The sequence below is a fragment of the Vanessa tameamea genome, chromosome 24 (assembly GCF_037043105.1).
Source record: "Vanessa tameamea isolate UH-Manoa-2023 chromosome 24, ilVanTame1 primary haplotype, whole genome shotgun sequence".
In the NCBI taxonomy this organism is placed as follows: Eukaryota; Metazoa; Arthropoda; class Insecta; order Lepidoptera; family Nymphalidae; genus Vanessa; species Vanessa tameamea.
This window is the reverse complement of record NC_087332.1, coordinates 769888-914066: the sequence shown is the minus strand read 5'-3', so window position 1 is coordinate 914066 and position 144179 is coordinate 769888. Positions and strand designations below refer to the sequence as shown.

Genomic DNA, 144179 nt, shown 5'->3' with positions numbered 1-144179 from the left:
TTAGACACATGCAGGTTTTCTCGCGATGTTTTTCTTCATCGTCGAGAGTTAATTAATTATAAGTAAGAATTAAGTACACAAAAATTGTGTTGGCAGTGAGTTTGAATACGCAATCATCGGATTCAATGCACGCGTTCTAACCAATAGGCCATCTCGGATTTAAATATTTTAACATAAAATCCATCAATGTATGCATATGCATATAAATATAAATAAATAAATATTGGACAACATCACATACATTACTCTGATCCCAATGTAAGTAGCTAAAGCACTTGTGTTATGGAAAATCAGAAGTAACGACGGTACCACAAACACCCAGACCCGAGACAACATAGAAAACTAATGAACTTTTTCTACATCGACTCAGCCGGGAATCGAACCCGGGACCTCTGAGTGGCGTACCCATGAAAACCGGTGTACATACCATTCGACCACGGAGGTCGTCATATATCCATCATCATCACAGATTTGAAACAGAGATTTGGGCAGAATAGTATTTTTATTTTTAGTTACGTAGTCACTACTCAGGCAGGCCGGCGCCACTTCGGGCAATTTTGTAGTACCTTCAAAACCTTTTAATAACAAAGCCAGTTGAGTTATTTTCCACTTTTTAGTTCAATTTCTTTACCTTTTCGTTTTTTTTTTTTATTAATTAAAAGCTTTCGTATTTATTTTCATACGGTCATAGCTAATTCGCTTGATAAAGTATAACACATCAAACAAACGTCACGTTAACAATTTAATCATCAAAAAGGGGTTGAAAATCTCTGACGAAAAGCGATCGAAATTATGTAGTTGGAAGGTTCTGCCTCCAATATACTATATAATATATAATATTAACCATATCAACCAACCAACCACTCTGTGGAACCAGCTTTTTCCGAACCGATACGACTTGGGTATCTTCAAGAAAAGAGCGTACTCCTTCCTGAAAGGCCGGCAACGCACCTGCAAGCCCCCCGGTGTTGCAGATGTCCATGGGCGGCGGCGGTCCATACCCAGACGGTCATGTACAAGTTACCACAAAGTATTTTGCTGCCTGCCAAATCCAAACAGCTTCTTTTCGCATATTGAATTCTTGAGTTATTGGACAATTCACAGCCAGTTAGTCTTCAACTGGTTTTACTTGAATACTACCTCAGTTTTTATCCAGGCGATATTTGTAAAACTTCATTTATAGCACATAAATTGTCAAACTCTTTTACTCCTTCAAGGGTTAACCTCGGGTCTCAAACTATCTCCACACCAAATTTCATCTACATCGGTTCAGCGGTTGAAGCGTGAAGAGTTACGTTCACATTTATAATATTAGTATGGATAAAATCAATGTAAAAATTACACGCGTACTTCAAAATAGTAATCGTAAAGTTATGACTTCGAATAATAATTTCACAATGCAACGTAATTAGAAGGTTCGTAGTCGTTCGAAATTTAACCAGTGACAAGGAGGTCGTAATTAAAACCATTCAGTCACCGAGAACGGATTCAAAACGTTCAGATATAAAAAATGGATATGACATTATAAATCTTGTAAATGTTACTGGCCATACCTATCTACCAATATGCTTTAATTTTAGAAGTAGAAACATAAGACAGATTTTATACATAATATAAAGTTTAGGCCTTGTTGTTTTTAACAGTAGTATATTTGTCAATACAATATGTTAGGGAGTCTTGACTGGCTGACTACCAACATAGAGTTTACTTACAAGAAAAAGTGACTTGAAATTATGGAAATACATACAGGGTGTGCCCAACACCCCTAAAACGCGAACGAAGCTGAGGGTGACCACTAGTATTTTATATATTTATCTTTCATGAAATAACAAAATCAACATCACAGCTTAATCCTTGTTTCTTTAAGAGCACATTCATACATATTTAAGTAAAGCGTTTTCCTTTTATGTTATCTTAAATGCAACGCCCACTTGGAAACTGAATTATTAAAAGATCTATACTCATATTAAAAATGCAAAAGTAACTCTGTCTGTTACTCTTAACGCTTAAACCGCTAAACCGATTTGGAGGAATTTTGGTACGAAGATAGTTTGAATCCTGGGGAAGGACGTAAGGTTTTTTAATTCACCACTCGAGGGGTAAACTCGGTGATGCCGGTTTGTGTCATGTAGATAAAAAATATTAATGTCACGTGAGTAAGACCACAGGTTTAGGTTAGGTTTATAAAATAAATCATCATATTACAATTTAAATATAATAATAGTAGCAAATAATATCAAATTCAGTTAAATTAACCTTTAAACATTTTAGTAACTAGATATTTTCAATGCAAACACAGGTATTAATAATCCCAATCCAAACAAACTTTTATCAAGTTATTCAAATAATAAATGAGTTATTAATACTCCGTTTTAAATGTTAAATGGAAATATAAAGTTAAATATAATTATGTATTTGATAAAATAATATATTATAATAATGTTACATTAAAACCTTTTTGTATGTTAATGTTGATACGTTGTTTGTTTTAAACGGTTTTATTTAACTTTTCCTGTTTGTTATTTGGTTCGAATTAAATTCGAATAATTGAAAAAATATACGTCTCACGATTTCATTTTTGCGTCTGATCAATGTCGTTCATTGAGGGATGACGACTCGCATGTAGTACCTACGTTATTATTCTTGACCTTTTAGTATATTATCTACCTTGATTTAAATTTGGTCTTTCTTTACCACCTTAAAACATTTTCTACCGATTTTTTTTTTTAATTTAACCTAGTCAAAAATGTTTAACAGCCAAGAGTTCGTTTGTGTTCTATTGCTTAAGCAATTCCAACTGTTATGGTGATCCTTTTTATTTATTAAATAAGTACATGGATGGATATGTGGTCACCATCACCGCCGAGTGATATTGGTGCTATAAGAAATTTTAACCATTTCTCATATTTCCAAATGATATGTGGGTGGTATCTACACGACGAGCTTACACAAAATCCTTGATAAACAGTAAGAATAAATAATTCAAGATAACAGAATATTGAGATGGATTGACGTTGACAGCTCAAGGTGCATCTGCCGTGAAACTCATAGCAACCTGTAATTTGAATTTTAGGTGTACAGTCTTCAGTATTGTATCTGATAGAGATCAGACTCTCAAGTAAGCTCTAGAAAAGAAGAGAAGAAGATTAGGGAAGAAATCTACCACTCTGATGGAAACACAGTTTTGATTAATCTCCAAGATTAGCTCATTTGGAAGCACATTTTCACGTCATAACACCATATTCAAATACGTCTAATAAATAATAACCATGGATTGTAATGTTCTTGCAGACATCGCGAAATGAAACAAGCACCGCGAACGTACGTCACGCTACACCTTTACATGCCATTGTCTAGACGTTAGGGAATTTCAACACTAAATATGTTTTTTAGGTATACCTATTAAACGTAACTTCACTAAGAATACCACCTTATGGCAGAAGACGTACAAATAGAAGGAATTGACATCGTGCCTATACATTTTTTTATGTTCAATTATCCTATATAAATAAAAAATATATTAAATGTTGGTTCTTCATATGTTTTTAAAGTCCACAAAACAATAAACATTACTTAACTAGCTGGTAGGGCTACCACACATCATAATATGTTGTACCACCAAGCAGCAGTACTTAACGGGCGAGTGAGCCCGTGTAACTAGAGGCAAGAGTGACATAACAATTCAGATCCCAGGGTTTGTGGGGCATGGGCTGAACCAATGGTGACCACTTACCATCAGGTGGTCCATTTGCCCATCTGCTTGAAAACAGCGTAATAAAACATCACCATTTTAGAGACAATTGATCTACAAAACGGATCCTTTTCAATTTTTTGATCGGAAAATGAATATTTGGTATATAAACGACCCGCAAAATAATATATAACGAAGCCCGCCCAATCCCTTTCATCAAATATTGGAGTTGATATCTGCGTATGAAATTACCTTCGTTAATAAACTTTTATTATTGTTTATGTGGTAAAATATACATATAATTTTGTAAGCTATTAACAGCAGACTAACTGACAATATTGTCTTCCTGACCAATTCAGGCTATTCTCAAAGGAAACGAGCGTTGGAACCTCGAACATAGGTTTTGGAGTGATTCGAGGGATTATAATGCACAAAGTGAGCCCAAACACAGGTACTCTACCATCTCACTCTCATTATTCACTAGAACTGGCATTGGCAGACGTAAGCAGGTGTAAAAATAAGTAGGTTTCAGGAAACCTTGTAAATTATTTCGGTCTGATAATACTAACAATAAACTCAAACATTTTATATACCTAGGTTCATAACCAGCTGCGTCTGCCTAGCGACAGATACTGTGGTTGCGCCAGTCTCTAAGTTTGCGTTGCGTTAATAATAACCACAGCTTCGTTTTTTTTTTTTTGAAAAGACGCTTTATTTATTGCACTCATATGATTTATTCAAGTATCTTTGGTTGATGTTTAGATCTTTCTAAAAAATATCGGATAGAAAATTCTTTACGTCCAGGGTTCAGCCTTTTATAGTTTTTTTAGACGATATGTAAGACGACGTAATTTTTCTCATTTCCATGAATTACAAAAAAACCGTTGAAATATACATTAAGACCTCTACTAATTAAAAGATAAACCGTTTGAGGAATAAAACAAATGCTTGCTGTATTGGTTTCACACATATCCTTCACTATAGGCACAAGAGACAAATTTCTATTTGTTCAAATGTCATCCTTGGCAGCATATTGGTTAGTTAAAGTATTAAAATTTTTTTTGCCGATTAATTTTACCAAAGTTCATTCGGCCTAGCGATCTACTTTAAAAAGTATATAATTATTGTATTTTATATTCAACTAACATAAGTAATGTTTTATGAATTATTGATCAACATATTTTATTAACAAATCACGTATAGCTATAAAAACTGACTGAAAATAAAAATACAATATTGTAACAAACTAAAATCTTCATAGAAACCTGGGTCAAACGAAAGTATGCCTAAGCCACTAACCCTAAGTGCCAACCCTGAGTTGTTTGTACGAATTCATTTGGCACAAGGGCGAAATAACGAAGGCTATACGGCTTTACAAAACTGATGTATGACGGAAAAAATATTTTCCATAACAAAGAATGAGAAAGATACGAGAGGTGTCACGGGACGTCCGGTTGATATGAAGTTACTTTTGCTTTATAATATATGAAATAGCAAAAGTACTACAGCTACTGTTGGTAGATATATCGCAAGTGGCTAGATATATGGATCACGAGGACCTGGGTTCAAAACTCAGGTCGATTCGATAAATTGTTATTGGGTTTTTGTAGTGGAAAATTCTCAATTAGAGCCTGAGAAAGCACGTGAAGTCATAGCTCCTGAAGTACGCACAGAACAATGTAGCATTTTTAATAAAAAAAAATCATAAAACTTGTGACAAAAGATAGGACAAATGTATCCTTGGGTCTGATGCTCCACAAGATCAAAGATCAAATAATGATAATAAGGTTACTCAAATCAGAAAACTTTGTTACATCTGACCTTTTAAGATAAAACGCAAAACAGCTTATAAATATTATGGTGTTAACGAATTGTACTTGACAATGACTCGGTACTAGAAAGATAAATGCAATAATACAAAAATCACAATCAGTAGTTTTCAGACACAAGTTTTCGCCCGCACTTGCACCCTCGTATGAGTGAGAGCTGTTAAGCACACAGAGTCCTTTCCTGTATCCCTAAAAACGTTGAGAAGTTAAGACAAACAAACGCAGATTAGCATTTGTAGTATTAGGATTTATATCTCTGTATCCTACCGACAAAAAAGTTGACATGTATCCTTGACCCGAATCACGATTTCATACAAAATAATGGTCTCTATTTTTACCGCAACCCGCTCATTAGAGGGAAAATATTTTTTAGCTGTGAAGAAAAAGTTTAACGTCTGTGCCAGACTGTTTAGCAATCCATAGACAAGGAACATTTGGCTTTAGTTGGAAATAGTATTTTTATTTTATTTTAATGGGTACCCCTCTCTTCGCACTGGTAGAATAAGACTCTACATTATTTGACTCTATATTAATTGGTAGAGAGACTGGCAAATGTGCTACTTGATGGTAAGCTATCGGTACCGTAAGAAATATAAACCATTGTCAATCTAACCTTGGGAACTAAGTTATACTTCTTATGCCTGTAGATTGACTCAACAACACTTAAGTATTGTTGCTTATACGTAGAGTAAGGGTTGCATGGTACTTACCCATACGGGCTTGTGCAAAGACCACCAAGTGTTTTTTTAGAATAAATTAAGTTAAATTATCGAAATATATTACCAATGTGTAATTTAAATTCAAGATAGCCGTCCTACGAAGTCATGAGTGTTAATAAAATATTTAGGTTTTCGTGGCGACACCACGGATTTTTCAAGTGGTTAATTTGTGTTTATAATTCGTTTAAATTAGTATCTTGGTTAGCACGAAAACCTGTTAAACTTGCACCTGAATCATACCACGGTCGTATCCGATTAACCGCCCCATCAGACTATTATGAGTAAGACAACATTGAGAATGTACACGTGCACAGTTATTCAACCGCCAAACACCACTGGCTATACACTGGCTCACACACCCTTCAAACCAGAACACAAAAATAGTAAGTGTTGCCGCTTGGCCTTTGAATATGTAATGACTGGATTGTACCTACCCAGACATTATAGGCTTGCCTACCAAGTAAAGACTACTTTTATATTTTTCATGTAACTGACCTTCCCCTAAACGGTTCCACTGATTCCAATGGTTTTTTTGTGTAAATTTCAGTGGTTGGGTTAGATTAGATCCAGTAGGTAACATATAAGGTTTATGAACTCCTCAATATTTAAATATATTCATAAGTATTACCTACGTTGAGGTTCGGGCAATTGTTATTATAATTCTGACCGAAAGGGTCCTTGAATTATTCATTGGATGAAATATAAAGTTTAATTTAACCAATTGATGTATGTTAATGGAATAATATATATTCTTAACAAATGAATTAAGATCCCGGATTCCGCGTGAATTTTAATTAAAGATCGCGGTTTCAAATCTTAGTAATTACTGCTGAAACTTCAAGTGTTCACAATCTTTCTCGCAATTTAAACTAACTCTAAGCCAGTATTAGTAATGCTGATACTAAATATATTACAGAATGAGCTACAACGTTTACAGTTTTTCAGTCATTAGACAATACAAACCACTGATTCCCTGCGTTAAATCTATAATATCTACGAAAATATTAATTTAAATTACATGCTTTAGGGGCCATATTGATCTATATTAAATGCACAACGTATTTAAGGATAAGGATTAATGCTGTATTGCTTAAAATCGCTTCGAAACTAAGTCATTATTTCTCGTTAAAAGTAAAGGATAAAAAATGGCTATTGTGGGTTATCCCTAAGAGATAGACATATACTACCGCGGACTTTTTTGAAGACCTTTTTAATGTGTACATTACTTTAGTACATTATATTGATCTATCTCGTAGAGTTCAGCCAGCGTTTGCAATGTAAGCGCAAAAAATGTGTTTCTCTACTTTGTTGTGCATGTATTATACATATAAACCTTCCTCTTGAATCAATTTATCTATTAAAAAAAACCGCACCAAAATCCGTTGTGTAATTTTAAAGATCAAAGTATACATAGGGACAGACAGCGACTTTGTAATGATGGTGGCCATGCGGCAAACGAGATAACGCAATCTTATGCTAGAATTCGTGACAGCCAAATATTTTTTACAACCTTATAATACTTTTTCATTCATATGAGTTCAGTATAATAATAATAATAAAGCCCTTTTATTCCGAACCACAGTACAAATACCAAACAATACAATATTTATTTATTTATTTATAATATGTCACGCAGTTCGGCGTGCCTCTTGGCATAGGCCTCCTCCAGCTCTCTCCATTGAGCTCGATCCTCCGCGACTCTAGTCCAAAATGGTCCCAGGGTTAGGCGGATATCGTCACTCCATCTACTCTTTGGACGCCCAGTTAAGTATAAGGTACTGTTAATTATTTTAACTTAATCAGAAGTAGTTTTTAATTCAAATATGACGTTTAACAAATAAATGTATGCTTTACTTATTCATTCATTCGAATAAATAAGATTAAGCTCAGTTTCCGTGCGTTCTACGTGACTCGTTTTCGAAGTATTAACATACTTTAATAAACTGAAATTCAAGGGTTGAAATCACCCCGACCGCTTAAACTTTAAAACGTTTAGACCATCGTAGCTTTAACGGAAAACTTGTAAAGCTTGCTATCCACATGTTATAAGCAAAATGTATTCTATATTTGATCTGGTACTATGTATGTATGCAATAGCGGAATAGAAGGTACAATTTTATCCTCTAAAAGTGATGGTCGTTCTCGACAGGACGTGACGTTTCTATATGAACGCATCCGATGCCGGTAAAATTAATCTTTTTTTAGGCATTTTAATACAATTAGCATCGAAGCTATTTATTCGCCTTCTCGAGACTGCGTGGAACGTATATTTAATTGTTTTTTTTTTTTACTTGAATCTAATTTCCGAACCGGTAGTTCTTGATTTAGTTCAGTACATGACAATTCGAAACTGTTTTTATGAGCCTACTTGAAATGATAATATTTAGATTTTGATATTAAATTATATAATTGGATCCCCAACAGTCGTACATAATATACATCGAAAACTTACTTTACATTAAATTAAACTATGTAAAACCAAAAAAAGAGGTAACGAATTAAATTTAAAAACTTTATTTTAGTTTAAAAAAAAAAACAAAACAAATGACGTAATTTACTCAATTAAAATTTGCATTATAAAATACATGACATGTTTTCATGAATGATGAGATCAAGATCAACGTAATTACGTTATTTCCGCTTTATGGGAGTATCAAGACTGCCAACTCCTTTTTTTTTTTTTTTTTTTCGCTGGAAAAACGCTTTACGCGCTTCCCCCACGTGATGGAAGGTGGAGGGGGGTGTGGGACTCCCCGGAGCCCTGGACGCCGAGTGCGCCCGGGTACGCCGGGTTTACCCACTAAAAAACCAGCGGTACCCTCTCCGTCTTTCGGCGGGCGCCACGGGATCGCTTGCGCATGCTACCGTGACGCCCTGACGGTCAAGACTGCCAACTCCTAGACTCAATGCGGACTGAGAATTTATTAACAAAAACCCAATAATGTTTCTGTTGGGGTTTAGCAACGAGGCACCAATGCTAATACATTTACGTCGCTTAGGTACGTCCTTTCGTGTGCGTCTTGTGAGATTTCTACTTATGTAAATAAAAAACAACAAAGCATTTACGATATAAGGATCAATACTATGTAAATAAGTTGAATTAACGGCATCGTGAATTCACCCCAACCTTATTTCAACATAAAATAGTTTGAGGAATCATACAATATTACAATAGAACACCAATAATATACGAATTAAACGTTAATTACGCATATAAATCGGTTTTATAAATTTCGCGTGAAACCGGAAAAGGTTACAATGAAATAAACAGAATTAACCTCATCATTATATATTATAGGTAATATTTCATGAATATAATTATATTAAGGCCACAAACGATTGTGCCGTGTAACAGCGAACTATAAATTTAATAAAAAGTAATTATAAAGGTCACTGAACCGTGACACAGCCCAGTGGCTAAAACGTTACCCCAGATTGCGAGTCAAACCTCATCAAGCACCACTAAAATTTGATGAGATTATAGTTCATCTCCTACTCGGCACTTCAGATATAATGAGTAGGATCTTTTCATCTTTCCAGCCGGACGTCCACTGTGGACAAAGGGCTCTCCCATGAATTTCCCACATCTAGCTACTTCCCGTGACCCTCACAAGATTATCAGTCTTTTTATTTGTGCTATAGTTGGAAAACGGACAAGAGGTTTACCTGATGGAAAATGACTACCACCGCCCATGAATACGTTCATCACCAGGCTTGCAGTTGCCGGCCTTTAAGAAATGTAGAGGCTCTTTTCTTGAAGGTTGCCAAGTTGTATCGGTTCGGAAAAATCGCTGGCGGAAGCTGGTTCCATAGTGTGCAAGGCAGAAAATGCCTTAGAAATCGCGCTGTTGTAGATTTTCGGACATCTGGGTTGTTCGAAAGTCTACCTTGTAGGGCAACCTATGGTGCGTATTCCGCTTCGTGGTTGCAATTCAAGAATTTTTCTAGGGCGGCTGTCAGTTCTACGAGCTTAGTGCCCCCCACTTCCAGTTATGACTTTTAATACATGAAATATGATTGATTGAAAATAATAAAAAACAATGCCGTTTCTACTCGTATATTCTAGAAAGAATCTATTATAAAAACAGTTTTGCCCAGCAAACTCATTTCTAATGTTAGTCAAGTTTGATAATATATCGCGCGACAAATTCAATGGAAGTTCGACCAAAATGTCTTATGCAAATCTTGGGGACAGTTGGCTCGCTTTAATGAAAGCCTAATGGTTCTTATGACCTACATTTGGTATTCCCCTACAACTACACATCATAATAATATATAACAATGTTTCTTGCGGTTTCGTCTGTAAATAATGAATTCGGTGCAATATAGTTTAACGATATGGGCCTTGCGACGTGAAAGTTAAGGATTTAATCCTGACCCCTTACCTTGCACAAGCTTTGGATCCGTTCAATATTATTGTATGCTAAATTGTAGCAACATTGTTTTTTATAATAAAGTCAGTCGGACGGGCAAATAGGCCACCTGATGGTAAGTTTGACAACTTGACAACTTGACAGCGCTAATATCTATGGGCGGTGGTGACCCATAGATATTAGCGCTGTAAGAAATATTAACCAAACCTTACATTAGCAATGCGCCACCAACATTGGAAACTAAGATGTGCCTTGTGCCTGTAGTTTTCTATGATATCAGGTGGTAGCTTAACATTTAATATGATCCAGAAAATGATTTTTATTCAATATTCCTTGTTAAGCCTTGTTGAATCTATACTAATGTCTGTTACCTCGTTACGATTAAACCGCTGAACTGAGTTACATGATTTTTGGTATTTAAATAGTCTGTATCCTGGGCACCTCGAGGGGTTAAACTGGGGGGAGGGGACGGTTTATGTGCCATAGGTAAAGTTTTATAAATTTCACGCCGGTAAAATCGCAGGTTCAGCTATATATTGAGTTTGATTGTCAGTACTTTAGTGATTTGTACTGAGTTTCTTGGATATATTTAATAACACAATTAAACTATTAGAGCGAGAAATCATAATAAAATGTAAGGATAAAATAAAACGACACTTGATTTGTATATCATGTATTACGATCATTACCTCCAGTTTCTGAAATACTTGTCAAAGTCTGAATAATGAATTTGATTTAAATCTTTAATATCATTGGTCAATGGCTGACAATGACGTGATAAGCGACCAATAAGCGTCCAGTATTTTTTTAATAAATCAGACTTGATACAGTTTCTCAGAAATTGGTGATTAAACATTCATGTACAAAATATAAATACAATTTCTACAAAAATATTCACAATTCTCATTCGTTTTCTAATACTGCGTACTATCACATAAGTACATTGTTTAAAATATTATTATCACACGCTCAGACTACACAAAGGTAACTTATATTTAGAAAATAATGTAATACTTATGCGTCAGAAACATTTCTAACAAACATTACATATAAACGTTGCACTCAGTATCGAAATCAAAATTTTACTCTCAACACACCCAAAGTTTTGCACACATGGATAGTGCGTTCGGAAATATCCAAGATATCCGTAAGTATCTATTTAATATTTGTAGGCTTCTACACCGTATGACGTCACAATGTTTATATTTTAAATGGATTATTACACTACCCACTTCACACTGCTTCCGAACAACATCTACACCATCCAACCAATAATACACTATAAAAATTATCGGTATAATTATACAGACGATCAGTCAATTCTACTAAAATGTTAACACTTCATCGTAATCGAATCGTTTATGATATTCCGATTCGATTACCATTCAGCCGTTTGTTTTTTTTTCCTATGATATAGTAGCCCGGGACGAACAAATGATCCACCTGATGGTAAGTAGTCATCACCACCCACAGACATTAGCGCTGTAAGAAATATTAACCAAACCTTACATCACCAGTGCGCCACCAACCTTGGGAGCTAAGATGTTATAAGCTTTGTGTCTGTAGTAGTTAAAAAAAAATCTCAAGAGCTCAACACAAGATTATATAGATGATAAAAAAGGCGTCGAGTTAGTAATTGTTGAATTTCAGGCGGGATATGTATATATAATATTAATTGTATTTGATTGACATAGCTTTTTTGTATCCAGAAATGAATTTTCATATATTTGTTTAATTTTTCAGCCATTGTCCTATTCAACTAACTCAACGATCCAGTTGCAGTTCAGTTCAGTTCAAGTTGGATCGAAAAATAATGATCGTATCAAAACATATATAAATAAATAGAATTGACCTTCAGTTACGATTATTTTATATTCGTATTGTCGAAGTTGGAACGGTAACGTATAAAAACATTTATAAGTTAGTAGTATTGACCCCCAGTACGTAGCCTGACGGTTTTTGCAAGTTTTATATAATATCTAAAGCATATATTTTTATCAATAACTTAATATATATGAATCATAATATTTTCTTAATATAAAACTTAGTATAATTAATATTAAGATAAAATAATTAGTTATTAATAATAATAATTAAAAGGCATATTCCTCCCGTTCACATTTAAATAACACATAGTTCGAGGCACTTAAATTCGGGTTACGTTAATCTACATATATATTACACTTATAACAATCTATTCTATTATCACAACAATAACAAATCAGGGGCATAAGGTGGTTTAACTACTCTAACAATAAGCCCCTGATTTAGGCTATTAGAAGGCTGGGCCTTTTATAAATTTTTGCCTACTTATACGAGTATGTCTAAATAAATACATCGTGTTTTGAACACGAGACGTTTTCACCGACGTAACAATTCGCTAAAAAACCTACAAGGCACATTTTTAATTACAAAACTAAATATTAATTTCTATATTCGACTATGATATAAGTTTAATTATTTTTCCTTTAAGTTTCATAGCCCCTAGTTTATTTCAATTTACTAAAAACTACTTTTACGACGATACGAATCTCTCTAAAGCATTTGCGATACTCACAAAGTTCCTAAGATTTTTTTTTTCATAAAGTCAGAGAAATCTTCAATATTGATATTATACTCTTGCTGATATTTAATACAATCAAATGCAATCAAAGTCTCGTCCTGACAGGGGAAGTTTTTCTCTCATACGTTTCAAACAATCTACTCCCATTGGTTAAAAATACGGTCGGCTGTTTATCTTCGACCACCGTTTCGTCAGTTTTGTCAGACTGTTCCTTTTCCTCTGAAACTTTTTCTTCTACCTGCGTTTTAAATATTCGCTTTCGACCAGGCATCTTCCGACCGATTTTCGCCACTAATGGATGTAAAAGTAGCTCGTCAAATGCGTCTTTTTCTGTAGCAGTTATGAGGCCGATGATTACTCCAACGGTGACACATGTTGCCGTACCGATCACTGCGTACCACATGTACGACACTGAATACATCTTCATTAACGCTGTGAATCTGTAAGCATAAGAAATATTTTCATGATGTCGTAAAATTTCATATTTTTCGTCTAAGTTGCCGTAATCGGACATAATAAGTGGCTGCAAGACGTGAACTTTAGCCGATGATTCTGAGTTCAAGGTTCCGGGGCGAGCACCACTGAATTAACGTGCTTAATTTGTCATTATAATTCAATTCATGCTCGGCGGTGAAGTAAAATATCTTGTGGAAACGCCACGTGTATCAAGTGCAGCAAGCTCAAAACTTCTCCTCAAAGAAGGAGGGTTTTCCCATCAGTGGGACATTAACAGGCTGTTATATTTTTGTCTAATTATATATTTTAATACCCGTTCAAGACAAAAAATCATTTGATATAAATAATAACTTTGTCTAAAGACATAGGAACACTCTCTTTTCCTTGGCTTTCGTTATCAGATAAGCCGGTAATCCACAGAAACATTGGATTGTGAAGCTTCTATGGATACAGGGCCATTTCATAACTGTGATCTGCTATTAAGAATTTATAAAAAAGCCAAGGATTTAAAACCTTAAATGACTGGCAATTAAAACAAAAACATCGATATCTAAACCCTTATAACAAGAGAGCCGCTAGAGTTTAAAACACGAATTGTATATATATTATTGTATATACAATACAATGGCTTTACCAAAAATTCTCTCGGAAAATGCTACAGGCCAATAAAAAGTAATAGGTAATTTAAGGCAAGGCATGACGTGATTATTACAATGATCATGTTTTGCGGTCAGTAGTCCCATGTTCTTTAAACTTTTGTAGGTGAAATTCAATTATACATGTTCAAACGTTGATTAAGTAAGTGTATTATTATATTGTAGAGCCGAGATGGCCCAGTGGTTAGAACGCGTGCATCTTAACCGATGATTTCGGGTTCAAGCCCAGGCAGGCACCACTGAATTTTCATGTGCTTAATTTGTGTTTATAATATCTCGTGCTCGGCGGTGAAGGAAAACATCGTGAGGAAACCTGCATGTGTCTAATTTCGTTGAAATTCTGCCACATGTGTATTCCACCAAACCGCATTGGAGCAGCGTGGTGGAATATGCTCCAAACCTTCTCCTCAAAGGGAGAGGAGGCCTTAGCCCAGCAGTGGGAAATTTACAGGCTGTTAATGTGAAAATTATGATATTGTATGTTGGGTGTTGACGCGTTTGCGTGAGCGTATTCATTTCATACATGTGTGATGTGTGACCGTATTATTTGAAATTACTTACACAATTGATTCCTTTGGTTTGTAAGGTACGTGAGTGCTGTCTAAAACTTGTAGCACTGGGGCGAGCTGAGCTAATGTTTGGTTCACAACTACCGGTAGAGCCTTCGGACTTAAGACGCTAAGCGTTGCATTAGGACAATTCTGTGAAACATAATTTTATACATCAATATAGCTAACTTTTCTTGGTGGTAGGGTTTCATCTGGGTGGATACCACCAAGGTGCAATACTTAGTATTCTTGTGTTCATTTTAGCCACCAAGGTTGGTGGCGTATAAGGAATGGTTAATATTCCTCACAGTGCCAATAGCTAAGGGCGGTAATAACCACTTACCATCACTATAAACAAATGACATTATTTACTTTTTGATCTTTGTAATTGCTAATAAATACGTTTAATAAAAAGGACAAAATATTAAATCCTCATTATACAGAAATAAATTATTGATTAAGATCATAAAAGCTCACCTCAACAGATAAAGGCAACATAGCCACACTGTCGTTAACATACAGCAGTCTGCCCGTCGCCATCCAAGCCGTGATGAAGTGTGACGACAGCATCCCGCACAGCGCGCCCTTGCCGTTGGCCATCGGGAATATGGCGGCCAGCAGGAACACGCCGAGCAAAGCGCCGGAAGTCGCGGAAGTCACTAGCAGAGAACCTTCTATTACTCCCCCCACCATCCCCACGCAGAGGGAGAGGCACATTATTGCTATCGCTGTAAAATATAAACGAATCGGCATCAGTAACAAAATATAAGAACAGTCAGAATGAAAGAGTTTTCTGAATCACGCTAACGTTTGGTTCACCCAGATGTGTATATAGGGGACTCTGAAAATATATTGTTGGCACTTTTGAAATGTCGTGTTTTATTGAAATTACGTATTGGTAACAAGTAACGAATAAATCAGACATTTACGACATCCTTGCTACATCAAGGATTTTAAAAATAGCCGCTGTATAAACTTTTCTACTTTCTAGTGAGTTTTTATTTAAAAAAAAAAGACTCACAATAAACAATTCCTATAATTTTAATGACGGTTAACTGTTGCTTGTCGTTGATTCCTTTAAACGCCGGCGCCTGTGACACGAAGTCTTCCCATGTGACGGTAGATATAGAATTCACATTTGACACCAGAAAACTGAAAAAAGAGGATTTTTTAATGAAAAAATAAAATATGATTACTTGATGTTATCTAGATTTCATTTAATTAAATTTACATGACAGACACATTCCTCATAATTATAGTCTAGCTGGTTGATCTAAAGATATTTTTATAGCAATAAATCTATTCTGTAATAACAGACGCAAAACGTTAAAGTGTAATACTGTGTAACGTGAAAGTTGAAGTTTAACTACACACGACACGACTTTAACTACACACGACACGACTTTAACTACACACGACAATAATCTTAACGTTTAAAGTATACATGCATCTTATGTAATAGGCGTACTTTCATTAACGCTATAGGAGATGTCATAAAATAAAAATACTTAATTAGATAATTAGCCAATTTTTGATCACTAGTCACTAATATTTATTCATATATAGACGACCTCCGTGGTCGAGAAGTGTGTACACCGGTTTTCATGGGTACGCCGCTCCGAGGTCCCGGGTTCGATTCCCGGCCGAGTCGATGTAGAAAAAGTTCATTAGTTTTCTATGTTGTCTTGGGTCTGGGTGTTTGTGGTACCGTCGTTACTTCTGATTTTCCATAACACAAGTGCTTTAGCTACTTACATTGGGATCAGAGTAATGTATGTGATGTTGTCCAATATTTATTATTATTATTATATATATATAGTACTAGGTGTTAGCCGCGGCTTCGCTTGAATTTTTGGTGCTTAGGCGTTAGGTGATATAGGTGGGGTTCGTCAGGTGCTATACATAAAAAATAGCCTATATCCTTACTTAGATTTCAAGATTTCTCCATACCAAACTTCAAAAAATTAGGTTCAGTCGTTTGGCAATGAAAGAGCAACAAACAGACAGAGAGACAGAATTACATTTTCTTTTATAATACGAGGATAGATAATCACCAACTCACCTCAAAGCTCCATTAAATAGACTGCCCAAAAACAATCCAAGCATTCCAGGCAGAAACGAGAACTGATCTTGAACGTAAAACGGTAACACCTCATCAGGAGCAACGATCCTTCCAGACATCAAAGGATCACAATATCTGTATACAGCATAAAGAGCCATACCAACGACCCAGGATAAGCTGAATAAGACAAAAACGGCTGGGACGTTCGCCAACAAGGTCCTCTTGACCCTGGTTTCGCTGGACATGGAACAGTAGCGCTGGACGAAAGTCTGCTGGCAGCCGTAAATTGAAACTGACATGAACAGCTGGCCAACTAAAGCTGACATCGTATCCACTCTAACTGTCGGGTCCCATGTGAAGCTGGAAAGATAATTTCTTTTTTACAAACATATTCAGAGAGTACAATATTAGACTTCTGGAATTATTAATAGTCGGCTTCGTAATTATTCTGAAATTTCTTAGCAGATGGGTACGTGGACGCACTGATTCGGTCACGATTTTATTCTCGTGAGGTAACCTGCACGAAAGTCTGTCACACGTATATCACAATATCAGTACGTAACGAACTAAGCTTCAAACGCTCTTCTCTCGAAGTTGAGACCTTAGCAAATAACAGATTCACCATGAGTCAAATCAAGTAACAACATACCTTATTTTAGTCTTACAGATATTTATTGCGTATCAAATTAGAAAATTAGTTTAAATGTAAGACGACCAATCAACATATCAATAGTAACAAAATATTGGAACAATTACGTCGTGTTACTGTATGATCAATATTATTTTCAAGAGGAGACTGCCCAGCAGTGGGATATTACTTAATATTATGCTTAACAACACCAGCTTCGTTTACTCTTGTAAATAAATACATTATTCTCAACGATTTATAAATATTATAGCAAGTAATTATAATATATAAGTGAAGACACTCATTATAAAATTGTTTCAATTGTAAATGTATTTATATTGTAATGTACATACATTCATGAATATATCTCCTAAACAATTACAGTGTTTTCCTACAGTCTACTCATATAGAACAACGACAAAAATATCAATGCTTTGAATGAAAACCTGTTTGTTTAACGGAAAATCGTTATAAGGCTTTAGAGATATTATATTCGCATTCCTTTTTGAAACGAAGTTCTTTTACGCGGCTTCCAGTAGAGTGAACTGGCAGATATCGTCACGTATAGAAAAAACGTTATGCCTTAGCCCTTCAGGCGACCTTCCCCTCTCTTTCCCTTTCATTCTGTCTCTTTCTATTTTATATAGTTTAGTATAACATATATTTAATACGGTTTTATAACAAAATATTTTAACTTATTTTTTGTTATTGTTTTAATTCCCGTGGGATGTTTAATGATAATTTTATTCGTTTTCATTTAATTATTAATTACGTTGTTGTTAAATTATTTTATTGTGTATGAATTCTTTAATACAGAAAACAAATGTTACAATTTTTTTTTTTAAGTACTTACTTAAAGAACTTGAATCTGTTTCCCTCGACGTTATCGCTGAAGACCTGCTGTGGTCCACCAGCTGTCACCGTTGCCTGGATTATGAACGCAGCGCTCACCATCACCATTGCAAGGGTTTGGATCACGTCGGCTCTGAAAGTAAAGTAAGTTTTTATAATATTAACTATATTATTAAAAATGTTAAATAAAACAACAAGCGTACAATTTCAGATCTTATATATACTAGTTGTCGAGAGTGGCTTCACTTGTGTAAAGGTTGGTTGTTAGACGTTAAGCATAAAGAACTAATTCTTCCTTTGGGAGCTAACTTGCATCATACCAAATTTTATCAAATTCGAATCAGCGGCTTGGCCGTGAAAGAGCAACAGACAGACAGACAGTTTATAATACTAATATAGATTTAAAATCTATAACTTTGGCCAGAGAGCCATAACTATCATCCCAAAAGTTAATCGAAGAACGTCTTCTGTGATGTGTATGAATTTGATTTTCAATTTACTTATGACCTTTTTCATTTAAGGAACCACTCTGTTAACTAATTGTGTGCGGTATTCTTTGTCAAAGATCATTAGTACTTTAATACACACACATATAAATATATTCTTTACACTGTCAATACGCAGCTACATATGGGATTTAATATGTTATATACCTTGACCTTGTAATTTCTCATTAAGCTGAACAAAACATTGCAAATTAATAACATTTCGGTAGTACAAGTGCTTTTGTGCAGGCACAAAGTCTTATCATTGGTTCAATGTTTCAGCCTCACCAAAAAAGACAAAGATACAAAATAAAAAAAACGCGCATCCACTGTACACGTGATAGAAGAGAACCTTTTAAAATATTCCTTTCTCTTTCTTTCATTCCCATATCTATCTTCTGTCTCATGTAACGGAATTAACTTTAAAAACCTTAATTCTTTGTCGGACTCACCTGATTGCAGCTGCGAGACCGCCCAGTAGATTAAAAACGATGGCTACAACTGTTAGCGCTGCGGCTGATGCCCAATGTGGCAGCGCAAGTACAGCATGTAGAGCCACAGTGGGAGTATACACCGTCACTGCAAGGTTCAGGGTCTGGCGGAGGAGGAACGTAGCCGCCGCCAACCGTCGCACCCAAATCGAACCGAATCTCATCTAGAAAAATGATACGCATGATTACGATACTCCAATGAATATATTTTTTTTATTCCCCCTTTACTTTCAAACGGCCAAGAAAACGCGATCAAAGCGCCATGGGTACACAGTAGAAATTCCCTACCTATGTACGAACTGCTTCGAATTCACCTTTATCATTCGCACTGCTAAGCTGTGGAACACTTTGTTTGAGTCTGTATTTCCCGATTGACACGGTACCGTGTCAATGCTTGCCATCAGGCAACGGTCAAACGCTAGTCTATTAAGAGTAAAAAAAAATAGTTTAAAAGATCGTATTTTGATTGATAGAGTCGAAGCACATTTATAACAGAAGCAAATAGTACACATTAGGATTGCACGTTCGGCGGTCAGCGTCTATTATGGTGAAGGGCGCGGTCTGAAATTATCTCCATGCTTGTGAGGGATATATTGAACTTCCCTAGCACTTCACAGTAACCAGTTTTGGTTTTGGTTAGACTTGTCTCAAGTAAGATTGCATGACTTTTAAAAGTATATTTTTTTAGTATTAAGTTCAACGCCATATTGATTTACTTATAGTCTGGTAATTTGAATAACATGATTTTAATTAAATCAAATCAATTTTATTCAAGTAAACTTCACAACGAAGCGTTTTTGAATCGTCAATATTAAAATACTACCACCGTTTCGGAAAGCAGCTTCCAGCGAGAAGAAAGGGCAAGAAACTCGCATAGTTGCTCTTTTCAAATAAACAGATTTACAATGCTGTTTTTTTACAATAATTAGTATCCTGTGATGGAACCCGAGCCTAAATCCAGGCGTTTTTTTCTAAAAGTACTCTTTTAATGAATAATAAGACTTATTTATTAATTTAGCCTTAATAAACTTTTTAAATTTCGTAAATGGTAAATTGGTTACATTTCCCGGTATCTTATTATAGATGCGTATACCATTGCCCAAAAACGTTCTCTGTACCGTATGCAAACGGAAAGTAGGGATTACTAGTTTATTCTTATTTCTTGTATTAATAGTATGTATATCAGCTTTTATGGAATACTTTTGTATATTCTTCATTGCATTGTGTATATTAATGATCCTCCATGTTTAGCTGATTTTCTAAAGAACGCACTTGACAATTTATAATTGTAAATACTAGGTGGTAGATGATTTTAATCTACAGTATCACTTGACCGAATTATATTGTGCCTTATTCGTTTATAAATAACAATGTATTCAAATATTATAATAAGAAATATATATTTTATTAGAGTTTTTTCAAAGGTATCTTGAGATGATTTATTTTCGCAATTTAATCAAGAGATTTATACAAAGTTTACTTTTTGTGTAATATTATCCGGAAATCTTAAACGAGTATTCAGTGAAATTGCTCTTAAACAATCTAAGAATATTTTCACAGTATACCGGATTTTCGATTGAAATACGTTTTGAAAACGATAAAGTCTGTTTGAAAAATGGGGGTGATGATACACATATTAAAAGGAATTTAAACTCTGATGATATCGACCTGATCGATTTCAGTCACGGCGGACAATATCAAAGAAGGCTAATCAACTACGCAGGACTAATTATTTATTATAGTATCAATACAAGTACACTTTCATAATCCGATGGCAAGACCGAGATGGCTAGAACACGTGCTTCTAACCGATGATTGCGGGTTCAAACCCACGTGAGCACCACTAAATTTTCATATGCTTAATTTGTGTTTTAATCCATCTCATGCTCGGCGGTGAAGGAAAACATCGTGAGGAAACCTGCTGTATCTAATTTCAACGAAATTCTGCCATATCTACCAACCTGCATTGGAGTAGCGTGGAGGAATATGCTCCAATCCTTCTTCTCAAAGGGACAGCATTGGGAAATATACAGGCTGTTAATGTAATGTAAGGAAAATCCGACACAACCGGAAAGATTTCCGAATTTTTCTGCACAGAAGTGCACACCTCTAACTTCCACTGAGAGTTGATACTGGGAATTTTTCGACATAAAAACTCAATAACTTTTTAGATACAAATTCAATCCAGAATCGGGATCTGAAGCCTTATATCTAACCAATAGACCAACGATGCAATCATTCGAAAAAAGAACGCCCTTTTCGAAACTACACAAACGATATAACAAGTGAGTTCTTACAGAATAATACCACAGTTTAAATAAAAGGCAAATGTTTGATATCACCTTATCGCTGTGAAGTGATTACTTCGATTCTGAAATTAACGATTGCCGCAATTTTTAATTACACATTCGTAATTTCAATTTCTTGTTCGACTTCTATACTAATATTATATAGATTTTTATTTGTTTGTGTGTAGGGAATAATCTCCGGTACTTATGATCCAATTCTTAAATGTTTTCATTGGTAGAAAGCTGCGTTACTCATGAGAGATATAGTGTATACATTAAATTTATATCATACTAGTTGCCATATGCGATTTCTTTCGCGTTTTAAAGGTTGGCATCAGATGGCAGGTATTAAAAGCAGCCTATGACCTCCCTTGGAGTTCAAGATTGCTCCATACTAAGTAACATTAAATTCAAAAAGACATATTGAGTTAGATTAGTTTTTTATAATATTAGTATATATTATGTGTTTATTAATGCACCCGTGCGAAGCCGGGTTGAGTCGCTAGTCTATAGACATTATGTTGACACGTTTTCATTCGTGTGGACCGTATTGTTTACTTGTATCAAACGAATTCCAACACACTTACTCAGTCGACATGCTTGATTGGCAGACGAACGGATAACCAATCACCATAATAAGATATGGAACTATTCTCTCCAAGGATTAAATTAATATTTTTTGTTAAATTAAATCAACGTAACATGTACAGCCTGTAAATTTCCCTCTCCATTTGAGGAGGCCTCCTCTCCATTTGAGGAGAAAGTTAGGAGCATATTACACCACGCTGCTCCAATGTGAGTTGGTGGATTCTATGTGGCACAGTTTCCTCACGATGTTTTCACACACAAAATTAAGCACATGAAAATTCAGTGATGCTTGCCTGTTTGAACCCGCAATCATCGGTTATGATGTACGTGTTCTAACCACTGGACCACTCGGCTCTTAATGAACGTAATAAATTCATCTAATTATTATTAGTAGTATATTTTTTGCTGTCATTTCTCTTATTCTTACGCACACTAAGGTATCTTGTAAGCACTCACACTAATGCTCGCCGGTAAAAATTTAACGTGGGGAGCGTCTTCGTGATTGAATTGATCAACACTCGACATTGCATTATAATCATTACGCACTCACTTATCGCTCGCTTGGAATAATACCATTACATCCAGCTTAAATGTAACTTAGTTTTAAATAAAATAAATCCTATATCACTTCGTAATGGTGAACGAATTATTAAAATCGTTTCATTAGTTTCGGTAGTTTTCTTGGAGAGCATCTTTCCTCTTTTTAATAAAAGATTGTTATTATTTTTAGTTTTTGAATTAAAATATTTTCAATATTTATCTAATAGGTAGACGGACAATTGAGTCACCTGATGGTATGAAATTTTAACCATTAAAGAATGAGCCACTGTGCCTGTAGTTACACTGGCTCACTCGCCCTTCAAACCGGAATACAACAATCCTGAGTATTGTTGTTTGTCGGTAGAATATCTGATGAATGGATGGGGACCTACCCGGGCAGGCTACCACAAAGCCCTACCACCAAGTGGATGCATGAAGAGTGTAAACGTATCTACCGAGACGGGCTCACACAAAAAAATAGTGTGAAAAAAATATTGGGTTGGCTTTCATAATTGAACCTCAAATCTCATTAATATCGTTATCAAACGACGAAAAGAATTTGATTTAAAATTGAAACTTACCTGAAGATACTCATACACGGAGTTTGTGCTGAGCCGGTAATATACCGGTATAAAAATCCAGCAGACCAAGGGGAAGGCCAGCATCATGCCGTACAAAGTCTCCCACATTGCTGAACCATAATACACCATCTCTGATGGAAATCCTGGAAGGAAATGTCTACTTTTAATATAGAGAAAAAATATACATAATGAATAGTTTTAAAAAGATTTGTTATGAAACCCTCGCTTGGAGCGGTCCCTTTCGTAATATATTGTGTATATGTATAGTGTATATATACATATATATTATATTATATATCTAACATTCAAGCGTCAATAGAGCAATGGTTTACTGCCCCTTGGGCTGTCGTCGTCCCCTAACACAAGTGATAAGCTCAAAAGGAGAGGTAAATAGGAATATTAGTAATTCCTCAACTAATTTGGGGCATTGTTAGTATTCTTTAAAAAAAAATTGATGTAACAGAGGCAATTGTATTTATTAACAACGATTGAGAGTAATTAAATCTTAAGTAATTAAATTGTATTATAGCCCGTATGAATTAAAACAATAACAAAAAATAATTTTAAATAATGTTATGTTACGCCATATGTGATAGAAAGAGACAGATATAGAGAGAGAGGGAAAGGACGTCTGGGGGGGGTATAAAGGTAAAGCAAAGGTAAAGTAAAGTAAAAAAAAAAAGTAAAAGCCGAGTAAATGAACTTAGTTCCAACAATTTTAATGTATTTAATTTGTGTTTATAATTCATCTCTTGCTTGGTGGCGAAGGATAACATCGTGAGGAAACCATCGAACCAACCAACCAGGAATTGTGCCTAAAAATCTATAGATGCACTTGCTCACCGACACTTCAAACCGGTACATAACAACACTAATTAGTGTAAAATTTATTACTTTCCACAGCTATAATAGAAAAATATTTACATATTTATTAAATTACACTAACTTCTAATTTAAAGCACTCATATGATATGTTAATCAAATTGAGTATTCAAGATGGGTATTTGGTTTTCAATAAATTCACTTCAACGAGTCGTAAATATAGTTTTAGTGGATTCCATCGCGATAAGAGTAAACTGCGTATGTAGCTAAATGTTGCAGATTTTTTTTTCAGTTATGTCAAATTGCCATAAATATTCATTTATAAACTATTCAAGCTTAGACCGATTTACTTATTTCGTGTTCTGTTTGAAATTTTGTTCTTTTATAAAATTGGTAGGACGCCTGGCAAATGGGCCACCTGATGGGTTACGTCATCCATATACATTGGCGCCGTAAGGAATATTTGCCATTTCTTTCAACCCCAATACGCCACCAAGCTTGGTAACTAAGATGTTATGTTACTAAACACAATAATACTGAGCATTGCTGTTTGGCGGTAAAATATCAGACGTGGCAACTTCCTCAACAGGCATACACAAAGCCCCAAGTAGTTTTTTTTTTAAATAAAGTAATATTAATTGAATGAATATTCGACGCTGTTAATTAAATACCTAATACAATACCCATATTTAATGTAAATACAGGTCAAGCTCCATTTGGAGTCTATTTCGCAAAATAATTATGATGATAATGAATGATGATCTTTATATTTCGGCTGCGGTGACCATTTTCAAGGGAGCTGAGCCAATTGTATGAGTCTTAGTATAGTGGACAAGTGCCCTTTATTCCCTCCCTCTTATTATCCGATAGCAAATTCGACACGACCGAAAAGTGTTCGGACGCAGGGCCTTTACGTGCGTACGTGAATCCGAAGTACGGTAGTGTTGCCTTATTTTTTTACGATGACTACGGACTCTACTGGGAGATTTCGTCTCGGTAGAGCAACTTAACTGTCACACTTTTGCCTCTATAAATATTATTAAGTATTAATTTCAATACCCATAAACACCTCTACGCGTCCCTGAGAAAAGGGGTCCTGATGTACAGACAGACAAAAAGACAAACAAAAAAAGTGACCTTAAAAGAGTTGCTTTTTCCTTTCGAGGTACGGAATCCTAAAAATATTTTAAAAAACCTCAAAGTAAATATTAGCTACAGGAATAATTACTTCGTCAACCTTGGACCTTGAAGTGTAGCACAGTGATGGATTATTATGCGAATTTCAATTTAATACTATTAAAGATAACAATCCTTACAGAGACCCTTTATTTTATCACTTGAGAATTCAGATCTTTAACACCTAACGCTGTTTAACATCTTATTTTATCAATTAGAAATCAACTGTTCAATCGTAATTTAATATTGAATTTGACGCCATTGAGATAATCATAAACATATATTAATAGCGTGAGCCGATTTTTGTCCCAAAATGATCTCATTTTGAAGAGCTCCAGCCGTAGATGTGTAGAAATAAAGAGAATTCTTGATTGCAATTTACTAAATTGTTACGATTTAACAAATAATTAATTTTAGAGAGCGGAATAAAGTTACTGGCCACGTAGAGAGCGACGCAATGACTGTATAAAAAAAAAACAAATGTAAACCGTGCGAACATACATCATCCGTATACAATGAATTAAATTAAAAAAAAAAACTCGTCAACAAGTTTCGAAATTGGTAAAAATCTGTTGAATAAACGAGAATTTTCGCGTGCGACTCAGTCATTGTTAACTGGCCAGTAAAATGCTTAGATAGATACTATAATTTTTACGTAAACATAATTTAACCAAACTTTATCTATCTTAATAGATAGAATACTAGTCGTCCCGACTTCACACAGGTACAATGAGGGTCTACATATACCTTTTAAATTGAAGATCAAACATAAAAAGAAAAATCCTTGATTCTTCTGCCTTAACTTCTCAGCTTTTCGCGACTATAATATACGCCTTGAATCACTCTGTTTATTGTTGAAAACCGCATCAAAAACCGTTGCGTTATTTAAAGGTCTAAACATACAGACGGCAGGAAACGACTTCAATTTATACTATGTAGAGATGAAAATCAAAAAAACAAAAAAATAAATATTCCGTCCGTACAAATTTAAAGCAGGTGGAACTTCGATACAGGACTTCTCGTATAATATGATTTATATGTATCGCCAAACCTCCGAAATGCGCGGCGTTTTATGTATGCGTCGGTATGTTTTATATACTTAGGTATTTCAAAAACAACACGTTACTGTATATTACGATATAAATTCCTGTTATAGCGGTGGGTAGTACGGATGAATGTTTTTTTAAAATTAAATATTTAATTTTTTATGAGCCGAGATGGCCCAGTGGTTAGAACGCGTGCATCTTAACCGATGATTTCGGGTTCAAACCCAGGCAGGCACCACTGAACTTTCATGTGCTTAATTTGTGTTTATAATTCATCTCGTGTTCGGCGGTGAAGGAAAACATCGTGAGGAAACCTGCATGTGTCTAATTTCAACGAAATTCTGCCACATGTGTATTCCACCAACCCGCATTGGAGCAGCGTGGTGGAATATGCTCCATACCTTCTCCTCAACGGGAGAGGAGGCCTTAGCCCAGCAGTGGGAAATTTACAGGCTGATTATGTTTATTATGTTATTTAATTTTTGAAATATCGCAGGAATATATTTTTTTTTTTTATATGGTTATATGGCGATCCATAGTAGAGGTAGAGATGTATCCATCCGTCGTGTACTCGGTGTCTGAATACCATGTAGACTTATTTGGTAAGCCAGGTTTCCACCAAAATCAATGACACTACACATACATACATACATACATTACATAATAAATAAGTCCACAGAAGACAATTATAAATTTTTATCCTGAAATCTCGATATTTATGTAAAATCGTAAAGGCATATCAAACAATTAAACTCAATCAAAATAATAAACAGTTACCCCAAGGTAAACATGTCTGTGACATTTTCAAATAATAAATAAAAAATAAATATATAAAAATAACCATGGGGCTAGTGAGCCAGTGTAATTATAGAGAAAAGAGATATGTCTTAGTTATAGTGGTTAGCAGCGCATTGTAGTGTAAGAAGTGGTTTATATTTCATCTTATAGTAACAGTGTCTATGAGCAAAGGTCATGGTCATTCAGCTTATCTCCCTAAACTAGATTTTATGATTTTTTTTATAAGACTTAATAACACCAAACCTTTGCCATATTAACAATAATTAAAAAAAAAAAATCAAAGAAATTCTCTTATTTTATTTAAAATTACAAACGAAATAAAATTATTATATTTTTGGTAGCGTTAGAAAACCTAAATTTAGGTTTGTAATAAACGCTAACAAAATCTATCTACCAAAACATTAACATTAATTAACATTTTTAATACTTTTTAAATCAGTTATAACTGACTTAGAAAGTATGATTATACTTAGTGTCATGTAATTTAAAAATAGAATAAATATTAAACAGCTTCGTTTGCGTATGTCAAAATTAATTCGAACGAACAAACAGGATCGCATTGATCGGGCTTCGTATCATGCCTGTCCACGTGCGAAGTATAAAATACGTATAAAAAAACACGTGATTATAAAAAAATATGAAATATTACACCGTCTTGTTACTTTGTAATACGATATTGAGATTATTCCTATACCAAACCATTTGAATAAAAATTCTGAAACCGCAGCAAGTTCATGAAGAGATGACAAGCCGTATTTAATACAAAATCACTTGGGATATACGCTAGTAAATAATAATAATAATAATAATAATAAATAAATAAATAACATTACAGTTTATATTTTTCTTGCGCCTTAATAATAATAAATACAATTGTGTATGTGTGTGTCGGAGGTAGGAGCCTGAATTAGATTGACCTATACTAGGGGTCTCTTGGCTCTATCCTGGCAAATAGCGTGTCGTGGTCTAAATACTCGTCTGGAAGTCAATTCTAAGTTATTACGGTAATGAAACGCTCCCGATTCTATTTCGATCCAACTTCGACTATTCCTCACCAAAATTAAGGCCTCCTCTCCCTTTGAGATGATAGTTTGGAGCATATTCCACCACGCTGCTCCAATGCGGGTTGGTAGAATACACATGTGGCAGAATTTCGTTGAAATTGGACACATGCAAGTTTCCTCGCGATGTTTTCCTTCACCGTCGAGCACGAGATGAATTATAAACACATATTAAGCACATGAAAATTTAGTGGTGCTTGCCTGGGTTTGAACCCGAAATCATCGGTTAAGATGCACGCGTTTTAACCACTGGGCCATCTCGGCTCTCAATTTTAATCTTACGAGGACGAATTTACAGTTAGTTAGCGGACTCGCCCGTCAACCACTTGATTGTAAGTGTCACCACTGCCCATAGACATCGCCATAAGAAACATGAAGTATTTCTTACATCGCGAATTAACAGATACATGAAAACTAAGAGCTTGTACATTGGAACCCACGAACTTCGATCGAGACCAGCTTGTCTTAAATAAAACAAGTGCTCTGGTACAAGGAGTGCACTGGTCGTCTTCCCTCTCCCAAAAAACTATTTTTAAGGGACCTTCTTCGACATTCTGAACCATCATCGGCGAGACGACCCAATTTTTTTGCAACTTAGATACAGACAGGCCCTATTTAATATCCGCTTTTTATATCGATCAGACTATGACGAGTCTCGGTTTAACGTAGGTCATGATCTTATCACTGTAGCTATCGAAAATTTATTACAGCAGGCCTTTCTTGTAAAATACAGAAGCACTATGAACAGATCACGACGCGATTATATCATATATATATATATTCTATGTATAGAATTAAATACAAATTTCACGCTAGCATAAAGATTATACTGGTGCCCTGTGAGATCATATTTAAATATATACATTTGTATCTAAGACTTCCATTAGCATTCGCGTGGAGTATAAATGGTTTTTAAATTCATTGAAGGAAATCCAATTACTTGATGGGCTTTACGTTCCGGTCAAAAGGTTGAGTGAGCCACGGTGTCTGCGGGTACAATTGACTGAATATCTTAGTTCAATGTTGGTGGCGCATTGGTGATGTAAGGAATGGTTAATATTTCTTAAAACGACTTTGTCTATGGGCGGTGGTGACCACTTACCATCAGGTGGCCCATTTGCTCGTCTGCCTACCGATATCATAAAAAAAAATTGATATATGTACTGTAAATTTAGCACGTATACACATATAAGTTACGTGTTTAAATTTCACGAACTATAACGAAATTTTCATAAAATCATTTCCTCATCTAGTATTGTTTCTCTCCATTACTAATTATGCAAATTTACATAATATATAAGCGTAAGCGTTATTATATAAATATTATATAAACGCTTATTAATGATATCATTTCAAATGAATCATTAGACGTAAACATTAATCATCACATTTTTTTTCTCGAGTTTGTTTGTTTGTTTGTTTGTCGAGTTTGTTTTCTCGAGTATTAATAAAACATAACAAATTACTGAGTTTCTTGACGGTGTAGAATCTACTATAAATTTACATTTTTATATACCTATATATTCGGTATTTTGAGTTTATCACTCTCAGACAGGGAGACGGGCACATCTTGGGACTTTATTTTATAATATGTAAGTATCTACATTATATGACTTAGAACTTGTATCGAAATAAATCTATGTGAAAAAAATTTTTGTACCAAAATACAATTTGTTAAAAAAAACCTGTTAAATTAGCTTAACAAAAAATTCCTAAAATATTTTTAATAACGCACGAAGTAAATATATTAATAGTTACATTTCAATACAGACGCATTACAGACTAAACACGCTTATAAGAAATTTTAATATTAAATGGTATTAAAAAAAAATACATAAAATATACCCTAAATAATTAAATATGTATCGGAAAATATGCGCAAAGTCGGATGGGGTAGCGACTTACGTTTTCAATTAGAACTGCAACAATATTCAATGAATGCACTTCATATTAAAACAATAGAATATATTATTGTTATGTTCCAATTGCATAGGCGTTTGTTTCAGTTCATATTGTGTAGAACTTTGTCGGTGAGGCTATGTACAGGTCAACCTTGGCTTGTGTCACCTAGACTATAGCTCCAATTTGTAGCGTCAGCCAGTGTAATTAAACCAAATTTAACGATATCTTAGGTTCTATGGCTAGGTTAGTATTGTTAATGAAAGAAAAATGGTTTGTATTTAATTGTCTATATGTTCTATGTTCTACGCTATCTACGTTATGGCGCGCCAGAGATGAGGTATCTACTGTACCGTACAGTATAGTGCCGTCTTTACAAGCCCCCAAAGGCCGATATAATTGCTCACACTGTAAATTTTCTTCGCCAGAGCTCCGTGAAGTAAGGTCCCTACGAGCTAGACATGAACTCATTAATAGCTAGTGGATCACCCACGAAACTTCGCGTTTATTCAAAAGATTTATTTAGGAATTTCGGAACCTATGACAGGTTTTATTTTTTCATCGTAAACTGCAAGTCACTTACTACATTTGCCGCCAAAATTATGAAACTTTATTTAAATGATTTTTTTTAATGTCAAATAGTATACATTAGTTTTATTTAAGTGATAATTAAAGTCTGTCGATAACAATGTACTACTACTACTAATTTTGTATACGTTTATCATTTTTTTTCTTATACTCTAACCGGCCAGTAACTTACTCCGTTCTCTAAATTTTTTTTTTTTTTTTAATTTTATTAATTTAGTAAATTGCAATCAAGGAATCTCTTTATTTTTCCTCACATCTACGGCTGGAGCTCTTCAAAATTAGACCATAACCGTTTTTTTTGTGCAGCTATCGTCCCATAATCACTCTGACAAAAATCGGCTCACGCTATTAATATATAAAATTGTTTTAAAAATAACTGGACTACGAAGAGACAAAAGTGCCGGCGATCCAATTTTTTTTCTTAATTTTTATTCTGTACTTAGTGAGTTTTTACTTTCCAAAAGACCCATGGACATACTGTTTTTCAGCCACGTCGGAAAATCTCATTAAAAAACAGCGAACACTTCTTGTTTTTGAATTACACCAACGATTCCTATAAAGCTTGACATAATTATATTTATCCTAGTCGCTCCTTGCGGTTTTATCCGCGGCTAACGTTACTGTTCCGCCTCCGTGGTTCATATAACATCAACCAACTATATGTAATATTACTGTATAACCTATCTTCATAAATAGGATCGTAAGAATATTTGCTATTGATTCTGAGATTGGCGCTTTAAATAAACAAACGAACTCGTCAGCTCCAAAATATTAGTGTACTTGGTTGTGGGGTTGTGTGCTAGCCCGTCTGATACGACCTACTCATCAGTTATTCCATCGCTAAACAGTGTACTGTTGTGTTCCAGTTTGGGTGAGTGAGCTAGTGTACTACAGGCACAATCGACGTACTCGTTAACGCGTTTAACGTGCTTAACTTCCAGACTTCAGGCCGTTTATATTCATAATAGATGTCTATTGACGCCATATATAGAATACTCATATTAATATATTGTGTCGTTTCTAAATAGAGAATATTGCCCAATTGTTAACTCGTCTAATTTAATTTAACTGTTGTTTTTTATTAATTTTCAGAAGAAAAGTATGTTCATGATTTCATCCTTTAAGTGCCGAACGTCTTGTTAAGCGTACCCAGTGACAATAAAGCGCTTTAAAATCCTCTATTACTAAGTTCAATTTAATTCTGTGCAAGTTTAAAAATCTGCCAAATACTTTTTCTTGTTTCAGTATCTTAAAAATTTACTGTGATCAAATGAATGAAAAATGAGCAACCGAATAATGAAGTCATATATTGTATGATATTATATAAGTATATTAAATGATTGAGAAATTAGCAACACTTAATTTATTATACGAATTTCTTTATCTTTCGTTATCAAACCAAGCGTATTGTGTGTTGCTACTTTATATTAGTAACATTTGATCATTATTGATTTCTCGAAAAATAAAGTGTAATTCTCTACACATAAATTAATCTGTAGACAGTTTTCAGCATTTGACGTCAAACGAGTGACGTTGTATACATACCTTTTAGCATCAGCATCAGGATTCTAACCACTAAATTTTTAAATGTTTCAATAATAAATTCACAATTGACAAAGGAAAAAATCGCGAGGAAAGCTAGGAACAGAGTAGGTTGCAAACCTTCTCCTCTAAAATAAGAGGAGGCCCTAGCCCATCAGTGGCCCTATCCCTTACTTAGGTACTGTACAGAAATAATGTGCCGAGTTAATGTATATAAATTCGAATACGTACAAACAAACATAAGTGTTGTATTATTAATTTATACCTTACATCATTACCATACGGCTTAATTTAGCATGAAACGATTCATCAACATACGTAGCTTGGCCTTACATTCTTATTATAAATAAATATAAATATAAATATTGGACAACATCACATACATTACTCTGATCCCAATTTAAGTAGCTAAAGCACTTGTGTTATGGAAATCAGAAGTAACGACGGTACCACAAACACCCAGACCCAAGACAACATAGAAAATTAATGAACTTTTTCTACATCGACTCGGCCAGGAATCGCACCCGGGACCTCGGAGTGGCGTACCCATGAAAACCGGTGTACACACTACTCGACCACGGAGGTCGTCAAATTAAAATATCAAATATATAAATATTTTCACCTCAAGCCTATTTCTCCGATAATAACGTCTTTCATTTGATTGAAAATTAAATATAATAAAAAGTTTCAAAGCCAAATTATCCTTTAATACGATGATATCCTTGGAGGAAATGGACAAATAGGATTTCCTACCCTCCAATTATATCCTACGATCCCAATATCACTTTCGTACGGGCCGTTGCGTGCGGCGGTCGTTGAATAGTTTACCACATTTATGGTCTTTGTTTCTTATTGATGTTAAATCATATTAGTTTAGTAATTCGTAGTAATTGCTTATTTTAATTAAACGATTGCGTTGGTTTGATGCGTCCATGTTGGTTTTAGCAAGTGTAATATAGATAGTGTTAACATTTAAATAACAGTCGTTTTATTATTCTGAATTGTAAGAGATAGAGGAGTTGTGTTGTTTATTTTTTTTTTTTTTAAATTACTGATAATCAACGACTTACCTAAAAAAGACCGAACTCCCAATGTCCCTCTAGAGACAGAAAGTATCATGGACAGTGTCGATACCCCTCCGCCGGCAAATATATAAGCCCTCTTGGCATCACCTCCGGCTGCTGCATCCCTCTTTCTCCTCCAGAGTGGTGCACATGACGTCGCACACACAAACAATCCAAACACGAGGCATTCCCACACTAACCAACCCGTATTCATTTTGTATCTGAAACAAAAAATAATATACGTTAATTATATTTATACTACAATACATAGTTTTCGTTTTTTGCTTTATTCACTAGCAAGCTCTCAAAAGTTTATGAGGTGCAAGTCACCCCAAATAAGTGTAGGTAGAAATAAGATCTATATTGTCCTCTCATGAGCTCCTCCTGGCCGCGGACAAGGCGGCAAGAAGCCTTTGAAGTATAGCGTAATACTGTATCGAGGGTGGTAATCGCGGGAGTTTTGTTATATTAGAATGCCACAAAACTCGATTCAAACCCAGGATCTTGATCTTCCTCAGATTTCTTGTTGAAAGACTTGTCCAGTTTAACGCCTGGATGGGGAACGTTTTTATTCCATACTCGTGGAAATTGTATGGAGGAATTAAAAGAACCGAACAGTGTTATACAATCGATGGCACTTGGACGATAAAAAATATATCTATACTAATATTATAAATACGAAAACAAACTCAAGAAGTATGTCTGTTAAGCTTTCACGGCCAAACAATTGAACGGAATCGGATAAAATTTGTTATAAAGTATGCTTGCCCCAAGGATAGACTACTTTTTAAACCTAACACCTGACGATCAACTCCTACAACGCAAGCGAAGCCGCGGGCACAACTATTACAATATACGAATTAAAAAAGGTGGATCCCAAGAAACCTTTTTTGAGTCTGTTAAGAATCTATTTAGATAACTATTTTTTAAATCGGTTTCAGAGAAAAATTCGACGTTGTTCACAATAAAATTAATAATCCGATTTATTATTAAATTATACAATCTCGCTTAAATCAAATCACTTAACAATTATAATGTTAATTATATAATTTCCTTAGTAAGTTATGTGTTGCTATCCACGATACTAAGACGGAGAAACGCTGTTGTGTTAATGACAACAATGACATGTGTTCCGATATCAACAATGATAGCATTGTTGTATTTCATGAATAACATCACAAAGGCGATTGTTTACGTCCTCACACTGGAAAATACCGACGAGATTCATATTTAAGTGAAATATTTTACAGTAGCACAATATATCTAATCAATTAATTGTCGAGGAAATTAAAACAAAGACTTACCATTAAATAACTTAATCGAGTTCATTGTCATACGTTAAATAATTATTTAAATAATAATTATTGATATGAAGTTAAATATATACAAATATTAATTAAAAATATGTACTGTATAAGTCATGATCGCGTGAAATATTGGCAAGAATGCTGACAGCATTTCCCCGTTGAATCGCAATGTTGTGCGATTAGTAATTTTTATTATAAAACAGGAGTACACGTGTAAATGTTTTTTATATTGAAAACCTTCATTGAGAATAAATTAATCCTCTGACCAGTGGGACAATTATTGGTCATTAATTTCATTTAATTATTAAAACGTGTTAAATAAATCTGGAAAAAACGATAAATCAAATATATAATGTATAAATTACACTAAGCAAATTACAAGTTATTTAAATATTCTTTATTTATTGGATGTCCTTTGAATGTACATGTATGTATACTATCATACGAACTGCATAATAAAATATCTTATGACAATTGGCTAATAACTTTATGTTTACGTTAAACATGAATCAATGTTATTTGATTGGATACTTCGTATTAACGCCACCGCAGCAAAAAACCTTAAACTATATTTACGCAATCGCAGAAATTTTTTTTTGCTGCGGTATCTGTAATACGTAAGTATCTTTGATTGATTTAAATTTCGAATATAAATATATTTTTAAATAGTTTGAAGCAAATGGTCCAGGTATTTTTTTTTATATCTACTTGGTAGGCATATGACTCCACTCCACCTGATGGTATGTGATGGTGGAATCCAAGCTCGAAGACGGCCAGTACAGTCAGGAAGAATGAACTGCACTAGTCGCTTGCAAAGCCGTCCCACAAGATGCCACTTCCTCGTTTGAAGGAACCCAGATCAGTAGTGACCATGCCCCCCCAGGTATACCACCACCAACCAGAACTAAGATGTTACGTCCCTCATGCCCAGTTAGACTAGCTTAATCACCCTTAAAACCAGATCACAACAATACCAAGTATTTTGGCGACAGAATATTTAATGAGTGGGTTATCTACCAGACGGGCTCACGACCACAAGGCTCTACCACCAAGTAAATACAATTATAATAATAAATAAAGTTCGGAATCAACCGACCACGAATATATGAATTCGTTTCTTTTGGGCATAAAATGTCTCAATACTTAACAAAAAATATTTCAGGGTAAAGTAATTATGTACAATTCACAATAGAAATATAATAATTGTAATTGCATACAAACCAACAATTTAATGGTATGTGGACACATTAAAACAACCGATTGTCACGGACAATTTAGAGTAATTTTAACTTTACACATCTTTGAGGATATATTCTTCAATGTGTTTCGAAACTATTCGTATTTTATAAAGACTTGATTTAAAAAATAATAACACATTTTAAGTTTTCGTACGAACGTGTACTTAAAATTTTAACAAAAAATAAACCGTATTATAAATAATGCCGTATTATAATAATTATCTGAGAAAATAAATTAGAAATAATATTGGAACCCAATTAAAAAGGTAATCTCGTATTTTTTATTTAAAGTTCAATGAGAGCAAAGAGGTAGCATACCCTCCCAAATTAAAAAAAGGAATCCAATATTCTACCGCCAAACAACAGTACTCGGTATTAATGTGTTCCGGTTTAAAGGGTGAGTGAGCCAGTGTAACTACAAGCACCAGGGACATAACATCTTTGTACCCAAGGTTGGTGGCGCATTGGCGTTGTAGGGAATGATTTATATTTCTTACAGCGCCGTTGTCTATGGACGGTGTTGATCACTTGCTATCAGGTGGTCCATATGGTCCGCCAATAAATGCCATAAAAAATTAAAAAAAGAATTGAGAACGGTTTTTTAAGTCAAGTTAATAAATACCTAAGTTACCATCTTTCACGGTGTCTCAGTTAAGGAGAAACACATCCATTTGAATAAATATTAATGTAGGATTTTAGGTTAAGGTCTCCTCTCTTTTCTGTGGGGGTTTAAAGTTACTCCACCACGCATACAACAATGCAACTAACATTGAAGCAGAGTTAGGTGAAAATAATGCAAACGTGGAAGCTACGTAAGTCAAAAAGTCATTTATGCAAAATTAAACCGTATTGTATTGATATAAGATATAAATTAATAATAAAACACTAATATTTGTTTGTAAATTGTATTCGCTTTTATATACATTAACTCAGCACAATATATTTTTACGATACATAAGACAGACTAAATATCCCACTGCTGGGCTAGAGCATAATTTTGAGAAGGTTTGGAGCTTACTCTAGTACTTGGTACATTTTCATCCTCCACTTGATAACTGATGGTCTAACTAACATTATATTGAATACTTTTCACTGCAGGTACGTTTTTCATACCCAAATGAAAATACAAGACCATGTACAATTGAACATCTTAAATTAATAATATAAATGTAATTTTACTTTCATTACTGTTGGTAGAGTTTTTCTTATTATTCCAAGTATAATAACTTAACGTAAGTTAAGCCGTGAGCAAACTTAGTACGTAACAATAGTGCGACCTTTGATCGATGCGTTATTACAATTCATTAAAAAAGAGACGCTGATTAATCTGCTTATATTCCAGTTACAGTTCAAGATATGACTTGTAAACAAATAAATTTGTTTATAAGGAAAAATATGATTAAATGTTTTAATCATATTTTTTCCTTATAAATTTATAATTATGTCATTTCAATGGCCTTCTTCGCGTAAACATCGGAAGTCTTTCGGACTTTGACTCCATCTTTGTACCTCAGACAAAACTCCAAAACTCCTAAAATAATTTTATAAAGACAAATATTTCCTCCATAGGAGGCCTTAGCCCATAAGTTGGATATTCACAGGCTGTTACTTTACTTTGCTTTTAATTTAAACAATATTTAGATTTATTTATTCAAATAGACACAAATAGTTTTGTGATAATTGTATATTTTATACATAAGTATATTATGTACAAAGAAAATGATTAATAAATAGAAAATTCTCTTCTGTTAAAAAGAAAATTTCAAGTTTTTCAGTATTTCTCTCCAGAAGGTGAAAACTGCTAGGTTAAATATGTTTTCCACACCTAAAGGTCAATATAGGAAAATTATAGGTTAGGCTTTATTATCATCCTTGCAAGTAGTGACTGTTATAATTGCTTGTACTCAGCAATGTTGATAAGAGAAAAGATTTAAGAAGAATTTTTGTAGAAATTTGGATGCTCTACAATTTTTATCATTAAGTAACCTGTTTCGCTAAAAAATCCACAATTTTTTTTTTATGAACTTTTACCTCGCATAAATTTTTTTTACACGTGATCGATGGGGACTTTTCACAATGGTATCATAATAGTATCAAACTCAAACTTAAATTCCTTTATTCTATATAGAAGCATTACACTTACTTATTGATAGTCAAATTAAACACTACCACCGGTTCGGAAAAGGAAACACCCTGACCTGAGAAGAACCGGCGAAAGAAACTCAGCGGATCTTTTATTTTGTCAATCTAACTAAATACATATTATATCGAATATGAGTAAAAATAGCCAGGAGCGATCATAAACTCACTAATTGTATAGTAAACTTTCGAACACAAGCGTTACCTAACATTTTTTTTTAATTTGGCAACAGACGCATTTTCAGCGCTTTCTGGGATTCTGTTGTAGAACCGTATACATTGCCCCACAAAAGACTTACTGACTCTATACAGTCGAGTAACAGGAGTAACAAGTTTGTGTTTGTTAAATTTTAAGCTTCTTATTTAAGGGTATTTATATAAGGTAATTTGTCAAATTAGTAAAAATTTTATCAAGGTACTGTTTGTTTCCCTCGAGAATTAAATAAATAAAAAAGTATTTTAAATGAAGTTATAAAACCTTTAAAATCGAAAAAAAATATTGATTGATCGATTGATATTGATTTGTAGTTGATATTACCAATTGTTCTCAATACCTGCCTTGAAAGAATATTCACGATATTTACAATATAATCACGGACAATACATAGGCACGTATAATAAACACATATACACATACATAATAAAAATGAATAACCATTTAAGCCTTTTAAAAAGAAGTAGTGGTCAAAAGGTAGGATATCTATAAGGCATTATATAAATCCAGGGGGTAAATACTACAAACTTATGAAGGTATCATTATCAATTCTATCTCGATCCACTTCAACTATTCTAAAATAAATCTCATATAAATAATAGTAGCTGAGGGTCAATTCTACGATACGACTCGGGAACCTTCGAGAAAAGAGCGTACTCATTTTAAATGCCGGCAACGAATTTGCAAGCCCCCCGGTGTTGCAGATGTCCATGGGCGGTTGTCTATCACTTTCCATCAGATGAGCCTTGTGATCGTTTGCCCCCTAAACATCAAAAAAAAAAAATCTACTTGTTTGTATAATTGTCACGGTCACGATACGATCCCGTTTATATTTCGATCCATTTTCGACGGGACCCTATTATTAAGACTTCGCCGTCTGTCCGTCCGTCTGTCACCAGGCTGTATCTCAAGAACCGCTATAGCTAGACAGTTGAATTTTTCACAAATTATGTATTTCTGTTGCCGCTATAACAACAAATACTAAAAAAAAATTAAAGGGGTCCTATACAAAATACACCATTCTTTGACTATATTTGTTCGATATCCATAAATGGCAACAGGTCGGCGCTTGAAATATTCACAAAATATTTAACTTTTTACTCGTATTTACCTTAATAATAAATATTAAAATTAAAATAAAAAAATAAACAATAATAATAATGGTACGGAACCCTTCGTGCGCGAGTCTGACTCGCACTTGGCCGGTGTTTTTCATTATTTATTCTTTGGTAGACAAGTGACCGAATGGGCAAATGGCTTTTTTGTATCATACAGGGAATGGAGTTGTCAATGGGCTTGCTGATGGTAAGTGGTCACCATTACCTATAGCATCAAGCCATTGGGACCTAAGATGATAACTCTCAGCAATACTTTGTCTTGTTGTGTGTCGGTTTGAAAATATTATAAGATCAGTGGGTGGTGCCTACTCAGCCGGGCTAGTCCCAAGGCCAACCACCAAGAGAAGAGTGGTCATCTTCTGTAACAGACATTACAAACTTTTACAACGTCAATGAGCTGACGCAAAAACACCAGTATATATGATATTTATCCTTCGTAGTTACAAAACAAACCGGAAACCATACGGAACCATCTTTTAAAAATAATAGCTTCATACACAATGGATAGAGAATCGTAATATTTAATATGCTGTGATGTGCAAAACAATCACATTATAAATATATACTATTATAATATTATGAAACAGGAAGTTTGTTTGTTTTTTTTTAATATAGATTAATAAGACCCAAGTCATGGATAAGTTATGTCATATAATTGTAATGGATCTATTTGTTTAAAATAATATGTTACTGTAAAAGCTCCAACTACGGTAAAACCTAAGATTTACCGATTATGAATGGTAAATGTCCATAAAACTTTGGGATTCGAAGTTTTACCATCATTCACTTAGTAAATCTTAGGATTTAAATGTTAGGTTAGGTTAGATTGGAATGGAAAAAAGTCCGAAAAAGTCGTCCCTTTATAATAAATACTTAGATACTTAGATTTACCAACTCATCTTAGGTTTTACTGGAAGATCTTATGATTTACCTTAGTTCGAGCTTTTAAAGTAACATATATACCTAATACTAGTCCGTCCCGACGTTGAAATAAAAATTTAATTTTGTTATAAATTGTCAATAGCCTTAGATCTACTATGTCCTATATAAATTGCCCAGATATCCAATCACATAAGCACTAAAAAAATCATCGAAACCAGTCCAGCCGTTTTCAGTAACTGTTAAACCGTAAAGAATGTTAAAAAAAAATCTACTATAATTTTGTATGGAAAAATAGGTTTCTGAATCACGCTAACGTTTGGTTCATCTCTTATGTATATAGGGTCTCGGCTTTTTAATATAAGTATGGTATTTTTGAAAAGTTATACTTGCAATTACCAAATAACAAAGGGAACTGCGAAACTACACTGATCCACTGATCCACTGATCCACTGACGGTCCAAACGGATCTACCATGTGTCTGATTCGTATTTATAATTCTGCCCTCTTAATTAAAAACACACTAACGATTTAATACTGTACTTAACTGTGTTTTCAACTATAAGGGCAAAATTCATCCGCCATGGAGTACTTTGGAGGATATTAAAAGATACTAGCTGCCCGTCGTGACTTTGTTCGGGTGACACAGAAATTGTATTTAATTCCTGATCATCCAGATTTACTCAAATACACACCATCAAAATCAGGAGTTCATACACACATACAGCAGATTTACATATATATAAAGATAAACAAAGAAAACGTAGTATATGTTGTCTACAATGCTTAACCCTGATAATAATAAATAAATCATATTTTCGGAAAATTTATTAAGTGAATTTTTGTCTTTGAACCTAATCAAATAAACGTATTTACTATAAATATAAATTTTATATATAATTAAATTGCCTTTAAAACTCAAAACGTTAAATTATATTCTTTAAATAATCTTAACCCCAACATTTAGAAAATACCTCAACGCCGGTCACATTGCATGAGCAAGACGGGGTAATGTGTATCAGCACTGAGTTGATGACTGTACGGGCTGAGAGATCACTTGGCGCGATACTGAGTGGTTTGTACAATTAATTTACATTACTTTATATATAATAATTAATATATTTATGGACATATTGGAGCGTTGTAAAGAAATAAGCATAACCTACCCAAAAATTAGTAGACGTAGACGACTATGTACATATATAAACTCAGTACACGTGTCGCAAGTAAATTGCGTAATTTCCGTCAGAAAAGTTTCATACATACGTTACACAAAACGTTGCATTATAATTGGTTTTGAGATTTAACCGCCGTAGCGTCCATAAAATCATATCTTTGGCACATTTCTCAAATAACGTGTTTTCGATAATTGTCTAGTCGGAGAGGCGCCTAGCTATGTACTTACATCAGACTGGCAGTTGTCCAACACAGAATAGTTCCGTCACTGAACAAGCACGTGATACACGAAACAAATAATAATAATACTATAAAGAGTACTACTACTATAAGAAACTCGAAACTCACCGCAGAACACGAGCGTGAAATGTCTGAATGTGATTTGCGTGAAATGTCTGAAGTCATATGTAATCATTTATAGGAGAAACAGATCAAAAGGGGGTATCACCGTCAATTGGCATGATTTTCATCGTCTGCATGCTTTTCTCTCTCGATATTATTATTATTATTCTATTTATTTATTCTCACTCATGTATAATACATTTTTAAATATAAAATACAAAATATATTTAAAAATATAAAATACAGAGGCCAACCAGTGGCTGCGAGGCGGAGCTGAGCGGCGGGTCCGGAGATGGATTGTTGTGCGCTCGTTGTCTGGCTCTTGTCAACATGTTCTTGGATTTTATACATTATTTATTTTGTTTTGACACTGTCACTTTAATTTTCGTTAGAGTCCACATTATTGTTGATATATATTTATTCATGTTTGTATATACGTATATTATATTTTGATTGGTCTTAAAATATCTGTTTTACACTTTTTCAGGTTTAAAACTCAGATTTAAACTATTTTACATAAATTTCTTTAAATAATTTTATGACAGCCCAATTTTTTACACGTTGACGTATTGGTTGGTTGCCAGGTACCTATTTAATAGATATTTATTATTATTATTAATAGGAATGCGGACCAGCAAATGGGCCAATGATGTTAAGTGGTCACCAACATTGGCGCTATTGGAAATGTTACTTACTTTCGCCAATGCACCACCAACTTTTGGAACTAAGATATTATGTCAGTTGTGGTTATACTGGCTCACTCAAACTTTAAACCAGAACACAACAGTACCAAGTATTGCTGCTTGGCGACATAATATCTGATGAGTGGGTGGTATCTTCGACGACCTCCGTGGTCGAGTAGTGTGTACACCGGTTTTCATGGGTACGCCACTCCGAGGTCCCGGGTTCGATTCCCGGCCGAGTCGATGTAGAAAAAGTTCATTAGTTTTCTATGTTGTCTTGGGTCTGGATGTATGTGGTACCGTCGTTACTTCTGATTTTCCATAACACAAGTGCTTTAGCTACTTACATTGGGATCAGAGTAATGTGTGTGATGTTGTCCAATATCTACACAGACGGCTTGCACAAAGCCCTAATATCATTACGATTAATGCCTTTTAACTATAACGGTTCTCATCATGCAATGCAAGTTAATTTCCAGGGAGCGTCGATCGAAATTTCAGTATTACAATCCCTTCCATTCGTTTATGAATTTACCGGCGTGCGCAAGATGTCTTCATTTGTCAAGATGCCTTGTGTAATTTATCTTAATGATTTGGATGATTTATACTGAGATAGAACAAATTGATCGGCCTGTATATTCCTCTTTGTACACTATGCAGTTTTTCAGAACCGAAAACGAAACCATATATGTTAAGCCGTTTTCTTTTTAGTTTAGTACTTTTTGGTTATCCATATATCTGGTTATTATTAACACTAAGATCGTTCCTATGTCAAGAAAAAAAAATACTTCAAAATTCCACCAAGTGTGTTTCTCTCGTAGCAAAAAAAATATCTTCAAAACTCTTCTGTTTTGCTCTTTTATTTTGCTGTTACGTTACCTTCGTATCGTATGACGTCAACTAACTTTCCAGGAAATAGAAGTTGATCACAAGACCATAAGCCATGACAGGACAAAAGTCGTTAAAGCTATGTATACATTTTCTTATAAGGCAATTGGCAAGATTCCTAATATTTGTATTTAGGTCAACAATGAATTTAGTCATATTGAAGTCTTTTGTTCGAAAATTGGCAAACGTTTAAAATGACGGAATTCTTCAATATTATTGGAAATAAAATTGGCACAAAATAAAGACACATATAAAAAATTAAAATCTTTGATTCTCTGAAACGTTCACATGACACATCGAAGGAAATGAACTACTAAGGTCATGATTCGTTAGTGTTAGGACTGATCTGATAGTTGGCAATGTGTTTTATTTGAGGTTATTCAATTGTATCGGCTTATAACTGCATGGGATCATTTGAAAACAGGGCTTATTTTTATAATAACACGGCGCTAGAAGCTTTTTCTTTGACACGTTGCATTTATTGTTGGTAGAGCTCTGTGCAAGTCCGCCTAGGTAGATACCACCCACTCATAGTTTGGTGATGCATTGGCAATGCGCCACAACGCCAATGTAAATGTTGGTCACTTACCATCAGATGGCCCATTTGCAAATCCCCTTGCCTATTTTATACGAAAAGTACTATACAATATTTATTCCGAACCGCTAGCTTTACATTCAAATTATTCTTGTAACATGACGATTCAAGAGTACTCGTAAGAGCCTACTTCAATAAATAATGTTTTGATTTGATTGAATAGTGCGTTGAATGGTACGAGATCATTACATTTCTAAATATTTTCATTAGTAACACAGTTTATAATTATAATATTTATTTCATGCTAAAATAAGAGATAGCTAGAAAAGTCATGATACTAGATAAAAAATAGTTTGTATCGATTCAGTAATAAAAAAATTACATACATACAATTGAAGCCTTATAACGGACGGGCTTCTAAATGTCAAGACGTCAGACAAACCAAGTAACTTGAAATTTCATTTATTTCTACTCCGTATAAAACGAAGTCGCTTCCCACCGTCTGTACGGTTAGTTCACGCGACGCACTAAAGGATTTTAATGCGTTTTCCATCAATAAGCAGAGTGATTCAAGAGTATTGTTTACATGTATAATGCAAGCATATCATAGTAGATAAAAGCCACTTCAAATTTCCCAGCTAAATAACAAGAGTTTTTCATTTGACATTTGATCTTTAGTCTAATGGTAGTATGTGAAACCTTGTTGCGTATAACCGGGGCGGGTCACTAGCTATTTGAATAAGACCTAAGATTAGGATATAGACTTGTTCTAGGATCGAATCATGATCAAAACACTACTTCCGTAGTTTTAGTTGACACTTATAAATTCAATAAATGCCAACATTATAATTTTACCGACGAGACCCTATATCTATTCGGGCGAACCAAACGTTAGCGCGATTCAGAAATCAGCAATTTCATACAAATTTTCATTACAAACATTTTTTTACGTTTATTTGCTACAGCGGCTGTTTTTTTCCTTAAAAGAAATACCTTACATATTAAATCAAGGTCTCAATAGCCGCATAGTTCAGTGCAAGTCTGATTATTATTCTATCGTTTAACATCAAAGCTTTTTATGGTTGTATTTCATCTTGAAGTATCAATAAGCTAGTGTAATAACAAGTCTTTATGTGGTGCGATATAAAGGATTCATATCAGTTTTATTATAAACAGTGCAAATGTCTATGGCGGGAGCAGTAAAGAGCATTTACGGGACGCTTAATAACAAAGACGAGATGATATTTATGTATGACGATATGAACTTGCGGCATTACCCGAGCGAAATTTGTAAACCTTTAGCACATAAATCGTATTTTATTATTATGTATTTTACATCGTCCCACTAAAGCGAGGGTTGAACTAAAAAAAATACCCTTCCCGGGGACTCAAACTATCTCCATACCAAATTTCATCTAAAGAGGTGACAGACAGAGTTACTTTCGCGTTTATGTCGCCAAAACCAAGGGAGACCAGGCGATAATGTCCTACGTCCAAGTTTGTACCAAAGGGGACGTTAAATCCGACATTTATTTACCTCATACACGTAAATACATAAAACATCGAACGGTAATTAAAACTGCTATTTCATTATAAAGTATAATAAATTATTACAGATTAGAATTCTTAAATAACTACACATTATAGTCGTTGATAAGAAACTTTATGTACATATTATGTACATAAGAACATTTTTACGTTTGTACGTGTAAACTAACATTTGTTTGAAATGATATAAGCCGCTTTGGTTACACCGCTTTTAGAAATAAGTCTTCAAAACAACTGTCGCTCCCTCTACTGTGATTTGATGTTATTGTATCGGGAACCTTTCACACGAGTGTTAGGAACAATTGAACAAGATGAGCGAATGCATAGATTACAAACAAATATTCATTTATGTTTATATATTACAGTAAATGTATGAAATCAAGGAATTGTATACAAATCCTAGCAAATTTATACAATTCCGAAGCTATTTAGGAAATGTATAAAATATTGTTTCAAAGAGCCGAGATGGCCCAGTGGTTAGAACACGTGAATCTTAACCGTTGATTGTGGGTTCAAACCCAGGCAAGCGCCACTGAATTTTCATGTGCTTGATTTGTATTTATAATTAATCTCGTGTTAGGCGGTGAAGGAAAACATCGTGAGGAAACCTGCATGTCTAATTTCAAAGAAATTCTGCCGGCAAGTGTATCCACCAACACGCATTGGATCAGCGTGGTGGAATACGCTCCAAACCTTCTCCTCAAAGATGCCTTAGCCCAGCAGTGGGAAATTTACAGGCTGTTACTATATATACACATTAAGATTAACATCGAAGAAGATGTTTATTAAAATTAATATGGTGTATGTTTTGTTACGTGTGCAGAACACACACAATGGAGGAGCGACGCACAATAATGGTCAACGCAACACGCACACACAATAGCGAGCAACGCAGGACAGCAGGCATATGAATCTGTCTGAACCCCAAGATATTACACATCAAAACAAAAAAATAATTTAAAAGTATCCGCCAGTAAATTTCTAGGCGTTACATTTCGTCTTAGTTCATTCAAAGCCTACGCAACTTGATAAGACGATGAGGCAAATGTCACGTATGAGTTTTTTTTTTTTTTCTTAATAAATTTGTTATAAATAAACATGTGTTTTAATACTTTTACATTCTACGCCTTAAAAACATAATTGAAATTTTTCCGATCATTATTTACGGAAAATTATATGTCATAAAGGTATTTTAATGATTAGAAAAACCAGACATAATTTTAACGGAAGACATAAGAAAAAGAACTCTTGTGTATTTGAAGTTCGAATATTGACGGATTTTATTTGACCTGAAATGAAACTTTATTTGTGTAACCTTGTTCAGCGGGACTTAGTTATTACTAAGACTCCGCTGTCTGTCCGTCTGTCACCAGTCTATACCGTGAACCGTGATAGTTAAATAGTTGAAATTTTCACAGATAATGTATTTCTGTTGCCGCTATAACAACAAAAAACACGATAAAATTAATATTTAAGGGGTTTTTTTGCCGTTTTATAATTAATAGTATGGAACCCTTCGTGCGCGAGTCCGATTCGAACTTGGCTTTTTTTTTGTTTTAAGAAAGTAAACGAACTCTAATCGGCCGTCTATTGGTAAATAATCATCAATAGCCAAGAAGCCAAGGCAACATTGGCACTGTAAAATATATCAACCATCCTTCACATAGCCGATCGCACCAAGTCTCCAAGATATTATGTCCCTTATGCCTGTAATTACACTATGACACTTCAAATAAGAACATAACTACTATATATTACTGTTTGGCATTAAAACGTGTCATAACTAACCTAAAGTAATCAGGCCGCCTTTTCGCTACAAAAACGCATCACGCGTTTCCTAAGTGAGCGAGTGAGGTGGCATATGAGATTCGCCGGTGCCCAGAACGCCGGACACCGGAATACCCAGGTGCAGGTGACATCGTTTTCGCGTGCATTCGCGTGACGACCTAACCAGACGGCCTGGCACAAAGCCTTTTTTTATGATATAGGTTGGCAGACGAGCAAATGGGCCACCTGAAGATGTAATGGTCACCATCGCCCATAGACAATGGTGCTGTAAGAAATATCAAACAACAATTCGTCGTCAATGTGCCACCCACCTTGGGAACTAAGATGTTATGGGACATAACATCTTAGTTGTTGTGCCTGTAGTTACATCGGCTCACTAACTTCTCAAACCGAAACACAACAATACTGAGTACAGCTGTTTGGCGGTAGAATATCTGACGAGTGGGTGGTACCTATCCAGACGGTCTTGCACAAAGCCTTGCCACCAAGAAAATATATCAATGGTGTCATCAGTATTTGTAACGTTCTACTGTTAGCCAATAACTTTGCACATCTTTGATAATTGAAGAAATGAGTCTTTGGGTTGGTGACTAAACATATCGGTATCGTGCCAAACGATCTCCCCGCACTTAACTACCCGAATCTAATGCCAGTAATCTGTAATGCCATTCGTACTTCTTATCTGCTTAAATTATTACTTTGTTCAGATAAAGATTAATACATAATATAAGTTATGAACATTCAGACTAGTATTTACTTTGAATTGCTGTTATCTTTTTTTTTCCATCACGGTGGCCATTCGAGGTGGAGACTTGCTGAGTGTACAGGTGATAATATAATGTACCTGCGTAAATACTAATTTAAGTATAATCTCTATTCCCTGACATTTATACTTCGGAATATCATAATGCCACAATCAATTCTTTTTTATATGATATAGCTCACCATAGCCTACAGACAATGGCCACGCAAAAAATATTAAATATTCCTTACTTGTTCCTGTTATGTCCCTTGTGCCTGTAGTTACACTGGCTCACTCACCCTTCAAACCGCATCACAGCAATACTGAGTATTGCTGTACGGCGGTAGAATATCTAATGAGTGGGTGGTACCTACCCAGATGGGCTTGCACAAAGCTCTACTACCACGTCAATAACTCCTTATATGGTTCTCACGGGTTTTGAACCTAATACACCAACGACATATCCCTATTATAGTCACAGTACTATAATCAAATCAAATCAAAATATACTTTATTCAAGTAGGCTTTTACAAGCACTTTTGAATCCCACCGGTTCGTAATGTAGATTCTACCGAGAAGAACCTGCAAGAAACTCAGTAGTTACTCTTTTACAACATCTAAAAATACAGTCATGTTAGTTAAATACAATTATATATGTAATATATCCTGCCTGGAAGTCAACAAGCATTAACTCCACGCTTTTTTATCATCTATATAATCTTGTATCGAATAATATGCCTTCTTTACCAATGTATTTTTTACAAATGACTTGAATTTATGAAACAGCAAAGTTAAAAATTTCTGCGGAATTTTATTATAATCGTATATTTTTTATGACATCGTTAGGCGTACGAGTGAAGAGTTACCGCGTTCATATATATATATATTATAAACTGACAGATACAGGTTAATTTAATTAGATTCCTATTAACAGTAGCGTATTCAACGTGTCCAACATGTCGTATGTTTGTCATAAAAATCGATTACAATAAAACTTCCATTTCGAATCGGAAATTGTCACTTAACTACGGAGATTAGGTTTTACGAGCCTGAATGCCGGTTTGATGTGTTCTTTTTTTTAATTTTGTTGTTGACAAATTCGCCACATCGAACGCTGGTTTATAAATTATTAAAGTTAATAGGTTAATGACCTGGTAGGTAAAGGTCATGATTGCCCATACACTCTATTCCAACCATAACAGAAAAAAAGCCAAATAAACAACATTTGATAGCAAATTGACGCGATATCATTGGTCGAGAGCTTGATTAATAATATCCATCTTGATTATTAATAATAATAATCTATGTTATTCACTAAGAATTTGCGAAAAAAATGGCGTTTTGAACGTCGACGAAACTGTTGTCGGAATTTTGGAAGTAAAATTAAAATGGAAATAGGTGGTTAAGTGCTGTATTATAAATATAGATATATCAATCAAGAACTGTTACTAGTGGACAATATAGATGATCCAAGGTTTGTGTCCTACTTCCATTGGAATAGGCAATATATATTGTTACTGGATATATTAACCTTTCCTTACACATTCAGTGCGCACTAACCCCTAATTCCCAAGACGTCTTGTCCCTCGTTTCTGTAGTTAAACTATTTTAACAATAAAATTAAACGTAACAAATGCTTCGAAATATGCACGCGTTTGCAACGTTTCCCTTAAAGGTTACATATAGAAGCGATGGAATTAACATATGATTATACTATGTAAGTTGTTTATGTATTGTCGTGTTATTGTTGCTATGTATAGTAATACAATTATTATATAAATTAGATTTTTAAAATACTTAAAATTCTCGCTCGTTGAAAAATATCGCCAACCATCGAATACCGATAAGACCGCCTTTTGAGTCGCATTTCTTTTGTTTCATAGTGAACTTACACCATGTGGTGTACTATGATAAAACTTTAATATATAAGATTTTAAATTAACATGGTTATTTTTATTACTATCAGTATTTAAAACGGGATATTTACCTCTCTCGACTCTAGAAGAGATCTCGTGAACAAGACATTCGTAGATAATGTCGAAATATCGAGATAAAAACCAAATAAAAATAAAAAACATGGTAAATATCCCGTTTTAAATACTGATAGTAACTTTAATATAGTAAAACATAAACTAATGTGTTATATATGTATGTATATAATAGAAAACACAAATATATTTTCTGTTTGTTTTTTTTTCTTTTCATTAGGTACCGAGCATTAATTACCACTAGAAATTAAATCGGACAATTACGAGTCGGATTCAAATGCTGAGGGTTCCGTACTACAAGATATTGACCCTTGCCAAATATCATTATTTAGGTCAACAGGAAGTACTCTCTATGTTTTGGTTCCTTTTGTAAATGTATGGCAAAATTCGACATAAACGTCTATATATCTTGACCTTCGAGGGACTGTTTATCTCAGTTATACAATCATTATTAAATAATTAATAAATAAAATCCTTATTAACATATAGATTTTATTTATTTATTTTTATATAAAAAAAACTTATCTAACATTACAATAATCCAATGCGTTGGTTGACTAACTAACCAAAACATTATTGTAATAATTCCTCAGTCAAATTTAATATAATTCAATATAAATCAATTTATAAAATCCCATAACTGATTAAAAAGAATATCAATAATTCAGTGTCAAAATAATAAAATAATACTGAATTAAAATTACACAAAATAGATAACGGCCCTTGACGAACGGACAGACATACAGACAACAAAGTGATCTTAGGGTTCCTTTTTTAAGAGGAACAGAAGCCTACAAATAATATATTTCATTTAGATGTTGATTAGCTTTGAGAACGGATTTACAATCAGGTGATTTTGCGTGATTATTTAAATTTAAAATATATTATACAGACTGGATCGTACGCCATCCCATGAATTAGTAATTATTTAATAATTATATTGGATATTAAAAACGAATAATTAACAATAAATCGCAATAAAAATAAGTAATGAATAAATAAATAATATATTAATTATGAATGAAGTTAGACGAGATGACTCAGTAGTTAGAATAGGAAAATATTAATCAATGATTGTGAGTTCAAACCCGGTAAAACAAAACGTAATTTTCATGTGCTTTTTATCCATAATTCATCTCATGCTCGGCGGTGAAGGAAAACATTAGGTAAACCCATTACACTTGGTAGCTTTGTGAAAGCTCGCCTTAGCTACCCTAGAATATATGAGGTATTTACCTCATATATTCTACCACCAAATAGCAATTGTTGCCATTATGGTGATCACTTACCATCAGGTGCCATATTTTCTAGTTTATATCATTTTAAATTAAAAAATGTTGTAATCCCATTTTAGTATTGGTGTCGCCAGTGTGCTGTTTCAATCCATTGGTTACCAGCATAAACATTTTAACTGTCTGTTGGTCATGTGATACTTCCGATAGCAGATTCCGATTTCCCGAGTTTGAGTTCCCGGTTTGAGAGGGTTAAACGTTGTCGAAGTGTCAAGGAGTCTTCATAGTTAGAAGAGAAGAGTTAGAATATTAGCAATGTTAAACTCCCGTTCCACGAATACCACGTGATGCTAATGGACCTGCTCCTACTTTCGCTCGAAGTTCCTTCATATGTTTAAATAAGGGAAGAGCAACATTGTAAAAACACTTATAATGAAAAAAAAATAACCAAAAACCATTAAAGTAAAGTAACCATCGAAATTAAAAAATATCATAAAAACATGCTTACGGTAGCAAATTACTTAAAAAAAATACATTACGTTCATATAACAATTGATTCAAATAAACTATAATATTATAAAAAAAATATTATCATGAATGTACATTTCTAATTTTAGATTTCAATACATTAATTAATTGTATAAAAAATCAACGCGAAATTTTAATTTTACAAGCCCGGGCTCAAATTCACAATCTTCAGTAAAGACTCACGTGTTCTAAGCACTGGACAACCTCGGCTCAATCCACTAAAAATATCACAATGATTTATAATAACAATTATAATTGCTAAGTTATTTAATAATTGTGCTAAGTATGAATTTATAAATAAAAAATTTATTGCATAAATATGCAAATGAATGTGAACAATATCGTTACATTTCAGATTAAAATCAGCATTTTCAAATCACATATTGTATACGTAATGTTTTCATACGTAGAAAACGTATAATTTAATATAAAACCGTATGTAAGTGAAATATTACACGTAAATATCTGAACGGTTATGAAATAAAATAATATTTTTTTTTATTATTGAAACCACTTTGCGACACAATACGTAAAATATTCTATAGTAAGCGTTTTTATTGGAATAATAGTGATTCAAACAAATGAAGTACACCACTGAGTAAACGGATGATTTGTTTTCAATATACATACAATATAAACAACAAAACAACGCTTACTGTTTTCCGCGATCCGTAAATAGATGAATTGGCTCAATTCCACGCGTTCAATAACGAGCAACACAACGCGACGCGACCGCACGTCTTGACGCGCGAGGTGCGAATGACAATCGAACAACGGTGAATCCGATTTGATTTATATTTCATTCGATATTTGAAATTCGTATTGTAAACAAAAACATGTATAATCTTTACTAATTAGGCGTTTTCCATTTCAGAACGTTTTTTCTAGAATGTTGTTTTTTTTTTTTATTTAAGGCGACAGCCCCAATTCGGAAGGGATTATGAATGTTGCAAATATTATTATATTGATATAGGTGCGTTCGTGACCTGGATCTTAGTGGAAGTGTATATTTCTGGACTAGGAAATACGAATACTATTATAGGACTATTGAGTCTTAGACTCTACTGACGTAGCAGCTCTTGAAGACATTGCTTAGTTTTTTATACAATTTTACTTTAATCGCTTCATTCATTAGTGGTACTATTATTAACTATTCAACCGCCTCCTTTTAATTTATATTTGATATTGTGTTTTATTACGTGTAAGACAGTGCAATTACAGGAAATTAAAGAGACATAACATCTTAGTTGGTTACCGATCCGTTGACGAATGACCTAAAATGGGAGTATTTTTTCTCCTAACATATTTTACGGTTCTAGTGTCTATGTTTGATGGTCAACACTTACCATCAGGTGGTTCACTTGTGCATATTTTAGCAACACTTATTATGTTTGAAGGGTTAGTGAGTCAGTGTAATTATAAGCACAAGGGACATAACGTCATAGTTTCCAAGGTTGGCGCATTGGCGACGTCAGGGATTGTTAATATTTCTTACAGCGCCAATATTTGTGGGCGACCGTAACCAGTCTTCCAAATTTAAATTAAATAAATCACTTCTGAAGGGTATTTCCTGGTCGTGTTTAAAATTCTGTAATTTCAATCATTCGTACCTCGCGTGAATTTCACGATAAAGCATATTCGTAAGAATGCAAACATGTCCCAAATGATTCATTGAGTTCATACAAATCTCTTTACCTAGAAATGTGTTTACTCTAATTTCTTTACAATTATTGCTATCCCTTTCTTGCGTATGTTGTTAGATAGAGAAGCAAATTCTTTATTCCGCTTTACATTTTAGTTCCAAATGTGGCACATTATCGATGTAGATTTAATATTTCTGACAGCGCCAATAATTATGGATGGTGGTGACCACTTACTATCCATCCATTTTATAATTTGATCATCTATTTTTAATTTCAAACTAGCGACCCGCCCCGGTGTCGCACGGGTGCAATACTGCCACTAAATATACTACAGAATGTCTTACAACGTTCACAGTTTTTCAGTCGTTAGACATTACAAACCGCTATGTCCCTGTTTTTTAAATCTGTAATATATTAAAAAATATTCAATTAAATTACATGCTGTAAAGGAACATATTGATCTTTGATATGCACAATATATTCGATGCACTCAATTGGATAAGAATTAATGCTGTACCTAATGCTTAAAATCGCTTCGAAAATAAGCCACTATTTCTCGTAAAAAGGAAAAGTTTTTTTTTATTGTGGGTCATCCCTAAGAGATATATATATATGTATATATACATATACCATTGGGAACTTTTTTGTAGTACTTTTTAACGTGTACAATACTGTAGTACATTATTTTGATCTATCTCGTAGGGTTCAGCCAGCGTTTGCAATGTAAGCACAAAAAATGTGTTTATTTACGACATCACTTCAGAAACCTCTAAAATTATAAATGTTTCTCTACTATATTGTGCATGTATAATACATATAAACCTTCCTCTTGAATCAATCTATCTAATAAAAAAAAGCCACATTTTGTCATTTTAAAGATCTAAGCATACATACATAGGGACACAGACAGCGGTAAGCGACTTTGTTTTATACTATGTAATGATATCTTCCAAAATAATAATTACTATACGTTTAAAAATGAATAACTGAATTAAAATTTAATATATAAGTAAATAAATAATATAGAAGTATAATTATTATATAGTAGTCAGTTGTGGTTACCACTGCCCGTAGCAGTAGAGCTGTGAGAAATATAAAAAAAATCCTTAAATTTGCAATGCACCACCAACCTTGGGAGGCAAGAAGGTATATAATAACACTGGTACACCAACCTTAACCCTACCACCAAGGTTTCTCGAGTAGAATGTTTAATCTCCACATAAATAAAACATCACTTTAGTCTCTTAGTGTTGGTAATACTCAATTTTATTCGTTTCCTATATGAATGAACTAAAAATATATATTTTTTTCAAATTGACAGCATAAAAATAAAATTATAATATTTATAAAACATATTTACTATTACAGTTACACCCAGACGATACGGCCTACGCATGTGCAGCCCCTGTGAATAAAGTCGAAATCCTCTCCCTTTAAATATAATAAAGCCTCTCCCTTTGAATACAATACTGAGCTGCTTGCCCGGATTTAAACCTGTAATCATATTTTTTGATTAATATTTATTTATTTAAAAAGATACATTAACATCATATATATTGTACAATTTATAAAACAAAATATACATAGAATTATAACTATTCAATGATATATGTATATCAATTCAAATTTACACAACATTCACGAAATTTTAACATATAAACTAAATTTAAAATGTTTTATAAATATATAAAATAAAAAAAGAAAGAAATTACTCATATTATTTAAGTTTGTTTAAAGCTGGTTAAAATTAAAAGTCAAAAATCTTTATTCAATATAGAATCATCCAACTGACTTACTGATTGCCAAGAAAAAATCTACCACCGTTTCGAAAAAAACACCTCAGACCTGAGAAGAACCGGCGAAAGAAACTCAACGAGACTTATCTTTTTTTGATTGTATTTACAATATGTTTTATATCTTTATTTTGAAAATAATCTACATTAGTAGCCTGTAAATTTCCCACTGCTGGGCTAAGGCCTCCTCTCCCTTTGAGGAGAAGGTTAGGACCATATTCCACGCTGCTCCAGTGCGGGTTAGTGGATTCATATGTGACAGAAATTCGTTGAAATTAGACACATGCAGGTTTCCTCACGATGTTTTCCTTCACCGCCGAGCACGAGATGAATTATAAACACAAATTAAGCACATGAAAATTCAGTGGTGCCTGCCTGGGTTTGAACCCGAAATCATCGGTTAAGATGCACGTGTTCTAACCCTTGGGCCATCTCGTCAAATGATCTAAGAAGTCATTGATTTTATAATATCTTTTAACACTCAAAAGTTCCTTAACAACTTCTTTGAATGTGGCATTTGTTTAATTTTGGACGTCTTTTTGGGATCCTGTTGTAAGAGCCCAACCAAAAGAATTATTTACCCTGTTTAGTCGGATAACATTTGTAACTTGCATGTGTGATTCTAGTACTAATAGAACGTCAGTTATTATAATATCAATTATAAAAATATAATAAGTATATATTTTGTCGAAAGATTCTCTTTAGAAAGTTAAGTCATATACACTTTGAATGAACAAACCTTTAGAGGCCTCATTGATTTATTCATAAACGTTATTTAAAATCGCGTTATGGCAGTTGAGGAACTTCGTAAACAGGACCAAATAATAAAACTTGTGATTTAATTTAATGAGACATTTTCCGTTACGCATTGTAACGAAGAAATGGTGTTGATTACGATAATTATTCATTTTTATTGTCCAGCTGAACCCGTGACTATGTCCATGTGGAATTCAGTTTGAGACGAAAATGCAATAAGAACTTGTATACAAGATTGTCCACATTACATTACCAGCCTGTAAATTTCCCACTGCTGGGCTAAGGCCTCCTCTCCCTTTGAGGAGAAGGTTTGGAGCATATTCCACCTCGCTGCTCCAATGCGGGTTGGTGAATACAAATGTGGTTATTTCGTTGAAATTAGACACATGCAGGTTTCCTCACGATGTTTTACTTCACCGCCGAGCACGAGATGAATTATAAATACCAATTAAGCACATGAAAATTCAGTGGTGCTTGCCTGGGCTTGAACCCAAATCTTCGGTTAATATCGGCCATCTCAGCTCAATTTTCAACCTTGCATCTTCCTAAATTTAATCAAACTCTATTAAGTGCTTTTAGCTTATCCGTAAATCATTTCGTGTTTTAAAGATGAACATTAATAGAACATTAAAATATTTTTTTTAATTTGTTATTATACCTCCACATTAGTTGTCCGTGTATCGTGTCCGTACGTTTTTTTTACATCATTTTTATGTGCCTGCAAGTTTTTGCTAGCAGGGAGCGCTATAATTTACATTTTAGGATCATTGACGTCGATATCATGTACAAAAACAAGTTTTCATAGGACTCTACAACGACGAATTCTTCTCTGACTCATATTGTACACGTTATTAACACGTTTGATTTTACTTCTTAACACTTGATTGTGTTATGTCAAATCTTTGATATTTCTACATCGCGATGGCAAGATTCTCAATTTGTTTTATATAATGCACTGGAAAGGTTCTTACTCCTTGAATCTGCCGGCGGAAACGAGGACCCAGGTTAGTGACGTCACGGAAGTGATGGCTGTATAAAGATATTGCATAAATATCTAATATTTGACGACCTCCGTGGTCGAGCAGTGTGTACACCGGTTTTCATGGTTACGCCACTCTGAGGTCCCGGGTTCGATTCTCGGCCGAGTCGATGTAGAAAAAAATGTTCATTAGTTTTCTATGTTGTCTTGGGTCTGGGTGTATGTAGTACCGTCTTTACTTCTGATTTCCATAACACAAATGCTTTAGCTACTTACATTGGGATTAGAGTAATGTATGTGATGTTGTCCAATATTTAGTATTAAGGTGGGTGGACCACGGAAGGCCACCTTAACGAGTAAACACTTTTTATTCGTTAATTAACTGGTTAAATGAAGGAATCAAATTTTTAAGTAATACTTTGTTTTATTGTGTACCATATAAATCACTTTTTTTAAGCTAGCTTTAATCTCTTATTATTAAAATTAAGTTTTATTAAGCTCTTCCAAATAGGCTTGCAAGGAACACGGCTCCAAATAAGACCAATATTATACATCAGTCGTTTGACTTAAAAATAGAATTGTAACAATTGATATATCTGCTTTTACTTAAATAAAATAATAAGCTCTTTCATTTAAGCGAAACATTAAATGCTCAATGTGTTTTTATCATCTATAAAAAACTCAACGAACATTACTTGAACACCATCCTATAACTAAGAATATATTAATGGGAATTATTTAAAAATTGTATTAATGAGTATTATATTGACATCAAATGACTTGCTAACGCGTTTTATAATAAAATTTAATTTTTTTTTACCTAAAATGACCTTCTTATGGGTCCGTACTTTGTAAGGCCAAAGTGTTCCTAAGAAGGCCAAACTAACAATTATTATTAATTACTTTTTTTAAGAAGTGAGATTCTTCAAAATGGTGTTTTACAATTTTATTTATTTTTTGAGCTCTAGCTGGATTCATTAGCTGGGGTTTTCTTTTTGAAATAGATGGGTTTCGAGCCAAAAACATATTGAGCCATTTGTGTCCGGCCATTCTTGTGCATACATATTGAAAGTGTTCTTGATTTTTAACCTCTTACAAAATAAAAAGGCATATTTCCTGATAAATTTAGGCGTAAGCGGTACACCCAGTTTTGCAAAAGGTTTGATTCGCTGTGATAAATCCTCTTCTAATTGTTTTGTCAAAATAATTTTGAACAAGAGTATTCAATGTGACTTTAAAAATTTAATAAACCTTATAAATAAAAATATTATAAATATAAAACATTGTTTTAACTGTAACGGTACGTATTTATAAATAAAAAGTAGCTGTTCATATGTTATATGGGTTGTAGAAGTTCCTTGTAAGGCCCATGTCCCTAGCAAGGCCAACCGTCAAATTTTTGATTGGCCTTGTAAGGAACCAACGACTTTCCTAAGAATATCGAGGCAAAACTATTTTATTTTTCTGAAATACCATAAACATATCCTTATACGATAATTTACAGCAACAAATATGAGATAATAATACGTTATTAAACTAAAAACGTTTGTTTTTCTGTGCGCGCGATTAACAATTGTAACGTCGACGACAAAGTCTACGAAGAATGAGATCGCACAGCCACAATAGTGGCGCATGCGCCTTGCCGCTGCATCTGTGGCCTTGATTTTGATGCATCTTCGTGTATAGCAGAAGGAATATGTCTTTACATTTCAATAACTACGAATTTTCAATAGTTGGCCTTCAAAGGAGCGTGGCCTTCCACGGTCACCCACCTTATTATTATAATTAAATTGGTCTCTGTTATAATATAAAAAAATAATAGAAGTTTTAATAAATTGTACAATATATCCCAAATCGAAACAACGTTACTTGTTCAAGGACCAAACAGAACAGCATTAATTTTGAAAACTATTCCAAAATATCGTCAAATTTGTGAATAGTGACAGAATTTCATATGATACATGCAGATGTAAATGTGTTAACCTCTGTATATGGCCCATACAAATTATACTAATGTTAGGAAATAGGATTAAAAAGTAGCAACCCCGGTGACGTGCCTATAAAACGAAACGTCAAACGAATGTCGGGGAGCATTTGCTCGTCGGTCGTCGGAGGGTTCACACGATTCGGTTGTGTCAAATTAATTAGTTTCTATCATTTAATAATTTACTCAAGAGTCGCTAATGATTATTTCTGAGAAATAGATTGTTTAACTTATTTAGTTAACATTAAATTATTCGTAGATGATATTTAATTACTTTTTTTTTATAAAAAAACACTTCTGGTGCCTAAAACTAAATTTTTTATAACAATCAGATAATCTTGATTATCATTATAGCGTTATTTCTTAATATAAACATCTGGTCACATTAAATCGATTTTGATATTCTATTCAAGTAGTTTTCCAAGGTTAAGTTTTATTTAAGTTTTAAGATTCGGAACGGATGCCCGTCGAGAAAAAAAAATAACCTATTAGCGATATAATCACCAGTTTACTTATAAGTCTAATAATAGTTTTGTTTAATCTTATTATAACTTTCAGAAAACATATCAATGCTGATTATTCATAGAACTTCTAATATTCCTACTATCTTTAATAATTATTTATGTATGTTATTTACTTGGTGGAAGGGCTTTGTACAAACCCATTTGGGTACCAATCATTTATTATATTCTAGTTTGAAAGGTGAGGAACCAGTGTTACACGTATGAGGGATACAAAATCTTAGTTCCAAAGGTTGGTAGTGCATTGGCGATATTTATAATTGGTGACCAATCACCAACCTGCCCATAAGCTTCTCTGTCTACCGATTATATAAAAACAATCCTTTCATATTATTGGCTGCCCCTTACCTATACCAGATATTGACTTCGTGATGATAAATTAATTGTCACACACTCCAAGTTTCTTTCGTTTCCAGAAAAGTAGACTAAACGAGCAGCAGAGATGCTTTAATTTATATATTTGAGACGATCTGTAAGTTGATTCATGATTGAATCAATCCAGTGAAACAAAATTGTCAATGTTAGAGCCACTCTGTAAGAAAAAACCTGTTATTGATATGCTTCGGTGACCAAAATAATTGAACATCAAAGGGATACATGGTTCAAAAAATCGTATCAACGCAAGTCAGTTTAATAATTCACGTTTGAGTTCAAAAAATAAGACTGCAGTTATTAAACTGTTTGCGAAAACAGTCATACACGTCAACTCACTAAATTGATTTTAATTAGACACATCAGGCCGACACTACGCTGGAATGATCTTAGAGATCTCTATTCGTATTTTTTATGTGAAAAATTTATGTTCGTGTCTTATGTGTGAGACCGACTCCTATGGAGTTACTCTTATGACAGTAAAATGCTCCCTCTTTGTCGTCTCCTCTCTCCTCCTTTGTGTATGTATGGCTCGTATACTATATATAATACTTCTTTGCTATATATTTGATAAATTAAAAAACAAAAAAAATCAAAAAAAAAATTCCTAACGAATATCTACGTTTTTATTTATTTAACTACAGTTGTTTTTTTTTTTTTCAGTATTAATTTATTCGATTTCGATACTCGACATCTGCGGGGAGCTTCGTGATGGTTACATTTAATTTATATCACCATCATCACCATGAAATCAATTGCAGTCCGCTGGACTTAACTTTGAAGGGACTGCAAAGCTACCAGTTTTCGAGTTCCACGTCCTGTTGGGTCCTATCATCTTCTTCGGATCCTCGATCCATATGACAGTGTTACGCTGCATTTTCAGACCAGCGGTCTCCACTCTATGACTCATCTGCTCCAACAACCAAAACTAATTCGGTATAAATGACCAACCCACTACTAAAAGTATAATATGCAAACTATTATATAAATCATATCAATAAATCTCTCGGTTTCTTCTCCGGATAACTTTATTCCCGATTTTATCTATCAGATACTTCAAGCAAATCTTGCTCCATAGTACATCTTTAAAATTACACAAAGAATTTTGTTGCGGTTTTTTTTAATAGGTAGAGTGATTCAAGAGAAAGGTTTATATGAATAATAAATGCACAATATAATAGAGAAACACTGATAATTTTAGATGTTTCTAATGTGATGTCGTAAATAAACACATTTGTTTGCGCTTAAAATACATATAGCGGTTTATATTGTCTAATAACAAAAAAGGCTTTGAACGTGTATATAAAGACAATCGTTTAGTATCAGTATTGCACCTGTGCAAAGCCGGGGCGGGACGCTAGTAATCAATAAATCTCTCACGCACAGTTGCCAACAGTTGTTATAAAAAAATACCGCGGGAATTTCCACAAAGAGTTTTATATCCTCAAATACGTTTCAATAATTATTATAATTAAAGTATATTTCTCTGTATAATTATATATGATATATAATTTTAACAGAAGTGGTTATTTACTGTGTGTTTAATTATAATATATAGGAATAGGCTAGAATATAGGAATAGGCTTGTATATGTATTGTTGTGGCTTGTAGGCTTGTTTATGTATGTGTGTGTAGCCTATCCATATGGATCTTAACCATATGCTGCGGGTTTAAACCCGCCAAGGGCTCTGAAATGTTATTCTCCTGTCCCAATAAACAAATCTCATAACATACATGAATTGAGTGATATTCTTTCATATTATTCTCCCTATAGGATAATTTTAACATACTTCTACTAGTATTACTTATGTTTTTTTTATGTCGTGCAGGTGGACTTGCAATTGACTCATGGAATATGGTCACGGCTGCTCGTAGACATTTTTTTTATTTTGTTTAACAACATCCACGCTCCGGCTCACAGTTGCCCGTGCCATTTTTTAACATTCTGCTTTAATACATTTTGGCGTTTTATAATTTTACCGAACATCAGCAGATCTTCGTTGGACTTCGAGCTTGTCGTCTTCTTGGAAGACGTGGCCTACATTGACTTATATATATTTTTTCATACATTATGATTATAATATATAATAAATAAGGAAAGCGTTTACAAATTGAACGCTTGGGATAAGATAGGGAGCTTTTTAATCCTATTAAAGAGCTTTACTATTCAAAGACATTGGCACCGATATATTACATTACATATTAGCAGCCTGTAAATTTCCCACTTCTGGGCTAAAGCCTCCTCTCCCTTTGAGAAGAAGGTTTGGAGCATATGCCACCATGCTCCTCCAATGTGTAATACACATGTGGCAGAATTTCATTGAAATTAGACACATGCAGGTTTCCTTTACGATGTTTTCCTTCATCGCCGAGCACGAGATGAATTATAAACACAAATTAAGCACATGAAAATTCAATGGTGCCTGCCTGGGTTTGAACCCGAAATCATCGGTTAAGATGTTAAGACGTTCTAACCACTGGGCCATCTCGGCTTATTTATCATTACCATAGCAATATGCCACCAACCGTGTGAATTGATGTTATGTGCCTTGTGCCCGTAGTCACGCTGTATTCACTCTTCAAACCAAAACACGACAATAATACTAAGTATCGCTGTTTAATGTTGGAATGTATGATGAGCAGCTACCAAAAAAAATCTTTTTTTTTATATAGGTAAGTGGACGAGCAATTGGGCCACATGATGGTAAGAGGTCACCACCGTCCACAGACAATGGCGTTGTGAGAAATGTTAAACATTTTTTACATCAACAACGTGCCTTGAGAACAAGATGTTATGTCCCTTGTATCTGTAGTTACACTGGCTCACTCACCCTTCAAACTGGAACACAACAGCACTGAGTGCTGCTCTTTGGCGGTAGAATATCTGATGAGTGGGTGGTACCTACCAAGACGGGCTTGCTCAAAGTCCTACCACCAAAAATAATCTGTCTTATTATTACGTACAAATACACATACGCCCTATATAACATAGTATTTTTTATAAACAGCCTTTTGCAGTCAGTTACCCAATGCCGGTTCCAGGGTTTCATTTTGCAATATACCACGAGTACATATTTTATTTCACAGTTGGAAAACCTTATCAATCATACGGCTCGCCTTCTCTTCGTGCTCTATCTTGAGAACCGCTTCTATAAAATATTGCGCCATCTGATTGGTAGAAAATGTTATGCTCTAGAAATGTTTCTATGAAAATAATTCATTTATACATAAGTATGTGTTTATGTCTTGTACATATTAATAATTTATTTAGTTTTAAGGTTAATATGCTCAGGCGTGTATTAATTTTTATTTTTCTATTTCACTCAATAGTTATGAAAAAAGTCGAGATGGCCCAGAACTTATGGCTTAGAACACGTGCATCTTAACCGATGATTGCGGGTTCAAACCCAGGCAAGCACCACTGAATTTTCATGTGCTTAATTTGTGTTTATAATTCATCTCGTGCTCGGCGGTGAAGAAAAACATCGTGAAGAAACCTACATGTGTCTAATTTCAACGAAATTCTGCCACATGTATGTTCCACCTGTTATCATAGAATATTCTGATGAGTGATCTATATTATCTTGTGTTGAATATATGCTTTATTTATTAATGTATTTTTTTTTAAGTAACAATATATTTTCATAGGCAAAGTGAAAATAAGGTACATCTATAAATTATCTATAGGAGAACATATTTTGATACCAATATCGCAGGTTCAAATCCGGGCAAGATTTTTTTAACCGCACCTGCGATAAAATATAATTATTAGCATCAAAAGTCTAAACTATTACTATAGCAATTAAAAAAAAAAACATTTTATCATAAATTATTGACGCACCTGATAAAATTAAAATGACATGGAAAATTATTAATAGCGAAACTGGAAGAGTCAAAAATAACATCTCCGACTTTAGCTTATCTATTGATAACAATTTATTTTCCTCAGATCATGATGTTGCAACTGTTTTTGAAAAATATTTTGCTGACATTCCATTTTCGACTACTAACTCATTAAATTCCTCTCCTACCGTTACTGAATCATTATTAAAAAACAATGTGGAAGAATGTAATATTAGTTTTAAATTTAATACAGTAAGTGTAAATGATGTAATAAGTTCCTTCAGATCACTAGATATTAATAAAACGGCCGATCTGTGGGGATCTCTGTCAAGGTAGTCAATTCAATAATTGCTGTAATCGCACCCTACCTTGTCACTATATTTAATAATTGTGTTCTTAGTGGCGTGTTTCCTGACCTCATGAAACATAGTAGAGTATTACCAATATTTAAGTCAGGTAGTACATCAGACCCCAACAACTATAGGCCCATTTCTGAACTACCAACTCTTAGCAAGATCTTTGAAAAGTTATTACTAAATCAAATGCTAGTACATTTTAACAATAACAAGTTGCTACACAAGAAACAATTTGGATTTACAAGGGGTCGCTCGACAATTGACGCTGGTGTTGAGCTCATTAAAAATATTTACAAGGCCTGGGAGGAGTCACAGGATGCCTTAGGGATATTTTGTGATTTATCTAAGGCCTTTGATTGTGTGCAACACGAAACTTTGGTCAGGAAGATTTCGTATCTGAGCAATCGGATTCAGAGGGTTGATGTAAATGGAAAGAGATCTCCCGGGTCTCCAGTTACTGTGGGGGTCCCTCAAGGATCGTTAAAGAGCGTTTGTGTGCTAAAGGATATTACAACACTAATGACTTTTTAGTTGACTGCACACCTTGGGAATGAAATGATCGCCTCCAGGCTGTTTCAAATAACTAAAATATAATTATCATTGTACATGTAAAATGGAAAAAAAAAATATCCCGCTGAGTTTCTTTCGCCGGTTCTTCTCAGGTCCGAGGTGTTAAATTCCGAACCGGTGGTAGATTTTTGACTATCAATAAGCAAGTGTAAACACTTCTATATTGAATAAAGATTTTTGACTTTGACTTTGAAACGTACCTTTAACTATTGTAGTTTTTTTTATTGAGCGTTTCTTAGAAAAAAGACTGTATAACATTATATGAGTGTCAAATTGAGGGTGAAAATTGCAAGCAGAGACGAGCTAATAGGATTGTTTTAAATAATTTTCCTCAAGAAAAATGTATCAAACTTAATTAAATTAATCTATGAATCATAACTAACACAAACAGACGAATGAAGGAATGTTTTGTTAGATCATATAAACGATGCGATAAAACTATTTATAGACTTAACGAGCGAAGCACGCGACTTTGTCCGTTTGCTTATTGAATTTTATTTAAATAAAATATGGTCGCGACTTCCTGCGCGTTTGAATTTATGAAAAAATATTTATTCAGTTCGCAGATTTTACTATAACTTATTAATTCTGTATTAGGCAGCTTTTGTGATATTAAATCGTTGGTGGGAGGCGCCCGACGTGACGGCGGAGTGGTGCCATGCGCGAGGGCTGCACGCGATACTGGGCAGTATTTGGACATTGCAGCGTGACTTTATTATTATTTTATATATTATCCTAAAATAAAAGTAGTAATTTACACCCTATTACAATCAGCTATCTGCCAGTGAAAGTCCCGTCAAAATTGGTCCAGTTGGAAAAAACAGACAGACAGACAAAAATTGTAAAAAATGATATTTTCGTATATGTACCGTGTAAACATACATATGCATTTAGTAAAAAGCGGTCATTTTGAATATTACAAACAGACACTCCAATTTTATTATATGTATAGATTTTTAAAACTCTAAGAACTTATCATTTCAGGCGCTGTCTGCTATTTATTTTCATGTTATAATAGGCTGAAGCCTGAAACCTGTTGGTAAGTGGTTACCATCGCCCATAGACATTGGCGCTGTAACAAATAATAACCCTTCCTTACATTAAACTTATGGGCAATTTTATGTCCCGTTCTTGTAGTTACACTGACTCACGTTTCAAACCGTACACAACAATACTAAATATTTCTGTTTTGCGGTAGAATATCTGATGAGTGGGTAACTTCACCTACAGGAGCCCAAACGCCTAATGAATTTATTTTTGGCAGAACGATAGGGTAATTAATATCCTACCTGATGGTAAGTATCTCTATCCATAGACATTTGAATTATAAGATGTGTTACGACATAGTCAACGGCATTGTTTTTTAATTAATATAATTTTGTCTTAGTGCATGAACGGCATACCCAGTAATTAATACTGTGACCTCAGTTACTATTATAATTGCTCTTGGTATACATGTATTTAAATGAACCACATTTATTATTACTGCTTTCGAGGTTCACAAACAAACTTCATTATATATATTTTATTTTATACAAACAGACACGGTCGATTTTTTTATTATATATATTCGAATTTCAAAACGTTAACAGTGTTATCTAAATGTTTTCCGGTTTTCGCTAACTAAACATTATGTTCAATGACGCGCACACGAATCCTAAACAAGTTTATCAGAATAAACAGAAGGGTAGACATGTCTCGTGAGACTCATATATTGTATGAGGCTTAAAAGATGTTGATATGGCAACATTTGCATTGCAAAAAGTGAACATTGATGTTGTTTGGGTAGATAATGTCCCATTGCTGGGCAAATCCTTCCTCATATTTTGAGAAAGACTCCCTCGTTATACCGAGGCGTCTAAATCTAAACTTGGTGAAACGAATTTACTAAAAAAAATGATTCAATCAGAGATTTTTTTCATGATTCGGTGACTGACAAAAAAAGTTTTGGACAATTTTGATAGTTGATAGATAGATCTTTACAATGATATGCAAACATTCCGATTCCGAACAATCTTGATTCCGCGAACTAACAACAATATAATATTCATTAATTAAAAAAAAATCGAACGTATATCACTCTGATGTTTCACGAGTAAGATTAAATATTCTACACCGCGAATATTAACATAATGTTTTAAAAATAGGTCTAAATATTAAAACACTGATGCTAAATCTTCTTGTTTTTCCCCTGTCCTTGTACCAAACTATTTGTTGCTACCGTTCTCCTCTGTCGTGATCTGATTTTTTACAGCCATCTCTCTCAAATCCCTCTTCACACACCACAGTAACAGCCTGTAAATTTCCCACTGCTGAGCTAAGGCATCCTCTCCCTTTGAGAAGAAGGTTTGGAGCCTATTCCACTACGCTGCTCCAATGCGGGTTGGTGGATATAATTTCGTTTAAATTAGACACATGTTTTCTCACGATGTTTTCCTTCACCAGCGAGCACGAGATGAATTATAAACACAAATTAGGTACATGAAATTCAGTGGTGCTTGCTTGGGTTTGAAACCGCAATCATCGGTTAAGATGCACGAGTTCTAACCTCTCGGTCATCTCGGCTCAATTAATACACTCCATCCGCATATTCTTCGGTCATCACCTTCCCCACCATCCCTCTACACTCATACTCAAAATATTCAATCTTTTAGTTACATATGTCAAAAACAAAAGACTAAATATTAAAAGACAAACAAAGATACCATTGTTCAATACTATTGTATAACTTGATTGCGTTCATATTTGTAAAACTTAAGGTTTTAAAATAGTTCAAAAATAATTTCAAAAAAAAAACTGAGACCTTCCCTTTATCGCCCCAATAGTAATTGACATTCAACGCCAAGTAAGATTTTTGCGGTCATGATTTGTCCAGAACTTAGTTTTAATTTTATTATAAGTCCTTTATAAAAAATATAACTAAAGTAACGAATGGTAATCAAATCTTTTCTCACCGTATTCTTAAGGCGAATTTAATTTCATACTTTTAATATTATAAGGAAAATGTTTTCACATGTAATTTCGTAACGCAAGATACACTTGGCCGCGTTTTTGGGGAAGAACATAATTCCACCTATATCAACAATAATTACATACAGCCTTTTCCAATGGAAGTAGGAAAAAAGATAAAAAAAACCTTAGATTTACGTATTTCATGCGATTTGCTATTAACTCAGCTATATTGTGCACTACTAAGAATTTATGGTGAATATATTTTTTTTTATAATACAACACTATTACAATTAACTACTTATTTCTACTTTAAATTTACTTCCGAAATTCCGATAACAGTTTCGTCGACGTTCAAAACGCCACTTTTTCGCAAATCCATAGTGAATATCATAGATTAGTCAAGCTCTCGGCCAAGTGTTTATTTGACTTTTTTCCTCTTATGGTTGGGATATAGTGTATATTATATGAAAAATAAAAATTACTTACAGCATTTTCTTACAAAGTAATAAAATAAATTATTATTGCTTATCGGTAAATACAAGGTTAGTGGAAAATACAATATATATTAATAAGGAATTTATATGAAATCGTTTAAAATGTTAGAAATTAATTTACATCGACTTGTCCATTCCATACATACGAATAGTAGATACACTGGCTCACTCGCCCTCCAAACTGGAACACAAGAATACTAAGTTGGCGGTAGAATATCTGATGAGTGGTAAAGCGTCCTGAGAAGCCACCGAAGAGACGGAGAGGGTACCATTGGTTCCGGCAAGTCCCACATACCACTTCACGTGGGGCAACGCGTAACGCGTTTTTCCAGCGAGATCGAAACTACTATTTTCATCAATAATAACTGAATCGTCATAATACAGTGTAACACTACCTCCCGTTCCGAAAATAGATTCTACCGACAAGAACTGACAAGAAACTCAGTAGTTAGGTACTCTTTTCCACAATTTTGATTATATCCTGCATAGAAAACAATAAATACTAATTCCAAGCTTTTAATCATTAATATAATATTGTATTGAGTGATATGCCTTATTTATCAATTTTGTAACAGGCCAAGTATAATTAAATAAGAATCAAAAAGTAGCTCAATGATTAATCTTTTTCCCAAATTATTTAATAAACGTCAAACATAAAGATCGCGTACAGAGGGATAAAATCGTAAAGGTAGACCCTTTTAACAAAATACTAAGAAATAAAAAAAATATATATCTCCAAACAGAAAATTCCGGACGAATCCATCGAATAATTGATGTACTTAACATGTTTTTATAATTATTCATATCGAAGTCAGCGGTGAAGGTTATCGTGAGAAAACCTGTACGGCTCAAAAATTCCTCTGGTCTTTAGCACGCCTAGGTACCAACTACTCACTTTTTATGTCATAACTAGTTTGGTACGCTTTAAAGAGTTGAGGAACCAGTTTTATGCATTTGACATAACATCTTCGCCCCTATGGACGGCTCATTGACTGTGAAACAATCGTTTGAGGCACAATTCTAGTAATAAATAGGCAGTTTATCGCAATCGAATCGACGTAATCGCATCCCTTCGGAGTACCTTGAAAATCAGCGATTCTTCGAACCCAACTTGAAATCTGAATGGTACACCTATTTAGGATAGGATTATCATAATTATATCTATCATTGCTTACCAAATCTCTTTTTTTATATTTCCTTTTTTGTTTTGTTTTTATTTTTAGTAGTATCATCATCATCCTCCTGTCCTTATCCCAATTTTACTTGGGCTCGGCGCAGCATGTCTTAATTAATTAATGATTTGTTTATTTTTATTGTACGCACCGATCCAAATTGCGGTTCGGTCAAAATTGTATCGGAACAAAACGGGAATCGTATAGTATAGTAACCGATATAAATAAGTGGAATTGATAATTAGTTACAATTATTGTAAGATATATTCGAAGTTAAATTAGAACAGAATCTATAAAAATCTATATAAGTATATTTATAATTCGCTAACGTTATCATTTCCATGATGACGTAGTCCCAGCCACGCGGAACCCATGTGGAATAGCGGATTTATCATAATATAAAAATATACGTTTTGTTTGATATTTTTAATCACACTCAAACCTTTTAAAATATTTGTACAAATAGCGTTTAAACGAATACTGTAGTTTATTTGTATATTTAATTTAAAATATTTTTAATGACTTGTAACATTATTTACTGTTATTAAAGTATTCGTAATTTGTGTTTTTGTTTTAATGTTTAAGTAAATTGCAGTTTAAGTATAGGGCGAATAAAATTGTTTGAAATAAGGAAAAGTTTTGGGCATTTGGTAAAACTTATCAGGTGCGCGGGCAAACGGGCCACCTGACGGTAAGTGGCCAAAAGGCTATATAAACATTGGCTCACTAGCTCTCAAAACTGGAACACAACAATACTAGGGATTTTAATTGGATTCGAGTTTTGAGTTTGAGTTTAAGTTTTTGAGTTTACTCTTTGGCGGTGGAACATATAATGAGTGGGTGGTACCTCCTTAGACGGATTTTACAAAAGATAAATTTTACCAAGGGATGTCACAGCGTCGACGCTGGCTCTAAGTCCGTGAAGACATTTCCACATTTTTGTGTCCTGTTTCAGACGGTCCTGAGATGGACAGCAGCCAGGATGATCTCGTCGTACCGTATGCATTAGCCAAGAGCTTCGACATGCCACGAGCCGAGCATCACTAGAGCATCAGAAATCATGAAACAAGTCCTGGGCAGTTTTCAAAGAGTTCGCTATTCACGAATTAGTCGTAATATCTGTGTCATCATTTCCAACTGAAAAATGATTGAGTTTATAATGTTGTCGATATTTTTAGTAGCAACTGAGCGTTATTCTGGAACTTAAAGCCTCTGATCCTGCGTCTAAACTCCGGTCATTTCATTGGATTATAAGAGTGCGGCAATAAAATCCACTAGTGTTTTCACCCAAACTTGATCAGTATAATATATGAACACTTATGTACTTTCCTATTTATTATACATATATTATAATTATTATTAATGAAAAAAAAAGTATTTAAGTCAGTGTGAGCCACGTCTTCCAAGAAGACGTATATCTCGAAGTCCAGCGAAGATCTGCTGATATTCAGTAAAGATATAAAACGGCAAAATATATTCAAGCAGAATGGGGCAACTGTGAGCCCGGGGATGTTTATTTATTTATGTTGTTAAATTAACAGTTAAAAAAAAGTATAATATCACCTGAGTGTCTGCTGATATAACTTGAGTTAGGAAGACAGTATTATTATCAATATTTATAAGAATATCAATTAAAAATCTTAGTTATCACTGAACAGAATTGCATATAACAAGACGTATTCCTTTGACTTTCAATCAACAAGCATTGTTTAATTTAAGATCTTATATTCGTATTTTTGACATTATCAACAAATTAACCGCTTTAATTGACGTTGAACACTCGTAACTTAAATCATAAACAACGATTCATTTCGTTTTTTAGTTCCAATTAGTTTTATTTGTTTGTTTCAATATTGTATAATAAACATACAAATCAACATATCATGGTTTAAATAGTGTGTTAAAGCGATCAAAGATCAGCGCTGCCTTGTATTAGGACTTAGCAGACATGGCTCGTCAATTAAAAAAAAAAAATTAAAAAAAGTTACGAACCATTAATACTGTAATTAATATTTATTCTTACTTTCTTTATTTTAATATAAATTTTTCTTTTGTAATATTTTATCTATTTTCTATAGGTAATATCGTATTACTTAGTTTTTAAATTGTTTTAAGTGTAACATAGTTGTAAATTTTTGATATGTGTGATGTTGAGGTACCTATAAATAAATAAATAAAAATATTACGTATTACTGTGTCGATTCAAAAAGGAAAGAGAAAAAGTATTATTTATGTATTATATATGGCTTTTTAGATCCGAGAAAAGATAAACCGAATGAATGCGTTAGAGACTAAGATCTTATACTTAGGAGTTTTCTGCCAAAACCCGCATTCCACGTCAGGTTTTTTAGTATAATTTATTTTTTGGATTGTGATTATAATTACGTAATCCATCGTACATATATCACGTAGACATATATTTTGAATAATAACCAAAAATATAAACGTTTTTTCATAACCGAATATGAATGATGAAGTCAACATGATATCATTTTAAATTCCCAAGATCTTGATGACACGATCTCAGGATGGAATGAGTAAATGACGGAAGATGATAGTGGGTAGTTCAGTGACGTGCATCGTGGGAGTGATTGGAGTTCCGTTGTGTTACGTAAATAAGTAGTTAAGCGATTGTGAATTATGGATTAAAAAAATGTTTAGACAATAGACATACCAGACATCAAGTGTTTTATTTCACACGAACAAAAGTTTAAAAAAATATTTAATATAATTTTATAACATATTATTAATAAGTAAAGAAAAAAAATTGGACGTAATGGAACGCATCGCAGATGTGAAGCATCGAAATTGATGGTTAATGGAATAATTTATAATTAAACAAAAGAAAAATACATTTGGAGTAAAATAAATGAAAACGCAGTTTCATTGAAAAAAAAAAAATATGGCATAGATTGGCGGACGAGCATATGGGCCACCTGATGGTAAGTGGTCACCACCGCCCATAGACAAAGGCGCTGTAAGAAATATTAACCATTCATTACATCGCCTATGTACCACCAACCTTGGGAACTAAGATGTTATGTCCACGGTGCCTGTAGTTACACTGGCTCATTCTGTTATTATGATCACGTACACACAAGGGAGTGGACGGTGACGGTGACGGTAGGAGAGCGTCCTGCCGTTCGTCGTCGGTATACGAGTCGGTCGTACCCGCAAGGCATCCAATATTTTCACAACAAATAAAACAAAACACCCATACTGTACCAAGAACGTTTTTTTCTGAATAGTTATTTATTTTACATTTTATTTAAAAAATAAAACTCAATAAATAAGCTACCTAAAGCAAAAATATAACTCTTTAGCCTTATATATTTCTAGATTGTGTAAAAAAAAATCTCTTCTCACCGCCTGTAGGCTTAGTTCTAATTTTAACCTCTTCCTTCCAAGCTGGAAAGAGTCAAGGGTTTTTCCTTTTAGTTTGTTCTACATAAAATAAATATAACATTAAATTAAATGTAAATTTTCCACTGCTGTTCTAAGGCCTCCACTCCCTTTGAGGAGGTTTGGAGCATATTCTACCACGCTGCTCCTATGCGGTTTGGTTACACATGTGACAGAGTTTCGGCTCTAGATATATAAAAGTAATCATAATCTTAAAGTTGAATATAGACCCTTATTATACCCGATATAAGTCGGGACGGATAGCTGGTTCGTAGATATATAAAGGTTCTCATTTATTGGTCATAAAACCACTATATATATATATAAACATTGTTTAATGTTTCAATTGTCTATCGTGTAATAATTCTAATGAACTTTTAAGTCCTATACTTAAGCATACTATGAGTAATTATGATGATTTAAGTTGAAACGAGCAAGGCTAACGATTCTAAAACTGCACGCCACCACACATAACATATTACAATCCTCTACACAAATGTAATTTATAATGTCTTGTTTATTAAATATGCCTCGCGATTTGACGCGTTTTTTTTTAATGTATAATAGGCATACTCTATTCCAACCGTAAGAGGACAAATTTACGCTCTATTATTGGTCGAGAGTTTGACTAATCTATGATATGATGAAAAAAATGTCGCTTTGAACGTCGATCGGAATTTTGGAAATAAAGTTAAAATGGAAAGAAGTAAGTCTTTGTAATAGTGTTGTATTATAAATAAAGATATGTTAATTATAAACTCTTAGTAGTGCACGACGTAGCTGAGTTATTTGCAAATCGCATGAAATACTTAAATCTAAGACTTGTTTTTCTTTATTCCTACTTCCATTGGATTGGGCGAACGGACAAATATCTGATGGTAAGTGCCCGTAGACATTAGCAATGTAATAAATAATTACCATTCCTCTTATCACACCAATGCACCACCAAATCTGGGAGATCAGTTACACTGACTCGGTCACTCATCAAACCGGAATATGTTTCGGAATACTAAGTATTGCTGCTTGGCGGCAGAATATCTGATGAGTGTGTGGTACCTGCCCAGATGGGCTAGCAAAGCCCTACCACCAAGCAAAAGTCTTAAATTAATCTGTGAATTTATTCAACAGCTAGTACATTCATTAGGAAAAAAGTTACGCTTTCTAGAACTAGAAATGTATATTCAGCATTATTTAAAGTTACAAGAATCATTTCCTGTGTATTTATATTTTATATACGTTTTTAAGTATTCGACCAAATACAGATTCAATATTCAGTAATCGGCAGAATATATAAAAATGGTAATCGAATATTCGTTGCAACTCATTAATTTTGTTTCATTACAAGTAACAATAACTTTTAGCTTAATGCAAGATGTTTTAAAAATATACAGGAAAATATTATATTTTGAATAAAAAACTATATAAATCAGTCTGGACCATAATTATTCTACCGACAAACATTTTGATTTAAAAGCTGAGTGAGCCAGTTTAATTAGAAGCATCAGTAATTTAAAATTTTATCCCATGGTTCATAACGCAATGCCGTCGTTTTTTTTTAATATTAGATTACCAACCTTTTTAACAAAGATATCATGTCCTTTGAACGTGTAGTTTCATTGGTTTATATATACAAGTGTCTATGGTCAAAGTTATGTGTATTATCCTACCAATAAGAAATGTATACGAAAAACGAGAAAAATATTTATTTCCTCTATCTATATGGGTAAAGGCCTAGATCTTAATAGTCGTTAAACTTAAAAAAACATTACTGACACATATTTATTATGAAAATAAATTAAAACAAATATTAGCCGACACAGAAAAGTAGGTTAAAATGATTAAATTTTCTTATTGTAACTGTACAAGTACTGATAGGATCAAAATCTTAAGAATACGTGTGTACAATATACATGTCCAACGTCTGGGTTAGAGCGAAATTTATTATATTTTAAATAGAATCATACAATGTTTCCTTCACAGTAGAGCTCAAGATATAGAAGACAAACTCGAGACAGGTCAGAAGATATGTTTAGGGTTTCGACTTACCGGCACCAGATAGACGAGATGGAATCTATCTAATCTAATCTAGAGTAATAAAAGCCAGAGAGTTGAGCTAAGATGACCAGCCTAACAATATTTATCAAATCAAATCAAATCAAAAATCTTTATTCAATATAGAAGTGTTTACACTTGCTTATTGATTGTCAAAAATCTACCACCGGTTCGGAATTTAGCACCTCGGACCTGAGAAGAACCGGCGAAAGAAACTCAGCGGGATATTTTTTTTTTTTTTTTTTTTTTTTTTTTTTTTTTTTTTTTTTTTTTTTTTTTTTTTTTTTTTTTTTTTTTTTTTTTTTTTTTTTTTTTTTTTTTAAATAATAATGGTATTAAAAATGTAGTACAAACTTCTAGCAGACAGTGATGTATTTTATTGAATGCTCTATATTAATGAAAATAAAACATATAATCGGATAACTTCTTTATTACAAATAACAATTATAATAACTTATATACATTGTCTGTTCGTTTATAATCATGAGTACATTTCTAGAATAAAATTAAAATGCTATTCAATTATATAATACAGCTGCTTTATCACACTTAGAATAAAACAATAAATTAAAAAAAAAAGCTAAACATAAACTTTGTATTGTTTAATTATAAGGGCAACCCTGGCTGGGAGCATTGACCTGTATTGTAGCATTCGAACATTACACAAGTGAGAACAACTTGAAAATTATATGATACACTTTGTCGGTCATTGTTAAAACAACTCACTTCAGTCAGCAAGGCACCTGCAAGCCCCCCAGTGTTGCAATGTCCATGGTAAGTGACCACACTTACCACCAGATGAGCCTCTTGCTCGCTTGTCACATATTACAAAAAAAATAATAAATTTATTCATTGCAGGCGAACGTTTAAATAACTATTATTTAACTATTATTACAAAATTAATTTAATAACATAACATCCATAGAATTGCTTGAAATTTGATAAGTTTTTATTATGGTTTAATTACAATCTTATTTTAAGTGTGAAATAGCCATATTACATTACAAATCGATGACTGATATTATACTATTTAAGCAGTAACATTTCATCTCTACAATATTCTTACTCTATTAACGGTGAACTAAGAAATATATATGCATCCCTTTTCAACATACTTTCGAAGAAGTATCCCATCTCTTCCGCGCAACAATATTTGTCAGTTCTTTGAACACTGTGCGTAGAGACAAAAGTGTTATAACTTTCAGAGTATTTTTTACTATATAAGAAAAAAATTACAATATTCATTATGATCTACAAATACGTCATTTTTTAATCTCTAACACGGCCACAGATAAAAAATATCGATTTACAATATCAAATCTAAATTAAAATAATTTACATATGTATAAAAATTGTATTTAAAATTTATAAGGCACTGCGTATTGTCTTAAATACGTTATTAGAATATACAATATAATCTTAGGTAACAACATATTACAAGGCATTATGACCTTTATTTTAATGACATAAAATTTATAATAGCGTCTAACTAAATGACTCAATATGGTTAAGTTACGGTTCCGTATGTATTGGAAGACAATTTTACTAGTGAGACGTTCAAATAAATTAATCACATTGATGTTCATTAAGAATTATATATTCATAACATAACATATATATATTCAATCTGAATATATATTAAGTATAGATTTTCTCGAGCAACATTTTTACTTGTCAAACATTAAAACTTTTTTAACAGGCTTTTATTTAAATTCAGCTGGTAGTAGGGGGCGATCTTGCTATTAAATTTTAAACAATTTCCCTCTACCAATTAAGATGAAACTTTGCAAATACTTTTGATTCTGCATACAAAACAATATAGAATACGAATTACTGTATTTAGCTAAAAAGTATCATCAAATGAAAGTTAATTTTTTTAATTAAATTTTTCAACTGTAGCTTATTATAGAATGAAGTAAATCAACTTGGTAACTTTAATATATGGCACTAATTTTCATAAGTCTTATTATCGGAATAATATTATATCAAATTTCACGGAACCCTAAATTGTAACATCTTATCTTTACATTTTTTTAACATATTTGAGTTTATTTAAAGAATAAATACTGTCAATATTATTTTTAATTAAATCATTTCAGCTTTGTGGACCTTTTTTTGGCTAACGGTACATATATACAGGATGATTAAAACTATTGAATATGGAAAGATGCTTATTAAGAATATAAGCTACAAGTATAACTTATGTGCTATTTTTTAAATAAAGTAATATCGCATCGTCTTTATTTAAGTTAAGGATATTTTAATGAGGCATTTTAAAACATCTTCCATCCTTTTTACTCAGCCTGAATAATATGAGAACTATTGATAAAAAAACATTAAAAGTTGCAATATGATTACTGAACCAAAATATTTGACATGTTCTTGGAATCATTTTTTATATACTCAACGTTTTATAAGATATAGTGTATCAAACATGTGTACATACAAACGAACAAGTGAGCAAACCGTGACGTCACAACACACAACATAAAAAGTAAATTATACAAATACAATTTAAAATGTACATGAACATTTTAAATTCACCAGAAGCCGAATCAATACTTTTCTAATATAGCGTTTAAATATGTTATTTTTGGACATAATATTTGTGTCACTTCTTAAATATAATAAAAATTTGAAAATTTTTCTTTGGAGCAATGGCATCTTAATTTTTTCGTATCACATATAAAAAATACTTTTGAAATTAAAACTCAATTTAGTTATATCATAATTTTCGGTGGTTTATCCAGTTTTAAGGCTTAATTCTCAACTACATAATTATTCACGTTCGGAAAGGAAAACATCCTGAGGAGACATGCATGCGTGCAAACCTGTATCAGATGATATCCATTAAACCACAGTGAAGTGTGGCGGAATAATCTCTAAATATTCTCCTTAAGATGAGACAAACTATGCCCGTCAATGATATTTCCTCCTGCTAATTAACTATCCACGTAATCGTGTCACCTGATCACATTTAATAATTAAATTGTTCGCTTATTTTCTTTACTGTTCCTTTTAACTAATTTCACGAATAAAAAGACCCATCTGGTCTTAAAGTCAGCACATATTAATTAATGTTTATTTTCATTATAAAAAATATGTTATTAATGTTTCTAATATATTCCAACGGTGATCATACTCAAAATTTATTATTCGTAATAAAAATTGTGGCTGTTGTCTTATATAAATATAAGAACGTATTAATAACTTATGTAATATATAATCGCGATAACGACTATATACTATTGAATAAGCTTTATTAATTATAGAATCATGGTTATTACGTAGTATGATATTTATCGATCATTAAATTCTGAATCCCATTAGAGTATTCCTCAAAGTGTATCAAAGTATTAAAACGTAATTTCGGTCTCTATCAATTGTAAAGTCCATTAAAACCTCGGACACACACCACTCCCCTCTTAACAGTTTCAATTTATTATGTACAGATAATATAAACATGTCCTCCGTGACTACGTTTGTATCTTGTGACTGAACAATTATTTAAGGCTAGGCCTTATGTTTCAGTACCTTTGTCGTATCGAATATAATTTAACAAAAAAAGGACGTCTGCACTAAAGCTTATTAACAACGTGGGACAACCTATTTAAATTACCTTATGCGTTCTGATTTCTCTTCTTAGGGGGAGGAGTAGGCGCTTTCTCATTACTAGGTGGCAACTTTTCACACGTATTTCTTCTCCTGGACTGGTAGAGGTAGGAGTTCCTAGGCGATATGACTAGGTCGTAGTTGTGTCTGACTGGCAGGTTCAGTTCTTGGTTGTTGTTCTCTGCGTCTAATTCTAGACTTCTGTGCGATTGCTTCTGAGGTAACGGTGGGGGTTCTTCGTCATCTTGGTTGGAGTCTGTCGTTCCTGTAATCAGGAATTATATGAAAACTGGCTGCCAGTCACTACTACTTAGATCATTTTTAAAAAATGAAAGGTAAAATAATAAAAAATTAAATATTACAAAAAGTTAAAAAGGCAACATCATACCACCAGATCCAACTATATTTAAGAACCATCCAGAAAAACCATAACAACAAAAAAAAAAAAACATCAAAATCAATGAATTGACGCTTACGAGAAAAAATACGAACACACACCAGAATTTTACATGTGAAGATTAAATGTATATTATGGTATTATCAGCGCTGGAGAACATTGTAATTTAAGTACATAAAGAGTTGGAATATAACAGCATTAATTATATTCATATATCAATATAATATGATGATCTTTCATGTTATTTTTATTTAAGACTAATAGTACTAGATTATAGAACATGCATGCCAGTTTCATATAGTTAATCTTGTCCCTTGGCCTTTATGGTAATGCTTCGCTTCTCAAGATCATAGTGTGAAATAATATGCAGGTAGGTCATAGACTATCTATGACCTATCTCGATAAAAGGACTACTTAACTCAAAACAACGAAGCGGATTAGTAGTTAGTAAAACGGAAATAATATACTGTTACTAAAAACTACAACACATCTTAAAAAAAGCCATCCCTCAAGCCAACCCAAGAAGAATTGACGAAATATACATTTTTTTTCATAAAAATCTTTATTTCATACTTTTACAAAGATCCTTAAAAAATTAACAAGTTATTAGCACATCTAAGGCATAAAATGATCGATTCTATGTCGTTTATACGCAATAAATAATTATTGCATACAAAAATTGGTGATAAAATAATATTCAGCGGACTGTGTTTCGTCGGTTCTTCTCACTAAACGAATCTTATTTAAGTTCAAAGTTTAAAGTTCCACGAGTAATATTAATTTTAGTTTTTTGTCTTTTATAAATATATTTCTTATAAGTTTCATAGTATTATAAAGAAAATATCATTTTCTTGAATAGAGTATTTCGATTTTATTCGTTTATAGTATGGTTTTATTTTGTTTTAAATTTATATTTAATGCATACAAAGTACTGAGGTTTGTCTATGAAATTATTTGTGAATTGTCGTAATCATTGAGTTTTCATTGCGCCTTGGAACAGAAAGATGACTATATATACAGAAAATATATCAAAAGTACGTGCAAACATGCTAAAACGGTGCAACAGTTAGTAAACAATGAGCACACGGCCCGATGGCAAATGGATACCGTCGCCCGTAGACACCGTCGTTAAAATACAGAAATTACGTACAAATATACGTGTACACAATATCTGTCGGGCTGCGATGGTGCATGCGAGTAGGTGATGGATTTCCGAACGAGAACATAGTGAGATCCCAAGACATAGCTAGTGAAGGTACAGACCCAGCGAGTCCCTGTTGGAGGGCGTCTCGGAGGGCGGCAGGCTGGCGCGCGAGCGCTGCGGCCGCGAGCACACGAGCTGCGGACACACCTGCGCTACACTACCGCCGCCACGCGCCGCGTATAGCGACCTCTACTTGCCTTCATATGTTGGAACCTCGTGTCTCATTGGTATGAGATTTTTAAATTTTGGGGATAAAATATAAATATGAAACCTAGAACTCAAAAAAGGGCCGCGAGGAGTCCCGCCATATTTATGACGTGCTATTTTAATGTCTTATAGTTAGGCTACCTGGCAAATGGCCATTCTGATAATAACTGGTCCCCGGTACCCATAGACAGTGATACTTTAAGAATATAAATAATATCAATATTATTTATTATTCCTCAAATCATCGATGCGTCAAAGTGAGCTAAGATGTTATGTCCCTTGCGCCCTTAGTTAACACCGGCTCATTCACCCTCGGAACACCAATACTGAGTATTACTGTTTAGCGATGGTATATATGACAGGTGGTCCCTACCTAGACGGGCTTGAACAGATCCAAAGCCAAGTCATTACGACAATAGTAACAATCACTCTAATCAGCGTAAAATTTAATACTGTGATCCGCGCTTCGGAACTCCCGGTCTATATATATAAATAACTAAACGGTTTATCATTAAAACAAATAACATAACTGACTTAACTAAAAATATTAGAGTCCATTCCACAAGCCGAACTCCAAGAGAACAAAATACTTGCACCTCATTGGTCGATGTAAGCGAGCCGACACCGACATGATCTGGCCAATGAATGTCAGCCACATCGACCAATGAGCGCACAAGGGTAATTTCCTTTTGGAGTTAATTACGTGGAAAGAACTTCAGTAAAACATTTTTTTCTATTAACGTTGCAATTATTACTGAGTAGATTTATTCCGTAACACGAGCGTAAAATTTAATCCGATCCGACATTTACTGTGTTGGATTTATATATAATATGATAGTCTTTTGTAATTATATACGTTTTATTGTAAGTCGAATCACTGCGCACAATGTTACGGTACTTACAATCTTAGCGATCACATATTTAAGACAATTTTTCGAACGATATTCGAACATATTTGCTCTCATCAACTATGACTTACTAATATTATTAATAATCGTTTAATTTTAACAGACAGTTAGTTTACTTTAAGCCGTTTTTACCTCTTGTCTCAGCTCCCTTAACGGCGACGCTGACGTGTCGCACAGGGAGCTGATATTGTTGCTACTGGTGTTGATGCTGCTTAGACTGTTGTTGTTGACGGTACTGTTGTTGAGAGAGTTGTTGCTGTTGACTGCATTGTTGCAGAGGGTGGGGTTGAACGCGCTGTTGATGGCGTTGTTGATCGCGCTGTGAATGTTACCGTTGGCGCTATTGGAGGTGTACCACTGACTGCCGCTCGACTGTAGGCTCACTTCACTCTGCAAATATTCAAAACGTACATTATAATAATAATTGTTAAAATAATTTGATGTTGCAGTCAGTCAGTCAATAAACACATACTGTTAGTGGCTGGATGAGCCGAGTTGGCCCAGTGGTTAGAACGCGTGCATCTTAACCGATGATTTCGGGTTCAAACCCAGGCACGCAACACTGAATTTTCATGTGCTTAATTTGTGTTTATAATTCATCTCGTGCTCGGCGGTGAAGGAAAACATCGTGAGGAAACCTGCATGTGTCTAATTTCAACGAAATTCTGCCACATGTGTATTCCACCAACCCGCATTGGAGCAGCGTGGTGGAATATGCTCCTAACCTTCTCCTCAAAGATAGAGGAGGCCTTAGCCCAGCAGTGGGAATATTACAGGCTGTATTGTGGTCTGACTACCTGTTGCGCCTTGCGGCTAGCTTGCAAAGCAGACGTTCTGAGTTCATGATAAAAAAAAGTAATTGAAATTTGTCTATCTACATATTCTCAACACAAGCGCAGTTTTTTTGTGGAAACTGGCATTCACGTACTGTACTTTAGAATGCACTTAAAGCCATCGATTCTGGGTTTGAAGCCTCGAATTAAGAGAGCGAGGGAGTCACTCCTGCTCAATGTAGTCTTCGTGATCGGCCGCCGCGACTTGCACTTAAGGAACATCAGTCTCAAATTTAAAGGATCTGGAGACATTGTCATGAGTTAGAATATTACCGACCTTTCTACTCCGCTTCTTATGTCGAGGCGTTAAAGTGCCGCTGCTGCTGTTTCTGGAACAAGTGTTGCATTATATTAATAGTACGTCATTTTTATACAACATAATCTCGGAATAAGAAATAAATTCGTCCAGCGCCAGATATTTACGAGTTTATCTTTACAATAAATAATAAAAGAAATATTACACGATTAAATAGAAATAAACTTAAAATTTATCTAAATAACTGTCTGTTAGTATTACTTAACATTGGACGGCCCATTTGCCAGTCTATCTATTTGCAATAATACTTCATATGAAATCATATAGTTGTTACAATACCTCGTCCAATTAATCGCGGAATTCAGTTTAAACTTCGACTTTGGTGTTGTCCTGTGAAAAAATAAATAACGAATATTATTTATGATACCAAAAAAAAAATCCATTATAATTAAAAACAAAATACAATCTGAAAAAATATCTTGCGTAATACTAATAATTTATAATAATAATTTATTGTAAAACCCCAGATATAGCGTGTTCGATTTCGTCAAAAGTCGCATAGAATATCTCACTCACTCGTTTCCGGTAGATATATCCGATATGCGGTTCGAAGGGTTCCTGGGTTCGATTTCGGCGCTGTCGCGCAGGTTCGTGCGCAGCGTGACCTCCGGCGACGATATGCTCTCGGTCTCGAACTCGCACATCTGCGGACACGAAGCAAACGTGGCGCGACCGTGAGTGGGGCGGGCGGGGCGGGGGGCGCGGCATCGGGCGGCACTCACCCGGCGGCCGTAGCGCTGGTGCACGTGGTGCTGCACGCGGCGGAAGCACGCCGCCAGGTGCGCGTGCAGCTCGCGCACGGGCTCGCGCGACGCGTGCACGTCCAGGCCTGCCGACGTCACTCAAAGGTGAGATCCATTGCCGGGCGGCCGGCGGCGGCGCAGCGGGCGGCACTCACCGTGCTTGAGCAGCGGCACCTGGTCGGCGATGTGGTCGCGCAGGCGCTGCAGCAGCGCGGCGTGCTGCGGCCGGCGCGCCTCGTACGCCGCCGTCAGGAAGGCGCGCTCGTAGTGCACCAGCCCGCCCTGCACGGCCGAGTCCAGGATGCCTGCGGGGCAAGCTATACGCTATTACGGAGCTGTAGCCGTGTTTAGGGGTCGGTCGTCGGGTATTGCCTATAAAAAGTCTTAAGCATGTGTCCTTCTTTTTTTCTTTTTATAATATCAGTACATGCGTCCTGCCTTGAAATCGATAGGGCGGTTGTTTTATTATTTATCATTTCGAAATTCAGTCACCTATGTAAGCAAACGATCACAATAGATTTAAATTATCCGGTATTTTAATAATACGATAACCTTGCAGTCTCATCGTGAGCGGATGTAGCGGCGCGTCGGGTGACTTTGCCTCCTGGATGATGGCTTTCAGCTCCTTGTTGGTCTGCTCCATGGTCTCGACGGCCACCTCCAGCGGACACACCCAGTACGTGCGGGTCGACACCACAGGGAACCAACGGAGGATACCTAGAAACAATTTAAACCCTTATTAATCACAGTTATTACAATTTTGAACCGATAACTTATTTTATCGACAATATTGTGACTAACATACCTAATTATGTAACTTTAGTAATATTCTTAACGTAGTTATATCCAGTACAAGATAGCTTGATCTTTTTGACAGATATAAATTTTTCTGATCGACATAACTTTGCAATGACATATTATTTTCTTAATTTAATGACTTTAAAAATTGTAAAAATATTAAAAAAAAATACATATAATACAAAAGTTCCTAAAGATTCAAGCGTTAACCGAAAATTTTAAGACTTTTTCTATTATATATTATTGCTTCAAAGTAAAATTTAAATAGAAACAATGAAAATACATAACAGACGCTTGCACAATGTTACATCGGTCAGACGGTAGGGACGCGAATAACAGGCAGTTACTGCTACAAATATCGATTACAAAAATCCTTATTAAAGATCATTGTTAAGTTATTGTTATCGGGGTCTCTTTGGCTAGTTGTTGGGGTCTCTTTAGCTGGTATAAACCTTTTTAGAAGAAATAAGTTAAAAAAAAATTGAATTCTAATTTGAATTACGCATTCCATCGTTCCATCGACTGTGATATGTTATAATTTCTGTCACTAGCCCGTCTGTCAAACAGATCAAGCTAACTTGAACAGGGTATACGAGTTGACTATAGTTTAGTTTACTATATAGTAATAAAAAATATTTATTATTTAATATAGGTGAACGGTTAAACGCTGTAGAAGTTTATCGGATACGTTACGAAGCTTCGTAACCGTAACCGAAACTATGGGATGACCGAATTAAAAATCTATCCGAAACCGTAGTGTTACTTGTGTTACCCGTGTTAGTTAAAGGAGAGTAGCTAATTGATTTTCTGTTATTATATCTAATAAAACATAATAGCTTATAAAGTCGATTTCTCACTCGTAATGCCCTTTACAATTTTAATACATAACAATATAATATTTCCAACTGAAACGGTCCGATCAGAAACTCCTGTAGTGGATGCGGTAACATTTGGCGATGAGTTACAATAAGGTTTATACTATAAAAATCTTATCCATGAAAAAGTCATATATGCCAACTCGGTCAGTCAATCGAATGATGTCAGACTATTAAAAGCAAACATTTATTAATCCGGGTACCTTACCGGGTAATGTGTCACTTATTTCCAACTCGGTTCTCTCCAACCAACGAGTCGCAAACTCGTTCGCTCCGGACAAGTCGTCCGTTGAGTCTGTTATTGAATCTTCTGAAAAAATAATATAATAACCAATTATTATATTCTGTATTGACCGCTTAATAACTGATGTTTAATTTATCTGTGATCTTTTTTGTTTCAAAGGAGCGGTCTGTCATAATAACTGGTAAAAAAAATAGCTTTAAACGTTGTTTCTCTTTTCAGGTAAATTTATAGATTAAGTTATATAATCCTCCTGCCCTCATCCCAATTTCACTTGGGGTCGGCGCAGCATGTTCTTCTTCCATACTTCTCTGTCGGACGTCACCTCACAAGTAACATTCTTTCTAACCATATCGTCTTTCACACAATCCATCCATCGTTTCTTGGGTCGTCCCCTACCTCTATATCCATCCACATCCATTTTCAAAACCTTTCTCACAACATTACAAACAAACACAAACAAACAAATTTATAGATTAAGTAATGTTCAATAATAGTTTGTAAAATTGTCAAAACTATAGTGTCCTCTATTTTCAGAGCAACTCGATTCGGCTATTATTTTATTGAACCATCATATCATTTAAACACCAAATGTGTGTAATAGGTACCACTCACTGATCTGATATTCTACCGTCAAATATTAATACTTAGTATTATTCTGTTCTGGGTTTTAGAGTAAGTTAGCCAATGTAACTACATAGCATCTTAGTTTCTAAGATTGGTGGCGCATTGATTACGTAAAAAAATATTTAAATTTCATATGGCACTAATGTCCATACGCGATGGTGCCCATTTAAACGCGCATCTACCGATATCACAATAAAAAAGTATAAAAACATAACCTCAACCTCTATTCCGACAACCCATCACGTTTTATATTAAACAGACAATGAGAGAGGGACAGCCTATTCATGTTCTTGTTCAACAGTGGGACTGTTTGGCAAAAATTGCCTCTCCCTTTTTGAGGTGAATGTTTGGTCACTCTACCGAGGTGCTTCAATGTAGTACTAATGTACTTAAATTGGTGGATACTCTTGGCATATTCTTATCCAACACGTGAAGGTTTCCTCACGATGTTTTCCTTCGCCGTCGGTATTCAGATTTCAATTATAAACAAAAATTAAGCACTTAACACGCACGCACACACACAAGGCAAGATTAACACGCTCTATATATTAATTTCGAAAAAAAAAAATACTACCTACCTTGTCTATGGAAGGGTCTAGAAAATACGAATTTCTTGACGTTGTTGTGTTCGTAGTATCTTATAATTTGTTCGTCACCCGTTTTACCGAATTTGTTCATCCATATGTCATCTATTATCGGCGTTACCGCGTTTATTTGTAAATCTGATTCGCATTCAGGATATTAATGGCTTAGTCAGGATATGTTAGTACACGAGTAAAAAGTATACATAACGGAAGTAAATACTACTTTTTAAACTTAGCTAAAATTATATATCTGTTAACCCCCCAACCCCCCCCCCCCCTCTCACACACGAACAAACCACGGACGGAAACTATATGTACTGTATATCATGTGTATTTTCAAAAAGTGTTTAAATTTATTAATCGGTAAAGTTGTAATATCTGAGGTTTAAAAGGATACACTGTCCATCCGACTCGGTGATGTCCTCGCCCGGCTCGTCCAGCTTGAGCAGGACCTCCGCCTCGGGCCACTCGTCCAGCATGCGTTCCTTGAAGTTGTGCAGCATGTCACAGTCGTTGCCGCGGTACACGAATCCCTGGAAATGGAAACTAAAGTGCTAGGACTATCGTTTTAAGTATTTTAAAGGTATATCCAGGTTTATTTTAAAAATAAATCTCCTTGAAACATCACATTATGCAAGGAGAACGGCGTCGGCGCGCACCTTGGGGTGGCGCAGGTGCGGCGGGAACCCGCGGCCGAGGTAGCGCACGCGGAAGTACACGGGGCGCGGGCGGGGGGCGGCGCGCGCCAGGCGGTGCAGGCGCGCCAGCTGCTCGTGCAGCGCCGCCAGCGTGCCGTGCGCCGCGCCGCGCTCGTCGCACACGCGCACCAGCTCCCGCGCCAGCCGCACGGCCAGCTCCCACTGCCGGCCCTCCTCCAGCAGCGCCACGGCCTCCGTGTACAGCGCCGACTGCGAGCGCGGGAAGAAGTCTTGAGTGTAGTCGTCGGCGAGCGAGGCCGGCCCCCGAGCCGGGCGGGCTCACCTTGAGCTGGAAGTGCGTGTCGTGCTGCGGGTGCGTGGGGTGGCGCAGGCGCGGCGGCAGCGGCTCGTCGCTCCAGAGCAGCAGCTTGGCGTGCAGGCACAGCGTGAGGCCGGCCTCGGGCGCGTGCGCGGCGCCGGCGTGCAGCGCGGCCAGGCGGTGCACGTAGCGGATGTACATGTGCGGGCGCTCGATCTGCTCGTAGAAGCGCAGCACGCCCGACACGAGGTAGAGGCGGCGCGCGACGGGCGCGGCGCGGTACTGCAGCAGCGCGTCCAGCTGGCGCGCCGCGGCCGCCACCAGCGCCGGCCCGCCCGGCAGCCGCGCCGCGCCCGCCAGCGCGCCGCACAGCGACACGAAGCTGGCCCGCCACGCCGCGTCGCCGCGCCCCGCCTCCGCCAGCACGTCCAGCTTGTCGATGAGCGCGTTCTCGAAGGCGCGCATGTTGCCCGCGCCGCCCTCTGCGGAGTCAGCGCGTCATCGCGTCATCGCGTGTCCGGGTCGCCCGGTCCCGACGCGCCCGGCGCCCGGGGCTCGAGTCTTACCCGTGTCCGAGGTGTGCTTGTACTCGGTCTGCATCATGTCGAAGAACAGCGGGATTATGATGTTCCGTACCTCTTCGACCCGAAGGAAACTCACTTCCAAGAACGTGCCGACGAGGTGTGGGATGAAGAACCGCTTGTGCTCCTCTGTGCGAGTAGTTCACGATTGATTAAATAAAATTAGAAAATAATATCAGTAGTGTATACTAAGCTTAAACAATATTAAAAATCTAAAACTGAAGCGAAGTAAAATTATTTTCTTTAAAGGTTCTACTCAATGGGCAAAGGCCCCCTCTTATCTCGATAGAAAGGTTGAAAGCTCATTTCACCACGTAACTCCTATTGAGATAGATTGTATCCATGATATGGAATTTCAACCGGCAGATGCAGGTTTCCTCGCGGTGCAGTCCTACACCGAAACTGACCTAAACTGAACCACATATCGGCGAGGAGCGTCGCAGCTTTCCGCCTAATGTCCCCGTAGAGCATGGTCGCCCTCTGGCGCCTGGAGGTCGGTAGCGTCTCCAGCTGTATGGGCGGCGACGAAGCCACGGCCCCCAGCGTGTTGAACCAGTCCTGGAGCGTCAAGTGCACCGCCGACACCACCTCGGGGTCCGAGTCGTCGATGGACACCAGCTGCTCGCGGAGCGTGGTGGACAACAACCTGGTGATGATTAATGTTAGATATATAAATTTCATTGCAATCCGTTTCAAGCTCTTATTTATTTTAATATTACATACAGACTGAGACACGGTTATAAAATAAAGGGCGTATGTGCCGGCACAATGTCAAATTGAATTCATATACGATCGACAGCTGATAAAAACTTCTCGTACATATTATTTTTATTCATAACCTCATCAAAAAAAGCGAGGCAGGATGGGACAACACGTGCGCAACACCACAAAGTACATTAGGGGTAACAGCAGAGGTCACCCCACCGCAGTGCAACAGAGGGGCGGCGCTGTGGAACTACCTCCATGGTCACGGTGCCCACTAAGCCAGATAAGTATTCATAAATGGTTTTTCGTGTCATCGTTGCGCAGGAGTCACGTTAATCTTCATATCGTTCTAATTTTTAATATATATATTGCCGACGCAAGTAACATTACTCAATATGTTAAGTTAAACATTATTATTTTTATTTGCGTGCATCTTAACCGATGATTTCGGGTTCAAACCCAGGCACGCACCACTGAATTTTCATGTGCTTAATTTGTGTTTATTATTCATCTCGTGCTCGGCGGTGAAGGAAAACATCGTGAGGAAACCTGCATGTGTCTAATTTCAACGAAATTCTGCCACATGTGTATTCCACCAACCCTCATTGGAGCAGCGTGGTGGAATATGCTCCATACCTTCTCCTCAACGGGAGAGGAGGCCTTAGCCCAGCAGTGGGAAATTTACAGGCTGATTATGTTTTTTTTTATGTAAACATTATTAATTAATTTGTAACTCAAGTAATGTTCGTATGGAGTTCTCGTCTTCCATCTCAGCTTTTCTTCTTCCAACTTACCTTAGGGCGTGTAGCATGACGTAGTGCTGCAAGTGCAACATATCGGCCCAGTGCGGTCTGAACACCGGTCGCTGTAGCAACGCCATCATCAACGCCAGAGCGTCCGACACTAGAGTATTCGCCTTGCCAGAGGATTCTGCATCCAGGGACTTCATCACGACTACGTATTGTTCTTCGGACATCTGACGGACCATGTCTAGAAGGACGCAGATTAATTTGCGCTAGAAAAGAAATTATATGTTACAATATTTAAAAAATGGTGAAGATCTGACTGGTGCTGAAGTAAATCGCAGCTGCAAAGACATCATTTAATAAGCTTTATTTGATAAGAGCATCGATAGATTCTAGTTGTATGGCGGTAAGTTATTTTTTTGCAAGAATGTAATAACAGCAACGATTTCAATAATAAAAAAATAAAAACAATTAATGATATTTACCAGTAAAGGATCATCAGACGGCGTTCCTTCCTCCTTATTTCTCTCTTTCATCATCGTCGCTGCGATTCTCAGCACAGTGGGCAGCAGCGACCTAGCCAGCTCACCCCTATCCGCCTCGACAGGACCAACGTCGTCCCGCGCCAGCAGTGACACGACCTCCCCCAACGTCTCCACGCAGAGCTCCACCTGAATTGTGACTTTATTGTGTTAATTGTATCTTAGGGAATGTTTTGCTTATTGAAATCATTAAATTTGCAATCAAGAAAATACAGAATTTAATATAAATACAGTGCTCGATAGTAATTGTGTGTTGTATCGAAAAACATCCATGAGACTAACCTTCACTTCCACTTCGAGAAGGCTGCGTTAAAACCATATTTGTAGTTATAATATTTATTTAGATTACATACTATTTAAATGCTTGTTTCTTTTTGTTTTATTATTTCTATATTTAAATAATTTATGAATTTAAAAATCAATATTATATATTAAGATTATTCAGCAAATTCCTATAAGCATTACCAAATATTTCAACTTGTATTTATTAGTATAAATTACGCTAAAAAATCTGGTCTGTAAAATATCCTCTTCGGATCTCGTTCCAACTTAATTTCCTCTAAAATAATACGAGGTTATATCAAGAAAACCTTTATGATTCCTTCGAAAAGCATGACGGTACACTACATTTACCAAATACTATTGAAATCGCTTTAAACGTTCTTTTAAATCCATTCCATATCGTGACACGTGACATCTCGTGTACTTACAGCTTCGCAGGATCTAGATAGCGAGATAATATACATACGATCTGCATCTGCTGGGTGTGGTCTAGCAGGCTGGCGGTGTCGGCTCCAAGTAGACGTGCCGCCTTGCCCGCTGATCGCGATTTGTGGTTGTCCAGCTGTTAGCATACTAACGCTAGACCGGTAAACGTTGATCGTGATATACTGATCAGGTTTAATTATGTGTTTTAGTGTACGTTTGTTTGAGGGTTCAAGGTAAATTTCGTACAATTTTGTATCCCACAGTTCAGTTTAGGACATTATAGTTAGTTTCATCCGAAGGTAAGACCATTAGTAATAGACAAAGTACCACACCAATCACCGATAGATCAGAAATGACATAGCTATTGTATATTTATTTTTGTGGAAACGAACAGTACATAAGAAGTTTCATAAGTAACAAATCATTACCAATAAAACATTCCAATGATTGATTTAACCATATAAATAAGTAGAAGGCGTAGATGCAACGAAAAATATAGATTATATTAAAAAATAGGCTTAAAAGAGAGGGAGAACAATGGCAACACTTATAATTTATAACCCTTAAAAAAAAATCCCGTTTAAATACCCATGTCAATTTTAATTATATTAACGACTGACCAATGAAAGATTAAATCTCTTATTTTTAAGACTTTCGTTGAACATTGTAATGAAATCGAAAAATAAACCCCATCAAAAATAGATTCGGAGAGTTTCATTATGATTACGTTCTTTCTAATATTAAATTATTTATTATTTTCTTTTATTAAATTTTCATGCTATAAAATCTGCCTAAATTTATTAAGTACCAGATTGATCGCATCGACCGATACAAGTATAACAATAATAATAGAGTATTTTCGGTCGTGAAAAATAAATTATGAAATTTGATAAAAATTAAAATATATGGAGAAATGTACCTACTTAAATATATTTATTTCGAGTCATAAAAGCGCATTATTAATTTATTATATTGAAATTAAACTATTTTTAACCATTATTTACAACACCAATATCTTACCAATCTTAAGAATCAAGATGTTATTTCCCTTGTGCCTGTAGTAGACACAAACTCTTTAAACCGGAAGTAGGCGGTATCTACCCAGATGGGCTTGTAAATCTACGAAAGAAACTGTAGTTTGCACAGTAAATCATTGACAATGTTGGGCAACAGTCTCCTCTCTCGCTAAGGATAATATTTGGCACATATTCCATATTATTGTAAATTTATTATTAATAAAATTTTCTTCACTTATAATTACAGAAATACCTTTTAAACCACGTCAATCAAACGTACACCGTTATTTAAAATAAATATCAGTATATAAGGATCAGCGTTTTAAAGCAATGTTAGCGGAGAGATAAACACTACTTGGTAAATTTATTAAACCAATCAATGCGTAGTCTCTATCAATCCGTTTCATGTTATAAGCGTACACCAAAAAAAAAAAAAGTAAGTCAAATATCATTAGAAACTAACATTAGCTAGATAATTTCTAAATTGATAACATTATTTTAAACTCTATGTTAATTTCTATTGATCTTTATTCACGGGAATTCTTGTTCCCGTTTAATTTACATGCGATACATCTTCAGTTTGCACACAATTTTTTGACAACGAAAGCACGTTTGTTATTCTTTATTTAATTAAAAAAAAAAAAAAATTATCGTTATTAAAACCACGGCCATCGTTATAAACTTTGTTTAGGAGGTGCATAGTTAAACACTGGGTTCCATTTCTGCCATTATTGATGACATTCGAAATGAGACAGCATTATTTAACTAATCCCCCCCCACAAACAACTTTCATAACTAAAGCCGTTAATCGAAATCAATTTTAAACTCACACATCTTTGCTATAATTTATTATTGTATATTAGATATATGTATGTTTATTTTCAGGTAATGTGTTGACGTTTTATACATAGATAAATTATTGTGTATTATGTATTCTAAATATGTGTGTGTAATGTAATAATTGTGAATATAATTTCTGGACAAGTGGTAGATACATATATAACAACACGTGTATTAGTAAGTGACAAAAAACACAAACAGACGCACACTCACACACACACACGAAATAAAAACATGTTAAAGGACATCACAACAAAAACACAGTTTACTTTTAAAATCACTACCCCTTATCAAACCTTATTATTACTAATTTAAAAAAAATATTTAAATTTGTTTTTTTTTTTTGCTCATCGAAACTTCATAGGAAAATCAACGTTGGATGTACTTGAAAAAAATAGTTCAAAATATTGAAACTATTTATACAATCTGTAATTAAAATATAAGCTAAGCCGTTAGCTCGTGACTTTGAACTCGCACACGTGAAAAATCATGCACACACACAAACACTATGTGAAATATAAAGATAAGTGATTAGGGGTTGCTTATCATGTAACATTTATTATAAGAAACTAACAACCCTACGAAAGAAGAAACATAAACATATAAAATAATAATATATATATATAATATATTGTATAAATACTATATTAAAATAAAATGGCTAGTTGTGCGTCCCGGCTTCTCGAGTAAAATTCATATAAAGTTCCCACTCCCCTCTTAAAGTTGAAATTTCCGAAAATCCTTAGTGAGCGTCTAGTTCGAAAGGAGTAACAATACTAAATTTCAAATCAATCGGACCTATAGTTTTGGGGCTCATAATGAGTCAGTCAGTGGTATTTTGATTATAAATATAACGTAGAAGATATTACATAGCAAGCAGAAAGAGAGAATAAATAACCTTTCAAAGTGATTTCATTCAATTGTATTCAGTATTAGAAACTTTCTTGAAAAAATCTTCTATATGTACGACCTATCTTAGAAAACCAAGACAGCATATAGCATTTATTTTTTTAATCGAATGTTATATTATATACTTAAAAGGTTTACATTGAAACAGTCAATGCATTTGTATGTTAAAACGCAATAATTTCAGTAACTAACAATCAGTTCGATTTGAATAATATTTTTCGTTACATAATACATTGGGAAATTATATAATCTGCATATAACAATAAAGCGTCCATTATGCTCATATGTATTACATAACGTAGTGATCATAGTTCTAAATTAATCTATTGATCTATTTAAAATAGACCCCGAAAGTGTATGACTATAGCAAAACTAATTTAACCAAAGATGGGGTAATAATCTTTTTTTTATTTAAATTATTTTATACATATGTTAAGAAATAGAAACGGGCACGGATCTTAAGACATATAATTAAACTTTTATAAAATGTTACATGATAAGACAAAAAAAAACATATAAAAATTCACATGTAAAGGATATATACGAAGAATAATATATAGATAATAAATACAATTAAATGATATATTAAAGTGTTTATTTTTGTTTGTTAACGACTTGTGTGCATACCTCACGATGCCGGTGATTGTTAACGCATATATTTACTTATTGAAAAAGTAAAACTTTAAATTCAATGAATACCATATTGAGATGTTAACAGAAATCTTTCAAATCAATTAAATTTTATCTATACTTTAAAGACTGATTTTTAAATAGTAACGAACGTATTGAATTGTATGTATTGTTTTATAGATAATGGCGTCTCTATATATTTTAGTATATTTTGGATACGACCGGAGAAATCCTCTTAGATCAATCACGAGACTTTTGACCAGTTACATATTGTTTATAACAGAATTAGAGCCAAATTTATTTAGAATAAAAAAAAATTGAAATGATTTCAGCTAATATCTCATAAGTTTTATCTATTTAATTTGATACATTTGCAAATGAAAACAAATATATATACATTCCAATCCAATCGTGCCACAGATTAACAAAACCGGTATCTTAATAGCTTGACATTTGTACTTAAAGCTAATATTTCAATATTTTCAAATTATTTCTCCTTAAAATTAAATTATTTTATGAGTGTTGACTTATAAACTTTTTAATTTCAGTAGACTAACAAACTAAATATATTTAAATGTCATGAGCTTGTTAAAATTTGGAACAATATGGACTGTGAAAAAGGGCAACCAAGCATACCGTTAGAACATTATTAATTAAAAGCTTAACATCGTCCTTAATCGTCATAATTAAAACATGCAAAGCTATAAAAACGAACACAGTGTATGTTAGACGACGATCACACGACCAAAGTATACTTTACCGTTTGGCAGACGAACTGACCCGGTGCAACACGAACAACATTGATATACGATAACGTGCATATATTACAAGTGAGTTTATTATGTACTGAATTTAGTCGGATTACTTAAAAGACGGGATTTGAAAGAGGTTTATGTGAAGTTTATTCGCTCAGGCTGGGATATTTTTACAACTTTGTCACAGTGAAAGAATAAATTGTATGTCCATGTTTTTTTAATCAGAACCGCAGCGGCGTGAACAAAACTATTTCTTCTACAGTTATAAGGTAATATTTCTGTACAGGAGATATTGAGAATTCTCTAAGAAATAAACTCGCTGTCTTAACTCCATAGTGAATAACAAAAAAATACATTTGATTTTATTATAAAAAGGGCATGCAACATTACAGTCCACGGTCACATCCCTCTTTAAACATTGGAAGAATTATCAGGACAAAAATTAATAATAATGAGGCATTAATTACAGCAATGGGTAGCCACTGCTATGGCGAAAAAAATCGTGTTAAAGGTATCGGGACTCACAATATATGTATGTTACCTTCATATATAGGACGAATAGGACTTTAAACTTAATATTATATAAGTATGAAACGGAAAGGGGACTGTTTTATTGAAAAAAACATACAAATTTATTATTATTAACACGACATATAGATATATTTTCATTGTTATTGTCCATCAATGCTGTTATGTAAACCGTTAAAAAAACCCAATCGTATCCGCTGACTATATCATAGTGATTATAAATACTACAATATCGATGCTAAGCATTTGATTTTTCGTTTAAACTATGCTTATAGTATAGTCTACGAATACGAATAGCCCGAATGTATTGGAACTTTATATCCAAGCGTCACTTGCAAAATAGATATTGATCTATATTGGAATAACTGTTAAACAAATTGACCTTGGAATTATAGCTCGCTCTATGACCTACATAGATGTACTTGTGATATCAGGCGCATGCGTAGCGTGGCTTACCTCGGAACCTGCGACCGCGAACATACAGCCGACTATTGTTCTTATGACTATCGAGATTAGGTCGAGAATCGGTTATCAAATATGTAAATAATAAATCAGGTATGCTTTTATAAAGAGCCCTTTGTAACATACTTGCATTGTTGCGACGATTTTTACTAAAATGATCCCAAAGTAATGTCCCGAAACAAATATATATATAAATATATATATATATTTCTATATTCTCAACACTTAACACCGCCAAGTGTTAAGACTATTTACCACCGGGTATAAGAACATTCTTATATATGACGACAAATAAATAATACTTTGGATTGATGGCATAAAAATTAGTATTAAAAACACCTCGACATAATCTCGATATAACATATTACTTATAAAGTGCAAGTGAATACATACCCACTCTGCGGTGTTCACACGGACGGACACTGTTAATATACGGAACATTCCTCGGATACCACATGTTTTATATTATAATTAGCACTAACTTTTAATATAATTTTGGACCGATTACAAATATACAACGTTTGAATTTAAGACAACTTACATTTTTTGATAAATATGGATTTATTATTCGCAATTGAACCCTAATTACGATTCACCAATCATAAATCGATTTCCAATATCGAATAATATCACAATTTTTTTTATTTTTTTTTATCTGTATTTGTGTATTGCTGTTGGCCCTACTGGCCTTTACAGCGTCGCCGAACGTTGGGGCGAGTGCTAAGACTCTGCCTTAAGGTGAACCCTTTTGGGCTCGAGAGTGACGTTCGTCCTGAGGGTGTCTCCTATGAGATCGCACCTCAGCTCAGAACGTAGTCGGTGGGGCAATATCACAACCAAACATGATATATATATATGGGTAAGCAAGCAGACGGACGAATAGACCATTTAATGGTATGTGGTCAACACCGACCATTGACTGTGACGCTGTAAGAAATATTAACCATTCTTTACATCGCCAATGATCCACCGACGTTTGACACTCAGTTATGTCTCTCGTGTCTGTAGCAGCGCCATATTGTGAAAGTAGCTTTTTCGCGCGCTATTTAAATATTTAATTTGATATTTTTTAGCAAATATGTACTAGAATTAAAAAAATACTACTTTCACCGTGTTCCTTAACCTCTACTAAATAATATAAAATGGATTTTAAAAACCAGTCAAATAGCCCATTCAGATGGGCTCGCACAAAGCCATACCACCAAGTAATTTATAACGTACCAACATCCTACGCAAAAGAACCAACAGAAAAGTCAGATGTTATTGTTTTATATAGAACATATTAACTATTTACAATTATTTCAATTTAAAAAGCTTAAATAAAAAACGATACCCAATGTTAGATTCTGTTTTGTTGATATATATTTTTTTGTTTTATCTGTGATCGAGAGATGTCATTTTAGTGTGACAGTTCAATATTCGATTTATGATTGAACGAATGATAATTAGTCTATCGTCATTGAATAAGGAAAAAAAAACATGGCGGAAGACTAGAACATTGCAATTAATTATTTAACACATTTAAGGAAAAGTATTGATGCATATTTGGCTAGCTATATATCTTCGACTAGCCAATGAGTTAGTGCTAATTTATAAATAATATAAGTTTTAATGAAATTATAAACCTGAAATGAAAATGTGTCGAAATTGTTGTGTTTAAAGATGTATAACATTTAACGATTTTAGTTATTCCTTACCACGCGGACACATACCAGGAATTTAAACACCAAACGACCCATGGAGTTATATTCGACATGTCACCCCGTTTAAAAAATATAACACGAAAAGCTCTGTATTGTTATTAAACGTTCCCCAATTTGTATTTTTCAATGAAGTGTAGCGATTTTTGTATCGGAGCGCATGTTGTGTAACGGACACGAGTGCAGGCGCGTACCTCTATGGGCGCCACGAGCAGCGCGGCCAGCGTGGCGGCGAGGTGCGGCAGCAGGTAGGCGCGGGGCCCGGGGGCCGCCCCCAGGGGCCCGCGCACCAGCTCCAGCAGCGCGTGCAGGCGCTGGTTGGACAGGCGGCCCAGCGGCAGCGCCTCCAGCGCCCACACCGTGTACTTGCTGCGGGCAGCGGGCGGCGGTCAGTGCGGGCAGTCGGGGCGGCGCGGCGGGCGCGGCGGGCGCGGGCTCACCTGAGCTGCGTGTCGGGGAACACCTTGGTGAGGTGCGGCGCGGCGTGCGGCAGGTACTTGAGCGCGGAGCCCTGGCACGTGAGCGCGTGGTCGCCGCAGCGCATGAGCCACACCAGCGCCTCCAGCAGGCTCTGCGGGCGGCCGCTCGGTCAGTGGGTTATACGGTTACAGTCTATTGAGCATTCCTCAGCGTGTACGGCCAGGGGGCGCTCCTACGATTCGACCCTAGATATTTGTTACGAACATGCACATTTAAATTCAGGACGTAAAAAACGATCCATTTATTGAATGTTCGGGTTCCTAGCGGCTCGCTTTCGTAGCGTCATCAGACTCACCTGCAGTTCTGGACAGTACGTCGGTTCGTCGGTCCCGTTTACCCCTCCGCTGGATAGAGCCGTGGCCCTGGATCCTAGAGCGGCTCTGAGTTGCCAGGACCTCACGAGCACTCTCGATAAGCTTTCGAGACACTTCATACATTGTAACAAACGCTTCGAGGCGACCTCTCCTTGTTCCGCTGATCGGATCGTCCACACCATTATCGATATGAGTTTTCTGGAAATTGATGTTATTTATTTTGTTAAAAATTATACAACAAAATTGACTTAAATATTATATAGATACTTTAATTTCATCAAGCATATTTAAAATGTGTTGTGTTTGGTGTAAATCGTACCGTACAGATGAATGTCACGTGTGTTAATCACACCATTATGAAATTTAAATCTTATGTCAAAAAACATGATAAATAAGGCAATTAATGATAAAAAATCGTATTTATTAATTTCCAAGTAGGATATATATATGTCGAGGAACGAGCAACGCCATTTGCTAATACGATCAAGAACTATGCCTCGGTGTTGCTAGTTAATAAATTCTCGATATCGAAATGTCAAGTGGACAATTGGATGGAATCGATTTTGCGAAACGGCAACACTGCATTTTTGACGGAGCTGGCATTCATTCATTTGATTCCGTAAAATAAGATATTGAGAAGTCCGTTAACGGGTTTATTTGAGGACCGAGTGATGGAGGAAGAGCGATCTGAGCCCGAACGTGCGGAGGATGCGACATATAAATATAATTGTACTTTATTGACAGACTCTGTAATTAAAATGGAACCAGTGGTAGAGATTTACATTTAATTCAACACTGTAGCATAACCATTCGAAAATCTTTTATGAGCCTACTTATATAAAGAATACTTTTATTTTGACTGTATGTGAGTCGGAGGTACCGACCCAGACAATCTAACAAAAAGCCCAACGACCAGTAAAACAGTAACGCTCACTCGCATGAACAGATTATAAGTAGTAATCAAAATCTAAATAAAAGAATATGTGCTTATGGCTCGGGACACGCACTCGTAGGCGAGCGCGTCGCAGAAGCTCCTCTCGATGTAGACGTGCAGCACGGGCTGGAAGTGCTGGTACTTGTGGTCCGCCACCAGCGAGATGACCTGCAGCAGGCAGTCCAGCACGAGCACCGCGTAGCTCTGTTCCGTGTATTCCTCGGTATTTTCCTCCACCTGGAATAGAATTGACAAATCGGTTGGGTAATACTTCTTATTCATTCAGTAATATTATATTAATAGTATATAATATAAAATCCTTACTAATAGTATAAATGATAAAATGGGTATGCTTGTTTGTTACGCTTTTACTTTTTAAATAGCGAACGACCATAATGAAATTTTGAATACATATTAAAAGGGGTGCAAAAAAGAACCTAGATTACCTAACATCTTACTCCCACCCCCTAAAACCCTCACCTCTCATTACTCCCTTCACGCGTGCGCGAAAACTAGTTATTTTATAAATGAAGACACTTCATGTTAAAGTTTAATATGAAGTTTATGGCATCATTATCTTCTACACGTAGGATATCATATTCATTACAAAATGTAGAGTTCTATGGTAATAAAACCATTCTTTGACGATGGGAACCATAGACTTCCCGAACGATGTCGAGAATTCTACCTACGAAACGGGAATAGTTAATGAAAATATCGATTAACATACTCACTTGAGTCAATATACTAAATAGTGCATCTAATATATCCTGTAGAAACTTGACTAGTTCATCATTTGGCACTCGGAGCAGTTTGGTGAGCGCCGTGCGCAGAGTGCCCTCCGCGTGATGGGCGCTCCACTTCAAGACCCCGAGGATCTCCTCTAAAAATGAATAATATTTTAAGTATAAATATATCATACAGTATGTATGTAGCGGGCAGGCGCACTGACCCCTCTGCGTGAGCTTGGTGGAGCACAGCTTGGTGGCCACGCAGAGCGAGTCGCGCGGCAGCAGCGCCAGCGGGCCGCGCGCCACGCCGCGCTCGTGGCCCGCCGGCAGCTCGTCCCGCAGCGACGGCAGCGCCACGCACGCGCCGCCCGCCTCCAGCTCCGCGCTGCCCGCGCACTTCTTGTGCTCCAGCTGCCACGCCAATAACATGTTCAGTGAGAGCATGCGAAGTAAAAAGGAGTTAGCGTCATTATCGTTTTACAATTTGTATTCGATATCGAATACCATTTCATTTCATGCAACTTTTCCCCGCAATTTTGAGTTGAATTATTCCGACAATTTTTTTAGTAGCAGTCTGGAATTTGCAATTTAGCAATATTTACAGCTTCAGAAAATTTACAGCTAAATTCTTTCTGGGTGCTCATTGCTCGGTGTATTACCATAATTAGGTTATTGAAATCAGAGATTAGAGACTATACGAAATTGTATTCTAAGCTATTTTGGTATTTGATTAGTTTCTGTAAATCCTAGGTCGGAGGGACTTCGTGGGGTTACCTTATAAACGGCTAGATTGTGTTGCGTGTCCGGTGTAGTGGTACCGTCTTTCTGCATGAGCCGCAGATAGGACATCGCAAAGTATTTTTCCGCGCGGTCCTTGGCCTCGTTGGAGCTCCGATGTCGACAGAGAAAAACTATATGTGCCTCTTTGAATTCTTCTATGTTTAAGCACACCTGGAATGTATAAAAACAATTACATACCATTAATAAGCAGTTGCAAAATTAAATGAATTATTATTTATTATTTTTGGAAAAAAAAAATATCTAGTTATTTTATTGTATAGGTACAGTTTATACCTTGAAAACTTCATTCCATCTCGGTCGTTCCTCGTGGTAGTACACGATCGACGTGTACTCGTTCACTAGCGGGACTCCTGCGCCCACAGATATCACGCCCTAAAGAATAAAAAGGTATCATCATTATAGGTTCACTTCTTACACTATATATACTAAGGCTGACCGGTCTGGGTTTAGTCGAGGACTGAGCCGTCTTATAAGTGTATTCGTCTCGGCCCACCTCAGCCATCGGGTCGTGGGTCGTCGATCGGATGGAAGGTTACGGCAGTCTACTGTGATGGGGGGGGGGCGTACCGGCACGGGCGCGCCGCGGCGGTCCACGACGCGCGCCGTGAGCTCGACGTTCCGCTCGGACGTCTTGCCGGGCCCGCGCGAGAAGGCGCCGCCCAGCAGCGTCACGTACAGGTCGTTGCGCGCGTCGCCCGGCAGGATGACCTCGGGGAAGCCCATCTTGCGCGCGAACGCCGTGTTGCCCACCATCATGTGCGGGTTCTCCTGCCGGATCTGCGGGCCGGCGGCCGGTCGCGTGCCAGTTATGTCAAACGAATGTGTTTATATATACTTATATCGCACATGTGGAATAAATTATTTTTGAATACTAAAGTATAAAGAAAAAAATATATTCAAAATTATGATATGAAAACTATTTGTTTTATATTGTACTACTACTACAATAGACAACTTATCACTTTATAGAAACACTTTAAGGACCATTAACAGGACGACATACCTGCCAAGAAACTTAGCATTTCATGAGTACATCGTAAGAAAGCAAAATAAAATTCAGTCACAAAACAATCGTGTACTGTTTTTTTTTTAATTTAGTATATACTTCGAGCCATTTCACCTGTTTCAGGTCTCCTTCCACCATCTGCAGGAACACCCACAGTCCCTGCGAGTGTTTGTCCTTAAGTTCACGGTTCGCGATTACTTTCTTCAACAGCGTGTCCATGTTATTATCCTTTTCACATCTGAAAGTTAACGAAAATATTTTTAACACGAACGTTTCACGCGGAGAAAGGGCTATCTAAGAGTCTCTATCTGTTTCTATATTGTATACGACTTTAAAAAATATTATTGAAAAAAATATACTTCTTTTTTTTTTCTTTTTTTTTTCTCGTGAACAAGACATTCGTAGATAATGTCGAAATATCGAGCTCCACCGAATAAAAATAAAAAACATGGTAAATATCCCGTTTTAAATACTGTTAGTAAAATATACATTGTTTTAATTTATGCGGATTTTTTTAATAACAATTAAATCGCTTGTCAATTCATTATTCTCAAATGTTATTGATTTCTTTCATTATTTGTTATTTAATATATAATATAGAGAAAAAGCAACGTTCATATTCAAAAAGGCTCAGACATTTTTTATAGTAATACTATTCAATGTAATGTTACGCTACCATATAATTTATGAATTTTGTTTAAAAATCAACAAATAATCCAACTTTTTTTTTAATCGTAAATATATTGTACGGTAGTATTTATCAAAACCATTTTTTTTTATATGAGCATTTAAAATGTATTCTGCTAATGATATGTTTATTTACTTCATATTGATATATTGCAGTTTGAAAGGTGAGTGAGCCAGTGTAATTACGTACACATGGTGTATAATGTCTTTTTACTATCACTGGTGTGTATTCGTATATGAAATTTAAAAAGTATAAGCTCACGGGTAAAAGGGCAACAAGATCTCCTTGTCGGAATTATCAGCGGCAAGGTGTTGCGTGATGTCTGCACTGGCCAGACCGAAGGGCCTGCGCATGCCCCCCACCCCGCTCCCAGATGTAGGCACCAACGTGCTGCGTCGGTGCTCCACGACCTGGGGCTCCATGGACCCGATTCGGACCACGTGACACACCAGGAATATCTTCTCTTTCTTAATATCGCTGCCAAGATCCTATTTAATAACAAATGGTTTATTATATTTCAATAAACACAACCGATATGGCCTGCGAGACTGACAACATAATCAAGCACGCAGGGATTTCGTCGTAGCTTACCGTAAATACGACAGAGGGCGCTGTAAACAGCTCGGCCGCCCCCAAGTGTCCGGGAGGCCATTTCAACAGGACGTTTTCCGTGATTTTGTTTCCACCGGAATCGTGGAGCGCCAGCGACAGCTCCGCGGTGTCGCTCATGCGGCAGACGAAGTTCTTGATGTAGACGACTATCGTGTAAGTGCGGGCGGCGGGCGTCTGGCTCGTGGGCCGGCTTGTGGGGGTAGTCTCCTGGAAACATTGTAATTGCTGTATTCTAAGCAAATCAGTCATTTTTAATCAAAAATCAACGGTACCATCACGTTGATTTCCAAATTAAGCTGATTTTTCGTAAGAAAGCCTGCATGTCGCATTTGTGTCTTACAAAGAATTAGAATCGCCTGGGATGAGTTCCAAAACCACGTCCCTCGAGAGAGAGTTGTACTATTATTTAGAAGTTTATCTTTGTGTAATCATTTAATGAGATGAGTGCTTAAAGTCAATATATGTATACTTTACTAACAGTATCTAAAACGGGATATTTACCATGTTTTTTATTTTTATTTGGTGGAGCTCGATATTTCGACATTATGTACGAATGTCTTGTTCACGAGATAGAGATATTTCGACATTCGTAGATAATGTCGAAATATCGAGCTCCACCAAATAAAAATAAAAAACATGGTAAATATCCCGTTTTAGATACTGTTAGTAATAAAAATAACCATGTTAATTTAAAATCTTATATATGTATACTTTATTCAAGTAGACATTTAACAGCACTGTTCTAACGACATGACATGACAAAATAATTGTTTATTTTTTTAATACGTAGCCAACTATTATATTTTTAATAATTTATATAAGTATTATCTAAGTAAAATAACAAATACTGGTCGGAGGGTTTTGTGCTACCAAAGTACCACACCCTCATCACATATTCTACAGCCTGGCACGTTAGTATTTTTGGGTTTGGGTTTTAAGGTTGATTGAACCGGTGTATCTACAGGCATAAGGGACGTAACATTCTAGTTCCAATGAATGGTTAGGTTAGGTTAGGTTATATTTCGTTCAGTACCGATGTCATGTCATGTCATTCAACTAATGTAAAATCAACGGAATTACCATATTTTTATCGATTCTCGAATTAGCTTCATCGTGCAAGGCGTTCAGTTTGAAGGTGGACGTCGTCAAAGGATCGACTAGCTGGCCGCTCATCGTTCTCACCGCTAACTCCATACCTAACGTTCTAAGAAACAGAATAATTCAATAAAACAAAACAAGACAACACAACTTGTCTGTATGATATTCCAATGACCGGTGGAGTCGAGATATTAATACTGTCGCAACATAGCATGCCAAACCAGAAACCGACAATTCAAGTCGACACCCCTTCAAAGTCAAACTCCAAGTCGATGCAGACTCATTTTTACATTGCACGCGAATACCATATTTCGTACCATACAAAAAATCATAAAATTTATTATGATGATAGCTGGTAATAACAACATGCAGGCACGTTAAAATAGCAAAGACAAATTAAGGATAAAAACTTCAATTGTTTTAAATTTAGATGTAAAAGCCGAGAACGCGTTGAACAAAGTACACACGCACGCACGCACGCACGCACGTCACGCACGCAAACATTATAAAATGGGTTATACTATAAGTAGAGCTGTCGCACCGGTTGCCCTTGTCGATGGTGAAGACGGCGGTGCGCGCCACGCGGCGCAGCTGGTCCTGCGGCAGCGCGCCCGACGCCGCCTGCGCGCGCAGCTCCAGCAGCGCACGCATGCTCACCTCCATGAACTTGAAGCGGTCGTCGTTCGTCTGAAACACGACTTTTGTGGTTAGAGAGTAGTTACACTTTATGGGTTCTCGGGCTGAGCGTTAGACGTCACTGAGTGTTTCAGTGACATCATGAGTCTAGTAGTAGTAGTAGTGAGTAGTGTCTGTAGAGCTGTAGACCACCAGGTCCTGAGTGCAAGCGTTAGATCTTTCTTAGTGGTAGCCAGGGGTGTGAAAGTTCCAAGTACGGATAGGGTATACCCGTAGTTCGGATCGACAAGGCGACTTTCCCGAGCTTAAACTCTTGCAAATTCATCAGGAGGACATTAAAAGATGTAGTCACCATATTCAGATATATATTCAAAAAGGTAATCTTATCACATAATTGGTAACATTTAACTTACCGTGTATAAAATTTTCCAATGTTTGAGCCATTCACGTAGCGTGACGGCTATGTCATGTACAACCCCGGACCCTCCCGAGGAAGCGACCACGGTCTCGCCGCATCTTAACATAACAAAAACTTACACTAGTATCAAAATGAACAATACAATTTGTGTGTGTACTGAAAAACGGTAAATTTAATAGAAATCAATAAGTTTTAAATGGAATGGGTGTAAAAGGTAAAATAACAGCAGAGAGTATGTGTCTGACTGATGGGCCCGTTGTCCGCGAGTTTTGGAGCTTATTCCGCAAGGCAAATTTATGGATACGCACGAGGAAGACAGTAGCGTAGACAGCACTGACGTAGCTAGGCGGATAAAGGCACCGATGTGACGTTGCATTGGCGCACTATTTATACCAATACTAATATTATAAGGAGGTTAAAATTTGTTTGTTTATATGTACGAGGTATTCTTCGGAACAAATGATTCATTTTTTTTGATACCTAGATATATTATTCTTGAGTGCTATAGAGTACACCCATAACGTATAAATTGCACCCTATGGTCAAATAAAAATATATGCTTTCTGTAATTTGTCGTTCAAAATTTAGTTTCATAGGTAAATCTTCAAATTTTTTTTTGCCGTATTGCCGCTAGCAGTCTCTTATGAGAATATTGGCGCATAGTACCGTCTTGTTCTATGACAGATTTTCATTCGGCACATGCAGATTTCCCCACGATATTTGCCATCGCCATCGAGCACGACAAAAAGCGTTCATGAGCTTAAGGCTCAGTCTGTTACCTATTCAAGCTTAAACCGCTGAATCGATTTAGATGCAATTTCGTGTGGAGATAGTTTGAGTCCCGGTGAAGGACGTCGGCTCTTCTTAAATCACCCCTCGAGGGTGTAAAATGCGGTGTGATGGTTTGTGTGCTATACGTAATTTTTTAAAAATGTGTCGGAGGTTTGTGTTTTGATAAATTTTGCACGGGCAAAACCGCAGATACACCTAGCTTATTACAAATGTCGAATTTTTACGAACCCTGATTCCAACATTCAATTTTATATATACCTACTTAAACATAACGTCAGTCTGAACACGATAAAGGTTCAAAGTTGTTCTGTGTCTATTTATATCTTCATATATATTAACCCACTGCAAGAAACTAAAGTGGAAGTGGCCTGGTCACATTGCACGTCAGGAAAAAGAGAGGTGGACTAGAAAAATCACTGGATGGGCTGGCCCTCCCGGAAAAAGGGAAAGAGGTCGCCCCCTTGAAAGATTGGAAGACGAGCTTTTTAAATTCTTAAACAAAGAGTGGATGAGAATAGCTCAAGACAGAAAAAAATGGAGTGAGATGGAGGAGGCCTGTACTTGTCTAGAGGTCCTTAGTTAAAATTAGATATATAAAAAAAAAAAAAAAGAAACTCTTATTACTATTATTATACTAAGGAATGAATGAGGCTTAAATAAATAAATAAATAAATAAAATATATTATAATATAATATACACAATATATACTTAGTCATAAATATATGTTTAAAAACGAGACATTTTTTATCAGGCTTTATTATTAGCTTTACTTGTTTACACCATATATGTCCAGTGGGTGGATAATGACCCAACAGTACTCGTTTAAAATGCGTCCAGGTCTTAGGTTTATTAAAAAAATATATTGTATCTCTTATTTACAATATAGCAATGTAAAAAACAACAAATTGATTTTAAAATGTTCTTAGCATATATGGTTTGTGATAAAAAAGAGTCAAAGTCAATCTTTATTCGATATAGAAGCGTTACGCTGGCTTATTGATTGTCAAACGCATTTCACCGGTTTGGAAATAAACATCACGGACCTGAGAAGAACCGGCAAAGAAAACACAGCGGGACTTTTTTTAATGTAAATTTAAAATTACATTGATTTGTTAATCTGTACTAATATTAATATTATAAATTAGATTAACATGTATAGATAAATCTGTATGTAACATTGTTTGAGTGTGTTTTTTTATTATTCTTTGTCTGTCTATTACGCTTTCACTTTTAAACCGAGTTTGATGAAGTTTGAGGAAGAATTGACATATCTTGACTTTGACGCTTTATTCATTATAATGTTTATTAATGGTTAAACTTGTCTGCGTGATTTTATTGTTTACAATATAATATAACAATTATAGAAATGAATGAATTTGAATGAGAGGCACATAATTTTATGAATCACATTGCCCAATAAAGGATTTTGGGACACAAAGCCCTACCATAGAATAAAAATACCAGTACATTCACCCAATCACAATTTCACACATTACATTGCTTACACTCGAAGGAAAAGTCATAATAAAAAATATATAACGAGCAGCATAAAAAACCAGTTAAAAACGATAATATTTCAATTAATGCGGTGACGGGCGTCATGATTCATTTGACCGCGATTATCAATAGGTCATTGACCCTAAATTGCTCTCGCATTTTACGGGATGTAATGTTACCGATAAACTATATGGATTAACTTTACGATCTCAATAATTAAATCACTTTCACCACGCTACTCCAACATGAGACAGATTATCAACAAACAAATACAGTCTTCATGAAAAATCAAAAAAAACAAAATACAAGTAGGCTTTTACAAGCACTTTTGAATCGTCATTTAACAAACTATTTTAAGTAAAGCCACCACCGGTTCGGAATGTAGATTATACGAGATAAACAAAAACTCATTGTTGCTTGACTTCGAATCCACAAACATCTGGTAAGATATATGTATTCTTACCACTGAACCACTTCGCGTCGATCATTACCAGCTCGTAAATGTGCCAGAGCTGATCACGAACCCTAAAATCTCATTAAGGAGAAAGTTTGTAGTTAACCAACACGGCTCTGTCCGCGCTCAATGTAGCATAATTCAATCCGCCATTCCCTAGTTTATTTACAACTAGTTGTCACCGGCGGATTCGCTCGTGTTGGACGGCCGGTTTTATGTATAAAAAAGCCTAGATCCTTCCATGGAATTCAAGCTTGCTTCATACAAAGTTACATGAAAATCGGTTCAGGTGTTCGGGCGAAAGAGCAACAGACAGACAGATACTTTCACAATTATAATATTAGTATAGATTATTATGCTAGAATTGTAATATCATTGTATAAAAAATACTATATTATATCTATAAAGTCCAGAAGTAAACCCAGAAGAAATAGCCATGGATACATTAGAGTAATAATAATTATAAGAAAATGTGTTCCGTACCCTGTGCCCTGTGCATTTACACTCAACCTGGGTCCTTCCAAACTACCAATGACTTCAAGTGAAAATATATACTCGTAACAGTTACGTTATATAAACCAATGAAATGAACTACGTAGTATTAGTCTTTCGCAGATGGAGAAGCTACGACCAGTCCCCGGGACTTGCGAACCTACCTTGTGGTCTAAGTTTAAGGGAGACCCGTTTGCAATGCGATAAGGGCTTACGTTCACTGCTCCTATTTCCCTACCTGTTTAGCCAAATTTGGTACCTATTAAGGCAGCTTTGGATATTCGTTCTACATAGATTTAACGTATAACAGAAAATAGTAGTACTAGTAGTTTACTACATCGAAACTGTTTATTCGTATAAATTTCCGGGAATCCCCTGTTATGGTTTCCATTTAAAAATACAACAACAGTTATTTCCTTCATGAATTAAACATGATTAATTATATGAGTTGGTCGATATGACATTGCCGAGGAATTCAAAACATCGCAATGCAAACGATCGAGTCGATACATATTGAAAGGAATTAAATCATCTTTTACGCATTTAACAAAATATATATTAATAAAAAAGTCATATTTCTAATTAATAAAAAATCGACCCTCAACTCAATATTTATCATTGTAAGTTGGTGTAACTAAGTTCCCATGGTTCGTGACGCATGGGCGATGTAAGGGATGATTAATATAATTTAAAATAGCAATACTGTGGTAGTGGCCAACGAGTATTAAATAAAAAAATATCTTTACACTGACCTGTCGACATTAGAACTTCTTATAACGACGTATCCTTTCGGAAAGGCACCTTTTGCCTCCCTCCTTAAGCTGGTACCCCAATACCAGTCATCGGTCTCTCGTTCCAGATGCACGAGCTCCCCCACTTCCAGCGGCAAGTGGAGGGATGAGGGGGAATTGAAGTTATATAGAGCTGAAAGACATTTTATGTTGTCATTATGCACTTGATGTGTCAATAACGCTACAGTACAATTATATAATTTTATAAAAAGTGATTTAGTAAAAAAATATATAAAATTGATACAGGCATATATTATATATTTAAATTCATGTCAATTAATACAGCTGGGAAAAGGTCTCCCACCTTCTTAAAGATAATGTACGGATCTCAATCAAACCACAATGCGTGTTAGATATACATGTGGCAGAATTCCATCCGACAAATACAAGTCACGATGTTTTCCACCATCAAGCACAGGATGAGTTGCACACAAATATTAAAAAGTTGGGCTTGCTCAGGTTTGAACTTGAAATCGTTTCACATTCAAAGACTTCAGTGTTCTAGTCGTTAGACCATCTCGGCGCATGGAATTTATAATACGAATGCCCACGATATCACCCACGTGTGTACAATACGTGTATATTTCAGACACATAATAAAGTGCATCAAATTGAATAAATACCAGTATAATTTGCCAGGAGAATCAACGTGTATGGTTATCACTCTGCTGCAAACTTAGTGTGAAGTTACAATCAAAATCAAAATATATTTTATTCAAGTAGGCTTTCATAAACAATTTTGAATCGATATTTTACTACCGTAACGTAATACTACCGGTTCGGAATGTAGATTCTACCGATAAGAACCGGCAAGAAACTCAGTAGTCACTCTTTCCCGACATTCAAGATACAAAGTTTTGTCAGCCTGATATAATGTATTACTTTCCGCAAAGATATTAGAAATATCAGCCTTATTACATTTTCTACAACTTCAGTCGGATTGTTGAAAAGGTAATTTTATTAGTTAGGACAACTTCCTTTTGACCAATTCGCCACGATCAAGACCAACGGCTTGACGTGCTTTCCGAGATACGAGACTGTGAAACTACCGATCTAACTCTGGACTATTACCATGAATTACATAACAGAAAAGCTTTAACCTGTGGTAGAGTTTTGTGCAAACCCGCCTGGATAGGTATCATCGATTCATCATACATCCTACCGTCAAAGAGCAATTATTATTAGTGTTGTTGTGTTACAGATTAAATGTTGTGTAAGTAACAACAGGAACATGGTCTATAACATCGTAGTTCTGAAGGTTGGCGGCGCATTTTTGTTTTAAAGTATATGTATATTTCTTACAGTAACCCATTTACGCGACCGCTAACTTACTTTTAATAAAAAAATATTTAAACCTAGAACCTCGAAATATCTCATAAAGGTACTAGACAAACAATACTATTTAGATAAATATATATAATGAATACGACAAATGTATTTAAACCATTGTTTTCGTCCAACCATTACTAACGAATATCACTATCAAATACATAAATCATGCGTCCAGTTTTGTACAACACCATAATTGTATGTACTACTACTTGCGTAACGGATCTTCGACAAGGCATTCGCTAAAATATCAAGCAATATGGCAACGTTTCCGACTTAACGCAATATTTTTAAAACCGTTACGACAACTAAGTTTATGCTAATGACAAGTATTACGTTACTTGTGTTTATAATTACGAATATAAATCGTGAACATCGTACAATGAAAAAAAAAATGTGAAGTACGTTTCAATGGCAACAGGAGTAAAGATAAATAACTTTGACCTTGAATTATCATGCAATAATTGATCAAATTAGTATGTGATATATATTACTGAATCTGGAAAATAAATTCGTTTTGTATGACAGCTACGTTGTTTAACTGAATTGAAGTGTAAATAAGTATTAAAGTGGAATAGTATTTCATTATAAATAAATATAAATCTAAGGATTTTTATGTCTACTTTCTTCAGAGGTAACAGAGTATGAGACACGATTTGTTTAAGATTCATCTCGTGCTTGGAAGGAAAATATCACGAGGTAACCTGCACAATATTGTCACATTCACTAGAGTGAACTGGCGGAAATCACGCGTGGTAAAACCATTATTAGCCCTTCCTCTTTCTCCTTCTCTCTGTCTCTTTCTTTTGTACGGTCTTAAGAAACAATATTAAAAATGTTTTTTTGCTATCGTTTTAATTCACACGTGATTTTAACAACAAATTTATTTATTATCATTTAATTATTCTCAAACATGGTTAATTTATTTCATTGTCTGTTATTTAATACGTAAAATATAGCGAAAGCAACTCCGTCACACTATACCTCCCATTTTTTAAGAGAGATTGCTTCTCAAGAGTAAGACCTTTGACCAGCATTATGTTACATTTTTCCTTTCAAAATGAAATTTAAAAATCGCAATAAAGAAACCTTACATGCAAACCAAAGGCCATCGCACAATACCATTAAAACTTATACAATAAAATTTCACAAATTTCAATACCCCAAACACACACGCTCGTAACGCATCCAATCTATAGAAGTCAACGGCTATTGTGAATTTTGTAAGAAATATTTAAACCATTGTAGTCTTTAGTGTTACGGGATAAGGGTCACAATACTGTGTAATAATGCCAATCGTTATGAGGACGAAGCGTCATCGAATAAAGTCACGAGCTAATTTGGCACAACAATAACATTGGGTCGCCAAAATCAGCCCCGAAGGGTTTTAGGCGCCGTCCTAACTTTATGCCATCATAAAGACATAATTATAATTTAATATCGTAAAGATGTCGCTAAATATAACCTATAAATTTAAACTTTATACATTATTTTAGTTGTTTAATCAATTAATATAAAATCAAAGATATTTCGTTTTAAAGGAAAACTTTGCCTACAGCACCAAAACTTCACCCCTATTTTACACCTTCGAGGAGTGAATTAAAAAAAGTAGCTTATGTCCTTCCCCGGGACTCGAACTATCTTCATACTAAATTCCATCTAAATCAGTTCAGCGGTTTAACAGAGACAGACAGAGTTACTTTCGCATTTATAATATTAGTAGGGATTTGTAGCTCCACGGACAAGATGTCCGTGCTTTTGGAGTATCTTATCTTTCTTTTTTTTTTTGTATGCCTGCGTGTTTTTATTACCAGAAAGCACCATATTAGGTATTCATCTTCTATACATATAATAAAATTGGAATGTCCGTTTGTAATCTTAAAATAACCGCTTTTTACTAAATGCATAGTTTGTATACACGGTACATATACCAAAATAACTTTTTTTTTTCAATTTTTGTCTGTCTGTCTGTTTGTTCCGGCTAATCTCTGGAACGGCTGGACCGAATTTGACGGGACTTTCACTGACAGATAGCTGATGTAATAAGGAGTAACTTCGGCTACAACAATAACTTTTTGTTAAATTCAAACGCGCACGAGGTCGCGGGCACAGCGAGTATACAATATAAGTTGATGTTACAAACGAAAATACCGATCCTAACAGTCTGTCTGTCTCATTAAGGCCCACCGATGAGAAGATATCGAGTCTATTCCGTCACGCTGTTCCAATGCGGGTTGACACAAATGTGATACAATATAATCTGTGACATTCAGAATTTCTCAAGACGTTTACCTTTATCACCGAGTACGAAATGAATTATAAACACAAATTAAGCACATGGAATACAATTTACGAAATGAAATCTTACTGGATTATTTTAGATTGACAAACTTTTCAGATTAACATTAGGATTTTAGGCAAGTATTTTTTTCACCACGGCCCAGGGACAAAGATGATAACATCTTTGTTTCCAAGATTGTACCTTGTGCCTGTGATTACACTGGGCTACCCTTTAAACCGGAGCACAACAATACTGACTAATCCCATTTGACAGTAAAATATCTGATGATTGAGTGGTACCTACCCAGACGGACTTACACAAAGCACCAAGAATTTTCATTGAATGGTTTTCTCGCGATGTTTTTATTTAACTCCGAGTACGATATCAATGAAAACGATTTTTATATGATTACGATGTAATATTCTATGGTGATATAACAATTTTTGTATATAAGATTCAACTAAATATCTGTACAAATTAATTTGATAACACACATCTAGGTCAATCAGTGTCACACAATACACGTTAGTCTTATTTGGAACAAAAGTTTATCTCGTGATTCAGGGCAAGGAGCGAGTGAGATGACATTAGAATTAGGATAATGAGGTCTCGCTCGTTACGAAATTAATTAAGACGCTAATATTGCAAGACAGCACATATTAACGAAGTTCAAAGATCACAAGGAAAATAAGTTATTTAGAGAAATAATTTACTTTATTATGTTTATTTCTCTGTCAAATAATTATTTATCCAGCGCAACTAAAAATACAATACTTTTTGAATGAAAATTCCTAGCAATGATTGTTCTAAATATTACGTTCAGAGGCTGAAGTTTCGCTTGTATCAATTATGTCTAATACCTGTGTGATTTGGAATATTAATTTTGATAATAAGAAATAAGTTTTCGTTACCTACTTACTTTAAGGAATTAACTGCGTGATATATCTTACACAGTTGATATAATATTTATCGACGAGATTTATTGCAATTAAAATAATTCCCAAACAACACAAAACGAGAACTTAAAAAAAACCGCCAATAACTATAACATTCAAATTACGAACTAAAAAAAAACAACTAAAGATTCCCATAAGCGAACCGACTTACATGCAATAAAAAAAAACAAACAATTCAAAAAGGAAAGCAAATAGTGGATAAGACGGACCAGATGTCCATGTAATTACTTAGTTGGGTTGCCAAGTTATTAATAACGTCCGCTTTACTCACGTTTGTGATAATTAATCCTTTACAATGGGGTATGAATCAACACAGCTCCAAAAACAACGCAAGCCGAACGCTCACTGCGAATGCTGATCAATGATAATATAGATAGGGTCACATTAGACGAATGGATCTGATTGATAATATTCAAACGTTCGTGACATAGTTCTTTTCAACCGATTTTTAAATTAGTACATTTAAAAGTAACAAGGATTTTGGACTACTTAAATACGACTGCTACGTCGTTCTAGTGGCTAGATACAGGTCCACTGATCCCAAGGTTCTAGGTTCGAGTCCCAAAATTGGACCGAAAAACGATTAAATGTTATTGTTTTTTTTTGTCGAGGGATTCTTATTGGAAAGCACGTAGAGCCGGTAGTACTGCGCCTGAATTATTCACGGTCGTGTCGGATTTGCCGTCCCATATGATTATGGGAATGAATTTCCTCATAGAGAGCGCACCTGGTTTTATGCACTTGTATACTATAATATTTCCTGCAGAGTTGGTCTCTTTTCTGAAGGGTTTCAAACCCGTCTGGATAGGTACGAACCGCTCATCAGATATTCTACCGCCAAACGACAACATAGTATTGTCAAGTTCCGGTTTGAAGAGTGAGTCAGTGTAACTACAGTCACAGGGCACATAACATCTTAGTTCCCAAGTTTGGCAGCGCATTGGCGATGTAAGGAATGTCTATAGACGATGGTGACCAATTACAATCAGGTGGCTCATAATGTGAACGTTTTTGTTTATTTATTTATTTAAATATACATTTTATTTTATATTGTACTGTATTAAGAACGATGTAACAAAACCCTATTGGATTTATCCGTACAAAGGTATTCGTCGTCAACACGTATAGACTTAAAACTATACAATATACACAATTTAAAAAAAATAATGAGCGCTATTTTTCCTACCTTTTTTAAGTGTATAAATTCAGGACAAAAAAATGAGTAGATGCTTTAGCAATATTTTATATTTATACTTTAATATCTAGCAATATAAACTTCATTTAACTATCGCGAACATTTCCCTATAAAAGTTATTACCGAATCCGAAAACTGATAACAATTCTCAATTGCACGTAAAACGTTGAGATCTGTAAGTGGCAATCCTTTGCAGGTGCTGTCGATGTCGATGAGATTCGAAGCTCTACAAAACCGATCGAGCGCTCCACCTGTCTCCCAATACTAATGTAACTGATGAAAGTTCGTGATAAAGTATATTTCGTTGAAATATAAACTATTTTCGAACCGATTATAGTTTTGACTTTGCCTATCAATAAGCGAGTTAAATGTATTATGTACTATGCTTATATATTGTTTCAAATTCAAAATCCCTTGAAAATAACACATCAAAATAAAAATATACTTCATTCTAGTAGTCTTAGAGGCCCTATCAATTAATTTTACAGGGTTAATTTTATCAAGCTATCACTGGTTCCGAATGATGATTCAACCGAGAAGAGTTAGACGGATTAGTAAATAAAATAATTGAATTGTTACTTATCCCGCATAAAATACAACGAATATCATATCATTTAGTTTATTAATAAATTACACTCATGAGAAACCGGAGCGGGTCACTAATATTGTAATAAATAAAAAAAAATGTAAAATTATACTAATTTTATCTAGACTTTTTATTTAATTTCAGTTTAATAACGTATTAGAAGCACTAAATGCCCTCCAAACATTCTCCTTATAAGAGAAGGCATTAACGACGACAGCGGGACATTTACGGGCTGTTTATTTTCAAAAAAGCTTATAACACCACACATATTAAATTAGATAAGAATTTAAACATCTATTTCTGAATTTACATTAATTATTTCATTGGTTATATGACCTTTTTACTCTGACATTCCAGTTTAATAGCGTATTTGAATCACGGATTGGCCAACATTAGCGGGTCACGTTTTGACATTGGTAATTGGACTTCCTCAGGTGGGGGAACGCATGGGATAGACGTGATGACAAATCATTGCATTAAAAATGAGTGTTGTTTTATATTTAATATCAGTTGAATATGTGAAACGAACTTGTGATTCGCATGTGATTCGATATGTTCATCAAAAGCCAATGTAAAGTATGGGACATAACATCTCAGTTGCCAAGGTTGATCGTGCAATGGCGATGTGAGGATGGATAATATTTCTTATAGTGCCAATGTACGATGCTGACCACTAGATGAGTGACCCATTTGCCAGTCTGTCCATTTCAATAAACAAAAAAATATATAAACAATATAACTTTGCCTCTCGGTTGAATGAAATATTCAGCTTCAAAACATAACCTCAAGATAAATATATTTTTCCCAGCATTGGGTCATTTACTGACTATTACAGTTAATCTATATCAAATCAAATTAAATCAAATTCCTTTATTCAATATAGAAGCAATACACTTATTGATTTTCAAATTAAACACTGCCACCGGTTTGGAATAGAAAATACCCCGAAGAAGAACCGGCGAAAGAAGCTCAGCGGAACTATTTTTTGCCACTTTTATTATTTAAAAATATTCAATTTGAAAAGAATTAGCCATGAGGCGATCGTTTCATTCCCAAGGTGTGCTATCAACCATAAACACACCAATTGTATAACAACCTTTCGCAACAAGCGTTCTTTAACAAAATTTTTAAACTTGGCAACAGAGGCATTTCGATCGCTTTCTGGGATCCTGTAATATATACTTTAAATAATTATAGTGACATAATAATACCATTTTAAATAAAACCACGCACCAAACTATTACATTCAATTTAAATAAAAGTAACATATCAAAGGCACAGACAAATTGTCGCCAAAGGAACGTGACTTAAAAAAAATTAACGCCTAATATATTTGTCAGTTCAAAATGCATCGTCTCGCTGATAAGTTTATCCTTATCTACGTTCCGGTCCTTTATCAACGCATCTGTTGATACAAAATTTAGATACGATAGTAAAACTACCGGATATTATAAATTATAAAAAATACATGAATGGATCCTTGAATGTTGGAAAAACGTTTTTGAAATAATTCATACAAAATTACGCCTCATAATACCTCCTACAAATCCTTTCCTCGCTAGCATTATAAAAAAAAAAACATATATTTAAAACTCCGTTCTAATCTTACTTTATAAAATAAGCCTCTGTTTAAAATACATATTTTTGACTTGACTGCCTCGTTGGTAGTCGATATGAGACCGCAGGTCCCAATATATTGGATTTTTTTTATTTCTATGTTATTATATATGTTACTGTAAAAGCTCGAACTACGGTAAATCTTAAGATTTTCCAGTAAAACCTAAGATTTACCGATTATGAATGGTAAATGTCCATAAAACATTGGGATTCGGACTTTTACCATCATTCACTTGGTAAATCTTAAGATTTACATGTTAGGTTAGGTTGGAATGGAAAAAAGTCCGAAAAAAAGTCGTCCCTTTATAATTAATACTTAGATACTTAGATTTACCAACTCATGTCGGTAAATCTTAGGTTTTACTGGAAAATCTTAAGAATTACCTTAGTTCGAGCTTTTACAGTAACATATATACATATATACAGTAATATATGTAGCAAGGAAGTATATACGCGCCACGCCAATACAAGGAATAATAAAGGGTCATACCATCTAGGATTTTTTTATCTTATATATTTCAAAAGTTATTATAAGTGCTTACTTGAAGAATATTTAATTGGATTGAATTTCACTATGTATAGCACGTGGAATGTATCGCATCGATAAAAAACTCCTCACTTTACACTTCAAAATGTAATTCCTTGTCGAACAGAACTTACAAGTACTTGGTAACTTACAGTGACATTCAATCCAACTAAAATATTCTTCAAGTAAACCCTTAAAATAACTTTTGAAATGTCATTAATAAATTAAATACAAAGTTTCCCCCGTTCCGTATGTAGATTCACCCGATGACAAGAGAATCAGTAATAAGCCTTTCCTTGCAAATAAATCACATGCATGAATTCCTGCATGAAAATCAAGCGAGAGTGAGTCTATGCCTTTTGATTTTTATTTTCATCTATTATTGTGCTTCTAGTAGTTACCTACCGATTCACCCAAGAAGGATGAAACGTTCATAGGTTTTAGGTCTTTGGGGTTAAGCTTGCTTCATACAAAATTTCATCGAATTTCGTTCAGTGATTCAGCTTTGAAAGCGTTAGAGAAAGACAGAGTTAATTTCGCATTTGTAATATTATTTTAAACAATATTGATAAAAAAATTCTTAACTGATATGACACTCGGATTAATTGTGACTAAAAATAATTAATACCGATACTTTCATAAATTATTTGTGTTACAGTTTATGTTAATAAAAGAAAAATACTTTTTGATTATTTCAAATTTCATTACATTTCTATAGAGTTTACATATTTAGAGATTGGAAATGAACTCTGTAATAGATACGAGAGCGACAATGGCCAGACGTGACGTCAGACGAGATACAATTATTATTATTATCGACTTCCCCCGACTTCTATCGCATCTATTTCGGGTTGTAGCTTTTCGACTATCCTTTAAATTTTACTTATTAAGATCTAGCTACCTTTCCCGACTTCACAGGGGTACAAGAAGGGTCTACGTACAACCTATAGATTAAAAACAATTATTAAAAAAAAAAATCCAGCAAGTAAATTCGAAATTATCTGCTATTATATTATGCAAACTATATGCATATATTTAAACCTATATCAATACATTTCATAGTTTAAAAGATTTAAGCGTAGAGGCGGTAAGCGATTTTGTTTATTGTTATGCACAGATAGATACTTTTTAATATTAATTACTCATGAATACTTTAAAAACAAATATATTTATTGTAAAAAAAAACGAGATCATAATATTGTCAGAACTGTTTTAAGCATCGGTTTTTATATTTTTTACTTAAATAGTTGATCAAAGAACTAAAACTCTCTGCTAGTTTTTAGTCCCGCGAAAACGATGTTTATGGTATTTACGTTTTAATATATTTTTTTTTTTTTTATATTTGTAATTAATTAATTTATTCAATATATGTGTTGATTAAATTATTGGATTCAACCTTTAGGCTAATCCAAATTACATAATTTTTTGTATTTTTATTATATAAATAGTCATTAGGTTCTATTATAATGACGAAGGCAATTAAAAAAATAATCTTATTACAACACTGAGGGGAGGAAGAATCATCTAGATTATCTCGATCTAATTATCAGATCTAAATCTCGGTAGAGTAGATAGCAGAATTATTTTTTGCATGTTTTACGGTCCAAATATTTAATACAAGTTAATTCTCTCACGAAGCCAGACGAGTATATTGATATTTGACTCAGTTGACACCTTAGTCCATTTACAATAACAAAAATATATTAGATATATTGGACAACATAACACATTACTCTGATCCCACTGTAAGTAGCTAAAGCACTTGTGTTATGGAAAATCAGAAGTAACGACGGTACCACAAACAACCAGACCCAAGACAACATAGAAAACTAATTAACTTTTTCTACGTCGACTTGGCCGGGAATCGAACCCGGGACCTCGGAGTGAGATTTTGATTTTGACTTTATATTCCTCTACAACGCCAATACATGGGTGAAATCAATTGCATTGTTCATATTGATATAGTCTATTCCAGCCACAAGAGGACAAAAGCCAAATAACAAAACATTTGACAGCGAATCGACGTAATATCATTGGTCGAGAGCTTGATTAATCTATGATATTAACAAAAAAATTGTTATCGGAAATCAGGGAGTAAAATTAAAATGGTTATAAATACCTAGTTAAGTGCAATAGTTTTATGTTATAAATAAACTTACATTAATCAAAATCTCCTTAAAATACACCAATAAATAATTCTAAGGTATGTTTATCTTTATTCCTACTTCAATTGGAATACGCTTTACACATATACAACCTTTAAACCAGATATTTAGCTGTAAAACAATAAATCATGCGTCAGGCGTTGGTACCGAGCCCTATCAGGTATACTCTACACACACGAACTTCGAATGTTTACAAGCGGATCAAGCCGTGCGCTCGTTTTATATAAAAATAATATTCATAGTACAATATCATTACCGCGTCATACTATTTGTTTCAATAAGGAAATGAAACAGGAAACTCTCTGCGCTGAATATGTATGTATGTTGTTTTAAAACAAAGCATTGGTTGTCACAGTTTAGTTATTATCAGTAGAACTTGCTACGGTTAGTTAATGTCTGTATCGTACTATTTTTTTTTTTAAATAACAGTAGCAATGGCCAAAATTAATTAAAGGATTACTAATATTCCTATTTGCCCGTCCTTTTAAGCTTATCACTTGTGTTAGGCGTGGGGACGGCAATATGCCAAGTGGGCAGGATCGATCCTGCGACTTTTTACATCGCTAGGCGGCCCGTTAACCATTGCGCTATTGACGTATAAATTGTTACTGGATTTTTTTATGGCGTGAATCTTAACCAATGATTCCGAATTCAAATCCGGACTGAATTTTCATGTCCTTAATTGTGTTTTATTCCTGCTCGGCGGTCAAAGAAAACACCGTGAGGAAACCGCATAATAAATAATAATCTACCACGTGTAACTAGCCCATAATGGAGCGTGGTTCTCATCAAAAAGTAGACGAGCCCTTAAGCCAGCAATGGGACATCGAGAGACTGTTACTTTAATTTTAAAATACTACTATACATAATATGAGTTTTAGTATGCTCGGAGCTTAGTAACCTTGTTGCACACTAAAATGTAATTCCAGTTTTTCTGTAAAATAATGTCAGTATCAGTCTAAATTTTGGAAATAGTACAGTTAAAACGTTGATCGTGAGCCTTAAATCTTTTCATCGTGACAGATTTACTGGTGCGTTCCCATTGGATGTGAGAACAGCAAGTTCGGCTGTGATTGGCCACTTGCGCGCTATAATGTCTTCTGCGCAGCAATTATCTAACTACATATCCTTGAGCTATTAACACTGGTTCACGCACATATCTATAGAAAAAAAGATTATGTAGACCGATTATTGATAGATAATCGCTGATACGGATATTAATTTATAGTTAAAAATATTATCTATTAGGTAACTATTTTTTTTTCGTTAGAAATTACATTCGGTTCTTCGAGACAAAATTTAGGTATCAATACTCCGAAATAAGTTCTACCTTTTATTAAGTTCTTCACTTGTAAATGATGTACCTATATTTCGAACGAACATATAATACTTAGCTACACGTTTTTTAACTACCACGTTGTTCTATTGGCTAGATATAAGGTCTTAGCCCCAGGTTGGGCCGGTGAAAAGTTATTAGTTTTCCTGTCGAAATATTATTAATATCCGTCCGGATCCGGAAGCTAGAAGTGTTGTACACGGACAACGTACAACGGATATATTTCCGGTCATGTCGAATTTGCTATCAAATCAAACTATGTGAGTGAGGGTTAAGAGATTGCACCTGTGTTTGTGCACACACTTGTACACGATAATATATCCTCCTAGTCTCCTTTGAGACGCCGCCGTGACCAAAATCGGCCAAATCGTGGACGAAATCATCGTCAGATATTATTAATCAAGTAAAATTACTCTCAAATACTAAGACTCTACTCGAACACAGTTTATTTTTTACTAGTGGATCTTCCGCGAAACTTCGCGTTTATTAAATTTTTTTTAGAAATTTCAAAATGAGACCATAACCGTGCATTTTTTATGTGCAGCTACCGTCCCATAATCACTGGGACAAAAATCGGCTTACGATATTAATATATAAGATATTTAATACTAGACCCCGCCCCCCTCCTTTATATTAACTGGGTTTAAGTGTAGGATTAGGGGTATGTGTAGGGCAGACTATGGGTTAAGTTAGGATACGGATAACTCTAGGCTAGGATAGATATTCCAAATTTCATATAAATCCGTCATGCTCTTTTAGTTTTACAAAATGTAAGTATCAAAAACTTATTTAACAGCAGCAATAACAATCATTTAATCAAGTATTAGGTATAAGTACAAGTATTAAGTACATACAACATAAAAGCTTAATCTTATTAATACAATTATGATGGATACATCAATTTTGTTTAAATTCATAATTATTAAGAAAGGATGAATACCATAATTATTAGCACAGTATTTCGTTTTAATTATAATTAGTTTTTAGTATTAGTAACTATCCCACTGTTGGGCTAAGGCCTCCTCTTCTTTCCTTTAGAGAGAAGTTTTGGAGCTTATTTCACCACGCTGCTCCAATGCAGGTTGATTTCCCACCAGCACATGCAGATCTCACTGTATCATTTCAACGGCGACCACGAAATGAATTATAAACACAAATTAAGCACATGAAACTTCAGTGGTACTCGCTCGGTCTGAACCCCGAATCATCGGTTAAAGTTCACGTGTTCTAACTGAGCCGTCTCGGTTCATGCATTAACTTATGATGCTTATAAATTGATATGCGGGTATATTAGGGGGGTAATGACGCGAATTTTATTTAAATTTTCGAAACATCTGTGTTACAAGATGGAATATCAAAGCCCGCATAGGTATTAAATATCTTATCAAACAACTAGTATAGATCTTGATATAACTATTATATTTACAAGTTTGTGCGCGTGTTTTAAAATACTAATCAAACTCTACCTATACTCTGTTCCAACCATAAGAGGAGAAAACGAAATGAACATAATTTGACGGCAAATTGACGCTATATCATTGGTCGAGAGATTGATTAATCTACGATAATATTTGAGAATTTCCTTCGTATTTACATTTGAATTTCGAATATTTTTAATTATTTATTATATATTTATATCGTGCTTGTCCGCCTGGATAACTGGCAGCCACTCATAATATATTCAACGGCCAAATAGCAATACTTAGTATTGTTGTGTTCCGGTTTGGAGGATGAGTGAGCTGAGTCTTTTTCTTTCGAATATGTGATATATTAGAGCGAATACAAACAGAACTTCGTTACACAACGCTCGACGTTTCGTTACAAAATAATCTAAAAAAATCAATGAAGTTAATGTGGTAACGACTTGCAAATCCGACATTTTAACGAAGAGTAAACGCTAGTTAGAATGAAATGTTACAGGTCATGCACGTTAACAGACACTTGCTGTGAGCATTACGTCGATCGCAGCGTAGAACGTTCGCAGGAACGTTGCTCTACATAGAAACGCTCTAGCCTATACTCATCTTGAAATTAGAACAAACACACACAATTACTTAATATACTTAACATGTATATATAAATACATGAATAGTAACTTGGTAAATCTTTTTACGAAAATTACGCAAACAGAGACATTTGGCTCAAAAGAACATATTATAGAGAAAGAATAAAAAAAGCTAATATTTTTATATATCATGCATAAGAAATACATTAATTTAATAAAAAATAAATATTTCACACACTAGCCCGCATTTGACGCACATACAAATACATATTTAATATGAAACATTCATAAATTACGTTCATACTGCCAATGACAACACGTCATGTCAAAATTAAAAATCAATGACGCTTTTGACACGACTTGGTTTTTTTTTTTATATATATATATAGACAAGGTATCGTCTGGCTGAGCCTAATTTTTCCATCTATCAAATCAACGTATCATATAATTTTGTTAGCAATGAATGACGGCCGAATTTCGAAAATAATGTCAAAACTACTAATTAATACAGCAGCGTACAAATAAAATACAAATTAGAGAATACAAGTGAAGTAGATGAACCGGAGCGGTGTTAATTACTGGTTTTACATGTAACAATTATTAGACTAATAAATCAGGTCCAATGGTTGAATAGTTATAGATAAATTATGCAGGCGTTTGCTAAAATTACGTAACTACTACTTTCTAAAGTTTCACTGAGATCATAAAATTTCATTTCCACATTATTTACTTAGTGGCCTGGGTAGTACCCACTCATCACATATACAATACCGCCAAATAGCAGTAGGTACTTAATATTGTTAGGTATGTTCCGGATCGAAAGGTGCGTGAGCCGTCGGATGAGCCAGCAAATCTGGTACAACTGGACCAACGTGATTTATGTGTGCTATATGATGATGACGTGATGAGGCAAGGGTGTGTAAACAATCATGAAGGAGTATAATCACCTCGAGATAAATCTTATCCAGTTATTCAGTAGACCAAATAGGTACCAATTGACCTGCTAAAACCTCGAAAAGCATTTACACCGTAATTAAAACATAATTCAATCTAAGCAATGTTAATTCGTTAGTCGAATCTAATCTAATATAATATAATCGAATATATCTTCGCAGACAGCTAATCCGCAGTATCCCTTGACAATGAGCACTGTAGACTTGGTGATCAGGCTTTGTGCAAGCCCGCCTGGGTAGGTAACACCCACTCAACCGATATTCTACCGCTAAACAGCAATAATTAGTATTGTTATGTTATAAGGGATATAACATCTTAGCTCCCGAGGTTGGTGCCATTAGTGTTTTAAGGCATGGTTAGTATATCTTTCCAATGTCTACAGGCGGTGACCACTTCCCATTCTGCCTACCCATATAAAAAAGTAGTAGAAATCGGTCAGGGGACACAATTAAATATAAGTATGTTTAAATAATAATCTTGGAGAGTTTCATTGTAATTCATCACAAGACTCAATTTCCATAATATTTTGGTATGGTTTCTTATAACTGGGAACATTTTACAACTTGAAATGCTTTGAAATGCAACTACCTATGGGATTTTATATGAAATTTTGGCTCAAATTACATTGTTCCAATAACATATGACTTTAAGTTGTTGTTATATGTTACACAAGGCAAGCTGAGTGAAGTTGGAAAAGAATATTTATATTCTTTTAAACAGATCTTACAATGAAAACAAAAATCTTTATATGTTTATGGATATATTTTAGAAAGAACGATTGAAATATATTTGGGACTTTCACGGACAATAATTGCTTAAAGGTTCAATCACACATTGTTGTATCAAATTTGTTTTTGCAAATAAATTATTATTTTTTTTTAAATACAGTAACTATAATATTTTTTTTTAATATAAACATTGTCATTACTGTGAAGAGTAGTTAATTACTCATGGTCTTTTAATAGTAAAAATACATAATTGAGCTCGCCAATAAAGAGCATGAATGTGTTGTTAAATTAAGGGGAAAATCGGTACCCACCAAAAATTTATTAAAATGCTATTTATATACCATAACATTATATAACATTTATATAACATATAATTAATATAAGTTGGTAAAAAATAAAACCCTTTAAAAACAAATGACGATTAGCTAATTACTTTAATTGGCGATTACGTTTTACTTTTAAAACATTTCAATTAAAATTATTTTTTCCAACAAATTGGTATGTCAAGTCATTTAGTTTTGGTAGTATGGAAATATAACCTAGTTAAAGAAATAAGTCTTAAAACTTAATGTTACCACAACCACCTAAGACGAACAAAATTATGTTGTGGTATTACTAATGAGATTTGTTTACACTCAAAATATATATGTAAAAAATAAGCAAATTATTTCTGTTACAATATTAAACTTGGTTAACTTATACATAGTTTATATCAAGAATCAAAGAACATCAAACTGCTAAACTAAATAAAAATAGAATTCTACAACAGAAAATACACAATCTTTAGAGATTTTATAGTTCTAAGAAAAAAAAAACATTTGTAACCTTCAATGTTTTGTTACATATACCAATTTTTAAATTCAGATAAATTATAATGTTTTTAATTAATGTCTACAAAGAGGAAAACTTTGTAATGCTTGTTTGCTGTTTGAATAAACCAATGTAAAGAGAATGATGAGGTACTAATTCACTAATTACTGTACTAGTAAAATGGATAATTTCATATTGAAAATTGAGTTGAAAATGCAAGAAACACAATTACAGGGAAAGTAATGAGTCATCTTAAAGCTAGTGTCTTATTTGCCTTTTGGGAATTGGGATATATAAAATGATGAATAGAGTATACTCTATTCCAACCATAACAGGAAAAAAGCCAAATAAACAACATTTGACACCAAATTGATGTGGTCTCAAGCTTGATTAGTCTATGATGTTCACTACAGATTTGTGAAGAAATGGTGTTATGAACATCGACGAAACTGTTATTGGAATTTTGGAAGTCAATTTAAAGTTGAAATAAGTAGTTAAGTGTAATAGAACATATTATGAATAAAGACATATTTATAATAAACTCTTAGTCGTAGTGGACAAAATAGCTATAGATATTTTTACATCATTCATCCTGACATAACTACAAAAGTAAATGTTCAAACAAATTGAATAAACTTAAAAATAACAATCATATTATCTTTCTCAAGGATTTGGTGATTTGAATTGTGAAGAAATTATGTGTTCGGATTATAGGTCAACCAAAGAGAAACTATAAGAAAGTCAGTTAGTGCTTTATGATACTAATTTAATTATAAACAAATTTAGGTACTTTAAGTAACAAAAAAAAAAAAACATATTGTAATTGAAATTCCATGAAAGTTTGTTAAGGATATTTAATTTGAAATAAAATCAATAGTAAACAATATTATCAGTTTCACTTAAACAAATCAATTTGAGGAAGATATTGTATTTTTTGTTTAAAATAAGTTAAACAAACATTGATGTGAGTTATTTTGTAAGTTTATATATCCTCAGCATTAGCAAAGTATCTAAAATAATTAATAAACACTTTTTTTAAATTTTGTTGATTACTTTGCCATATCATTGAATTTCTATGAGAAATATATTGAGTATTAATGTGTATTTTAATAATTATGTCTAGTTCGTTAAAAAAGTAAGACAGATAACACAAAATATTTACTCTATAAATAAACAACAATATTGATATGATTTGATAAAAAAAAATTACACCAAGACGTCATCAAGTGAACTTGACATCAAAAAAATAATGAATACTTATCTCAAACTATAGTAAATTTATTGAGGGAGTGGTCATAAGACGATATTTAAGTAATATGATATAACCAAACTTTCGTTGTTTAAATTATAGATGTTAGCTACCGAAGTGAGACAGTGTTTATATTTATCGCACTCAGCGGGAGGGAAATATGGACCAGTAAATGATTACTGTACAAGAAACTATAAGTTTTCTATCTTAAATTTTCTATTAACTTATCACAGTACTCACCGACAGCGTAGCAGTCCTCATCGTCGAGTTTTCGCCACACGGTCATATTAGAAAAATCACTAGATTTTTATTTTTTTCTAAATAAATGTGAGGCTCGTCATTTTCAACTCGATCAAAACTTTGTCAAAACACGTTGTCTATGGTCGGACGTAGAGATGCGCAATGACGGGTGGGAGTAAAGTTCGGAATCGAGTACAAAATTATCTATGGATTTTATTCTTTTGTAAAATAAATTATATATCTGTATAATATTCATAAAATAAATCATTTAATTAAAAACCTATAACTGATATGATGGTTTTAAAATCTTATTCGTCGGTCTAATTTAGTTTTACTAATAGATGGCGCTCTTCGACAAGCATAGTCAACTCCAAATTCATAACGGTTTTCCAGTATTTAAATCTACAATTAATGTATAAATTCTAACCAAATATTGAATTCATTGCTAACCGAAGGTTTACCTAAAAACGTAAGTCATTAATTTTTATACAATTTTTAGTTTATTTTGTTAGCATCCTTTTCAAAAATACATTAGTCCGACCTTGACTCTTATTGTAAATGTAAAATAATTATATTATGATAAATGCAAAAAGTTTGTTACTTATCATAGCTATTTTATTTTTATAGGCGATAAAGATAAAATAAAATATCATTGTACAAGTATCTTGTTACAATTGATTTTATAATTTGGATTGTGGTTCTGAATGAGTCGTCAACGTCGTCAACGTCGTCAACAAAATACCTATAAAAGGATTCATAAAATACGATACCAAAGCCCCAGAATTCAGAAGTCATATTTTATAATAATAGTACCGTGATGAGATTTTGATTTGAGTTAGCGGAATAATTTCCGTACGTTGCGTAGTTAATTTATCGAACATTGGGTTGAAAAGTTGAAACCGTATAACATAATATTATAGCGCAATGTTTAAAAAGATAAAAAAAAAGATGTTAGTGTAAAAATTAGATATTTATACGCATCAATTAGTTTGAGATTTACCAAGTACCTAAGTAGTTTTAAAACATTTTTTTTTTGTTTAGGCTGCCTATCCTACGGAATATAAAAAAATATTAAGATCAATAAGTTAACGTGAAAATATTCAAACAAATCAAGTTTTATGAAACATTTTAAATGTAAATTAACGAGTTTTACAATCAACCTTGACATTGAGTTGTGCTTTCCCGCCATAACGACGGATAAAAAATATCACAGATAAGATATAAAACAGCACCAAAAAGTCTCAAGCGTATTCAATTCCTCATTACATTTGCTTCATTTGGCGTTTATTGTGAATTGAATTGAAATAAACTAGACTTCGAGGGAACGCTTGAGAACTTTTACGTTTTTACCAACGGAATCCGAGTTTCACAACATTATTTATTAAACTTTTATAAAAGTAAGTAAGCATATTTATATATTTTTTATATTTTTTAAATTTTATTTATAAAAAAAGATATGATGATTTAATAAAAAAATAACTAATCTAGAACGACACATTTAAATAGCACGAACCTCATATAAATATTATAATTAATATTTATATGAGGTGCGAATATAAATAAAATTAATATCGTATAATCTATACTACACTTAAAAGTAATTTATCTGTTACGTTTTTTCAGCTAAACGGATTTTGATTAAATTTAGTACGAAACAAGCTTAAACCTCGAGGATTTCAGGTAGGTACTAGCTGAAACGGCTATGCTCTAACCGTAATGTCCCACTGGTGTAAGCTAAGATAAACTAATTATTTTTAGATATACCGTGGCGGTAGACGGCATGCTGCTCCCTTAAGTCGTCATGCCCTGTTTTCGTCACCACTCTCTGCTCCCTTTTGGGCGTAAGGTATATACCTACTCTAAATATACTTCTTCGTTATTATACCTACTTACTGGACCTAAAATATACTTTAAAAATTATATATAGTGATTAATTATTTACCTAATCAAAGAATGTCTTAGTTATAGTTACGAGAAGTATCACTTCACTTTTTAAATGCAACCCATGAGAGTAGAATACAGTGTCTGGCAAAATTTCAAGTTTGTAGGTCATATAGTTTCGGATAATACGTGACGAGAATGTGTTCCCAAAGACTGTTGCAAGTGTCAAAAATATAAATAGGTATGTATTACTACTTTTTAGGTATACAGACAACACAGAAAAGGAATACAGTCCTGGCGGGGGCATAACTCTAAGCCGCGTAAAAGAAATTCTTTCCAATAAATATGTAGATAGTACCTATATATATAACTGTCATAAAAATGAAAGCCAAAGAGGGCAATATTGTAAGTTTACAATATACTTGAAGTGCCAAGAGAGTGTTATCTGAGACTTAGCGAATTAGTGATAATTGTATCAACTTAATTTTTATACTTTTACGTATCACGTTTGCTTCAATCGCGCTAAAATACGTTTGTGACAATTGCATTATAAAACTGAAAATTGACAACTATAAACATTATTTATGCAATATTTATATAAAATGATAATAATAATTTTAAATGAGAACATAATGTTGTGAAAACGACGGGTGTTGAAAAATATAATTTCGAACAAGGTAAATGTAATGTATGATTCAATGACCTTTTTTTTTATGGCATTGCTTGGCGGACGAGCATATGGACCACCTGATGGTAAGTGGTCACCACCGCCCATAGACAAAGACGCTGTAAGAAATATTAACCATAATATTATCAATATAATTCATCATTTTTCTTAATTTTCTTGTCATATAACAAATCTGTTGCATTTACTATTTGTATAGTTAAGGAGACACGGTCTATCACTTACTTTGTGTCGGGCGTTGTGCGAGCCCGTCTCATCAGACAAACGGCAATACTTATAACTAGCGGCCCGGTACGTGCTTCGCTACGTATAAAGTGATATAATACAAAAATGAGTTAGAACTACGATTCATTTCTTAAAAAAATATTTTTACTTAATTGCTATTTAAAAAAATAATTCAAAACATTTGGATAAACAATATTTGTGGTTTTTCCATTTTGAGTGTGAATAAACAAATGACTCTGGAACAGGCAAGATAAAGTTGGCCGTGTGAAAAACATGATTCTTCCAAATCACACCACAAACGTGAAGTGTTTGCCCTTGGGCCACATCATATAGTTTACACATCTCAAGATATAATTTTGTTCTTGTGGACGAACCATCAATCGATACGAATAAAAATTCATGGCACTAACTTTTTTCTATATATGTAGACCTGAAAATAAATGCAAAATGTGACTTTGGAAAATGAAAATGTCAACACACAGAAAATAGGATAATTATTTACCGGTTTGTGGATCAGTCATTGGTATATTGATATGGTAGCCATCGTCACCTTTCCAATGCAATATTGGGTATTGTAGTGCATCATAACTACGATGAAGTTCCGAAACACGTTGCAATTCCTCATTTCTGCGATGAAGTACAATATCACGGGATTGAAATTGATCACCAACAATTACAATTGCAACGTCATCAATTGTCGGTGCATTGAATCTCCTGGCATGCTCTCCAAAAGGTGTTCTATCAGCCCATATTACGATTTTGTGATTATCAGATGGCATACAATCGAGAGCAATTTTAAACAATTGAACATTGCATTGCATAACGCATTATATGCTGATGGAAAAACCATTGTAGCTCTCGAATAATTTCTCGTCTTGAATTAGAAACAATTGTACAACGTTGACCCAATTCACGATTTTCATCACCAATAAAATAAATTTGCAAAAATTGATGATCAGCTTCGGGGTACGGCAATAACGAACCAACATGATGATAAATCTGGCCCTGAATCTGTAACATGTATGCAATTTTAGGTTGTTGTATAAGAATTTTTAAAACTATCGAATACTTTATGATTAAGATATAAATATGGTACAATTCAGTTGAAGTATTTTACCTTAAACGTCGCCATGAAATTATCTCTAATAATTTTAGTAGCACCAAAAGAAGTAATTTGAAATGCCGAATTGTATTGTTGAATATGACTCAAAAAATGCTTCGATGTTTGAGATGTCCCAAATATTAATAAATATAATGGTTCGGGAGGAATTTCTAATGCTGGCAATTTAACTTTGCTATTAGCATAACACATGCCGGGCGTTTCACCTGAAAATTTTGCCGCATCACAATGTGAACATATTACATCCATCATTCCAATGTATCCGTACATACTATAATCAATTTAACTGTTGTAATTAAAAGCAGCACACATCGATTCAGTCAAAGTAGCACGACGTATTCGTGATCGCCGTGGAAGATTCCAGTATTTAATGCTATGCCATGGGTTATTTGGAAATAATAAATTGAATTAAGACGTATTACCTATTGAAACTAGTGGATGAGTTTACTCATTTTTAATTGATACTTACTTTTAATTTGACAGACAATTCCCCGTCTAAAAAATCTCCATTAACAAAATGACCCGCCATTTATTGAAATCATTTGTTACATAAAGTGTGATAAATGAAGAACCACTCGACCGATTTTGTGCAAACTTCACATAAACCATCTACTAAATAGTCCGAACAAACCCTGAAAATTTTGTTTAGATAGATGAGCCCGTTCTTGAGTTATAAAGTGACAACGAAAAATGCCACTTATTTTTATATATAAAAAGAGATGTGTCGTGTTTCGGCTTGAAGGGTGAGTGAGCCAGTGTAACTACAACCAAGAATATAATATCAAGGTAAGTGGCGCATTGGTGATGTAAGGAATTGTTAATATTTCCTCCATCGTTAATGTCTATACATACTCTATATGGTGCTTTTGCATGTTGTTGCCTACCTATAGTCCTATACTATAAAAAAAATCTGACATAAAACATCCTCTACTTGGTGTAATTGAGCCATTGCTAATGACTAAATCTGTTCATTGAAGGCGTAGCACTGACAAAAACTCTTTGCGAGAACTTTTACCGTTTTAAAACGTCAAAGCAATGCTTTCGAATTCAGCAAAGCGGAGACCTGTCGGTTTTTTAACGTGTGGCACCGGTTTAATGTTCACGTGAAAGCCATTTGGCCAATATTTTTTTTTTTTACTACTCGTCTGCTCGCATCTGTTTGTAGCTGTATGTTTTCGGTATACGTACCACTGAGTTACAAAATAGGTTCTGACAAACATAAAATTCGACTGGAAAACTTTACCTGAATTTAAAATTTACTTCAGTGTTACGACTGGATCACCGTGGAGTTATACTAAACTCAATTAAATTGTTTTCAAAATCGCAGTCATCAAACGATTAAAAGTTAGGTAACATATATTAAATATATAAGGTAGACACATTGTTTTTTATTATTAATCCTTTAAAATAGTTTTAATTTAAAATTATTTTAATAAGAAGTTATAGTTAGTACTTTAGCTAGGTACACTATGTTTTTGCCGTGAATATGTGTAAGTGTAATTAGGTATGTAATCTAATAACCTAAGGCTCTGTAACGAAAACCTCATCCAAATCGGTATAGGATTTTTTGAATATCACGGGACGAATGCCTATTTTTTTAAAAGGTTAACAATACATGTCGTAAGAAAAGAAAAGTTTATTAAGGACATGGCACAATTAAAAAAAGTATAAAGAGACCACAACGGTAAATAAAGGCAAAACAAATAAAAAACATTTGATAAGCAATGACAGCAATCGTGTCTTAAATAGGTGTAAGTACCATTCAGCTTCCGAGTTGGTAGTTCCATGAAAATAAATTAAAAGTAGAATATTCAGAACGAATTGATAACCTTTCAAAGTCGACTTAAAAAAAAACGGTGATTATGGGACGATAGCTGCACATAAAAAATCGTTATAGTCTCATTTTGAAGAGCTCCAACCGTAGATGTGCAGAAAAATAAAGAGGTTTGGTAGTAGAGCTTTGTGCAAGCCCGTCTGGTAGGTACCACCAGCTCATCCGATATTCTACCGGCAATCAACAGTACTCAGTATTGTTGTATTCCGGTTTAAAGGGTGATTGAGCCAATGTGTTGTGTAACTAAAAATAAGGGACATAACATCTTAGTTCCCAAGGTTCGTGGCGCATTGGCGATGTAAGGAATGGTTAATATTTCTTACAGTGTCATTGTCTATGGGCTGTGGTGACCACTTACCATCAGGTGGCCCATATGCCCGAACGCAAACCTATGACATAAAAAAAAAAAACGAAATTGTTACAATTTAACAAAGAATTAATTTTAAAGAGCGGTAAAAAGTTACTAAACGAGAAAAAAATTAATATGTACAAAAATTAAAGTAAATTAAATAGGTATATAGGTTCCGAAATTCCTAAAAAATCTTTTGGATAAACGCGAAGTTTCGCGGGAGAAACACTAATAATTAATTACCTTCAATTTGTCTCAGGAATAATTTTATTCCGATAGTCATATCAAGTTAGGTATTGTCGAAACTCGTTAATTAAAGAAACTTTATGTTTTGAAATGAATTCTCTTTGAACGTTGGCGTTGAGGGCGAAATTTCAAGGTCGAATTTGAAGGTGGCATTGTATGGTTGGAATTACAGGTGAGACAAAATATAGCGCGGAAACCAAATGTCAGGTAAAATTCGACGTTGCCGTAGTCATTAGCAATATTAAACGTTCGAAAAAGTATCTATACTTTCTGATAAAATATGTTATAACATATGTATAATAAAATTAATAGGATTATGATTTTAATGAATTGGAGGATTTGATTTTTTTTTTTCTTACAGCATCCATTTGTAAGTATAATTTCGTTACTTCAGCGAAGCGTTCTCTCTTTGTCCAACAATACGGACGAATGGTATAACTTTGTTAGTTAGTTCGCTTGGAGTCCGATGTCGGTTACAGATATTCGAGTTTCACGGCGAAAAGTTTATTATTAAGAAGAATATTATATGCATTATTGTCAATTTAAATTAAAGTAATCTACTTACTTTTAAATTATAAAAGAAAGAGGTAATTTGTTATTATCCATGTTAAGGGTGACGTGACAACGACTGCAGGTTAAAATCCAGCACCTTTGTGTTTATAGTTAATCACGTAATCGGTGATAAGAACTGTGGTGATCCAGTTAGCAGAAGTCAATTATAACCGATGATGCTGAGTTAAAAACCGATCACACATAATTTTTCGTGTACTTAAATTTGTGTTTACATTATTATAATCATACGTGCTCGGTGGTGAAAGAGAACATCGTGATGAAATTTGTATTAGCCGAATGAAAATCTGTCATCTGTCACCTGTCATCTTCAATCTCACCTGTAATCTTCAAAAAATTAAAAAAATATATATATTCGATTAGATATTCTTCAGTAATCAAATCAAATCAAAATATACTTTATTCAAGTAGTCTTTTACAAGTACTTTTGAATCGTCATTTAACAAACTATTTAAAGTAAAGCTACCACCGATTCGGAATGTAGATTCTACCGAGAAGTTTATAGTTCGTTAGTTATAGTTATAGTTTAGTTATTTTTGATTACATGACTTATATTGAAAAGACTTTTCTTTCGACCAAACAGTGTAATGACATTTATGTTCACAGTTAGGTTGTCACAATTCCAAGCATAAATATGAATTGTCCACTTTACGTATTTGTATTCGTTCATTATGAAAATTTGCCAATTTAGCTCGACCAAACATCTTTGATAGAAGTGAGTAAACGTTGATTTGGACATAGTTCTATAACTCGCCACTTAATACTTAATTGAGACGATGTTACATTAAACTGTTTAAGAGTGTTGGTAAATAAATGAGAAATGGTTTTTTATAATGCCAAGCTGAAAAATAAACTAAACTAATACACATAAAACTTATACTGAAAAATGCACCGCGTTTCGAAGAAAGTTTATATTGTATGAGGATCTACGCTTTAGAGTTACACCCGCTTGAAATTGAAATTGAAAATTTAGACTATTGACATGACAAGCGTGAATTTTGGCTTAAAGAGCGTAGAAGGTATTAAAGTGCTCAAATTGTGCAAAAACACAGATGCACTTTTAATTCTGGTTTTAGATGCTTTCTGATGGACCGAAATACCTCACTCGGCGGAGTAAAATCACGGAACCAAGTAAAAAGGTCCTGGCCATTTTTAATTATTGTTATCAATAAAATATTTCAGTTTCGTACTTGTCGGAGTCGAACACGGGGTTTAAAATGTACGAGTCCCATACACAGAGAACATTTAGCTTTTTGGTTTTGAGATTACAATTATATATCGTTCATTGGACTTGGTAGTAGGGCTTTGAGCAAGCCAATCTGGGTACCACCTACTGACAATATATTCTACCGCCAATTATAATAATCAGTATTGTTATGTTCCGGTTTGAAGGGTGAGCGAGCCAATGTAGGTAACTACAGGCACCAAGAACATAACATCCCAAGATTGACGGTACATTGGTTAATATTTCTTACTGTACCTAGGTGTATGAGTGGTAGTTTACTTATCTATGACATAAAAACAGTAATTTGTCGTAATCAGGTCCTATAAATGTTCCGAGGCCCGTCTCAACTGACTATTAACTGTATGTATACCAGAATGAATACCATTACGACTAAAATGCAAAACACGTACCGAATATTAGCCAAATATTATTTATCACTTTCCATCAGATGAGCCTCCTGCTCGTTTGCCACCTCTAACATAAAAAAAAAAAAAAATGTCTCTGGAGGTTTATATAACGTGCGACATACGGAGAGATATGGAAGAAGAAGTAGTTCATGGACCAAGTTTGTGTGTAATTTGGAAATACGTCGACATATGTTAGACTGAGTTTCATAACGCTCGGTTCCGTAGACGTTGGACATTGAAATCATTTTTGATAATCCGTTGAAGTGTCTCGTTACTTAAGTGAGGAATATTGCAGATATATAGAGATTATTGTAGCAGTTCTCATTTCATTAAATGGAATAAACAGGAAGGATACTAAATTTTTTCTTAAAATTTATCGCTCTACTTATATTGAATCAATAATGATATTCAGTTTATTTTTATAGCATAATTGCTAAATTATTTTATTATATCTACGAGACACCCAAAAAAGTAAGTCTGTGAAGAACTGTGGGTATGTGGCACGTGTTAGGGTGACATGTTGCATTATAACCGAACTCTTAAAAAAGGATAATAATATGTAATTTCAGAAAGATTAAGAGCTCATACCATCGATCGCTGCGCTGGGCTCAGATTTTCCTTGATGTAATGTACAATATAGATCACAAAACAATACCAAGTTGACACGACTCAAGCTTCTCTAGAAGAAAGTGTCTAGAAATTAATCATATGATCATTTTAAGCTCACGGAAGTTCAACAATAATCGTTGTTCCTTATGTTTCTGTATATATTTAATACTGTTCTCCATTTAAAATAAAGGCTGTGTTAATAGAATCTTCCCCTAGGGCGTAGTCAGTTTATTTTAGGAAAGTGAAGTGTAAGGAAGATACTTATATCGAGTTACTGTATTTTATAATGTGATAAATATCTTTCAATTTTCACCAACGGCTTTTATAACTAAACTCGAAACTAAACTTGAATGAATTTTAGTTGTTAACATCTGAAGCGAAGTTATCCAGCAGTAGGCATCGGCGACCGACGCTTTAGTATTAGCTGCTACTAGTTGGTTAATGCAAAAACTATATTCGGATTAATCTGTGAAAACTAATTCATGATCTTGTCCATTTTTAATAATCATAATTAAGTTATTTTGCAATACTTATTATTTACGCACAAAATGATTGGGTCAAGTTATTATCTGTATCTAATATTGACATATTCTGGCTAATGTTAGCTATGATTTATTATATAGTCTGTGTAATTTTCTTTCTCGGTCGTCAACCCTAACGTCAAACAAAACGTTTTAAAATATTAAAAAAAAAAAGAAATGTCATTCTCACTTGAAAAATGCGGGTTTCTGTATTGATTTTATGTGATTTATTGAAATAATACACGGTTCTAAAGAAGTATTATGCAATTTGGAGTTATTCTTTGGTGATAGTGATTTGGTTATTTTTTTCCCTGAGGAGAAGTAAGCCTGTGTAATTAAAGACATAATAATTTAATTCCAAAAGTAAGTAGCGCATTTAATATTATTTTTTAATTTTTAACAGTGCTATCCAAATTTGGTAGTGGTGATCACTTGGGGTGTCCATTTTTATCGTATGTATTTCCATTTAAATAATAAAAAAAAGAATGATTTAACAGATAAGATAAATTTTAAAATTGCATGCGATTTGTTTTTTTTTTTGAAGATACTGTTCGCTACTTTGACTTAAAAATAATTCACACGAGATCGCGAAGTTAAAGGTAACTACAAGACTATTATTCTTGGCACCTTTCCACGCGGTCAAGATTTATACAGTAACAATTTTTAATAAATATTTGTATATATTTAAGGACTTAATGTTAAGAATATAAGTTAATAAATCAACTTAAAATGACATTTTATTAAATATTCGACATCAGTTTTTGTCTAAAAACCAATAAATATTGATCTTTAAAAGGCTCCCCCATTCTTCTAAGATACGCTGTATTCAATTTCGTTTCGTCCGCAAAACACAATGCGGTGGAAAAATAGGTACCCAAGCTTACTATAATTTTACGAGATTGTTTCTGATGCCGAATATCGCCGAGTCGTCGTTCCTTTTAAGAAATATTTATTCCAAGACTTCGGTTGACCTTAGAACTTAGCGGTGGTGATAACTTCTCACTAAGATATAACATTGTAATCAAATCCAATCATTATTTAAAAAAAAAATTATACCGATTTTTCTTCCTCTTAAATTTTATGAAATTATTTCAACTGAGTTTTTGATTTGTATTTATAATTTATTTCGTGATTAGAAACCTAGGTTTGTCGCGTGAAAATCATTTTTATCCATCAACTTGAAGCCTAAAAGGCCGGCAACGCACCTGCAAGCTCCCCGGTGTTGCAGAAGTCCATGGGCGGTGGTAGTCACTTTCCATCAGATGAGCCTCGTGCTCGTTTGCCACCTATTACATAAAAAAAATAAACTTGAAGCGTCAATAGCGCAATGGTTTACGGGCCGGGCCGCCTAGCGATGTAAAAAGTCGAAAGATCGATCCTGGACCCTTGGGCTATTGTCGTAGTAATTCCTTAATTAAATTAGGGTATTGCTACTATTCTTTAAAAAAAAAACTTGTTTTGGAGCATGGAGGTGGATTAGCTTTATATGATACAAAAGAATCACTAAAATTAATTAAAAACCGTTTATTTTGTAATATTAGTGTTTACGACGATAAATATGTTAGATTAGGCTAGGCACATAATTGGACAAAGCATGAAGTACTAATGCATCTTCTGGCTTATCTGACCTTAGCCAGTATATAAACAGACAGAAACAGCTCAGTCTAACATTCTATTTATGTATTAAATAACAGACAGTGAAATAAATCAACAACGCTTGACAATAATTTAATAGGAAAGGGAGGGAAAGGTCGCTTGGGCGTAATGCTTCTTCCTTACGTTACGGTTTCTGTTCCACGAATCCAGTTCATTCGACTTTAAGCCTCTTAAAAGATCTTCGTTCCAAAAATAATTTTCGTTTCTATTTTTAAATGTGCATGAAACCCATTGGTCCAGTGGCTGTTGGGATGATATAAGTAGAAATCTCGAAGTGTTGCTTTTTATAAGAATCAACTTGAAAACAGTTTGCTTTGATTTTAAAAGAAAGTACTTTTACAAAATTTATAAACAAATCTATAATGGTAATTAATATTTAATTTAATTTTGTAATAGTTTTTGCCCAGCTCGTTGCCCGTATGTAAAGGGGGTAGGAAAGTACCACCTACAGATACATAATTGAAACATAATTCACATTTAACAAGTATCGGTATTCTATACAATAAACCATCGAACGTGCTATGGGTAAATTGGAATATAGAAGGAGTTTATAACATAATATTGTCGTAGAGAGCCTGCCAACGCAGAGATTATATTCATTGCCCTGTGAGATTATTTATACGATCACTTATAGTTATTAGTTTGTAAATATTTGTATGTAAGTCTATTACTGCACCTCGTTTCTATTTCAACGTCACTCTGACGATTTGATTGTTTGGAAGAAATGGCTATTTAACCATAAGTCCGATCCTTGTAGTGCACATGAATTAGTTCTAAGCATTTTCTGCATTATGTCCAGTTAAGAAAGTATAAGTAAATTAATGATATTTTACTTGCTGGTAGGGCTTTGTGCAAGGCCGTCTCGGGAAGTAAACCCACTACCAGATATATATATATTTTTTTTATGGCATTGATTGGCGGACGAGCGTATGGGCCACCTGATGGTAAGTGGTCACCACCGCCCATAGACAAAGGCGCTGTAACAAATATTAACCATTCCTTACATCACCTATGCGCCACCAACATTGGGAACTAAGATGTTATGTCCCTTGTGCCTGTGATTACACTGGCTCACTCACCCTTCTAACCGAAACACAACAATACAGAGTACTGTTATTTGGCGGTAGAATATTTCTTTCGCCAAACAGTAATATTTGGTATTGTTGTGTTCCGGTTTGAAAAGTGAGTAAGCCAGTGTATTGTAATGGTATTTAATTTAAGTAATGGTTAATATTTCTTACAATGCCAATGTCTATGTGTGCAGGTGACCCATCTGCCACCTCGTCTACTTATATCACATAAAGATAACAGATAAATAAAATAGAGGTTTCCCGTAAGATTCTTATAAAAGTCTGCCATGTGTGTAAGTTCTCCTACGGAAAATCTTCTGCCCAGCCCAAATAAATATTTACACAATTATATATTTATTTAAGAATTTTATCACAAATAATTTAGTTGCTTTAGTAAATCGTTGTCAATTATAAAAAACGAAACGTAGCTGATCTTTTAAAATTTAGTTTAGTAGTCACTCACATGTGAGTACTGCAAAATAGAAGATTTATCTACGAACGAACGAAATATATTTTGCGTGTTTTGTTAATAGAAATCGAAGTCATTATTAATCAAAAATATTACTTTAAAACAAGATGAACGAGAATACTTACAATAGACGCATAACGCAGAATGGCTCGGGTGATTGACAGCCTTTGAAAAGTTACGACGGAGCCTTCAAAGCGAAGCGCACTTTATTATTTCATAGTCAATCTATAAGTTTGATAAAGCTATAGAGACGACGTAGAGAACATTGATCACTCAGTTAAAATTTAAAATACTAAGGAATTTGTGCAATATTCTACCGCTAAACAGCAGATGGCCCAGTGGTTAGAACGCGTGCATCTTAACCGATGATTTCGGCTTCAAACCCAGGCAGGCACCACTGAATTTACAAGTGCTTAATTTATATTTATCTCGTAATCTCGTGCTCGTCGGTGAAGGAAAACATCGTGAGGAAACCTGCATGTGTCTAATTTCAACGAAATTCTGCCACGTGGATTCCACCAACCCGCATTGGAGCAGCGTGGTGAAATATGCTCCAAACCTTCTCCTCAAAGGGAGAGGAGAATTTACAGGCTGTTAATGTATGTATGTATCTAGGACAACAACAACTCAATATCTACTCTGTTTAATCGACCAAACGTTGCATTTTTAAGTATTAATAAAAATATTAATTAAAAATTGACCTCAGGGCAGTTCTTGTTCTTTAATTACCGACATCGTTGTAATTATTCTTAGACTTTAAAGATAAATGTAACATGTTATATCAATATATTTAAATAGTTTTTTCATTGTCATTTTAATAGGAGTTATTATTTTTAGTTAATGGTCTACTCTACCACTGGACTAACATCATGTACAATATTATACATAATAAAGAACGAACTATTATAGATATAATATAACTGATATCTATATATTATCAAACTTAAATAACTTTATCTATGTGGATATGTATATATATATATTATATATAAAAGCCTAATACCACTTACTGATTAATTACAAAAACTCAGAAACTATAACACAACAAATTTGGCGGGTTCCTTATAGGTGACATATTGTGTTTTATAAATTTCGCGCGGCTAAAGCCGCAGGTTCAGCTAGTTATAAAATAAATCTAACATACGTTTACATAAACAGTATATTTGTGTTAGTTTAAATCTGCGTTTCGAACATTTTGTCGGGATATCGTATTCTAATATGAAAATGTATTCATTTTCATGTAAAAGCATATTCTATGTTGCGATGTTTTGTTAAACGTTATAATAAAAAATATATTTACATTATACGTCATTATTATATCGTAGTTAATTAGTTATTATTTTAAAATAAAAAAACCGCGGAAATATTCCATTGTATATTACGTTAATGTTTAAAAGCGTGTAAGGTTTTATGTTATTTAAGTTTCCCTACACAAAGGGTCCTCATTAATAAAGCTACATTATCTGTCTGTCACGCTGTATTTTAAAAACTAACTATGAAAGATAAAATGGAATACTCACCTATTTATACCTTATTCAAATATTTAATGGTGCTCTGTGGTTGAAACGCGTGCATCTTGACCGATGATGACGGGTTCGTATTTTAAGACGGCCACTGAATTATCATGTGCTAAAATTGTGTTTATAATTCATCTCGTGCGGCAGTTAAGGTAACATCGTGAGGAAACCAGCATATGTCTAATTTCAATGAAATTCTGCTACAAGTGTATTCAACATGCATTGGAGCAGCGTGGTGGGATAAGCTCTAAATCAACAACTTCCCAAGACTAGTTAACATTTCTTACGGAACCAATATCTATGAGAAGTCATAACCGTGTACAATCAGGCGGATCATATGCCAGTATATTTTAAATATAACAAAACCGCTCTATAATCGCATTGAGTTGAAACTTTATACCTCCGGCATAATACTGTAAATGTATAAAAAAATGCAATCAGTTGCAAGTATTAAATGGTATCTAATATCACTTTGTAAATTAGAAAATTGTTTCTGCAAAGATCTCTAATTAAAAGCTATTCGCGGTGTCACAATGTTTTCAATGTGTGTTAATATGCCGGCTGTATCAACACAGCGTGTTTTCCAATTAAAATTGTCTGTGTACAGAAAAACTTCAAAACATTTTCTCTTGAGCGAAGTGTGTCTGACACGGTGCCTGAGGGTGCGTCTGAAAATGCAGTAATATTCACAAACGCTGTAAGAGATTAGGTTTTTTATAATGGAAAATGAAAAGGTTTACGTGAAATTGAAACCATTTAAATCAGATGTTCCGTTTAATTCCCATTTATTAAGACCTTAAAGTATTGTTGTATATTTTGTATCTTTTGCTTCTGGCTTTTCATTCATTCCTTTTGTTATGGCATAGGTAGTTATATGGGCCACCCGATTGTATGTGGCACTATTGTCCATATAAATTATCGCTGTAAAAAACATCCCTTAGATCGCCAATGCGCGACAGACCTTAGGAACTAAGATGCTATGTCCCTTGTGTCTGTATTTACACCGACTCACACGCCCTTCAAAATGGCAACAATATAAAGTATTGCTGCTTGGCGTTAGAATGAATGGGTGATACCTACCCAGGTGGGCTTGCACGAAGCCCTACCACCAAATTAATTCTTCACCTTTGCTTTTTATATTCATTTTCTCGTGCTTCCCATACAAAGTAACTACTAAAACTAAAACTATTTAACCTTTTCAAGACTTAGGATTCAATCAGCTCGACAATATACTAGTTGTCTAGCGATATGGAGGTGGGATGTAGATCCTGCCCCTGCGGCTACAGTGCCCCGCTTATATGAAGAGAATAATAGGAATATTAGTAGTTCCTTGCAAACAAACATAGTTAGCTTGCATTGAAAAATTGCCGTCTTATTAAAAAATACTTTTTTACCCTAAGTTAATTCGGATTGTAATTTTGACCCTTTTATACTTTGTCATGATAAATCCACCGAACCGATTATAATGTGATCTTTAATACAGATAGTCTGTGATCTGGTTATAGGTATATTCATTGCAGGATTAACAGGAACGAATTTATGTGGTATAGTCGCGGGCGGTTACTATAAATGGCTTATGAAAAAAATATTTGAGGCAACATAAAAGTTTTAAATTTATGTCATAGCTATTGTACCCGTTTTAGACTGTATTTATAGCCTATTTACATTTATTCATTCAAAATGTAAACCTTACCCGGATAACGCATAGATTGAAGCGTCGGAACATTTTCTCTTGAAGACGTTTGAATGGAAAATAGCATAGTATTTTGCTTCCGACGGTACCGAATAATGGCGCCATATTTTCCTCGGCTCTCGTATTTTACGTCATGTTTCTTTGGAAAATGACGAATGGGTAGGTGTCATAGAACGTGCAGTGGAAGTGCCATGTGTTCGAGAGTTAATATGTTGAAATATAATCTGTACTTATGAATGACAAAATTTTTGTTTTTTATTGTCTAACTGAAAAATCACTAAACCATCTTACATAGAGCTTATACCAGAAGATGCACGTTTCGGAGAATGTTTTTAGCATTAGCAGCCTGTAAATTTCCCACTGCTGGGCTAAAGGCCTCCTCTCCCTTTGAGGAGAAGGTTTTTGGAGCACATTCCACCACGCTGCTCCAATACGGGTTGGCGGAATACACACGTGGCAGAATTTCGTTGAAATTAGACACATGTAGGTTTCCTCACGATGTTTTCCTTCACCGCCGAGCACGAGATGAATTATAAACACAAATTAAGCACATGAAAGTTCAGTGGTGCCTGCCTGGGTTTGAACCCGAAATCATCGGTTAAGATGCACGCGTTCTAACCACTGGGCCATCTCGGCTGATGTTATCTCGGAGATTGTTTATATAAAGAATATAGAATTAAATCATATTAAAAATACTAACTCGACGCTTATTTATCATCTATATAATCTTGTTTTGAGTACGATGATGAGAACGATGGATGGATTGAGTGAAAGACGATATGGTTAGAAAGAATGTTACTTGTGAGATGTCCTACAGAGAAGTACGGAAGAAGAAGACATGCTGCGTCGACCCCAAGTGAAATTGGGATAAGGACAGGAGGATGATGATAATCTTGCTTTGAGTATATTTTTTAATAACTGATGGGAACTTTGCTTCGGTACTTTGTTTCATCCGTTCTTAATTAGTACTTTAATTTTGTTATTATGCTGAATATAACATTAATAAATATGTCCATATAGATAATAATTAATAGTGAGATAGTATTCGTTGATTCATATACTTTAAAAAAAAATTCTTTATATATTGATTTAATATAAAAAAAAAAAAAAATTTATTCAGCTTATTACGGTATACACAGTAAAGGTTGGAGCCTTCTTTTAAGTGCAGCAGTGCATCTGTGCCAGATTAATATTAGATTCTAAATCGAAAAGTGAGGGCAGTACGTCTCCTGATCTTATTCCCTTTTTGTATATTCATAAACGGCATTTTTAACTGCCAGCAAAATTCTAGTTAGACTACATCACCCTCATATAAAAAAGTATTTAAGTAAAAAATAATCTGCCATATATATACGATGTTTTGTTTTTCATATAAT

General features: G+C 34.5%; 2 protein-coding genes across 5 annotated transcripts; both read right to left on the bottom strand.

The window, feature by feature from the left end:
* Positions 1 to 12568: 12568 nt before the first annotated feature.
* On the bottom strand, positions 12569 to 52467 carry LOC113394154 (sodium-coupled monocarboxylate transporter 2). The gene is made up of 10 exons (XM_026631365.2): positions 52348 to 52467; positions 33353 to 33567; positions 23351 to 23493; positions 19315 to 19517; positions 18379 to 18510; positions 16898 to 17257; positions 15857 to 15987; positions 15313 to 15563; positions 14849 to 14988; positions 12569 to 13615 (listed from the first exon to the last, which is right to left on the bottom strand). The coding sequence occupies exons 2-10, from the start codon at positions 33558 to 33560 to the stop codon at positions 13261 to 13263; spliced, it is 1923 nt and encodes a 640-aa protein (XP_026487150.1). The 5' UTR covers positions 33561 to 33567; positions 52348 to 52467; the 3' UTR covers positions 12569 to 13260.
* A 25356-nt stretch (positions 52468 to 77823) lies between these two features.
* LOC113394152 (dedicator of cytokinesis protein 1) lies at positions 77824 to 126875 on the bottom strand. 4 transcript variants are annotated; one of them, XM_026631362.2, is made up of 36 exons: positions 126727 to 126875; positions 108711 to 108882; positions 104718 to 104820; positions 104210 to 104355; positions 103651 to 103774; positions 102550 to 102777; positions 102220 to 102446; positions 101385 to 101508; positions 100832 to 101041; positions 100538 to 100636; positions 100238 to 100414; positions 99685 to 99874; positions 99467 to 99615; positions 98806 to 98969; positions 97780 to 97996; positions 97445 to 97575; positions 97199 to 97373; positions 90205 to 90300; positions 89400 to 89585; positions 88963 to 89183; positions 87871 to 88109; positions 87449 to 87592; positions 86907 to 87364; positions 86585 to 86833; positions 86323 to 86458; positions 85920 to 86063; positions 84682 to 84783; positions 83353 to 83517; positions 82956 to 83105; positions 82780 to 82886; positions 82574 to 82701; positions 82337 to 82387; positions 82019 to 82070; positions 81041 to 81298; positions 79853 to 79928; positions 77824 to 78457 (listed from the first exon to the last, which is right to left on the bottom strand). In XM_026631362.2, the coding sequence occupies exons 1-36, from the start codon at positions 126770 to 126772 to the stop codon at positions 78201 to 78203; spliced, it is 5901 nt and encodes a 1966-aa protein (XP_026487147.2). In that variant the 5' UTR covers positions 126773 to 126875; the 3' UTR covers positions 77824 to 78200. The 4 variants fall into 4 exon arrangements, with proteins under 4 accessions (XP_026487147.2, XP_064074864.1, XP_026487148.2 ...); XM_064218794.1 differs by having other exon boundaries at positions 77824 to 78448; XM_026631363.2 differs by lacking the exon at positions 90205 to 90300.
* Positions 126876 to 144179: the final 17304 nt, after the last annotated feature.

What these genes read in the sequence shown, in the direction of transcription:
- LOC113394152 (XM_026631362.2), bottom strand. Translation starts at nt 126,772, where the DNA reads ATGACCGTGTGGCGAAAACTCGACGATGAGGACTGCTACGCTGTCG. An exon ending in GATGGAATGAAGTTTTCAAG is followed by an intron (nt 100,415 to 100,537) that starts GTATAAACTGTA and finishes TATACATTCCAG; the next exon opens with GTGTGCTTAAACATAGAAGA. An exon ending in GCTCACGATGAGACTGCAAG is followed by an intron (nt 83,106 to 83,352) that starts GTTATCGTATTA and finishes CTTGCCCCGCAG; the next exon opens with GCATCCTGGACTCGGCCGTG.
- LOC113394154 (XM_026631365.2), bottom strand. Translation starts at nt 33,560, where the DNA reads ATGAATACGGGTTGGTTAGTGTGGGAATGCCTCGTGTTTGGATTGTTT. An exon ending in GGTCTCGCAGCTGCAATCAG is followed by an intron (nt 18,511 to 19,314) that starts GTGAGTCCGACA and finishes CTTTACTTTCAG; the next exon opens with AGCCGACGTGATCCAAACCC. An exon ending in AAACCAAAGGAATCAATTGT is followed by an intron (nt 13,616 to 14,848) that starts GTAAGTAATTTC and finishes TTATGCTTACAG; the next exon opens with ATTCACAGCGTTAATGAAGA.